The following is a 124,287-nucleotide window of genomic DNA, read 5'->3' on the forward strand; positions in this document are numbered from 1 at the left end:
AGTTCAAGAACATAGGTTGGCATTTCTGAACCTCAGTTTGCTCACCTGAGACATGGAGATAATAATAGTATGGACTTTACCAAGTTGTGGGCACTCCAGATGAAGCCATGCATGTAACACAATGATCTGGGTGCAAGCCCATAATTAGGTCTGTGAAAATAGAAGCTGGGGTTGTCTCTGCTTCCAGAAGAAAGTGTGCCTCCAGGTTGAGATCCTCACCACAGCTTGTGACCTCTGCAGCCCCTCCAATTGGCCCCAATGGACCAGGGGAACAGCGACATGCACAAAACTCATATGGGTAAGTGTGAATGTGCGATGCTGTGATTGTGCAAATGTGTGTCTGTGTGTGAGTGCCTCTGTGTGTGCACATATGTGATTCTGTGTGTGTGCGTCAGGGCTGGTGATAGGAAGTGGACATTGGTTTACTAGAAGAAATAAGCTCTGGGATAAGTCTCGAGGAATAATCAAGAGGAAGTCTGTATGAGAAGAGGGCAGTGGGCAGTGGGTGACGGGTGTTATGGACAGAATCTCCAGGTATGTGTGAACCTGGTTGGTCAAAGTGAAAGGCAGCCAAAGAGATGAGATTGGCATGTGCACTGGGGGCTGGTGATGGAGAACCCTGGGGAGTCGTGGAAGCTTGTAAGCAGAGGCAGGAGCTCTTGTGTTAGAAAAATGTCCTGGAGACATGGAAGTGTGGTATAGACTGACAATCCCCAGAAGAGGGGGTGTTGGGGGAGAGATAAACCACAGAACTCATATGCATGAACAATGGACATGAACAACAAAGCTGGGGACCAGGCAGGGAGGAAGGGAGAGGGGGAATCAGTGGGGGAAAAAGGAGAAACATCTGTAACAAAAATAAATTAATTAATTAATAAAAAATAAATAAACAAAAAAGAAAAAAGAAAAATGGCCTGGCTTCTGCACTCTACCACCCTGACACTTACCAGACATCCACCAGGAGGCCATGTCCCCAGGTGGTTGAGCAAACAAGCTCCAAGCTCACAGGTCTTGGGTTCAAGCACTGGGACATGGATAAATTACCCTTTCAGTACCTCAGTTCACCCAGCACCCACCAGTAGGTTTATTGAGCACCTACTGCAAGCCAGCATCTCATACACACCATTGTACTTCGTCCAGTGGAGTCAGCACTGTCACTCACTCCCAATTTAAAGATGAGCAAACTGAGTGACTCATCTAGGGAGAAGTCAGGATTCAGCCCCAGGTATGGCCAGCGTGGGCTCAGGCATGTTGAGCCACAGAATGATGACATTCTGGCCTCCTCCTGGATGGCCAATACTTAGTTTGAGCTGCCAGTAACTAGAGCCTGGTGGCACTACATCTTCAGAGAGGGGAATCCACTTGCCCATAGACACACAGCAAGAGGGGCAGCCAGTGACACCCTCCCCAGGCTTGTCTGCCCCAAAATCACACTCTTCCACACATAGTAGATGCTTTAAAGTCAAGCAACTTTACCATCAACAAATCATCAAACAACAAGTGTTGGCAAGGGTGTGGAGAAAAGGGGACTCTAGTACACTGCTGGTGGGAATGCCGACTGGTGCAGCCATTGTGGAAAACACTATGGTGTTACCTCAAAAAGTTAAAAATTGAACTGCCATTTAACCCAGTGATCCCACTTCTAGGAATACACCCTAAGAAACCTGAAACACCAATCAGAAAGAATATATGTACCCCTGTGTTCACAGCAGCACTATTTACAATAGCTAAGATCTGGAAACAACCCAAGTGTGTATCAGTACATGAGTGGATTAAAAAGCTGTGGTACCTGTACACAATGGAATACTATGCAGCTCTAAGAAAGAAAGATTTCTTATCCTTTGAGATGGCATAGAGGGACCTGGAGAGTATTATGCTAAGCAAAACAAGCCAAGCAGAGAAAGACAAATATCACATGATCTCACTTATTTGTGGAATATAATGAACTAAACAATCTGCTGAACAAAATTAACCCAGAGACACAGAGGTGAGGTACAGATTGACAAGCCTCAGAGGAAGAGGGTTTGTGAGGGAAGAGATAAACCACAGAACTTACATGCATTATGCACAACCAATGAACATAAACAACAAAGGTGAGGATGGAGTGGAGGGGAAGGGGAGGAGGGTGTCAATGGGGGGAAAATGAGAAACATCTGTAACAAAAACAAACAAATAAATAAAATAATAATAAAAAAGGATTAAACATCAAAAAAATAAAAAGTCAGGCAACTTTAAAGACGTCTTGGAAAGATTGGCAGAAGAGGTAGCTGAAGCCTGGTGACAGGGTCTCTGCATTTCCCAGCAGGACCTGGTACAGAGTAAATACCCGATAAAGATTTAGTATCTGAAGACCCACTATGTTCAGCACTGTGCTGAAAACCTCGCATACATTACTATCTCATTTGATCCTACCACAGCCTTATGAGATGGGTACTATCATAGACCCCAGTTTAATGAGGAAAAACAGGCTCAGAAAAGTTGAGTCCTGGGCCAAGTTTGCACAGGCAGCAAGACCAATAAGAGCTGAAGATATTTGGGGGCTTACTCTGCACCAGACCTTGTTCAAAGCACATTACACATATAAAAGCCTGAATGCTGGGATCTCCCTCCCAGATGGGGCACAGGCCTGGCATCAGGGAGCAGCAGAGGCCACCCAGCACCCCTGTGTGCTTCCTCCATCATCCCCACCTCACCATCTGCTTCAGTCAGGAGTGGACCCTGCCTTGTCCTTCCCAGATGAAGCCACTGTGTCCTGGTACCACAGGACAGAACTACAGCTCAGGCAGCCAGGCCTCTCTACCCTGCCTGTGTCAATAAAATGGGGCAAAGATAGGCCCTCACAGATGCCCCTCTTCAGGGGCCTCATTTGGTCTGGTTTCCAGGTGTGGAAGGTGGGAGCTGGGAGTTCCAGAGCCTGGTGCCTGAGGCCACTTCTGAGTACTGGGAATAATTGAAGTGGCATTTGTATCTCCTCACAGTTGTTTTTTCCCTACTTCATTACAAGAAACATTTACTAGGCAGAGCTGAAGATGAGGACCCCAGAACATCCCAAGTACGCCAGGAATACTGCAGGGTAAAGCTGTGGACTGACTACACTGAGCCTAATTTCCCTGCCCAGGATGCTGGGGGAAATACCTGGGTCCAGACAAAGCCCAGTACACAAAAGTTGCTCAGTAACTGCCAGCCAGCTGGAGAGACCAAAGGGAAGGTGGCCTGGTCACCCAACAGCTAGTTGAGGTCAAGAGGTTCTAGCCCCACTCCCACTCAATGGACGAGGTAGCACCAGGCCCAGACTTGGCAAAGGTCAGCTCAGCACTGAAGGTAGGAGGGAGGCAGACCAGGACCTCAGGACACCCCTTGTTAAACTCCTTGCCTGATTATCCCACCCCCAATTAATGGCCTAGAGTCAGACAGCTCACATGATTCTCAGACTCACTTGAGGAGGAAAAATATATGAGCAGAGGCCCACACTGGACCTCCTGGGGTCAAGGGCCAGACCAAGGTCCAGCCACAACCCAGGGAGGCTGGGGAGGGCACTATAGTGGCATCTGGGAGTCCTGGGACTCAGAACAAGGTAGGGACAGAGCTAGACCCTTGGAGTGAAACATGAGTTGAAATCCCAGATCACCTTTTATTTATGCCTGCTGCCTACCCCCAGATTTGCTCCCCTCCCCAGACCCTCTCTTCAGAACTGTCCACGTGGGAAACTCATGACTCCATTCTACCAGTCCCTCAGGCCAACCTTGGGGTCACCTTGCCACTTCTTTCCCTCCAAACCCATAAGGAAAGCAATGGGCTTGGCCATCAAACCATATTCAGAATCCATCCACTTATCCCCTCCAGCAGTCAGTCACCTTTGTGTAACCCCCATCCTCACTGTCCCAAAGCTTCCAGAAATTTCCTTTTATCTCAGAAAAAAGCCCAAAGTGTGCTTTGCCTTCGCAGAATCCCTCCCACACACCTCACCTCCCCAGTTTCATCTCCTCTCTCTCCTCCCACCACCCCAGCCCCCTCACTGTTTCTTAAACTCTTAGGCTCATTCCAGCCTCAGGGCCCATGCACATGCTGCCCCCCCCCCCCTTCCCACACACACACACTCTCTTCAGCTAGGCCTATCCTGAGCACACTTTCCCTCTCATTTAAAATGACACCCCAACTCTGATTTTTTTTTTTTTTGCCTCACTGTACTTTCTCACCACAACACTGCTCCTTTCAACAAAATGCTGAATTTACTGATCTGTTCGTTGCCTCTCTGCTGGCTAGAACACAAGCTTTACAGAAGATACCTTTGTCTTTTTCTCAGCTGTGTCCCCAATACCTAGCATATAGTAGGAACTCCATAAATATTTGTCAGTGCATGATCATGGTCCAGCCACAACCCAGGGAGGGTTTTTCCCTACTTCATTACAAGAAACATTTATTTACTAGGCAGAACTGAAGATGAGGACCCCAGAACATCCCAAGTACGCCAGGAATAAATTATCTCTGCTCTGGAACCTGCTTTGTTAAACGAGGGGATGCTGCCTGCCTGCGTCACCAAAGGGCTAGTGCTGGGTTCCTCTTCCTCACCCCACCCCCACCTGCCTGGGGGCTTCCTAACTCAAAGCTGCTGTGATGGAATCACAGCTGCCTTTTCTTTCTCCCCATTCTCCCTTGCCCCAAATGTGTGCCCAGTTCCACAATCCTACAGCTTGTTCCAAATCCGCTCCATTCTCTACAAGTCAGTCCCTCCATATCCTCAGAGAGAGAAACAGATCCTGGGCCCTCCTCTCCCAATTTACAAGCTCTCCTGCATTCCCTCCCTTAGGGAACAGTCCTTTGTCCCCTCCTCCCTCCCTATTTCTCTCTAGCATCCTTCACTGCTGGGCTTCTGAACAGAGCTGGCTGTCATCCTTGCCTCTGTCCTACAATCTGGCCCCCAAACCCCTAGCAGGCCCTGGAAGCCACTCTCTCCAGGACTCCTGAAGACCTCAGGCTGCTAAACCCAAAGATGACCCCTGCAGTTCCCTCCAAAATTCAGTTTCCCACCACTCCCAGGCTCTCCTTCCTCAGGGCCTGTGGTTTCCAACTCTGCTGATCCCTGACCTCTCTTGGACTCCAGACCCTGAATCCCTGTTGTCCTCCTGGATACTGTCCCTCCACCCCAGATTCAGGCCGCCACCCTAACCACCCTTTCCCAACTCCTTTGGGTCCCCTCTCTTCCCCCAGCCAACAGCTGTTTCCTGACCACCCCTGTGCTACAGGCTCTGAATGCCAAGTAGTTTTATTTACCTTGTGACACACTGCCTTCTTGTGAGTGCTGAAACTCACCTAGCTCATCATCTCTTGCTGGGACAATTGAAACTGCCCCAATCAAGCCCATGCCCTGGGTCTCCCCTCATGCCATCCTGCACAGTGAGGCTGGACAGAGCACTTAAACAGCACATTGAAGAGCTGCACTCATCCCACCCTTAAAGCCTCCATAAGCAGTGAGAGGGGCCCAGCTGAAAGCACCTGAGGTTTCCATTCAAAATAGACTTGTTCAGGTCCTGTTGGGATCAGGGAACAGGTAGTTTGAACAAATTTTGCCAAGAGTGGCAGGATTTACCTTGTGGAGGAGTGATTAGGGTCTCAGGGTAGTGGGCAAAAGGGAAAGGGTTGCCTGAGGTGTAGTATTTTTTAAACAAGAGATGTGTGTTTTTGTGTCTGTCTTGTACTTAGAAATTAACTTCAAACTATTTTAAGCATCCAGACAATTCTGAAGTAAGTCCACCCACTTCCCCTTAAGAGCCAGGTGTCTAGAGCCAAAGTTCTCAAAGGGTAGCCCATGGTGCATCAGCAGATCCTGGAAACTTGTTAGGCATGCAGATCTTCTAGCCCACTCAAACCTGAAGAATCTGAAACTGGGGGAGGGCAGTCGTGCCACCCAGTCACCCAGGTTTTAATCTTCTGTGCCCTAGCACACTGCCCCTCAAGCTAAGGTACAAAGGTACCCACTGGCGGGTCTTGCTAAAATGTAGACTGAGCCAGTAGGTCTGGGGTGGGCCTGAGAATCTGTTTTACCCACAAGCGCCCCTGAGATGCTGAGACTGCTGGTCCCTGGACCACACTTTGAGTAGCAAGTCTAAAGCAGTGGTCAGCCTGTTTTTTAGGTGCATAACCATACCCAATCCTTACCCTGCTACTGGGCACAAACTATTCACTACCCAGTCCTTTGCAGAAAAAGTGTGCTAGTCCCTGGTCTAAAGGAGTGTCTCTTTGCCTGATCCTCCACCACCACCACCACCACCACCACACACACCTCCAGCCTAGATAGCCTCCAATTGTGATTCCAGAAACTACCAGCATCTCCCCAACTCCAGCAACTCCTTCTGCCTGGTTATCTCTCAAATGTCCCTGGACTCCCTCAACCCTATCTGAAAGCCCAAGCTGGCCCTCCCCATGGTATAAACAGCCTGGACCTTGGCCTCCCTCACCAGAATGGAACAGGGATCCATGTTGTGCTGAGTGAATCTCTGAGGCTTCCACACAAGACACATTTGGGAAGGGAGCTCTCTCATCCTTTATTTCCAATGGGGTCAGCGGCCCTCAAGGGCCCGGTCTCGGGCGATGACAGCCTCCTCGAACTTGATCATGAGCGTGGTGCCCTTGTGCCAGTGTGCTGTGACCTTGGCAGGGAAGCCGCTGTGAGTGAGCACCGCCTCCACGATGCCTGCAGTGAAGCTGGCACAGTTGAGCGTGCTGTTTTCCTTGGGCACCGAGATGTAAGTGTTGATGAGCGGTTCCCGCTCAATGATGTAGAAGGTGCGTGCATCATCGTTGGCCTGCTCCAGCTTGTCGGCCTCCTTGCCAAAAAGCGCCTTCCACACGGCACCCTTGACAAAGAGCAGGGCGCCCAGCACCTTGGTCTCTCGCCGGGCACCCTTTTCACGGGACACCAGCACATCTAGAATGCGCGCACCCACCTGGCGGCCCAGCACAGCAAGGCGCGCCTGCAGCTCCGCCACCGAGAAGACGCGGCTCTGGCAATGCTGCACCAGCTCCGAGAAGAGCAGCGCGAAGGCGCTCAGGCTCACCTCGGTGCGCGGCCGCACCAGCGCGCGCTCCAGCAGTGCCGACTTCCCACGTGTGAAGCGTGCCTCCATGCTGCAGCAGCTTCCCTGCGAGGGGAGATCAGCAACAGCAGTGTCAGGGGCCTGAGAAAGAACGCTGGGCCCCCAGCCCACCCCCACATGGTCTATCACTGACTTCCTACATGGGAACAGATATGGAAGGAAAAAGCATTCACCTGGGAGTAAATCTAGCCTCCAGAGAAGGGCAAACGGGGAAAGAGAGGGGTTAGGGGGTAAGGTGGGAGAGAGAAGAATGGGACCACAAGGAGACGCAAACCCCAATCCCCAGGTGATTACTTGTATGTGAAAAGCACCTTTATGCCCCCTCCACCACCTGTGACAGCAACTAGAAAACTAGGACAGGGAGGTGGGGACTTCAGACCTAGGGCTGGAAGGGGACTCTGGAGTGCACTCCAGCACTGACTTGCTGCAGGTGAAGCTAACTTCCACACCTCTCCCATGCGGAAAGCCGGTGACACTGAACGTGGGAGTAGGGCATGTCGAGAACGGCCAGTATTGGAAGCTTGGGAAACAAACAAGATACACGGGGCAAGCCAGGAAGGGACACTGGGAACGCTTCCAACTCCGAGCAAGCAACGCCAACCTGGCATGCATGAAGCATGCCTCCTTGGGACAAGGATGGACCTGCATTTATAAGAAAGACTGGGGGGAGGGGGGGGCGTTGGGAGCTCCTCACCTCGGTGTGCTCTAGAAAGACAATTAACTGGACTAGAGAGAGGGGGCTGATCATCAAACCCGGGGTTTAAGGGAGCCAGGAGGAGGCGCTGTGATTCTCCATCCCAGCGCTAGAAGCCACAGCAGTCGATGGGGGGAAGAGGCTCGGAAAGGGCTGTAGAAGAAAACCCCCGAACGTGTGCTGAGACCTCCACACTGTGGCCCCGCGGTTGGGGGTGGCAGCGAGTGGGGGAAGGGGTCCCAAGGGCGGGAGACACCCTCTCTTCTCCACCCTCGCCCACTCAGGTGTGAAGCCGCCCAGGGTGGGGTCGGAAGGGGGTACTGAGAACCCAGCCCCCAGACAGGAACCGGGCTAGAGGCCGGAGGGGTCTGGGGATGCTGAGTCGGCCCCCAAGAAGTCTACATGGGGAATGGGAAGACCAGCAGGATCCCAGGGCCTCCAGGACACCCCTCTTCACATGCAGGTGAGCAGCCGCCTACATGGAGAGGGCCTAGCACGCGAGACGGGATGGGTTGTGTTGAGACCCCTCTATTGGGCTGAGATGGAGGTAACGAGCCAAACCGCGGGAAGGCCAGGGCCCGAAGATCCCCGGCATGGAGCGGGCAGAGGGACCGAGGAGGAGCCCACCCCTCCTTGCGGTCCTCCTGGGTGGGCCAGAGTGGGCGGTCCAGCGATCGCGGACGCCGAGACCCTGCCCAGGACCCATAGGTCCGCAGAGAAGAGTCGGGAAGCCGATTAGATCAGGTGCAGGCAAGGGGTGCGGGCGGGCAAGGTCTCACCGGGAACTGCGGCCCTCAGCTCGGCCGAGCTGCTTTACGGTGCCGTAAATGGCCCAATGTGCGCAGGTGCTGCGGTGGGCAGGCGTGCGGGCTCGGCGCACGCGCAGTGATTCCAAAGACCTACCGCTAGGGGGCCTGTGTGTCCGTGGAGCTCGACCCAGGAGTGCGGTCCCGCGGCCTGGGCTCTAGCTGGCTTTGGTTTGTCCACACTCAGGGAGACAGTAGCATCAATGGTCACATGCTCAGGGGCACACGTTTGATGATGGGCACACATCTCTGTTTCAGGTGCACATGTGTACACATGTACATCTCAGGCCACAAACCCTCATGGGCACAAACTCAAGGGCACAGGGACTCAGTTACTACGTGGGTACATGTTCATGGACACAGGGACCCACTCGGGACATCGTCCTCACACACCCTCGTGTCCCCAGCGTTTCTGGAATAACGTCCATCTGTTCACTGTGTGACTTTACCCATTCCCCAAGTCCAGGCATTGGCACACCCGCCCCAAAGCCCCCCAGTCGCCTCAATAACAGATCTGAAAGCCACATTTCTTTTCCTTGGCCTTTGTTTCCATGAATCACAAAATGTGAATGGAGAAACAAACAGACACACGTGTGTACATGCTCTGAGTACCCTCAGTGACATAATCAGGCACAGTCACGTTGACACACAGTTATTCATGCAGGCACGGGGAGTGACAGGGCACACACTGTGACACCTACAATTACAATGTTACATTCCCATAGTGTGTTTCACACACACTTTCACCATGACACGTTTATACATAACATTGCAGGATATTCATGCATATTCACACTGACAGTGAAACATGCATGGGTAACATATGTCACCAACACCCACATTTACTGTAACACACCTTTGTGATCCCTGCTGACACTGCCACCCACTGTAATATGCATGACACTCACAACATACTATGAGACATACATGTCACATGGACAGAGACACAGGTGTGCATACCACACCCTCTGTGACTCCCACATTCAATATTCACCCAAAACACCTTCTTGTGGAACACAGTGAAATAACTGCCCTCCATGAAATGTTGACCCCTGCACACACACAACTCCACAACACTCATTCACCATGACATATAATTTTTTTTTTGACATATAATTTTTTATATGTGGGGATGAGGAACAGGTTCAGACCAGGCTGGGGCCCCCATGTTTCATCTTTACTGGGAGGTACCACCCTGTCATCCAGGCTTCCTTGTTTTCTTGTTTATTTATGTGTGGGCTCTGTGGAGGAGGGAGGTGGAGATCCAAGATCAGGCAAATCTCCCCTGGGAGAGAAGCTAAGGCCAAATCGATAGCTCCACCTCCTCTGGCCCCAACTTACATTGATTTGGCATTTTCTGCAGCAGCTCAGAGATTTTCTGTAATTGAGTCGTGATTTGGCTTATGCCTAGGGTGGAAGAAGACAGGAAAAAACTGGGGTGGGGCCTCAGATAAGGCCCCCACCTTTATTGGAAGTCCCGTCCTTGCCCAACCCCCCAGGCTGGGGTGCTGCAGAGACCAGCACTGGGGGTTCCCAGCAGCATTTAAATACCTGCAAGTTACTGGAAGGACATCCATCACCACTCCAAATCCTGCTCCTTGGGAGGGCTGTCCCCCACCCACTCCACCCCCCAGATTCCCCTGCACCACAATCTGGGCAGTGAAGGTCCACAGAGGCACCTGCTGACAGCGTCTTCAGTTTCTCATTCCCAGTCTGGACATCATTCTTGACAGTGTCAATGCGCTTTTTGGCATCACTGACGCTCTGCTGGATGTTGCTCCAGGCCTGTTTTTGCCTTTCTTGGCACTCACATGCTGAGCTAGAGACTGAGGGTGTGGATGGGATGTCTGTATCACTGCTCTTTTCTCTACCCCCACCCTGATCCCTTGGGCCTCCCCCAGGTCCTCCCCTCACCATTCCAGATCTCCTTCTTCAAGACCAGCAGCTCCTGGGACATCTCAGAATCTGTTCAGGATGGGGGAGGTTGGAAAACCCTTGAAGTGCCCCAGTTCTGCAGCCCTGGGAGCAGGGGTTGGGGGAAGGGAGAGGAACTAGGGGGAAAGGAAACAGTGGAAACACTGGGCCTCCCCAGCTCCTGAGGACCCCTCCACACTGCCCCAGTCCCCTCCCCCACCACACACCAAAACCAAAAGTTCACTCACTCTTCACCAGGACCCAGGCCAACAGAATGATGGAAAACAGGGTGAGAAGAATGTACAAGCTCATGATGGCTTTGTGCAACCAATGGAAGGCCTGGATAGAGTCCGAGGATGGCCTGGACCAGGCTGGGACTGGGGCAGAGGCAGGGTAGGTGATGTCCAGGGTTCAACGCCACCACTTGGACTATTAGTACTGATTCCAACACCAACAATAGCTCTGTCATCTCACCCACTCTTCCCAATACCATTAGCAGCTTTGACCATCAACAACGCTGCCACCAACAAGCACCCTGACATTGTACTACCAGCACTTGTTTCTAACACTGTCACCATCATGCCCCACTTATCATTCCCATCACCAACAATCACCAATGTCAGCAGTAGCTGTCATCAATAGCCATTAACATTAGTGCAGATTGTTGCCAGCATTGTCCCCATCAACAGCACCTTCATCAACTCTGTCTAGGTGATTCCTTCCTAATCCACTACATTGTCACCTACTCACTATCACCATAACCCAAACCTTCACCATACTTCCACCTACACAATCACCCCATGCCATCATCATCACCTACAAAGCTACCCTCACCACTGTCTCACATAAGTCTTGACACCTTTCTCTATGCTGCTGATCCCAACCTCCACATGCTGCCTGCTGTCCCTGCAATGCCCTCCCACAGACCCCTCCAAAGGCTGTGGGGTGTGGGCTGGCAGGCAGCTACTTACCCTCACTCTTGGGTGGTGAATGATTGCCCTTTGGCTGGTCCTGGTTTCTGAAGGCCAAGGTGATATTTTCATAGTCAGGGTCATCAACACCTGTGGGTGGGTCAGTGGGACGGGTTTGGAAACCTGCCTGGAGCTCTGGGGTGGGGTGGGGATGGGAGGAGACCTCAGAAATCTTGGTTCAACAAACCCCTGCACAGAACACATTTCTGGGGATAAACGTTAACTAAGATCTGCTTCTTGGTTAAGAGAAGAGGGTATGTGAGTGTTTGAGAGATACACATGCACACACAAACACTTTTTGGAAAGGGGAAGAAGCCCTCCAGCCCCTACTCTCAGTTCCTTACTTCTTCCATTCTAACCCTCATTCTTTACCCCAACCCATGCTGAGGTACCTAACCTTTTTTATTGACTGGGGCCTCCCGTTGCTTGTCTTTGAAGGCTGCTGCCTGCATCCCGGCCTCCTGGTTTATGTAGATTTCCTCAGCATCCATGGTCCCCAGTCTGCCAATCTGTCCACACATATCCCCAGCCACCGGAAGGTGTCTCGGCAGATGAAGAAATCTCCGGGTTGGGGTGAGGGGGAGGAAGGAGAGGTCAGTCTCCTCTTTTCAGGGATCTAAAACCCTCCCACCCTGGGGCATTCTCACACCCCCCAGATCAAGAGGGGTCTTAGGAGACCAGAGGTCTCAGGAAGAACCAAGAAGAGAAGCCCACAGACCTAGAGGCAGACCAGAATAGTCAGGAACTTGTGATAGAGGTATTAGCTAATGCTACAGTCATCATTTTGAAATACATAAGTGTATCAAATCAACACCTTATATACCTTAAATTTATGTAATGTTGTATGTCAATTATATTTAATAAAATTATGTTTTTTAAATGATTAGGAACTTTATAGGAAGGTGTGTGTGTGTGTGTCTACCTGGATGAACCTCATCCTCCTGTCTCCTCTCTCTCTTTTTTTTTTGTAATATGTGCCCCTAGCAGGAACTGAACCTGGGACTCTCTGGTCTGCAGGCTGACGCTCAACCACTGAGCCAAACTGGCCAGGGCATGTCTCCTCTATCTCAAGAGAGAAGCTGTGGCACCTCAGAGTCCCACCTTTTAGGGTAGGGGCAGCCAGTCTTAGAGGCAGGATTCCTGGGTCCCCCACATCTTCCTTCCCACAGCCGAAATCCCGTACCTCCACTCCACTACAAGAAATTCTACTTCTTCAAGGCCCCATGTAGGAAAGGAATAAATGTGAAGCGACGGTGCTAACCACTGTAACTCCAACCCACATCTGAAACTGAGGTCAGATCCACACCTTCACATTTCCTCAAACTACTTTTCCCTCAAACTGAAGACCCCACTCAAAGAAATACTCAGAAGCACACTCACTCTCATTTACACATCTGCACCTACCCAGACACATACACACAACTTGCATACATACAGTCCCAAATACCCTATCACACATCTGCTCACGTATACACATAGCACACCTATTCACATACTTCCACACATGCTTACCCAGAGAAATATACATATTCATGCATTCATATGCCTACACTCTTATGTCTATCTGACCCTGAAAACTAGGATTAAAATGAGACAATGTGCATAGGGAATTTTCTCTTTAAGTCTAGAGAAATTTTACTGTGTACGTCTAGAATTTTCTCTTTAAGTCTAGTGCCTTCCAAGGGAAATATATTATGAACCACATTTTTAATTTAAAATTTTCTAACAGCCACATTAAAAAGATAAAAAGAGACAGGCTAAATTTTATTTTAATAACATTTTATTTAACATTATATACCAAAACATTATCACTTCAGTGTATAGATGTTATTTTAACATTTTTGATATATTTTACCTTTTGGAAGGCACTAAGTGTTCGAAATCAAATGTATATTTACACTTAATGGTGCATTTCAATTCAGAGGGGCCACATTTCAACTGTTTAATGGCTGCTGTGTTGGACAGCACTGGTCTGGAGTGTTACAGTTTTCTCCCTTTGGAAAAAATACGTAAGAGTTTTTGACAATATGCAAGAAGTGTTACGGTCTAGGTTTAAAATATGAGATTAAATTCAAGACAGCTTTGGAATAGTCCCCCAAGATCTAATGAGGATATAACATTCTCTTTCCTAAACTATTGCCAGCCTTGTCTGCTCCAGGAAGGTCAATTTAGCAGTAGTTAGTGCCAGCTCCTCTTTCTGATGGTAGTCAGCCATTGAGCAATTTGCCCCCCTTATGATGTAATAGCCACAGAGGAGACAGACAAGAGGAGAGCTGGCTCTGATCTGAGGGATGGGTGCAGGGGGTAGGGCCACAGACTTGCACATTTCCCTGGCTCAAATGGGGCCAAGACTGGGCTCCAGCCCTCTGCAGGTTGAGAAAAAGGCAGCTGTGACAGTGGAAACCCATCAACCATGTCATAGTGGCCTGAGAGGGTTCCATGGGGTTGGTTGCCTGACCAACCCTTTTCATGGGGTAACAGTTTTCTTTTCTTTTTTTTTAAGGAAAGAAAATGTGTCATAATCAGGGATTGGTTTAAGGTGGGCACATGATCCAGGCCCAGCCAATCAGAATCTAAGATTTGGCACAGGGGCAGGCAAATTAGCCAGATTCAACCAATGAAACTCAGACCTGGGACTTTTGTTGGGTTAACCAAGAAAAAAGGTATTCTTTTTTGTTCCCCCCTCCATTGGGGTTGTCACACTGGGCAAATGTAAGCCTAGAGCTGTGACAGGAGAGTACCTGCTTGAGAATGAAACCAACACTGAGGAAAGCAGACCCTAGAGGGGATTGAGTCCTGGAGACATCATTTGAGACCCTGGGTTCAGCCATACCTGAATATGTTCTAACCCTGTGCCTCTCAGTTACATAATCCAGAAAATTCCTTCTTTTGTTCAAGCTAGCTTGAAGTGGGACCTGTGGAAGTTGCAACTGGAAGAATATTGGCTACCAAAGGGGTCTGGGCAGTTGGTGAATAAAGAAACAGAGGCTCGCCCTGGCTGGTTTGGCTCAGCAGTTAGAGCGTCCGCCTGCGGTCCAGAGAGACCCGGGTTTGGTTCCCTCTAAGGGCATGTACCTCAGTTGCAGTTTGTCCCTGGCCCTGGTTGGTCGTGCGGGTGGCAGCCACTTGATGTGTCCCTTTCACGTCGATGTCTCTCTCTCTCTCTCTCTTTCTCTCTCTCCCTCCCACTCTATCCTCAGGTGAGGATTAAAAAAAAAAAGAAATAGTGGCTCAAGAATGGGACTTGCACCCTGGTCAGTTTGGCCCAGTGGTTATAGCATCGGCCCACGGACCAAAGAGTCACAGGTTTGATTCTGGTCAAGGGCATGTACCTCGGTTAAGGTGCGTCCTGGCCTTGGTCAGGTTGTGTAGGAGGTAACCAGTCAATGTGTCTCTCACATCGATGTTTCTCTCTTTCCCTCTCTCTCTCTCCTGCCCACTCTATCTGATGATAAATGAAAAAATATCCTCGAATGAGGATTAAAAAATAATAATAAAAATAAAAAATATAAAGTAAGGGACTTGCCTGTCCAAGGTCACACAAGCCATAAGATATGATCTCCAAGTCTGCACTCTGGGACAGCAGGATGATTGTGCTAGAATTAAGGGCTCTGAGGGGATCTTTCTTGGGGTCCAGTTTCAGGGTGGCAATTGGGTGGGACTCAGAGACAAAGGCATATATATCCGGGTCCCCACCCACATATTAGTGAGGGAGAGGGCAAGGCACCAGATTCACTTCCTCTGGTCCTGCACACACTTTTGATTCAGTTGTCTCAATCCAACTCCAGGGCCACAGTGGGGTTAGGAGGAAGGACCAAAGAGGGGAATCCCTGGGTTGGGGTCTGGGTGGACTCCACAGGCACCAAGAATGTTTGTGATCTCAACTCATGGCTCCCAGGATCAGACAGGGCTGTGCCATCACAGGGTTTGTGGCAATGGAAGGAAAGTCCAAGATACCCTGAAAACCAGGACCCCACCCTCTTACCCTTCTCCAGCCACTAGAGCATGCTACTGCGGACTGTGACTTTTGAGTCTGAGGTCCCTTTCAAGACTGGGCACCAAGTGTTCTAGAATCAGCATCTCTCAGGGACTAGATTATAAGACCAATAGGTTAGGATTCTTAGGAAACTGGACCCTGAGTCACCTAGATTTGTGCTACCAGGGATGCTGGGCTTTGCCTTTTAGGGCATTGAGTCTAGACTGGGACAAGTGTCATCCAGGCTAGGGTGAGAACTTGATGTTGGAAACACAAGAGTCTGTCAAGGGTGTATGTGTCCCCACCACTGTGGGCATGTCTGTGTATTTCAAGGGTGCCTTCCTGTGTCCATGTGTGTCTGTGAGCATAGTGTCTCTGTGTGATGGTGGTTAACCGGGTTGTACACTATATGTGCACATGGCCAGCAACCTCTTGGTGCATGAGTTGACGCTCAGCCACTGAGCCACACCAGCCGGGTCCCACAAAGATTCTTTTCTGTGCAGGACCCTGGCTTTGCCTGTACCTTGGGGTTTCTTCCAAGGGGTAGGGAATGACGACAGGGCTCAGGGCTTGGGCTGAGCCATAATGATTCAGGGGTCCACACTGATCTGGGGAGTTGCTGGAGGCCTGGATTGTTTGTGGGGTGGGGACAGGAGTCTCTGTCTCACCCAAACCCAGACCCCCGATGAAGCCTCACTGTGGGGTATGAAGGAGAATGACCCAACAACTTTCTGGGAACCCAAGACCCAAGGGTCATCGTCAAGGTGGCCTCAAAGATAACACTCACTTCACCTCCTGAAGGAGGCCATAAGCCTTGGGTATGGGTGCAATTAGAGAAAGTTGAGGCCCCATTCTCGGGGCTAAAGGTGGGGGCCAACATGGGAGGAGGGGTGATAGGGCAGAAGAAAGACTCAGTCGCGTTCCCCCAACCCCACAGCCACCACCTATGCCTCCCTCCAAGGTGTCTCTGAGGCCCCTGCTGGGGTTGGATGTGAAACTTCTTACTTAGGGAGCTGATAATATCCTGGATCTTCTCATCGATGGCTTCATCCTTGGGACACAGCAACTTGCCATACACCAGAAGCCCCAGGATGAGGAGGAGGGGGAAGGAAAGAGCCTTTATCCTGCAGGGTTTAGAAGAGGGAACCAAGAGACCAATAGCTGGGCCAGCCTCTGCCCGTATGGGGAGGGTCAGGCCCACAAAACACGTGGGATTTGGAACCTTGGGTCCCTCTGGGGGATGTGGTTGGAGGTCCTGCTTTGCCCTCAGTTCCCCCACTAGGGCTTTGAGCAGAAGCAGGAACAGTTGTTACTTATCTTTTCAGCAGATTCAGTAGGTCAAATCCTGGGCACAAATTCCATGCTGCTGCCATATCTCTCTCTTTAAGGCCTGGGTGTGGTGTTTCCTGTCTTGGGTAATACGTCCCTTGATCCCCTAGCCCTCCCTGCCCACATCCGGGGCCAAGAGGAAGCCCCTGGAGCAGGCTTCAGGGGCCCAGGGGTGGAAGCTCTGTCCTTCTTCTTGCCACAGCCTGTGCCTTCAAGAACTCTCCCTACTCATATCTGGTTAGGACTGGTCCAGCAGGTAGGGTCCAGGGGATAATTCCAGAAGCCACAATCTGAGGGACAGGTAGAGAAATAAGAGAGCATATATGGGGTGGGATTGCAAACATGACTAAAATAATGCCTCTGTCATACCCAAATGTCCATCAGCAATAGAATGGATAAATATAACCATCCATGGTTTGTTTCCTCAGTAGAACAGTTTACAAGGCCTGTGGGTCAAATTCAACCTGCCATCTATTTTCATATGGCCTGTTAGAGGATAGTAAGAAGCTAGGAAAATTCCAGGGCAGGAGAAATAGGGAGACTGAAATAATAAAATTAAACAAGGCCACAGTCTGATAGCCTGCTTGGAGGACAAGGTAGGAAGGACATTCTGGGTGGCGGGATCCGCATGTCCCAAGGCCCTAGGGCAGGAAAGAGGGCACCAGTTTTGAAAAACTGAAAAATACAGTGGGGCAGAAAGGCAGAGAGCCTGGTTGAGATAAATGAATTCTCTGAAGACCCTGTTAACCAAGAAAATGTATAAGCTGTAATAAAGAATAAAAAACATTTATAGTCAAACTTTGGTTTTCGAACATCTCCCATCTCTAACAATTTGCTTCTCAACCCGACAGTCCTTTCATGCTGATACCTGCAATGATCAGTCATGTGTCTCTCCCGTGACAAACAAAGGAGAGAATGCATGAGTGAATCAGTTGCTAGCTGTTAACAGCTCAGGAAATTGTGCTGTGAATATTTTTGGGTTTTTTTGCTTTTGTTGCTGCTACTTATTATTATTAATTTTTCATGTTTTACTGTACATCCCATTTCCTTTTTGATAAATTGTTATTTACATTTTATGTCCTTTTTGTTTTTAAAGTGTTTGTTTAAAGGTTAAACAGTACATTAGACATGTACTGAATATAAGAAAGGTTAAAACGGAATCATTTTGGGGGTCTGGAACAGATTACTTCAATTTACATTATTTCTAATGGGAAAAATGTGCTTCAATTTTTGAACAGCCTTCAGGAAATAATTAAGTTTGAGGATCTAGGTTCCACTATAGTTGAAGGCAGAGTTTGTAAAGGCAAAAACTACAAAGTATAATTTTGTTGCAAATGACTGATGCTAGCTAAATTACCAGGGCTTGGTTAGTTTCAATATGCAAACTACAAGGAGGAGGACAAGTCTCTGTTATTCCAGGATGTTATGGTTCAGCCTTGAGCTGCCTTTGGCAGCAGGTTAGCAACTCAATGGCACCTCTGGGAACTAAGGCACTAGAAGTGCAGAGGCCCTAGATCCCTAAAAACCTCCTGACTGTTTTAGTGAGTCTCTTTTCAATGCTTGTTCCATGTTATTTTTTCCATTATCAATCTCCATGGTTTGGGCACAGGATAGCTGGGTGGAGGGAGGCAAAAATAATTTTTTGAGAGCTCTTATTTTTCAAACTTTGTAGTCTCAGAACTTTTCAGATAAAAGATTTTGAGAGGTGTAGTAGTGGGCAGCACTGATAAAAGTTGGGTGAAAAGCAGCAGCAGTATATGGAACTCCTAGGGTTCCCTGGGGACTGAGTTTGAAAACCACAGGTTCAGTAACAGGAAAAGTCCATATGCCCTTAATTCTCTTTTTTCTTTTTTTCTTTTAAAAATATTCCTTTCAGCCTAGCTGGTGTGGCTCAGTGGTTGAGCATCAACCCATGCACCAAGCAGTCACCTGTTCGATTCCCGGTCAGGGCACATGCCCAGGTTTTAGGCCAAATCCCCAGTAGGGGCAGCCAATAGATGTTCTCTCTCATCTATGTTTCTATCTCTCTCTCCCTTCCTCTCTCTCTAAAAAAATAAATAAAGAAAAATAAATAAATAAAAATAGAAAACAACTGCCCAAATGAATTTGGCTCATATCTCTTGAAGGGGAGTGGGATGTTAGAGTTGGCAGATAAAAAGATATGAGCTGGAAGAGGCTCCTTGAGTTTGCAAGAAGTATGTGTGAGACATGACAAACTGAAAATAGACAATGGAGGCAAGGGAACAGGTCCTTTCCTTTGTGAGAAGGGAAGATTCAGAGTTGCTCTAGGCTGTGGTCTGACTGGTGGCATAATAGCTAGGTGAAGGAGCCCTATAACTTTTTTTTTTTTTTTATCCTCACCCGAGGACATTTTTCCATTTTTTGTTCAGATAGAGTGGGAGGGAGAGAGAGAGAAACATCGACGTGAAAGGGACACATCGTGTGGCTGCCAGGGCCGGGGAAAAACTGCAACCAAGGTACATGCCCTTAGCGGGAACCGAACCCGGGTCTCTCTGGACCACAGGCCAACGTTCTAACCGCTGAGCCAAACCAGCCAGGGCAAGGAGCCCTATAACTTAAAGATATGTTTTTTGAAACATGAGGGAGGGGGTGACTTGCTCCTTGCCTAGGGGCATTCCAGTCTAGGGGTATAAATCCTCTAAACTCCCAAATATTAGGGCAGTCAGTTGTGTCCTGACCAGCTGAGCTGCCCACTCAGGGCACTCAGTTTGGGCTCAGCCAGCTGAATTGCCTGCTCAGGTTCTAAGTGTATTTCTTCTCTACAAGTAAAATTTTGCCTGCTTTTGCTGCTATTTGTTGTGTCTTGTTTGAATTCATTCCTACAATCAAGACAAGAACTAGAGGTGCAGAGTACTATCTCTTGCCAGAGGCCTCCTTGACCACTGCTGACAGTTCAGCCCCCAAAAATGGAGGCACTCCCTGGATGGTCACAGCTGCTGTCCCTGCCTTTCTTTTTTAAAAGTAAAAAAAAAAAAAATACTTTTGAGAATATTCCTACAGCTTTTTCTTTGCAAGAAATGACAGAAATAAAATGTCCCTGTTTTGTTTTTGTTTTAGAGAGAGGAGGGAAGGGAGAGGAAGAGAGAGAGGGAAACATCAATTTGTTGTTCCACTTATGCATTCATTGGTTGATTCTTGGTGTGTATTGCCCTGACAGGGGATCGAATCCACAACTTTGGCTTATCAGTGTGACGCTCTAACTGAGCTACCTGGCAGGGCTTAAAGGGAATTCAAAGAATTCAGAAGCTTATATAAAAAATGTTTCCTCATATTCCCTAATCAAGACATGAGAGGGGGATGGCTTAATGAAGTACCTTGCACCCTTTCTCCCAATTGAGGAACTGTGAATAAAGGGAATGGTGGGGGCTGGGAAAAGGTGGGGGAACTTGGGACCACAACTTCCTGGAATAAAACTGAGCCACACCCCAACTCTTCAGCTTCCACAATGTCTTTCAGTGCCCCCCATACATAACCTCCCCACATTCTCCCGATAGCCATGTGCAGTTTTACAGAGGGGAAATCTGATGCTGGGTGAAGTTGCTGGGTGAAATCTCAAAGGGGAGATTTCACATCTAGATTTGTACACTGCCAAAGTTCTTACTTTTAATCAAGGCATTGTCCCTCCCATACCATGGGATGGGGGGGGGGGGAGTACATGGAGCAGGGGTGGGGATGCATTAAGGGCAAAATAAGGGGGGCAAGAACGGTAGTGTAGAACCTCACCACCCAGCCAGACTCTTGGGGTCCTGCCTACAGCCCCTGCCCAGTGCACCAAAGCAACAAAGGAAGGTACTCAAAGAGGTTCAAGGCTGCAGCCCCCTTCCAGGGATGGCATCCCAGCCCAGCCACTTACTAGCTGTGTAGCCTTGAGCAAGTAGCTAAGCATTTCTGGGCCTCAATTTCTCCATGTGTAAAATGGGAGCATTATTAATGACTACCTCAAAAGGTGAGGATTAAGTGAGTACTTTTCCCCCAGCTTTAAAATATTTTTATTTTTCAATTATAGTTGCCATTCAATATTGTTTTGTAATAGTTTCAGGTATACAGCATATTGGTTAGACAATCATATTCTTTACAAAGTGTCCCCCCGATAAGTCTAGTACCCACCTGGCACCATGCCTATGATGCTGGAAGGGGCGAGACTCAAGCTCCAAACAAAGAGAGTTCTTGGCTTTGAGCAAGAAAACAGACCACAAAATACACCTTGTATGAGTAAATATTTGTGGTATGGGCAAGCTATTGATAGTAATCTTATCTCATGACTGATGAACCAAGTGTCGTAATCTGGTGGCACATAGCAGATTCTATGTCTAACATGGCTTCACTTTGGTCTATTTGTTTAGTTCTCATGCACCTTCCCTATATTACATAGTTATTACAGTATAATTGACTATATTCCCTATGCTATACTTTACATCCCTGTAACTATTCTGTAACTACTAATCTGTACTGCTTATTCTCTTCACCTTTTTCACCCAAACCCACACCCCAACCCCTCTCTCATCTGGCAACCATCAATCTCTTCTCTATGAGTCTGTTTCTGTTTTACTTTGTTCTTTAGAATCCACATATAAGTGAAATTGTGTGGCATTTGTCTTTCTCTGACTCACTCAGCATAGTATCCTCTAGGTCCATCCATGTTGTCACAAATTATAAGATTTCATTCTTTTTCATGGCCTATTTCCCAGCTTTGTTGAGATAGAATTGACATATAACATTGTGTAGGTTTAAGGTGTACAATTATGATGATGTGATACACGTATATATTATGAAAGGATTACCACATAAGGTTAGTTAACACCTCCATCACCTCATATAATTACCAGTTGTTGTTTTTTTTGTACTCAGAACATTTAAGTTTTATTCTCTTAGCAGTGTTCAAATACACAATACAGTAGTATTAATTGTAATCAACATGCTGTACATTAGGTCCCAGGACTTACTCATCTCATAATTGAAAGTTTGCAGGCTTTGACAGTGTCTCCCCATCCTCTCTTCGCCGCTCCCCTAACCCTAGTAACCACCAATCTACTCTCTGTTTCTGTGACTTCAGATTTTTTATTTTTATTTTTTTTTAAATCATCACCAGAGGATTTTTTCCCCATTTATCTTCAGATAGAGTTGGAGGGGGAGAGAGAGGGAGAGTGAGAGAGAGAGAAACATCAATATAAGAGAGACACACCGCCCTGGCCAGTTTGGCTTAGCGGTTAGAGCGTTGGCCCACAGACCAGAAAGGCGCGGAATAAGGGCACATACCTCAGTTGTGGTTTGTTCCCAGCCCCGGTTAGGGTCGTGTGGGTGGCAACCGCTGATGTGTCTCTCTCACATTGATGTTTCTCTCTCTCTCTTCCTCCCTCTCTCCCTCCCGCTCTATCTGAAGATAAATGCAGAGAAATGTCCTTGGGTGAGGATCAAAAAAAAAGAGAGAGACACATAGATTGGTTGCCTCTCGACCCTGATCAGGGCCGAAAATTGAACCACAACTGAGGTATGTGACCTTGGCTGAACCCACAACTCTATGATCCACAGGCTGACACTCTAACCACTGAGTTAAACTGACCAGAGTGAGTTCAATTTTTTTAGATATCACATAAAAATATTTTTAAAAGCCTTGGCCAGATTGGCTCAGCAGTTTGAGCACTGGCCTGTGGACCCAAGGGTCATGGGCTCAATTTCCAGTCAAGGGTGCATGGCTGGGTGGCAGGTTTGATCCCAGGCCTGTTCAGGATCATGAGGGAGGCAACTGATTGATGTGTGTCTCTCACATTGATGTTTCTCTCTCTTGCACTCTCTCTCCCTCCCTCCCTTCCACTCTACCTAAAAATCAATGGAAAAACATCTTCATGTGAGAATTAACTATGTGTGTGTGTGTGTGTATACACACACACACACAGAAACAGAGAACAGATAGGTAGTTGCCCGGGGCTGGTTGGTGCAGAAATGAGTGATGTTGGTCAAAAGGTACAAACTTCCAGTTATAAGATGAATAAATTCTGGGGATCTAATGTACAGCATGGTGACTATAGCTAACAATATTGTATTGTATGTTTAAAAGTTGCTAACAGCAACAACGTCATATGTGACAAACCTATAGCCAACATCATACTCAATGGGCAAAAACGAAAATCATTTCCTCTAAGAACAGGAACAAAACAGGACGGCTGCTTTAGCCACTCTTATTCAACATAGTACTGGAAGTCTTAGCCACAGCAATCAGACATGAAGAAAAAATAAAAGGGATCCAAATTGGAAAGGAGGAAGAAAAACTGTCATTATTCACAAATGACATGATACTATACATAGAAAACCCAAAGACTCCATCAAAAATCTACTAGACTTAATAAATGAATTTGGCAAAGTAGCAGGATACAAAATTAATGTCAAGAAATTGATGGCATTCTTATACACCGATGATGAACTCACAGAAAGAGAAACTAAAAAAACAATCCCATTTAACCATCAAGGCAAAAAAATTAAGATACCTAAGTAAAAGATCCATACTCAGAAAACTACAGAACATTGAAAACTACAGAACATTGAAAAAAGAAATAGAGGAAGATATAAACCAGTGGAAGCATATACCACGTTCATGGATTGGAAGAATTAACATCATTAAAATGTCCATACCACCCTGGCCGGTTTGACTCAGCGGTTAAACCATTGGCCTGTGGTCCAGAGAGACCCAGATTCGGTTCCTGCTAAGGGCACGTACCTCAGTTGCAGTTTGTCCCCTGTCCTGGTTGAGTCGTGTGGGAGGCAGCCACTCGATGTGTCCCATTCACATCGATGTTTCTCTGTCTCCTTCCCACTCTATCTGAAAAAAAAAGGAAAAATGTCCTCAGGTGAGGGTTAAAAAATAAATAAATAAAATATCCATACCACCCAAAGCGATCTATAGGTTCAGTGCAATCCCTATTAAAATACCAACAGCATATTTCACAGATCTAGAATAAATATTCCAAAAATGTATATGGAACAAAAAAGGACCCTAAATAGCTACAGCAATCTTGAGAAAAAGTAACAGTGTTGGAGGGATCACAATACCAGATATCAGGTTATACTACAAAGCCATTGTAATCAAAACAGCCTGGTACTGGCACAAGAACAGATATATATAGAACCCTTAAATTGACCCAAGCCGTTATGCTCAATGAATATTTGACAAAGGAGGCAAGAGCATACAATGGAAGTAAAGACAGTCTCTTCAATAAATGGTGCTGGGAAAATTGGACAGGTACATGCCAAAAAAGAAAGGAAGAAAGAAAGAAACTTGTCTGGCCGGTGTGGCTCAGTGGTTGAGTGTTGACCCATGCACCAAGAGGTCACTGGTTTGATTCCCGGTCAGGACACATGCCCAGGTTGTGGGCCTGATCCCCAGTGGGGGGCATGTAGGAGGCGGCCAACCAATGTTCTCTCTCATTGATGTTTCTATCTATCTCTCCTTCTCTAATATCAATAAAGGGGGGAAAAATTAAAATTAAAAAAAAAAAAAACAAGACCACCAACTTACACCATGCACAAGAATAAATTCAAAATGGATAAAAGACTTAAATGTTAGTCATGAAACCATCAAAATTCTAGAAGAAAATGTAGGCAGCAAAATTTCAGACATGCACATCCCAGAATTTTCATGGATATATCACCCAGGGCAAGAGAAACAAAAGAAAAGATAAACAAATGGCACTACATCAAATTTAAAAGCTTCTGCACACCAAAACAATTAAAAAAAAAAACAGTATCAGCCCTGGCCGGTTTGGTTCAGCAGTTAGAGCATCGGCCTGCAGTCCTGAGAGACCCGGGTTCGGTTCCCGCTAAGGGCATGTACCTCGGTTGCAGTTTGTGCCCAGCCCTGGTCGGTTGTGCGGGTGGCAGCCACTCGATGTGTTCCTTTCACATCGATGTTTCTCTCTCTCTCTCTCTGTTCCTCTCTCTCCCTCCCACTCTACCTGAACAAAAAATGGAAAAGTGTCCTCGGGTGAGGATAAAAAAATAAAAAATAAAAAATAAAAAAAACAGTATCAGCCTCAGCCGGCTGGGGTGGCCTTGGAGTCAAACCCCGACCCCTCTGGCGAACATGGCACTCCCAACGGGAGCGATGCATGCAGCCGCGGCCTGCCTGCTCACCGAGTCCCTGGGGCCTGAGGGCGGTGCCATCCAGGACGCTGCGCACCGGCTCCAGCCTGCTCTCCGTGCGTAAATTCACAGAACAACATTAATGGATAACAACAGAACATGGTATTGGAACAGTGGGAATCAGCAATTTTGCACTGGAAGCTTTGGGAGATGTTGTTTATAGTCTGCCTGAAATTGGGACAAAACTGAACAAACGATGAGTTTGGTGCTTTGGAAAGGGTGGAAGCTGCTAGTGAAATGTATTCCCCTCTGTCAGGAGAAGTAACTGAAATTAATGAAGCTCTTACAGAAAATCCAGGACTTGTCAACAAATCTTGTTATGAGAATGGTTGGTTATCAAGATGACATTGAGTAACCCTTCAGAACGAGATGAACTAATGAGTGAAGAAGCATATGAGAAATACATAATATCTATTGAAGAGTGACACTGGAACCCGCCCCCCTAAATAAAGTAGTATGAAACAACTTAATCTAGCTTAGTTGTCTTAAATTAGTGGTGGATAGATTTAGTAATACCAATGGGAAAAAAACTTACAACAATTCTATTGGATGAAAATAACCCTTAACTTTCTAATGATGGCAGATAAACACAATATGCATCTTTTTTCACAACATCCTATGATTTTTTTAGGCTAGGCTACAGTTATAATATTCAGAATTCCTGAAATTATCTGTGGTAAAACTAGTTAAGAAAATTATGTATTTCAAGGATAATATTATTTTAAGCCTTGTATAATGTAACTTGCTTACATCAGTCTCTGGATTTGGGTCAAAATACTTAATGATCTTTCCATTGGAAATAATGGGCATCAGAGAAAAGTTTTTGTTAGTTGTTACGGTGTCAGATGACGAACAATACTGTCTTAATTGAGCGATATACTGAGTTTGCTGGTGCTATTTTTATACACTGGAGCAGCAGCCTTGCAGGAAAACAAGAAAGTTTAATAATAAAACTTTAAAAAACCAAAAAAAAACAATATCAAAGTGAAGAGGGAATCCACTGTTTGGAAAAACATATTTGCCAATGATACATCTGAAAAGGTGTTAATCTCCAAAGTATATAAAGTACTCATACAACTCAACAAAAGGCAAACAAGCAGTTTTATTTTATTTATTTATTTATTTATTTATTTATTTATTTATTTATTTATTTATTATCCTAACCCGAGGACATTTTTCCACTTTTTTGTTCAGGTAGAGTGGGAGGGAGGGAGAGGAAGAGAGAGAGAGAAACATCGAGGTGAAAGGGACACATCGAATGGCTGCCACCCACACAGCCAACCAGGGCTGGGGACAAACTGCAACTGATATACGTGCCCTTAGTGGGAACTGAACCCGGGTCTCTCTGGACCGCAGGCCAACACTCTAACCGCTGAGCCAAACCAGCCAGGACTAAACAAACCAATTTTTAAAATCTGCAGAAGATCTGAATAGACACCTCTCCAAACAGGACACACAAATGGCCAAGACACACATAAAAAATTAAAAAAATGCTCAACATCACTAATCATCAGAGAGATATACATTTTTTAAAAATTAATTAATTTATTTTTGTTACAGATGTTTCTCTTTTTTCCCCCACAGACTCCCCCCTCCTCCTTCCCCGCCCTGTCCCCAGCTTTGTTGTCCATGTCCATTGTTCATGCATACATGCATATAAATTCTGGGGTTTATCTCTCCCCCACCACCCCTTCTTCTGTGGATTGTCAGTCTATACCCACTTCCACATCTCTAGGACTACCCCATTCCTCAGACTGTTATGTTCATTATATTCAACAAATAAGTGATATCATGTGGTATTTGTCTTTTTCTGCTTGGCTTGTTTCACTTAGGATAATACTTTCCAGGTCCCTCCATGTTGTCTCAAAGGATAAGAGATCTTTCTTTCTTACAGCTGCATAGTACTCCATTGTGTATATGTACCACTGCTTTTTTATTCATTTGTCTACTGATGGACATTTGGGCTGTTTCCAGATTTTAGCTATTGTAAATAGTGCTGCTAAGAACATGGGGGTACATATATTCTTTCTGATTGGTGTTTCAGGCTTCTTAGGGTGTATTCCTAGAAGTGGGATCACTGGGTCAAATGGAAGTTCAATTTTTAATTTTTTGAGGTAACACCATATTGTTTTCCATAGTGGCTGCACCAGTCTGCATTTCCACCAGCAGTGGTACTCGAGTCCCCTTTTCTCCACATCCTCACCAACACTTGTTATTTGATTATTTGTTGATGGCGGCTGTTCTGACAGGTGTAAGGTGATACCTCATTGTTGTTTTAATTTGGATCTCTCTGATGATTAGTGATGTTGAGCATTTCTTCATATGTCTCTTAGCCTTGTTAGAGAGGTGTCTATTTAGTTCCTCTGCCCATTTTGTAATTGGGTTCTTTGTCTTCCTTTTGTTGAGTTGTATGAGCACTCTCTATATATTGGAAATTAACCCCTTATTTGATATATCATGGGCAATGCTCTCCCATACAGTGGGTTGCCTTTCCATTTTGATGATTGTATCTTTTGCGTGCAGAAGCTTTTGAATTTGATGTAGTCCCATGTGTTCATTTTCTCCTTTGTTTCTGTTGCCTTAGGTGATGTATAAGTGAAAATTCTGCTATGTATGATGTCTGAAATTGTGTTGCCTACATTTTCTTCTAGGATTTTTATGGATTCATGAGTCACATTTAAGTTTTATCCATTTTGAGTTTATTCTTGTGTATGGTGTAAGTTGATGGTCTAGTTTCATTTTTTTGCATGTAGCTGTCCAATTTTCCCAACACCATTTATTAAAGAGGTTGTCTTTACTCCACTGTATGCACTTGCCACCTTTGTCAAATATTAATTGAGCATATTGCCTTCGGTCCATTTCTGGGTTCTCTGTTCTGATCCACTGGTCTATATGCCTGTTTTTGTGACAGTACCAGGCTGTTTTGATTACAGTGGCTTTGTAGTATAACCTGAAATCTGGTAATGTTATCCTTCAAACTTTGTTGTTCTTTTTCAAGATTGCTGTGGCTATTCAAGGTCTTTTTTGGTTCCATATGAACTTTTGAAGTATTTGTTTGAGTTCTGTGAACTATGTCATTGGTATTTTGATGGGGATTGCATTGAATCTATGGATTGCATTGGGTAGTATGGACATTTTAATGATGTTGATTCTTCTAATCCATCAACAAGGTCTGTGCTTCCACTTATTTATATCTTCCTCTATTTCTTTTTTCAATGTCCTATAGTTTTCTGCGAATAGGTCCTTTTTTGCTTTGGTTAAGTTTATTCCTAGGTATTGTACTTTTTTTTCCGCAATGGTAAATGAGATTGGTTTTTTAGTTTCTCTTTCTGTGAGTTCATCATTGGTGTATAAGAATGCCATCAATTTCTTGACATTAATTTTGTATCCTGCTACTTTGCCAAATTCATTTATTAAGTCTAGTAAATTTTTGATGGAGTGTTTGGTGTTTTCTATGTATAGCATGTCATCTGCGAATAATGACAGTTTCACTTCCTCCTTTCCAATTTGGATCCCTTTTATTTTTTCTTCCTGTCTGATTGCTGTGGCTAAGACCTCCAGTACTATGTTAAATAAGAGTGGCAAAAGTGGGCTTCCTTGTCTTGTCCTGTCTTAAGGGAAATGCTTTTAGTTTCTGTCCATTGAGTCTGATGTTGGCTGTAGATCTTTCATATATGGCCTTTATTATGTCAAGATATTATCCCTCTATTCCCAGATTGCTGAGTGTTTTTATCAGAAATGGGTGCTGGATTTTGTCAAATGCTTTTTCAGTGTCTATTGATATGATCATATGATTTTTTTTTTATCCTCATCCAAAGACATTTTTCAATTTTTGTTCAGGTAGAGTGGGAGGGAGAGAGAGGAAGAGAGAGAGAGAAACATCAATGTGAAAGGGACACATCGAGTGGCTGCCACCCGCACAACCAACCAGGGCTGAGGACAAACTGCAACTGAGGAATGCACCCTTAGCAGGAACTGAACCTGGGTCTCTCTGGACCACAAGCCTATGCTCTAACTGCTGAGTCAAACCAGCCAGGGCAATCATATGATTTTTATCTTTCATTTTGTTTATGTGGTGTATCACATTTATTGATTTGCAAATATTATACCAGTCTTGTATCCCTGGGATGAATCCCACTTGGTCATGGTGAATAATTTTTTTGATATATTGCTGGATTTGATTTGCTAGTGTTTTGTTCAGGATTTTGGCATCTATGTTCATCAGGGATATTGGCCTGTAGTTTTCTTTCTTTGTAGTGTCTTTTTCTGGTTTTGGAATTAGAATTATGCTGGCCTCATAAAACGAGTTTGGAAGTCTTCCTTCTTCTTGAATTTTTTGAAATAGTTTGAGGAGAATGGGTGTTAGTTCTTCTTTGTTGTTTGGTAAAATTCCCCCGGGAAGCTGTCAGGACTGGGCTTTTGTTTGCTGGGAGAATTGATTACATCTTCAATTTCTTTTGTTGTTACTGGTCTGTTCAAGTTTTCTATCTCTTCTCAGTTCAGTTTTGGGAGACTATGTGTTTCTAGAAATTTGTCCATTTTGCTTAGATTGTCGAATTTGTTGCCATATAATTGTTCATAGTATTTGTTCACGATCCTTTGTATTTATGTGGTATCAGTTATTATTTCTCCTCTTTCATTTCTGATTCTGTGTATTTGGGTTCTCTTTGTTTTTTGGTGAGTCTAGTTAAGGATCCATCAATCTTGTTTATGTTTTCAAAGAACCAGCTCTTTGTTTTATTGATCCTTTGAATTGTTCGTTTGGTCTCCATGTCATTTATTTCTGCTCTGATCTTTACTATTTCCTTCCTTCTACTTGCTCTGGTGTTTTCTTTTTGTTTGCTTTTTAGTTCTTTAACTTGTGAGGTTAAATAGTCTATTAGAAAATTTTCTTGCTTCTTGAGGTAGGCCTGTAGTGCTATGAACTTCTCTCTCAGAACTGCTTTCACTGCATCCCATAGATTTTGTGCTGTTGTGTGTTTATTTTCATTGGTTTCCAGGAAGTTTTTAATTTCTTCCTTGATCTCCATGGTAACCCATTCATTGTTCAATAACATGCTACTTAGCCTACATGTGTTCAAATGTCTTTGCATGTTCTTGTTGCAGTTGATTTCTAGTTTCATGCCATTGTGATCTGAGAAGATGCTTGATATGATTTCAATCTTTTTGAACTTGTGGAGACTTAGTTTGTGCCCTAACATGTGTTCTATCTTTGAGAATGCCCCATGTGCACTTGAGAAGAATGTGAATTCTGCAGTTTTGGGGTGTAATTCTCTGTAGATATCTATTAAATCCATTTGATATAGCGTTTCATTTGAGTCTGTGTATCCTTGTTAATTTTTTGTCTAGAAGATCTATCCAGTGATGTCAGCAGGGTATTGCAGTCCCCTGCTGTGATTGTATTGCTGTCGATTTCTCCTTTGAAGTCCTCCAAAAGATTTTTAATATATGTTGGTGCTCCTATATTGGGTGCATATATGTGTACCAAGGTTATATCTTCCTGTTGGATAGATCCTTTCAATAGTATGTAGTGGCCTTCTTTGTCTCTAGTTATGGCCTTCATTTTAAAATCTACTTTATCAGATATAAGTATTGCTACCCCAGCTTTTCGTTTGCTTGGAAGATTTTTTTCTATCCCTTCACTTTCAACCTATGTGAGTCTTTTGTTGTGAGGTGGGTCTCTTTTAAATAACATATATGTGAGTTATGCTTTCTCATCCAGTCAGCTACTCTGTGTCTTTTTTTCAGAGCATTCAAACCATTCACATTTAAAGTGATAATTGATATGTACTTATTTACTGCCATTTTTGTTTCATGTGGTTCTATTTTATTTACTATTTCTTATACTAATTACAGCAGTCCTTTTAGCATATCTTTTAGTGCTGGTTTGGTGTTAATATACTCCCTTAGCTCTTTTTTTTTTTGGTCTGGAAAGCTCTTCATTTGACCTTCTATTTTGAAAGATAGCCTTGCTGGATACAGTAGTCTTGGATTCAAATCCTTGTTTTTCATGATCTTGATTACTTCATGCCACTCCCTTCTGGCCTGTAGTGTTTCTGTTAAGAAGTCAGCTGAGAGCCTTATGGGGTTTCCTTTGGAGGTAACCTGTGGCTTATCTCTTGCTGCCTTTAGGAATCTCTCTTTGTCTTTAATTTTGGCATTTTGAAAGACTATGTGTCTTGGTGTGGGCCTGTTCGGGTTCTTCTTACTTGGGGCTCTTTGTACTTCTTGAACTTGAATGCCTTCTTCCTTCACCAAATTAGGAAAGTTTTCTGTCACTATTTCTTCAAATATATTCTCTAACCCTTGCCCATTTTCTTCTTCGGGGACTCCTATGATTAGAATGTTATTACGTTTCCAGTTGCCCCACAGTTCTCTTAAGCTATCTTCTTGTTTTTTAATAGTTTTTTTCCTTTTGGTTTTCTGATTGGTTGATTTTTTTCTACCCTGTCTTCTAATTCACTGATCCGGTCCTCAGCTTCCTCTACCCTGCTGGTTAGTCCTTCCACTGTGTTCTTTATTTCTGCTATGTCATTCTTCATTTCCACTTGGTTAGTTTTCAATGTTTCTATATCTTGACTCATGGTGCAGATGTCCTTACTCATGCTGTTGAGCTTCCTCAAGATCATGGCTCTGAACTCTACCTCTGATAATTTGCTTAGCTGCATTTCATTGATCTCATCTTCAATAGAGTTCTCTTGTTCTTTCATTTGGGATTTGTTTCTTTGTTTCACCATTTTGGCTATCTCAGTGGGTTTTCGAGCCTGCCAAATTTTTCCTGTCGTGTTGGTGTTCTGCTGTTTGTGGCTCCTTCTCTACTGGGTTTGGATGACCTTGGGTGGGCCCACGTTAAACACCACTGTCAAGTCTTACTTTCCTGGGTAGATTTGCAAGCCCAGAAAAGGTTCAGTTATCCTCTAGCTTTTTTCTGGTGGCTAGTAGTCTGTTATTCAGTGCCTTGGAATGTAGCCCTGGTGTTCCGCATAAGTGGATTTCCATAGGGTGGGATAGATGCTGGTTGTTAATGAGCCTCAATTTGCATTTCTTTGCTTCACCTGGGAAAAGCTGAATCTCCAAGGGGTGGGGCTGCTGCTTTCCCCCACAGCTTGGGGAATGGGCACACTGGCCACTGTCCTTTGTGGCCGCTACTCAGGAAAAACTCTGAGTGCCCTCCAAATCCAAAACAGAGTTCCATCCCAGTCTGCCCTCCCTCTGCCGTAGCCCCCAGGTGAGTGGCTGTGGCTACTTTAGTGCTCTGTCCTGGCTCTCTGTGCTATGGACTGAGCTTGGTCTTTATTCCCCAAGGGCACTGCTCACAGCTAAGACTGCTGCTGTCCGTGGGCTCCCAGCCCACCACCCTCTCGCGCCTCCGCAGATCCTACCAGTGTCCCTGATTATATGGTCCTGTCCTGCTGCTTTTCTGTTGCTTTTTTTCTCAGGATTTGTCTTTATTTTAGTTGTAATCCCCGTTTGGTCCTTGGTGATCGTCTGCATAGCTTCTATTCACTCTCCCTCTATTTTCACATCCTCTATGCCTATCCTGTGTACAGCTGGGTTGCACAGGCCTTTCTGGTGCCCTCGAATCTTGCAGGTCCCGCGGGTAACTGGATCGCACAGTCCCTTTGGGGACCTGGCTCTATGCCTATGTTATGGGCTGCTGGGTCGCACAGGCCTCTCTGGTGCTTCAGCACCCTGCAGGTCCTGCAGGTAACTTGATGGCACAGTCCCTGCTGGGTTGGGTAGGCCTCTCTGGTGCTTCAGCACCCCAGAGGTCCTGCAGGTAATTAGATGGCACAGTCCCTGCTGGGTCGTACAGGCCTCTCTGGTGCTTTAGCACTCTGAAGTTCCCCTGGGTAACTAGATTGCACAGTCCCTGCTGGGTCACACAGTTCTCTCTGGCGCCCCGGCACCCTGCAGTTCCCACGGGTGGCAGCTGGATTGCACCAGTTTCTCTCGGGCTCTGGCTTTCCACTGCTGTTGTGAACTGCTGGACCACACAAGCCTCTGTGGAGCCCCAGGTCCCAACCTGGGGAGTGCTGCTGCCCAGTCGGGCTCAACTCCTGCTCAGCTTTTGCTGTTGTTTTTGGGGATGGATCTCAGCTGCTGGTCTGTGCTTCTGTTGTCTGGGGATGGATGTCTGCTCCCCAGTCTCTGTTGCTGGGGGTATATCTCCACTCTGATCAGGCTGCTACTATGGGGGATGGTGCTGGGCTCCCGGCTGTCTACGAATTCCACAACCAGCACCTTGGGAGCTCCACTACTGTGCACCAGCTTGTGTTGACACAGAGTATCCACTGGTCCGATGGTGCCAGGTGCGCTGGTGGGCTCAGGTTTCTGGGCCCTAGCTGCTCCCACTGCCTCCTCCCAGGAAAGACCCAGGATCTTCCAAAATGGTGGGACCTCCCCATGGCGCAGGGAGAAGTGCCCTGAAGGGCCACTTACCGTAGTAGCCAGCTGCTCCCGTCCACAGCACAGGAACTCTCTGTTCTGTGGTTCTGCACTGCTCCGAGAGATGCAAATTAAAAGGACAAATCACACCTGCCAGAATGGCTACCCTCAATAAACCAGCAAACAACAAGTGCTGGTGAGGATATGGAGAAAAGGGAACCCTAGTACACTATGGGAGGGATTGCAGACTGGTACAGCCACTATGGAAAACAGTGTGGAATTTCTTCAAAAAATTAAAACTTGATATGCCATTTGACTCAGTGATCCCACTTCTGGGAATATATCCTAAGAATCCTAAAACACCTATCAGAAAGAATATATGCACCTCTATGTTCATAGCAGTGCTTTTCACTATAGCTAAGATCTAGAAATAGCCCAAGTGTCCCTCAAAGAAAAGCAGTGGTACATTTACACCATGATATACTATGCAGCTGTAAAAAAGAAGCATCTATTGCCCTTTGAGACAGCATGGAGGGATCTGGAGAGTATTATGCTAAGTGAAATAAGCCAGTCAGAGAAAGATAAATATCACATGATCTCACTTATCTGTGGAATCTAATGAACAAAATAAACTGATGAATAACATAGAAAATGAGGCATGGAAACATTAAACAGACCAACAAACCTCAGAGGCAAGGGGAGAGGGGGTGGGAAGAGATTAACCAAAGAACATACATGCATATATGCATTATCCATGGACACAGACTATAGGTCGGTGAAGGCTTGGAGTGGGACAGGAACCAGGAGGAGGGGGTCAATGGGGGGAAAAAGTGGGGACATCTGTAATACTCTCAACAATAAGGATTTTAAAAATAAAAAATAAAAGTTGCTAACAGAAGATTTTAAAAGTTCTCACCACACATAAAAAAATGTATGTGAGGGAATAGATGTGCTAACTAACCTTATCATGGTGATCATTTCACAATATATACATACATCACATCACTACACTGTACACCTTAAACTTACACAATGTTAAATGTCAACTGTATCTCAATAAAGCTGGAGGAGGGAAATAGATTCCACATATAAGTGAGATCATACAGGATTTGTCTTTCTCTTATTTCCTTAAGCAAGCACTTTATGTGATCTGTTTAGACTATACGGATGGGTCATAGCACAATGTGAATGCTTCATAAATGTCGCCTTTTTAAATAATTATTTTCCCAAAATTTCCCCAACCACCAACAAGGACTGAGACTCTTAGTGGTCTCAAAAGGCAACTGTGGTCACGCAAGCTGAAGTCCCACCCCCAGGCAGGACTTTCCCTTCCTGTTCTGTGCCCTCAAGGCTCCAGCCTCAGGGAACCCCATCTCTGGCCCCACTGGGGCGGAACCTTCCCACTAGCAGGGCAATTTCCTCACCCCAGAAAACTTTTCACAATGTCCTTGGCAGTAGCTGTTGGTTAACTTGTGTTTTAAGATTCTGAGCAACTTTACAAAACAAAAAACAGGAAGTTTGCCCAGCTTCCTGGATGTCTGGGTTCTCCTGGGACCCTGGCCTCCACTCTTTCACTTTTCTCACTTCCACTAGCTTTCCTTGGCTCATTAAGTCACAGTCACTTCCTTTTCCTGTCCTGGGGCCAGGAAGCCCCTTCCCCTGCGGACTTCAGCTAGGGCTTTCTCTGCTTCCTTCCCACAGAGTATGTCCCAGGTTAGCCCATTTCACCACCTGACCCTCTGGCAGCTCCATCAGGCCCAGGACCCTTACATTTTTCAAGCTGAGCAATTCAAGACCAGAGATCTTCTCCTCCTGTTACTTGGATAAGATATTATTCTAGAAGAAGCCCCTGCATAGATAGCACAGGTGGTGAACTTCCATCCTGGAATGTGTTCCCAATCTCAAGAACATGGAAAAAAAAAAAAAAAAGAACATGGGTGCTTAGTCTATCCCAGAAGCCCCTCAGACTGCCCAGAGCACAGGTGTTAATCTAAATAAACCTATCTTCTCACTTGTGGGCCTCTTTCTTAGCACACTGGGAACCACTGTCCAGTCCAGGTTCCCACTAGACTGTTAAGTAATCATGACATTATTATGTCAAGAATATATTATTATAATCTACATTATATTATTGTTGTTGTTGTTGCAGCTAGTGGTTCCTGGGTGCTTTCTATATGCTTATAATGTAACCTCTGGAGACCCTGAGCTCTGTCCTCGGCCAGGCCTCCCTGATGAGTGTAAAGACAGAAAACAGGCCTTTCTTTTTGTTATGATTTTTTAACAATTAAAAAAAATTTTTTTCTTTATTGATCTTTTTTAGAGGGAGAGGAAGGGAGAGGGAGAGATAAAAACATCGATGTGAGAGAGAACCATCAATTGGCAGCCTCCTGTACACCCCCCACAACCTGGGCATGTGCCCTGACCAGGAATTGAACCAGCAACCTCTTGGTGCATGGGTCAATGCTCAACCACTGAGCCACACCGGTCAGGCTTTTTAAAAACATTTTTTGAAAAGCACCTGGTAATTAAACACTGAGATTGCTGGCATCTCTAAATTAAAACTGCTCTTCTACTCAAACAGTAAAAAGATAAGGAAGGGATGCACTTTCCCACATCCCCCTCCTCCCTTTTGTTCCAGTAACTCCAGGATGATTCATACCCAAGAGCCTCTAATGAATAGAAAGTTCCCTTCCACCTTCCCCTTCAAACAAGTCTCCCTTTTCCGAACTCCTTGTAACCCCTTCAGATGAGACTCCCGTTTTTACACTCTCAGTAACTTTCTTTGCCCCAAAGCATATTTTACAGGCTAGAGAACATATGATAAGGACACCTTAATGCATCTGCCAGACTGCCTCCTGAAAAACAAACTGCAACTCCTCAAGGCATCTGTTCAACACTATCTCCTCCCTGCCCAATTACCCTTTACTCCATAAAGCTTTCAATAAAAGAGCAACTCTTTCTTCCCTACCCTTGTTGCCAGTCAATGCTTGAGACCTTTCCCTGACTTTGGGGAAAGTAATAAGCTTCCTTCTTTTTCCTCCCTCTTGTCTCTGTTACAAATTCTTTTTTTAATCTTTTGAATCTATTTTTTAAATGTTATTGATTTTTTTTTTTTTTAGAGAGAGGAAGGAAGAAAGAGATAGAAACATTGACATGAGAAATATTGATCAGCTGCCTCCTGTACGCCCCCCACTGGGGATCCAGCCAGCAACCCAGGCACGTGGGACCTCTCAGTCCATGGGGACAACACTCAATCCACTGAGCCACACTGGCTGAGCTCTGTTATAAATTCTTTCACAAGCCCATATCACAGGTTAAACCCTAACAATGAGCTCATGTGTCCAGTTGGCTCCTGGGGATCTTAAATAGTAAGAAAAGTATCGGGTTACTTTCCATACAAAGCCACTAGTTGCTGAGGGGCAGTTCTTTCTAGAGGGCCTCAGTTAATTCCAGCAGAAAAACTGTAAGGTTGGAAATCATCTTCAAGAGGTAATGAGTCCAGCCCTGGCCAGTTTGGTTCAGCAGTTAGAGCATTGGCCCGTGGACCAGAGAGAACCCGGTTGGGGTTCCCGCTAAGGGTATGTACCTCGGTTGGTTTGTTCCTGGCCCCAGTTGAGGTTGTGTGGGTGGCAACCAGTTGATGTTTCTCTCTCTTACTCCCTCCGGCTCTATCTGAAAATAAATGCAAGAATATCCTAGGGTGAAGATTAAAAAAAAAAAAAAAGAGGTAATGGGTCCAGGTGGCGAGAACTGATGGCTGTTAACATCTTTATGTGGAGAGTTGGTGGAGATTAAAAGACACGCCTTCATCGTTTGAGATTGGGGGAATTCTAATGCACAAGCTATATAAGGTCACAAGGAAGCAACCAGTCACATCCAGAATGGGGACTGGATGGGAAGAGAACCTCGAAGAAAACTTGCCCCTGAGGAAGTAAAGCAGAGGCCTCTCAAAAGTGGAGACATTAGAGCTAAGATGGGAAGGAGGGAGGGATGCAAAAATTTGGGAAAACAGCCTTGCAGGCAAGGAGAACAACAGGTGCAAAGGCCCTGTAGCAGGAACTGCCAGTGTTGCTAGAGCAGCTGTGGCTGACTGACCAAGTTGAGGAGTGGACTTCACACGATGCAGAGGGGGGTTGAATTTTATTCTCATAAAGTGTGTTATAATGTGTCAGGGAGATAACCAGAGATGCATAGCCAAATTGTAAAGGAGTTCTTTATTCTCGCCGGCAGGCTGCGGAGGGCATAGTCTCCCCTCAGATCAGCAGCCATGATTCTTCTTGCTTGTCCGATTTTCAAGACAGAAGCCCCATCTTCCTTTTGGCCGCCCCGCTCAGAGGACCGGTACAATAGTGAGTGTGACAGCGATTACAGAAGTCAAAATTAGCATTATTCACTGGGCTCACTGAGTGCCTGCAAATACCGATACTTGGAAACTGCAAATGCCTCCAAACACGTGGGGCAACTATAATCTTAGGCAAAATTCCTTTACTTCTAGGGGCAATTAACCTATTACTGGAAAAATATTGAGGAAGGTCCATTGATGATAAAAATGGAGTTCTTTAGTTGCCTTAGCCAAGAGGCCTACATAAGAATGGAATCTAATCACCTTAGCCTCAGGGCCCAGTTCAATAGGAGAGTTTTGGGGACTCTGGGTAGAGCATGTGGAGGGCTTGGCATATCAGCCTGATACTGCTAACTGCTGTGGTCCATAAGGGCCCATGAATATTTGTAGAATCAAAATACCCTTAGGTTGGAGACATATCAACTGGGTATATATAAAGGGCAAAGGTTAAGGTAGCTTATACAACAGAGTTTTGTTGAGGCTTAACTACTGAGTAACCCTTGACCTTCTTATCAGACATTTCTAATTAGTCACCCTAGTTACAGATGAAAAAGAGCAAAGAAACTGGAAAGTTGAGCCACAGCGCCCCTTGGTGCTCACAGTACTTACCTACACAAGCAGGTCCTGGAGGAAAACCTCCCCAGGGGATGGGTTTGTCTCCCCATCACTCAGTCTCCTGCCTGTTAAATTGCTTCCTGGCGAAGCCTCTCAGGAAGCTGGGCATCCAAGGAGAGCCATCTCAAGGTTTGCATGAACCCACTTTCTCACACACACACCCCCACCAGGTGACAACTTTGTACACCCATCTTCTGCCCTGGTCAAAATCTCAGATAAATCCTAGAATTGCTGAATCACTTTTGTGCTTCTTCAAGGCCCCATCTGTGAACTCTGTATGCAATTCTTCCAGGATTTCCATTAATTCTCAAAAGAATAGTTGGCCTCAAAATCAGGGCCAAGTCCTTAGCCAGCGGGAAGGTAGCGTCCTGGGTGTCCTGTCTTAGCCCACATACTCCTGGTCCCAGTCTCGTATAGGCTACATTCCAATAGATGATCAGAAGGAAATAAGCACTCTGTGTGTGTGTGTGTGGGGGGGGGGGCTATACCTAGCTTATCCACCCACCCAGGGTCTCCTGTCCAAGCACTGGGATTCTCACCACTCTTTGCCAGACCCTGTGTGGCTCTCAGATTTTGTGGTCCCTTAGTACCATCCCTCTGGCTTCATTCTACTGTCCTGTGTTTGCCTCCACTATGCCCTCTCCTCCCTTCCCTGATTCATCTTCATTCTCAGCTCAAACTCCACCTCCTGGAGAAAACCTTTCCTGAATGCCCTAGATCAGGTTGATTAGGGTGTCCTCTGGCCTCTCACAGACCCTCTGCTTCTACTGTCTGCCTGGCTGTGCATTTGTACCCCAGAGACAAGTGTCCTCATCTGTCTTACTAGTGCTACTGGATTCACACTCATTTTAGCCAAGTGTTCTGGGCTGAACTGTGTCCCCCTAAAGTTCATATGTTGAAGTTCTAACCTTCAGTACCTCAGAATGTAACTGTTTAAAGAAAGGACCTCTAGATAGGCAAGTTAAAATGAGGTCATTAGGGTGGGCCCTAATTTGAAATGGCTAGTGTCCTTTTAAGAGATTAGGGCAGCCCAGCTGGTGTGGCTCAATGGTTGAGCATCGACCCATGCACCAAGAAGTCACTGGTTCGATGTCCAATCAGGGCTCATGCCCAGGTTATGGACCTGATCCCCAGTGGATGCATGAAGGAGGCAGTCAATCGACGTTCTCTCTCATCGATGTTTCTATCTCTCTCCCTCTCCCTTCTTCTGTCTCTCTAAAATCAATAAAGAAAAAAGAGATTAGGACAGCCCTGGCCGATTTGGCTCAGCAGTTACAATGTCAGTCTATGGACCAAAGAGTTGTGGGTTCGATTCCGGTAAAGGGCACATACCTCAGTTGCAGTTCGGTCCCCAGCCCTGGTTAGGGTCGTGCAGGAGGCAACCAACCAATGTGTCTCTCTCACATCAATGTTTCTCTCTCTCTCTCCCTCCCACTCTTATCTGAAGATAAATGGAAAAGTATCCTTGGGTGAGGATTTAAAAAAAAATATTAGGACAGAGACATGCACAGAGGGGAGACTATGTAAGGACACAGTAAGAAGACAGCTGTCTATGAGCCAAGGAGAGAGGCCTCAGAAGCCAACCTTGCTGACACCTTCATCTTGTACTTTCAGCCTCCAGAATCGTGAGAAAATAAATTTCTGTTGTTTGAGTCACTGGGAATGTGGAAAACTCATACATCTAGTAAAAGCTCTGATAAGTTCTGCAGTTAGGAGCCCCTGGGAACACCCTAGGGGTGAGGAGGAGGATGAGCAGGGAGAGTTCTAACTTGCTGGGGGTGGGAATCAGGCATGATTTGCTGTGTGCTAGTCCTCACACAAATGCAGAGTCTAAGCCCAGGAGCTGGAGAAGACCCCCACCTTGTGGGGCTACAGCTGTCAGGATAGCTCCTAGGGCTTGGAAGAGAGCATACAGGGCCAATTCTGTTTGTCAGTGATACTATTAGCAATCCCATTGGTGCAGTCAAGGTAACTCCAGTAACAATGGAGGAACCTCAACTGTCACCCATCAGTTTTTTGCCACCATTTCTTATTTCCTCAGCAAAGCAGTGGCTATTACCAACCCCATTTTTTGGAAGTTCCAGGAACCCAGCACATTGGCCAAGACCTAACAACTAGTCTTGGAGATAATACTCAAACCAGAGCCCAAGTTTTTAATCTCCACTTGGGCATCAGATGTCCTCTGGCAGAAAATAGGGTGTGATGGGGCTAGAGGCACATACCAGGGAAAGGGACCCATGGCAAGCTGGCACACTATAGTTCCCTGGGAAAGAAAGCAAGGTGGGTGCTGGCCCCAGACAGAAGAGAGGCATTTATTTTTCTGGAAAGGGGGGAGTGCAAGTCGGAGTGGGGTGGGAGGGTCAAGGCAAAGAAATGTCCTCTAACTTCTGGTCCAGTGTCTTGAGGTCATCCAGGAAGCGGGTTGGAGTGAGGATATGTGAAGAGCCTGACCAGGAAGGGAAGGTTGGGAAGATGGGATTGCTAGTCAGAGTCCTTAGGAGACCAGGCCTTGACTCTGAGCACTCCATATAAAGACAGGGATCCAGACCCCAGGTGACGAACATAAATAAAACCCAGGTGTCCAATCACCTCTCCTTATCCAGGGCTCTCAGGTGCTAGCCCTGCAGAAGCCCCAGGCTTTAACCTGTTAACCGAGCAGGACGTATAAATACGTCAAACGTTGCATACAGTGAAAAGGGAATTCCCCAGGAATTCCCTGGTTAACAGGTTAAGAACCCAGGAATATAGTTGTTAGGCCCACCCTTCTAAAGCACCTAGAAGTCCAGCCCCAGCCTCTGAGGGACCCAGGCATGGGGGAGTCCAGCTCCCAGCCCCAGCCCAGGGAATCCAGTCCTGGCTACTCACCAATTAACACCTCCCACTTGCCTTCGGTGGCCCTGGTCACTTCATAGGCGGCCCTCATCTCTGACATGGCCACCCCACCCACAACGTAGATGATGAGCCGGGGCCCCACACGTGCCTCCACACCAGCCTTGTTCTTGTGCCAGTGGCCGAAGCGGGCACTGTGCAGGTGGAAGAGGGGAGAGGCGGGTAGAGGTCAGTCTGGGCAGGAAACCCCTTATACACCCCTCACCTAACACAGGCCTGGGCACCAATAGGGCTTCACCTGACTGCAGCCTGGGAGCTTGGCATGGGGGTAGGGTCAGACACAAAAGGCCATAGCTTGCGGTCCAGCCGGTCCTCGACAGCATCCTGGGGGCCAGAAAGGAAGGCTTAGGGGAGAAGCTTCAGGTGATGGGGCCCAGGCTCTGGATACCCCTCACTGGGTGTTTTAGAAGCCAAGATCCTGGTAGACAGGAGCCACCATCTGCATCTCTATCTCCTCGGGAGGTAGAAGTCTGGACCCTCAGCCCCTTGGGGACCCAGGATTATGGACTCCCAGCCCCCTGGGACTCAGGAGTCCAGACCCCCATCTCCTCAGAGACCTAGAAATCCAGGTATCCATGGTCCTTGGAGAAGCCGAGGTCACTGGACTCCTAAGCAGGTGGAAGTGCCAGGAATTTTCAGGGACAGCACACAGGAAGCCAGGAAGCTGGGCCCCTAACCTAGTCCTTTTTGTTTTTGCTGCTCTTAGTGCCTAGGATGAGCAGGGGCTGGTGGGGGAAGGCAAAAGGGGACAGGGGGGCTTTCCCAGGGACAGGGAAAGAGACTAGAGGGGGAAAGGAGGTCAGAGGAGGGAACTGGTGGGTGGAGAGAAAATGGGACAACCCTTGAGGGCCTGTCTGCTGTCCCAATTCCTTGGGTGCAGGTTGGGATGCCCCCCTGGCAGAGCAGACTAGATACTAGAGGATGCATGTAATAAGGGATTTTCCATTAAGCCTCGAGGCTTAGCCCCATGAGCATGAAGGGGGCTGAGCCGATGACTGGATCAGGGCAGGACTTGGCAGGGGCAGGAGAGGTCAGGCCCCAGCCCCTACCCTCCCAGTGCCCACCCTACCCGTAGTACCTCCATCACATCCTTGATGACTGGGGTCCAGCGGGACAGCTGATAGGTGGGCTCCAAGCGCTCTCTCCGCTCCAGCCGGCTGGAGGTCCCAGGGCCCTACAAGCAGAATATGGCAGGCTGGTGGGGGAATTGAGGAGGAGGCAGGTCATAGATGGGGCTAAGGGCTCCTACTGCTTGAGGAGTTGCAGAAAAAGATGGAAGTATGGAACAGAGATCTAGAGAGAGAGAGAATGAGAGATTCAGAGAGAGAGGAAGAAATGCAGAAGCAATGAGACAAAAAGAGGGATCAAAAAGAAAGAGGAGGACAAAGAAAAAAATGGGGACAGAGATGGGAGGACATAGAGAAACAGGGGAATGAGAGGTGGGAAATGGAGATAAGGGACCAGGAGAGAAATGGGAAATATGAGAGAGGCACCATCCAGGGGTGTGTAGGATGTGTAGGGCCAGAGAGAGATGGGAGAGGCTAAGTACAAAGCTGAACAGAGGAAGCCGGGGGGCGGGGGAGGGGGCGGGTGTGTGTGTGTGTACACACACACGCACATGCGCTGTGTGTAGAAGGGTACTCTGAGATGTCCAGGAGCCCAGGGTCAACTGTAGGTTCTCACCCCAGTGCTAGCAACATGCTATCTACCCCAGGGGACTCAGACCACATATCCCATGCTATACCACCACCAGGACCTGGGCTCTGACTACATCTCACTCCCTGCTTGATGTGTGACCAAGAGTTGGGGATAGTTCTGGTGCTCCCTGGTCCCCAGACCAATCACTGCACACTATTCTCTGACCCCCAACAAAACCACACTATACCCTGTGGACCCCAGCCTTGTGATGTGCCCTCCACCTCTCAGGGCCTAGGCCCTGATTCAATGCCCTCTCCATAGGCACTGCCCCCTCACAAGCCTACATTTGCGTTCCACCCAGACTCTGACCCCAGCATACCCCAAGGTTGGTGACAGTGGCCCCCAATTGCTCCAGATTCCGGATGAGGCTGCTGTGGGCCTGCACATTGGCGTGCTGGATCAGCTTGGCCAGGTTCTCCTCACTTACACCTGGCAGAGGGGGAAGGGAGAGCTTACATGGGTGAGATTCTCATGGTGGGTAGGCTCTGGGAGGGCTGGGGGACGAAAGGTGGCCATTGGCTTCCTGGGTTAGGGGTGGTGTGAGGAGATCCCAGGACCCGAAGTGGGGAGGTCCTCAGGCCCAAGGAAGCCACCAGGGCTGGTGCAAGGGAGAGTCTTGATGTTAGAATTCTGGGTGGGGATGAAGTCTTGAGTGGGTAGACTAGGGTCTGCTGGAATTAGTTGAGGGGCCAAGTTTGAAGTATTAGATTTTGGGGGTTTTCCATGTTAATAGAGCTTTCGTGTCAATGAGGGGTTCCCCAGGTCAATAGAGGGGAGTGAGTTTCAGGATCCAAAGGGGTATCTGTGAGGTTTGGTGTGCCTGGTCAGTGGGGACATCTTAAGGACAGGGGACCTGTGGCGTTGAGAGATTCCCAGGATCACTGGAGATCCTGATGAATCACAGTATCCCAAGACCTCATTTCCCCTGACCTACCATTCCGTAGAAGAATGTAGAGCAGTAAGACCCGGATCTTGTCATAGGCAGGTACTGCTGCATCCAGCAGCACTGGCACTATCAGCTTCATGGCATCCTTTATCTTCTCACCCTCTGCGTCGGAGCCCATGGCCAAGTCCTGTGGGGATTGAAGGTCAGCTATCCTGTCAGCCACCTGGGAGAGGCAGGGCAGGAACATCCCCAGAGTCCTTGTAAGACCTTTGGGGCCCGCTTCATCCTAGTACCTGATCTCTGAGGGTTCTACCACTGTCTACCAACAAGCCCCTCCCTTCACACAGGCCACACCCTGTCCTGCCAGTCCCCTCAGCTACTCCCACCTGCTCCACACTGCACAGCTTCTCCACGGACCCCTTGAAGCGCTTCATGCAGTCGTCAGCTAAATGCAGGTGCGTAGAATACTGCAGGGTAGGGGTGGGAGTCAGGGGTAACAAAGACTGACTCAAGGGGAGATAGGGTGTCAGGTATTGGGGGGCAGCAGGTTCCTGGTCTGTGCTCACCTTGTTCAGCTCCTTCTGGTACTGTGGCATCTTTTTCAGGATGTGGGACAGGTCTTTGATGTTGGCCTAAGGACAGGGTAGGGGTGAAATCCCCACTCCAGGCTTGGGATTCAGACTGAGGCTCCACCCCCACTCTGTGAGGAAGGGGGCTTTCCTCTCAAGCCACCCATCCTGATGCAGGCTGCCTAGTACCTTGTCCGTAGTCAGTCTCTTGCTCTCACAGAATGTCTTCAGAAGCTCCGTGACCTTCCTGGCCATAAGGGTGGGTAGGGGTGAGGTTGGGGGCAGGTGCCAAGAATGAAGTTTGAGGGCAGTGTGGGGGTTGTATGGCTTGGGGGTGGCATGGGAGCCAGGGGAAGCATGTCCCTGCATCAAGCCATGTGCAAGCCCACAATGGGGACACACTGGAGAGCTGGCTGAGGGGTGTGGCTTGTAGAAGGGGGTGTGCTCATCAAAGGTAGAAAGCCCTGTACCAGGCTCACAATGGGGAAAGGGTGGTAATGTTGGTGATAGGGATACAGGTGGGACCACTGTGCAGAAGTATGCACACCCCCGCTGCGTCTCCCCCAACACGCACGTACTTGGATACATCTGCGATGTGCATGTGCCGAAGCTCTACCCACAAGTCATCATCCTCATCCAGCAGCACAGCCTTCTCACAGGCCTCACTCAGCCCAGTGGTCTCATACCTGCAGGAGGGGGGAGACATGAAGGTCAGGGGTACTAGCTGAGGGTCAGGGACCCAGGTCAGTTGTGATGGGGGAAGGGGTTTCCAGGCTCCACCTACCTGTACGTGTCCTGTTCAATGTCCAGCAGGTCATAGGCCATGGCCTGGAACGTGAGCTCATGCAGCAGTGGGGACACGGGGTCGGCTGCCCGATCCATAATCAGCAGCTGTGATCGGGTTTTCTCAGGGCCCTGGAGGTGGTGAGGGGTGAGCAGGGATGAGGACATTAACCCTGACCCTGGCTGGGACCTCGTCCCACCTCCCCAACACACTCCCTTACCTCACCCAGACTGGGAGTGTCTGCCTTGAAGGCATTCAGCTTGGCCAGGACTGTATGGGCCAGCTGGGCTGTATCCTCTGGGCCCCTGGGGTAGGAAGGGCAGACATGGAGCTTCAGGGTACAGGGTTGGGGAGGGCCAAGCACAGACTGGGGTTCAAGGATGGGATTAGAGATAGCAGTCAGGTAACAGGATGAGGGCCAGGGCTAGGGTCCTAAAAGAAGTAAAAGGTGGGATGAAGGATGGGGTCAAGGTAAGGGGGCAGCATCAAGGTGAAGTCCCCACTTGTGGTAGCGGATGGCTGGGTACTCCTGCAGTGTGGCGCAAAGTGTGGCGATCTGCTGGGCCAGTGCCTCAAGCTGCCGTGCCCGCTCACCTGCCCGGAAGGGGCAGTAGAGGTTGTAGGTACTGTGAGGGGCATCCAGGGAGAACACCTGCAAGGACACAAGTGCCAGCATCTCCACTATAGGTGTGCATCTGCTCAACACCAGCCACCAGCACCTACTGCTCCCTTGGGCCTACCCTGGAGCCCACTTTTCCATTCAGAAGGCAGATGAGGCACCTTCAACCCATGTCTGGAAGAGGAGGTGGAGAAATACCCTAGTTCCCCCACCTTCAGGCAGGACACCTCAGAGGCTGCTCTATGCTGCCCCTTGTAGTTCCCCAGTGGGACGCAGCCCCAGTGCCCACAGTGCTAAGAGCTCATTCATTCCATGTTGGTTCCTTTCCTTTCTGATACATTGTCCCCTTTACTTGTCTCAGAGGTTGTTTCTGAGGAAACCTGGATTGTTTGGTCACAGAGCCCCCACAACCTGCCCAGGACTAGGCTGGGCTATACCTGGGCCTCATAGGGGAGGAAGGCAAGATGGATCTCTTTCAGCGTCTTCACCACCTTTGCCAGACGGGAGCGGCCCAGCTCACTGAACAGAGGCTCAGGGCAGGCTAGGGTGGGCAAGAGGGGACATTAGAGCAGAGCCACCCCCACACCCCCAGCCTCAACCCCTACTCCTCCACTCTCCTCAGGTTATCCTCACTCACTGTCTGTGAAGAAGACGTGTGCTGCTTTATAGGTAAAGGTCGGGGTCCCCCGGAAGTCTGCAATCAGGGCCTGCACAGACTGGGGAATGTGGATCACTCTCTAGGCATGTCCCTGCACCCCCTGACCCATCCATCCTCTGCCCCAGCCCCTCAGCCACTGTCTGTGCCCCCATACACATGCAGACATGCAGAGGCATGTACTCATGCACACTCACACACTTGCTCACATAGGTACCTTCTCCGTGGGGCTTAACAAATAAATGGCCTCCAGGCTAGGGATGGGCTCCCTCCGCTTGTTGATGTCCTCAACAACTAGTAGGAACAGAGGAAGGGACACATGGTAGCACTGAGACTGGGTCACATGGCAAGTGTTAGACATTGGCAGTGTTCTGCACATTCTAGGTCACACAGTCACACCCCAGGGGCTATGCATTCTGGGGGTCCTACACTGAGTTTACCCTGAGGGTTCTACACAGGGTTCCACACACAGGGGTTGCACTGTTGGGGAGGCTGCCCCTCAGGGACCACAGCCATGAGTCCTATGTGGGGGTCTGCCCATCATGGGCTCCCACACTCGGGTCCCATCTGGGGAGCATGGGGTGGGGATGTCCACTCACTGGTGATGCCCTCAGCCAGGATGTCTGACATCTTGCAGCAGGAAGACAAAATGCGCATGCTTGTATGGTCCATGATGAGCACCTGTCCAGATGGATGGACAGATGGACCAATGGACAGACAAGTGGGCAAGAGAGACTGAAGCTGTCCCAGAGGTGGGGCTGGGGTGGTGAGCAGGACTGTCCACTTTAATAGCTGGCTAGATGGGAGGACCCAAAACCCCACCCTCATCCCATCCCAGACCCATCCAGACTCCTCAGGGAGTGTGAGAAGGTCTTGCGTTCAGGGCTCCCACATGGGTTTGGACAAAGCATTCTGCTTTTCTCCTACCTTCCACTCGCCATCCTTTTTGACGCTCCGAATGACTCCGCTCAAAATTTCTGTAGGGGAGAGTGGGCTTAGGATGCTGGCTCCTCTGCCCTCCCCACCCCTAAACCTTCTGGATCCCACACTGGACTTCCATCTTAACTCCTCCTGTTTACCCCTTCCTCCCACTCTGTGACAGCTCCCAGTGTCACTCCCAAGTTATAAATAGGGGAGCTGAAGTTCAAAGAGGGCAAGTGACTAGACTAAGCACCCTGAGTGCCTAAGTGGCCCACAATCTGGTATATGGGTAGTCCTGGATACACTCTGGATGAACAATAATTGGAAAGTCAGGGCTTGCATACACGTCTTCCTGCCTTCACTATTGGTTATCTCAAGTTCTGGTGGGGAGGTTTTGGCCAGAGCTCCCGCTCCACCTCCATCAGTTTCCACCCAACTAGAATGCAGGACCCCTCCCTCCCTGGTTCCCTGCTTTAAAATGTGCCTGGCTCTGATCATTCCGTCACCCAACCTCCAGCCTCAGTTTCCTCATCTGTAAAATAAAATCAGTGGTTTTCCGGTCTCCTTGTTAACCACTATGAAGGAGACACCTTTTTCAGTTGGGGGTTTGTCTGCCCTGCCCAGCCAAGAGGGAGAAGAGAAGGGATGGCCCCGCCCCACCAGAGTGTCATTACTGTTATCAAGACCAGGGCGGAAGAAGCAGCTGAGGCCTGAACTACCCAATTTTCAGGAAGGGGGCGATCTTCACCCCTCCCTGGAGAACCCGATCAACAAGGCCTGAACGCAAGGGTCCTCACGTTGCATGGGGCTCAAAGCGTAAGGCATAAGGCGTCCCCCATCCGTGGACCGGAACAAGGGCCTGGGCCCCACCCCCTGAACACTCACAGCATCTGGGGTCGCTGATAAGAGCACCCAGCCCGACCCCAGTCCACAGCATTGGGCCCCAAGAATCCAGCCTCCAGGGCTTTGCCTGGCTCAGAGACCCGGGAGTCTGGGTATCCAGCTGTGCTCTGCGCCACCCCTTGGTTCCCAGGAGTCCAGTCTTCCAACTTTGTTCAGCTCCGGCCTGGGAGAGCTAAGATGTCCACCTGGAACCAAGTTCCCGCCCGCCCCCTCAAGGATCAGGTGTTCGACGCCCAGCCTAACCCCCAAACTTCCTGTTGCCGGAGTCCCAGAGTCTGTGCACCCCTGACCCCCACCACCCAGGGGACGCAAGACCCCAGCCCAGGGCGACACTCACTTTCCCCCACCACTGCCTTCAGCCCCGAGGGCGCCATCTTCCCCTAGGGGCTCCGCCGCCGCTTCCGGGTCTGTCCAAGGTGAGGGCGTGGCCTCGCGTGTCAGCCTGGCCCCGCCCCTACCCGCAGTGGGTTCTCAGAAAGAAGTGAGGTCCTGACTGAGTGAAGTGTTATGTGCACAAACAGACCCACACCAAGTTGCTAGAGGGGCCCACCCCAATGCCACACTCAAGCACGTGAGCTCTCTCTCTTCCTTTCTCTCTAAAATCAATAAAAAATCCTCAGGTGAGGATTAAAAATAAAAAGTAAAAAAAAAGTCCTAGGAGGAATGCTCCTTAGAGCCTTTTGCTCACTGGTTGCATACACACCTTCACAGGCAACAATCACATTCGTAGACTGATATACATGTGGGTTGAACAGCATGCTCAACTGCTGACACACTCACACACAATTCACACTTGATTAGAAATTTCAGGGCCTGCTCCTGCTCTGTGCCTGCAAAAAGCTGACATATTGTCTCAGGGCACAGACCAGCAGCACCCATATGAATGAGGTCTCGGATTTAAAGTGGGATGCACGTGTGTGAAGGCAGAATCCTGAACTGGTTCCTTCGTTTAGAGTTGACCAGGTACCAGGCCCTTTGCCATTTACATAGGACAGACAACAGAAGGTCTGCCACATGGGACTTATAGTTGAGTTTGGGAGGGAGGTGATAAAAAAGAATCAATCTGCCCTAAAGGAAATAGTGATATGGTAGCAAATGCCATGTTGAGGGTGCTTTATTGGGGATGGTACTGTTGTGGGTGGAAATGAGGTCCTTTCACAGAATTGCAACCATAGGACCCCTTGAGAGGGTGGCCTTTAGACTTAACCCTAAATGACATCAAGCAGCAGCCATGCAGTGATCCAGGCACAGAAAAGCAGGTGGTGCTGGGGAAGGGCGTATGGCAGGAGGTGAGGTTGAAGGAACTGCAGAGGCCAGACTTCTGTGGGACAAGGTAGGACTGACACAGCCTGATCTGCCTGGGATTGAGAGGTTCCTGGGATGCAGGACCCAGATAAAACTGGAACAGTTCCAGGAAAACCAGGAGGGCTGGCCACCCCAGACAGGGATTTGAATTTTTTCACCTTTCCTTTCCCTTCCTTGCTTTCTTTGTTCTTTCTTTTTTTTCCTTCCTTCTTTTTTTTTTCTTTCCTTCCTCCCCTCCTCCCCCTCCCCTTCACTCCTTTCCTTCCTTTTAACAGTGTTAGAGATATAATTCATATATTAGTACAATTCAATAGCTTTTAGCATATTCAGAGTCTTGCAGCCATTATCAGTCCATTCTAGAATGTCCCCATTACTCACAGGTGTTTGAATTTTCTCCTGAGGACAATGAGAACCAAGGAAGAGCTCTGAGAATAGAAAGGAGGGGACCCCTGTAACTTCTGAGGTGGGGGAGGACAAGTTGCAGGGGCCAAGGCAGGAGCTGGGAGACCTAGAGGAAGCTGGGATCACCTCTAGCTTCACAGGGTGTCCCCTGGGGGTAAGAGTCTGTGGGACCTGCCACCCAACACTATATTCAGTGAGGATGACCAGGCTTTTCAGCTATTATGGGCTGAATTGGACTCCTGTCCACCCCCAGGACTTCAGAAGGTGACCTTATTTGGAAATAGGATCATTGCAGATGAGTTAAGATAAGATCATACTGCAGTAGGGTGGGTCCCTAATACAATGACTGGTGTCCATGTCTTATGATAGCCATGTGAAGACAAGGACACATAGGAAATGTCATATGATCACAGAGACTGAGATTGGAGTGCATTAGCTACAAGCCAAGGAACACCACAGTCTGCCAGCAACCACTAGAAGCCAGGAAAGGCAAGGAAGGATCCTCCCCTATAGGCTTCAAGAGCATGGCCCTACCAACACAATTTCAGACTTTGGGCCTCCAGAATTATGTGACAATAAATGTCTGTTGTTCTAAGCTACTCAGTGTGCGAGACACTAAGGCAGCCCTAGGAAATTAATACCTCCTTGGTGGAACAGGACATTGCATTGGCATCAAGGACTTGAGGCCGTGGAGAGGGTGTGACTGTGGATAGGGAAGGGCCGCCCGGGGAGGATGACCACGCTTTGCACTCAGATAGGGGTGACAATGTGGCCATTCATTCCAGGAAAAAACTTTAACTGGTTTCTAAAAGGCATCTTGGGAAGAGGATGGGATGTGGGTGGAATCCTCCCAGGGACATCTTCTCCCAGGGCACTAAGAGCAATAGCGGCTGGGGGATGTGTGGGATTAGGGGCAGGGCTTTCCTGCTGGCAGTGCTGGGGTACAAATCAGAGGAGACAGTTGAACTTGGTAATGGTGTCAGGGAGACAGGAGTTCCCAAACCTTGCCTTGGGGCCAATGGGAGGCAATCAGACCCAGGGACAGTGAGTAGGGGTAGAGGCTATTCTGAGACAGATGGAATTAGGCTGGCTGGTGGTGCCTCAGGGGTCTTCAGGTCCAACTTCCCCTACTACCTGCAGATGGCAACTGCCTTCAGGTTGGGTGAGACCACCTGCACTGCTTCCCACTGGTGGTCTGCAAACCCCACCTGAACTGCCCTGTTGTCCTGTTCTTTCCCAGTGGGGCCCAGACAGCCCCTACTTCCCACTGTGGGGACATTGCTTTGGCCTGTTGCTGCACCCCACCTGAGAGTTCTTGGGGCATAGTGAGTTATGCTAGGTCAGCAAGGTCCCAACCCAGGTCACCTGGCTTCCTACCCCCACAGCAACCCAAGCACTGCACAGCAAAAACAATTATCTGGATCATCTTTATGGAGCTTAAGCTTGTGTGGGAGCAGATGGGGTGTGAGCCAGGGATTTGAGGCTGGGTATCCTCTGACCCCACGTCTGTTTTAAAAAGCCTTCTCTGGCATGGGGCTGGGCCAGAGGCCAGCAGAGAAGTGGATAGGGCCCAGGAAGCAGGAACAAAGATGGAGCAGGAAGAGAAGGTAAATGGGGGTTTAGCTCCCTATGTCAAGGTAAGCAGGTTCCATCTCCACATACCCCCAACTTCTCAAGAGCGGTGAATGACAAGACTAACTAGTTTGTAGGGCATCTAATTAGTGATTCAGTCTCTTGGGATCCCTGACCCAGTTTGCTGCCCAAGGAGGTGCTGGTGGGCATGAGGGTCTGAGTGCCTAACACAGCCCCAGGGTCCTGGAGGTCAGTGCTCTCAATTATGGTCCAGGGAGCTGGGGGGATGCTGAGATTTGGGGTCAGCCCCTGGGATGTTTTCCTGGTTGGTGTCCTGTAGTCAGGCTCCAATTTAGGACTAACAGCCTCTCCCTTGAGGCAGCACCACGTGCAGTGGCACTGATGGCTGGACCCTGGGGGCTGGGATTGGGAAGGAGAGTCTTGTCTCACTCACAGCAGCTCTGCAGAGCAGTGCATCGACGAGGACCATGGTGAGAGCCAAGGAGCGGAGGGCAGACCCCTGGGTCAGGGTGGAAGCTAGTGAGGGGTCCCTCATTTGAGGGACCAGTTGGACCAGGTGTGTCTGTCTCCAGGCAGGCTGTCCAGACCAAGAGGACTTCTTCAACCTGCTGAGCCATGTGCAGGGTGACCGAATGGAGGAGCAGCGCTGCTCACTGCAGGCAGGGCCAGGCACCACCTCCAAGAGCCGTGAGACTGGGCAGTGGGGTGTGTAGGGTGGGTGTACTGTCTGGCAGTGTACGTGGGGCAGGTCGTACGGGTATAGGACAAGTTGGGGGCCCTGTAGGCAAGAGTCTGCCTAAGAGAGTGAGCAGGCAACTGGGGACACACATGCTTGTGGGTCTAGGGGCAAGGGATAGCAGGGGAGAGATGAGTGTGCTTCCTGGAGAACAGGAGTAGGGGAAAGGGGTGGGATGGAGACTCCAGCTAGGCTGTGTTCCCTGGAATCTGTGTATGTGTTCATCCTCACCTGCTTCTGTTTCACACAGAGAGTGACCCTATGGACAGTCTCATAGACATGCTGGCCAGCACCCAGGGTCACCGCATGGATGACCAGCGTGTAACAGTTAGCGTCCTGCCTGGCTTCCAGTCTGTGGGCCCCAAGGTAGGTGATGCTCTGCTGGGACTTAGGGGGAACAGCCATGCTGAGCCCCCTAACCCCACCTCCCACCCAAAGTCGGGAGTGAATGGGGTCCCACCCCCACCTATCATTTGCCTCCTGGGGATGACTGCCTGGTAGAAATGCCTGCCCTGTGTCCCTGCCAGTCACAAGGCCCTGGCCAATCCAATACCTGACTTTAGACAGGAAAATGATGGCCCAGATAAGGCCAAGAGGGCCCCAAGGTCATGCATAGGGCACATTAATGTCAGAGCCATGGCTGGAACTCATGGCTCCTATTGCCATGACTGAGGGCTTCCAGGAGGGTTGAGAGAATAAATCCTTCTCCTGGGAAAACATCCTCAGGGAGGAGGGCACAAGAGCTCATACACCGATATGTGTCTATGTTATATGTAATCATGCACAGCTTGGGTTCTGATCAAGACCCCAGTGGGATCCCCAAGACCCCTCACCTCACACCCAAATACTACCCTAAGTGTTAAGTAACTAAGGTGTGTAGAAGTTCCAGGAGGGTGGGGGCAGATGGTGGGAGGTGGAACAATTGTTCCCACCTGCACCCTTCTTCCGATGTTTGTGTCACCTCTGGCCGGTGTTGCCCTTGGTTCCTCCCTCTGGTTGATCTCTTTTCATCCACAGTATGAAGTTAAGAAACGAGCTGGGACCCTCAGCCCCCAACCCCTCCTCACCCCTCAGGACCTGTCTGCTCTCAGCTTCCATCAGAACAGCAGTCCCCAGCCCCAGACACAAGCCCCATGAACCATCTTGTGCCCCACTTGTGCCTCCCAAAAGTAGACAATAAAACACTTCCATGAGAAACAAAGAACTGAGTGTGTATTGTTTCATGGGTGGGACTCAGGCACTTGGGGGTCTCAGGAGCTCTGCTGGGCAGTGCGAAGGAGCTTTTCCTCCCGCTGCTTCCGTATCCTTTCTTTGAATTCTTCTAGCTCTTGGAGCTAATGGTGGGGAAGAAGTGGGACATACCTCAGAGCCTAGACCACTCTCCCACCACCCTTGCCTCCTATTACCCCAGGGCTCGGCTTTAGAATTCAGTGTCTACACTGGAAGCCCTGTGTCAATTATAAGCAGAGTCCAAGAAGGATCAGCTTCATCGTTTGGGGAGAGGACAATAAGGAAACCACATGACCCTGTACTCTCAGTTCCCTGCTCACGACTGAGGGTAATATTTTCATTCAAAACCATCATGGTCACAGGGACTCAGGCCCCTCTGTCCCTCTAGTTTAAGGAAGACTAAGTCACTTTACCTGGTCCTCCTTCTCAGGTGGCCACAGCTCCCTCTGTGGGGAAAAAGTCACAGATGAGCCAGGAGCCTCCAGATCCCCACACCTAGGACAAGTCAGCTCATGGAAGGCAGACATTGGTGACCCATGCCCTCCCTCACCTCCAGCAATGAACCCATGAACAGTCTCCCAGTGCCCACCTTTCGCTGTATGACGCAGTCCTCAAACCACTCAGCCTGGTTGGCAATCCAGAACATAGCCACAGGGAAGGTGAGGTAGAGTGTCATCTGGAAGGGGAGGTGATGAGCAGGTTGCTCAGAGCCTGGAAGACCATCCTGTAGCACAGCCGAGCAACGCCTGGCCCCCCCAAGTACTCCAGGATTGTGGGAGTCTGGTCCCCATAATCCAAGAGACCTTGTTTCTGAAAGCTCCCACGGAGTCTGGGGGACTCCATCTCAAAGGACACACACATACCCTGGCCCCGGGAGCACAAGAGAGTCTACCTCATTGTCCCCGTCCCCAAAGTCAGATCCCAGGAGCACTCCAAACCCCTCATTCTTCAGAGTCTACTCCCCTAGTCTAGCAGTCTCCCTATCTGAGACACACGCCCACCCATCTATCCTGAGCCCAAGAGTTTCCTCTAAGTCTGGAGCCCTATTTCTAGAGCCCCCTCCTCTTATCACCCCTCTCGGAGGCCCTTTCTCACACCCTCCCTACTAGAACCACCCTAATCCAGCGTCCCCTTCTCTAGGTTTCCAACACTAAAGGGCCTTCTCAAATCTCAGGATCTTTCTCCCCAGAGCGCCCTCTCTTGGAATCTCTCCTTTTCAGGGCCTCCTCCTCAGGTCCAGGAAGACGCCCCCGCCCACAGGCTCCGGTGCCCACTGACCCGAAACACCTCCAACTTCACCCCCATTTCGCTTCCCTGAGGCTACAACAAAGTCGCTTCGATCCAAAGTCAACCCTCCAAAAAGACAGTAGCTTATTAGGAATCCACGAACTCGACCACTGAAGCTGATTGGCCGAGGAGCTCCAGGATTACATCTCTTTCGGGCTCCTACTCTCTGCTTCTGGTCATTGGAGAAGCCTAAAGGATAGTCGCGTCCGAACCGCACTCGCGGAAAGGGGTCAGCCAATAGGAAATGAGTTTGGTTCGGGGAGCGGGCCTTCAGAAGGAGACGTCATTATAACGCGACCTCTGCCTGTAACTGGAGAGTTTAGAAAATGGTGGTAATGGCGCGATTCTCGCGGCAGGAGCGGCCCGACCTTGTCTTTGTGAGTTCGTTGCGGAACTGGGGGTAGCCTGCGTAGGGACATAGAGCCTGGATGCTTCAGGGTATCTAGGTCAAAGCTACGTCGGCTTAGGGGTGGGAGGAATCTACCGGGCTGGAGGCCGTGTGGTGACGTCCGGACCTTACTGGCCACGAGTAAACGTCTGGTCCCGGAGCTCAGGTGGCCTGAGTAAAGGACTGCTGTGAAGGTTAAGGGCCTGGCGTTCCCAGCCTGGGGCGGAAATGGGAGCCCTCGGGAAGTGGGAGAGGAGAGAAATTCGAATAGCTGAATATTGAGAAGTAAAGGCACAATGACCAAGCCAGGGCTCTGGTTTCTGTGGTAAAGACTTGGTGTTCTGAGTAGCGGTCCAGAGTGTTACAGTTTCTGGGATAAAGGCTTGGTGTCTGGCTTAGAACCCTGGAGTTAGAAGTGAAGACCTGCTGATATGGAGCAGGTCAGGCGATGGCCAATGGGATCTTGAAGAGTCAAAGACTTGATAAGATTGGTCCAGAACAGTTGTCAGTCAGATGGTCTGGATGATGGGCACCAGGTAGTCTAGAGGAGGGTGCCAGTGGCAGGAGGTCTGGTCATGTCAGGTGATCTAGGTAATGGATATCAGGTGGTCTGGATACTGAGTCCTTCAGAGGGTAGTAAGAGGGGTATTTGGAGGTTTAGTGTATGTCCAGGTAATGATACACAAGAAACTGATATGTATCCAGGCAATGACACAGGACTGGAAAGTTCAAAAGGTCAAGTTCCCAGAGTGGTTGAAAGAACAGAATTGTTTGCTCATGTCTCAATCTACTTGATTTTAGTAATTTAGCAGCTTGACTGTATTTACTTTTTTTTTCTTGTTTTAGGGATATATATACACCTTTTTTAAAAAATCCATCCCCCTACCTCTTTTCACTTTGGCACCATTAGACCATCAGCTTGTTCTTTATTTTTATGGTCTGTATTCTGTTGTTTATTCATATGTTTTGTTTTTTTTTAGATTCCACACATAAGTGAGATTATACAGTATTTACCTTTCTCTGACTTACTTCACTTAGAATAATATCCTCTAGGTCCATTCATGTTGTCACAAATGTCAAGATTTCATTCTCTTTTATTGCTGAATAATATTTTTAAAAATAACATCTTCTTTATCCATTTTTCTATCAATTAACACCTAGATTGCTTCCATATCTTGGCTATTGTAAATAAAGCTGCACTGAGCATACCGGTGCATATATCTTTACAAATTTGTGTTTTTGTTTTCTTCAGATACATACCCAGATGTAGTCATAAGATAATCCTATTTTTAATTTTTTGAAGAACCTACATACCATTTTCCGTATTGGCTGTACAGTGCCACCAAAAGTGTATGGGGGTTCCCTTTTCTCCATATCCTCACCATGTTTGTTGACTTTTTGATGATAGTCATTCTGACAAGAGTGAGGTGGTATCTCATTGTGGGTTTTTTTTAATCCTCACTTGAGGATATTTTTCCATTGACTTTTTTTTTTTTTCATTTATCTTCAGATAGAGTGGAGGGAAAGAGGGAGGAAGAGAGAGAGAATCATTGATGTGAGAAAGACACATTGACCCGTTGCCACCCACATGACCCCAACTGGGGCCCGGGACAAACTGCAACTGAGGTATGTACCCTTAGCAGAAACCCAACCCGGGCATCTCTGGTTCATGGGCCAACGCTCCAACCACTGAATCAAAACGGCCAGGGCTTTTCCATCGACAGTGGAAGGGAAGGAAGAGGTGGGAGACAAAGTTAGAGAGAGAGAGAGAGAGAGAGAGACAGACAGACACATTGATGTGAGAGAGACACATTAATTGGTTGCTTCCAGCATGTACCCTGACTGGAACCAGGGATCAAAACTGCAACCCATGTAAGTGCCCTTGAACATCAGTCAAACCCCCGCCCCTTCTGTGTGCAGGCCAATGCTCTAACCACTTTGCAACATCAGCCAGGGCATCATTCTGATTTTGATTTGCATTCCCCTGATGATTAGTGGCATTGAGCTTGTTTTCATGTCTGTTGACCATTTGTGTGTGCTCTTTTTTTTTTAAATTTTATTTTTATTGTTGAGAGTATTACAGATGTCCCCCATTTCCCCCCCTTCCTTTCACTCTCCTCCACCTGACTCCTGCTCCATCCCAGGCCTTTACTGCACTATTGTCTGTACCTATGGGCTATGCATACATGCATGTAAATTCTTTGGTTAACTTCTTCCTGCTCCCCCATCTTCCCTCTGAGATCTGTTAGTCTGTTCCATGCATCCATGTCTCTGGACCTATTTTGTTCATCAGTTTATTTTATTAGATTCCACATATAAGTGAGATCATGTGATATTTGTCTTTCTCTGACTGGCTTATTTTGCTTAGCATAATAATCTCTAGGTCCATCCATGCTGTCTCAAAGGGTAAGAGATCTTCTTCTTCTTTTTTTTTTTTATTATTCCTCACCTGAGGACATTTTTTCATTTATCATTAGATAGAGTGGGAGGGAGGGAGGGAGGGAGAGAGAGAGAGAAACATCAATATGATAGAACCACATTGACTGGTTGCCTCCCGCACGACTCTACCAATCCTGGGGACATATAGCAACCAAGTCCTTTTTTTGTTGTTCTTTATTGATTTTTTAGAGAGAGAGGAAGGGAGAGGGAGAGAGAGATAGAAACATCGATGAAAGAGAACATCAACTGGCCACCTCCTGCATGCCCCCCACTGGGGATTGGGCCCACAATCTGGGCAATGTGCCCTGACCAGGAATCGAACCGGTGACCTCTTGGTGCATAGGTCGATGCTCAACCACTGAGCCGCACTGAGTTCTTTTTTTACAGCTGCATAGTATTACATTGTGTAAATGTACCACAGCTTTCTTTTTTTAGAGAGATAGGTAGAAACATCGATTGGCCATCTCCTGAATGCTTGTAGCCCTGTACTGGGGATCAAGCCCTCAACCTGGGCATGTGCCCTGACAGGGAATCAAACTGGGACCTCACAGTCCATGGGACTGGGACAACACCAATACACTGAACCACACCAGCTAGGCTACTCCAGATTTTTTATCCACTCATCTACTGATGGGCACTTAGGCTGTTTCTGGATTGGAGATATTGTAAATAACTCTGCTGTGACCATAAGGGTGCATATATTCTTTGTGATTGGTGTTTTGAGATGTATGTCCTCTTTAAAGAGATGTCTATTCAGGTCCCCTGCATATTTTTTTTTTAATCCTCAACCAAGGATATATATCTCTCTATATATTTTTTTATCCTCACCTGAGGACATTTTTTCATTTTTTGTTCAGACAGAGTGGGAGGGAGAGAGAGGAAGTGAGAGAGAGAGAGAGAGAAACATCGACGCGAAAGGGACACATAGAGTGGCTGCCACCCACATGGCCAAACCAGGACTGGGGTCAAACTGCAACCGAGATACGTGCCCTTAGCGGGAACCGAACCCAGGTCACTCTCAACCGCAGGCCGATGCTCTCTAACCACTGAGCCAAACCGGCCAGGGCAACCAAGGGTATTTTTTTCCATTTATCTTCAGATAGAGTGGGAGAGAGGAATGGAGGGAGAGAGAGAGAGAAAGAGAGAAACATCAATGTGAGAGAAACACACCGACTGGTTGCCTCTCGCCCCACCAACCAGGGCTGGGGTCTGAACCACAACCGCAACCAAGGTACGTACCCTTGACTAGAATCGAACCTGCAGCTCCTTGGTCCATGGGCTGATGCTCTAACTGCTGAGCCAGACTGGCCAGGGCACTTTTTTAATTGGATTGTTTGGTATTTTGGAGTTAAGTTGTATGCATTTCTCGTATATAAAGGATATTCACACATTATTGGATATATCATTTGCAAATATCTCCTCCCATTCAGTATGTTGGTTTTTATGTTGTTGATGGTTTCCTTTGCTGTGCATAAACCTTTTTGTTTGATGTAGTACCATTTATTTTTGTTGTTGTTGCCCTTGCCTGAGGAGACATATCCAAAAAGATATTGTTAAGACTGATGTCAAGGAGTTTACTGCCTATATTTTCCTCTAGGAGTTTTATGGTTTCATGTCTTACATTTAAGGGTTTAATCCATTTTGAGTTTATTTTTGTGTATGGTGTGAGAAAGTGGTCCAGTTTCACCTGGCCAGTGTGGCTCAGTTGTTTGAGCAACGTCCCATGCACCAGGAGGTCACCAGTTTGATTTCCAGTCTAGGTTGTGGATTCAATCACCAGTAGGGGGCGTGCAGGAGGCAGCCAGTTGATATTTCTGTCTCTCCCTCTCCGTTCCTCTCTCTCTCAAATAAATAAAAACATATATGTGTATATATGTATAAATATACATATATGTGTAGAAAGTGGTCCAGTTTCACTTTTTTGCATGTATCTGTCCAGTTCTCCCAGCACCAGTTATTGAAGGGATTTGTCTCAAGGTTGATTTCCTCTTTTATCCATTTGTTGTTTAGTAGCATATTATTTAGTCTCCACATATTTGTGTGCTTTCCAGTGTTCTTCCTATAGTTAATGTCTAGTTTCATGAAATTGTGGTTGGAAAAGACACTTGATGTTATTTCTATCTTTTTAAAGTTGTTGAGGCTTGTTTTGTCACCTAATATGTGATTTATTTCACTTTATTTCTTCACTCTATTCCTCAATGTCCAGGTCTAAAGGCTTTGTGTTTGATCTGTACCTGTCTTCTGAGATAAAGTTCTAACTTCCAAGTTCTGGGGCACAGTTGAACTAGACTCTGGCTAGTAGGAGCTTAAAGAAGTGCCAGAGACCTGGTGTCTAGGAAAAGGCATGTTTTAAGGAGATAAGGCTTGTTGTCCAGGAGAGAGGTCTGATGTTAGATCAGAGAGCCTAAGGAGTCTGGTGATCTAGGCCAGAGAGTGGGTAGCGTGATTTGGAAGGCAAAGAGTATTGTATAGATGACAGTCTTATGTCTGGCCTAGAACCCTATGACTCAGGAGTCTGATGATCTAGGTCAGATTGTGGGTAGTAGAATTCTGAGGGCTAAGTCTAGACCAGAGTCCTGTTCTGGGCATCTGGTGACCTGGCTCTGAGGGTGGGCATCAGAATCTAGGTAAGGGTCTAGAGTTTGGAGTGGGTGGTGCTGTGTTGAGATTCTGAGGACAGTTCTTCCTTCTCCCCATTACCTGTCCTGGTAGGATGAAGAAGACCTCCCCTATGAGGAGGAAATTATGCGGAACCAGTTCTCCGTCAAATGCTGGCTCCGCTACATTGAGTTCAAACAGGGGGCCCCGAAGCCCAGGCTCAATCAGCTGTATGAGCGAGCGCTGAAGCTGCTGCCTTGCAGGTAGGAGCCATTTCAACTTCTCTACCTGCCCCAGCCCCAACCCCACCTGTCCACTTATAGAACTGACCAGCATGTCCCAGGTGGTTGTTATGTGTTCCATCACTGACTATTCATCCTCTGATGGGTCAGTACACCCTCCCTGATATCCCAGACCATCCCCCATTGCTGGTATTTGTTGCCCCTCTCAGGTTCCTTCTCTCAGCAGTTGCCTTATGGGGCAGGGTGAAGGTTTGTGGGGCTTCAACTAATGTCTGCCTCCTCTCCCCATTCCCCAGCTACAAACTCTGGTACCGCTACCTGAAGGCACGCCGGTCACAGGTGAAGCATCGCTGTGTGACTGATCCTGCCTATGAAGATGTCAACAACTGCCACGAGAGGGCCTTTGTGTTCATGCACAAGGTTGGGGATGGGGATAGCTGGGCCAGGGGATGAGTGGGGAGGTGGGGCTCAGAGTTCATGGAGGTGGATGAAGCAGGAGGGTTGGAATCCTGTTGCCTCTGCATTTGAGGTTGAGCTAGACTTAGTCCCAGAGAGATAGGATTCTGGGTCCTGCTGCACTTTGGCTTGGCTGTAGGACTTCTGGTGTCTTTGTGGCCATGTGATAGTGCCAACAACTGAGACCCTGCCTCTCATGCTTCCAGATGCCACGTCTGTGGCTAGATTATTGTCAGTTCCTGATGGAACAGGGCCGTATTACTCACACCCGACGCACTTTCGATCGTGCCCTCCGGGCACTGCCCATCACACAGCACTCTCGTATTTGGCCTCTGTACCTGCGCTTCCTACGCTCGCACTCACTGCCTGAGACGGCTGTGCGAGGCTACCGGCGCTTTCTCAAGGTAAGCCCATGGAGGGGTGAGGTGGGGTCAGCCCCAGGCAGATGGACTAGTTCCCTAGGTCAAGAGTTTCCCACTGGCTCGTTGGGCCACTAGTCCCATGCAGGATTTCACTTAACAGATAGGATATGGGGAAAAGTCTCCTTGAGACAGGCTGGATTTTTGTTTGTAGTTTATTTGTTTATTCTTTAAATCGTTTGGGGCAGTGTGACTAAACAGTCTCTGCCTGTAGAGAGCTTTTAGTCTAACTAGCACATGAGCTAACCATATTGTAAACCAAAGTAAAACTGCAGCCGTGGGAGATATACACCTTTGGAAATGTATAACAGGCACTGTGGAGAGTCAAGGTGCAAACAAGGTGGGGTTGTATGGTTTTCTCAAACTTATAATTTCTGATATACATTGTGAAACCCTTAGTGTAGTACTGTTTAGGTAGGGGGATTGTGATGAAATCAGGGCCTGTGCTGTGCAGGTTAGGCTATTGGTGTTTAAGCCAGACCAGTCAGGGCTGGGATTGGACCAATGGTGCCTAGTCTAGAGCAGTCAGGACTGAGGCTAGACCAGTGAGGCCCAGAGTAGATCAGTGTGGCTGAGGCTGGATAAGTAGAGCTCAAGCTGGACTACTATGACCCAGACTGGATCGATGGGACCAAGGATGGGCCAGTGGGGCTGAGGCTGGACCAGTGTGGTTCAGAGTGGATCAGTGGGACCAAGGATGGACCCATGGAGCTGAGGCTGGACCAGTAGGGCCTAGCCTGTACATGTGTGGCTAATGCTGGCTCTTGGACAAGACAGTGGTAGTAGGCTAACTGGTGGCCCAGAGCCTCTGAGTGGGGAGGTAGGAACAACAGTGTAGCCCTATGACCCCACTGACTACCGGCATGGTGGGTCGGTGCTCAGCTGAGCCCTGAGAGTGCAGAGGAGTACATCGAGTACCTCAAGTCAAGTGACCGGCTGGATGAGGCTGCACAACGCCTGGCCACTGTGGTGAATGATGAGCACTTTGTGTCCAAGGCTGGCAAGTCCAACTACCAGGTGGGTCTGTGAGGAGATAGGGGCCGGGTGGGAGGGTTTACTCCATCAGGGACTGAGGCTGAGATTCTTTCCTGAACCCTGCAGCTATGGCACGAGCTCTGTGACCTCATCTCCCAGAACCCAGACAAGGTGCAATCGCTCAACGTGGACGCCATCATCCGAGGGGGCCTCACCCGTTTCACTGACCAGCTGGGCAAGCTCTGGTGCTCTCTGGCTGACTACTACATTCGCAGTGGCCACTTTGAGAAGGTGTGCGGGGATACTGGATGCAGGGCAGGCTCTCCTGCCAAAGCATGGTACTCCAGATACATGTGGATATATGTGTGAACAGGAAACACCTGCAGATGTGCTAGCAAGTGCACCCATCTTGGGGTCATCTAGACCCGGGTTCTCCATGGCTGTATGGCCCTGGACACTCTAAGCCAGGTCTGAAAAACAGAGTAACAGTTGTATACTCTTACCTGTGGGGAATCAGGTGCTGAGCAGGTGCCTGACTTGAGGATCAGTCCCAAGGTGTTAGTGTTGTTAACCTAAAGATAAAAGGCCATAGTGAGAAGCAACAGCATTTATTTGAGATCCAAAAGAATAGCTATTCAGGATGCACTGATTCAGGCAAAAACACAAACAATATTCTGATTAGGAGTAAAAGCAAGGAGTATTATGAGAAAAGGAAGAGGAACAACTATGTCAGTAGAAGGGAGGAATATCTATAGGGGCAAATAAGCTAACAATGATGCTAATTCTAAAGAATGTTTTTAATTTTTAGTCAGGTAGTCATTATATCTGTGCTCTTATCTTTACAAACATTTGTTTTGGCCCAGTTCATAAGTTATTTTGCCCTGTTTTAACCTTCCAAAGGTTTGAGGAGTAAGATGTGCATGGCAGTCCCTCTGGGATGGCAGCTCCAATTCCATTTTTTTAAAAATTTAAACAATTTGTTTTCTTTATCGATATTATAGGGAGAAAGAGATAGAAACATTGATGAGACAGAACATCGATTGGCTGCCTTCTACATGCTTCCCACTGGGGATTTGGCCCACAGCCTGGGCATGTACCCTGACTGAGAATCAAACTGGTGACCTCTTGGTGCATGGGTCAATGCTTAACCACTGAGCCACACCAGCTGGGCTCCAATTCCATTTTAAAGTGACTCTGTTGCCCTGGCCAGTTTGGCTCAGCTGTTAGAGCATCGGTCTGTGGTCAGAGAGACCTGGGTTCGGTTCCCACTAAGGGCGTGTACCTCGGTTGCAGTTTGTCCCCGGCCCTGGTTGGGTTGTGTGGGTGGTAGCCACTCGATGTGTCCCTTTCACGTCGATGTTTCTCTCTCTCTTCCTCTCTCTCCCTCCCACTCTATCTGAACAAAAAATGGAAAAATGTCCTCAGGTGAGGATAAAAAAAAAGATAAAAAAAACAAAAAATAAAGTGACTCTGTTTATATTGTTTTTTTACATTTTTTTTCTTTTGATTGAGATCTTTCCTTGAAAGCATCACTGATCAATTACTGGAAAGCAATACTAATCAGTTATTAAAAGCACTGTTTGCCTAGCCTGTGTGGTTCAGTGGTTGAATGTCGAACCATACACCAGGAGGTCGCCAGTTCAATTCCCAGTCAGGGCACATGCCCAGGTTGTGGGCTCGATCCCCAGTGGGGGGAATGCAGGAGGTGGCCGATATGTGTTCTCTCTCATCGATATTTCTTTCTCTCTAAAATCAATAAAGAAAAAAAACAACACTGTTGGTCCTTCATTGCTGGGAAGGCTCATTTTCAGTATGTCATGCCACTGTCAGTCCCTCATCACTAGGAAGGCTCATTGGTGGTATGTCATAGCTCACATAGACGGGAAATTGTTTTTTTAGGAGTCTTAGGCCACATTGAGCAACAAGAGTATCAGAACAGAGAAAAGCTTTACTATCGTGTTCCTCTATGGGCGAACATCTTTTTTAGTTTCTTAAGGCTTTTCATATGAAGTCTCACAAGGCTTAGTGATAATTTCAAAATATTGAGCAACCATTATCAGAATGGTGGTTTTGAAACACTGAACTGTGCAAAACAAAGTTTATAACAGCAAACCTTTCTATAGTAAATAAAATGTTAAGTTCAAATTTGAAGAATAGATCTGAACTTGAAAGAAGTCAGCAAAGGTATTAGAGAACCATGAGGTGTTAGTAGGCACTGTATTTAATCATTTAAATTATGTATTTATTAATTGTAGTACCTGCCCAAGGAAAAAGTATTCTTCCAAAATCGGTACTTTCATTGGGGTTAACATCACCAGGCATTGAACACCCTTGACTATATGTGCAACCAGTTGCACGTGAACTAGGTGTAAAAATGATGCCCAATGTTGAGTTATTTTTCCAGATAGAAATGAAGGGGAAAAGGGAATAACTATTATAAGTGAGTGCGTGGCCTTGAATATTATTTGTGACATACTAAAGGAACTAGAAAGGAAGTAAAGTAAGGGGGGGAAAATGAAGGTGTAGATTATACTAAGAGTTTATAAGGAGGGATCAGGTAGGGAGGAAAAGATAAATGTTTCAAATCTGCTTACAAAGGTATGATTTACTAAATTGTAGGTCATAGATAGCTTAGGAGAAAAAAAATTTTATATCTGAAAACAAAGATTCTAAAAAAACCCTAGTAATATTTCATATAAAAATTATAATCATCCTCATCATTTCATTCAGTCCCATGCTGTTAATTCCTATTGATCTTGAATTTTTTGTCAGCAGTTTTATGAATTCGTTTTTCTTAGTGTTCTGCAAATCCCCATCCAGTTTAATGGTATGATCTGAAAATTGATCAGAAACCTTTGTTTTAGAGGAAGTGTCAGAGTTCTCTCCATGAGTCCCCTGGAAGATGAAGCATTTTGGTAGGAACACTTTTATAAAAGCATTAGAGTAAAAGAATAACTGTCTGTAAATGACAAAAGAAAGAAAAGTGGCCATGGTTAAAGGTCCATTGAGTGTTCATACACACACACATGTGATGCAGTTGACTTAGTTATTCATTCAATTTTAACTTGACCACATATAAAATTCTTTTCTCAAGATTCCTTTTCCATTAACCTTCTGTAACTTCCACAAACTTTCTGAAACTTTCATACACCTTTCAGCTTTTGTCACATTTTTATTCTTATTTTGAAACAAAATTACTTTCCTTTTTCTTTCTTTACCAAAAAGATGAAAACAAAAAGAAACCCCATATCCTTTATATCTTTCCTTATTCAAAAAACACATCTATTGTCTGACCAGTGTGACTCACTGGTTGAGCGTCGACCCATGCACCAAGAGGTCTCTGGTTTGATTCCTAGTCAGGACACATGCCTGGGTTGTGGGTCCAATCCCCAGTGGGGTCATGAAGAGGTGTCCAATCGATGTTCTCTCTCATCGATGTTTTTATCCCTTTTTCCCTCTCACTTCCTCTCTCTCTAAAATCAATAAAGGAAAAAAAAATTTAAAAAAAAAAAATCTATTTTCCTTTCCCTCAACAAAAGTTCATCTATTTTCATAACTTTCTTTTACTGAAAACATACATCCTACTTTTCATATACAGTAATTTTTCTTTCATCTTTATTTTTTTAAATAGTTTTGTAAAGGAAAAAAAAAAAAACATAGATGTTTTACTAGTCAATTTGGCAAGGGAACTTCTATAGTAATCTGTATTTTTAAAAAGCTTTTTATTTTTTCCTTCAGTCTTTGTAGGCAGTGTTTTGGTTAGCTCCTGGGTATTTACAATTCAAACACATAATAAGATTTACAACTTTGCCCTGGCCGGTTTTGCTCAGTGGTTAGAGCGGCAGCCTGCGGTCCAGAGAGACCTGGGTTCGGTTCCCGCTAAGGGCATGTACCTCAGTTGCAGTTTGTCCCCGGCCCTGGTTGGGGCTTGCAACCACTTGATGTGTCCCTTTCACATCAATGTTTCTCTCTCTCCCTCCCACTCTATCTGAACAAAAAATGGAAAAATGTCCTCGGGTGAGGATAGGAAAAAAACTAAAGATTTACAGCTTTAAGATGGAAAGACAATTAGAGACAGAAATAATGTAAGTTTTCTAACATCATTTTAAGACATCAGATTTTTTGGAATTTTATATAATTTCTATAATGTATGAGTTTCTTATATATATTGGGTATTAACGTGTTATTAAATGCATCATTTGTGAATATCTTCTCTCATTTAGTATGTTGTAGTTTCATTTACTTTTGTTGTTGCCCTTGCCTGAGGAGACATATCCAAAAAGATAGTAAGACTGATGTTAAAGAGTTTACTGTCTATGTTTTCTGTTTTTTTTTTAATTCTCATCCGAGGATATTTTTCCATTTATCTTCAGATAGAGCAGGAAGGAGGGAGAGAGAAAGAGAAAAATATTGATGTGAGAGAGACATCGATTGGCTGCCTCCCGCACAACCCCAACCAGGGCCAGGGACGAACTGCAACCAAGATATGTGCCCTTGGTCGGAATCGAACCCAGGACTCCTTGATCCGTGGGTCGGCGCTCTAACCACTTAGCAACACTAGCCAGGGCTGCCTATGTTTTCTTCTAGGAGTTTATGGTTTCTTATCTTATATTTAAGGGTTTAATCCATTTTTACTTTATTATTTTATATGGTGTGAATAAGTGGTCCAGTTTCACTTTTTGCATATATCTGTCCAGTTTTCCCAGCATCAGTTTTTTTATCCTCACCCGAGGACTTTTTTTGTTCAGGTAGAGTGGGAGGGAGAGAGAGGAAGAGAGAGAGAGAGAGAGAAACATCAATGTGAAAGGGACACATCGAGTGGCTGCCACCCGCACGACCGACCAGGGCCGGGGACAAACTGCAACCAAGGTACATGCCCTTAGTGGGAACCAAACCTGGGTCTCTCGGGACCGCAGGCTGATGCTCTAACCGCTGAGCCAAACCGGCCAGGGCGCAGCATCAGTTTTTGAAGGGATTTGTCTCAAGGTTATTGATTTCCTCTTTTTTTTTTTTTTTTAAATATGTTTTTACTAATTTTTAGAGAGAAAGAGAGAGAGAGAGGCATCGATGTGCTAGAGAAATAACAATCTGTTGCCTCCCATGTGCATCCCTACCTGGATCCTGCAACCTGGACATGTGCCCTGACAAGGCATCAAACCTGTGACCTTTTGGTGTACAAGATGAGGCTTAACCAATTGCACCTGAGTCACACCAGCCGGGGCTTGATTTCCTCGTTGATCCATTTGTTGTTTAGTAGTATGTTCTTTAGTCTCCAGATATTTGTGTGATTTTCAATATTCTTCCTGTTGCTGGTTTCTAGTGTCATGAAATTGTGGTCAGAAAAGACGCTTGATATGATTTCAATTTTTTTTAAGTTATTGAGGCTCGTTTTGTGGCTTAATGTGTGTGATTCATTTCACTTTACCCATTCTATATCCTTGTTTCCTTTCCCATAAATTAATTGATTTTATAAGTGAGGATTTACTTTTGGAATCTCTATTTTATTCCATTGATCTATATATCTGCTTTTATACCAGCACCATACTGTTTTGATTATTGTAACTTTGTTTCAAATCAGGGAGTGTGATACCTCCTACTTTGTTCTTTCTCAAGGTTTCTTTAGGATCATTTGTAGTTTCATGTAAATTTTAGGATTAGTTCTAGTTTTTAGAAGAATATCATTGGTATTTTAACACGTATTGCTTTGAATCTGTATATTGCTTTAGGTAGTAAGGACATTTTAACAATCCCTCCAATCCATGAGCATGCTATATCTTCTATTTATTTATACCTTCTTCAGTTTCTTTCTTTAGTGTCCTATAGTGTTCAGAGTACAGGTCTTTCACCTCTTAAATGTATTCCTAGGTATTTTATTGTTTTTGTTGCAATTGTAACTGGGATTGTTTTCTTTTTTTTTTTTTAATCCTCACCTGAGGACATTTTTCCATTTTTTGTTCAGATAGAGTGTGAGGGAGAGAGAGGAAGAGAGAGAGAGAGAGAAACATCGATATGAAAGGGACACATCGAGTGGCTGCCATCCACACAACCCAACCAGGGCCGGGGACAAACTGCAACCGAGGTACGTGCCCTTAGCGGGAACCTAACCCAGGTCTCTCTGGACCGCAGGCCGATGCTCTAACTGCAGAGCCAAACCGGCCAGGGCATGATCATGTGATTTTTTTTAAGCTTTATTTTGTTAATGTGATGTATCACATTGATTGATTTATGGATGTTGAACTATCCTTGCATCCATGGAATAAATCCTATTTGATCATGGCATATAATCCTTTTAATATATTGTTGAATCTGGTTTGCTAATATTTTTTTGAGAATTTTTGCATCTGTGTCCATCAAGGTTATTGACCTGTAATTTTCTTTTGTTGTAATGTTTTTGTCTAATTTTGGTATCAGAGCAATGCTGGCTTTGTAGAAGGAGTTTGCAAGTGTTTTTTTCATCTTTAAATTTTTGAAATAGTTTAAGAAGGATAAGTATTCTTCTTTAATGTTTGATAGAATTCACCTATAAAGCCATCTGGTCCCACACTTTATTTGTTGGGAGTTTTTTTTGTTACTGCTTAAATTTCATTGCTAGTAATCAATCTGTTTAGATTTTCTATCACATCCTGGATCGGTCTTGGAAGGTTATATGCTTCTAGAAATAATCTATTTCTTCTAGATTGTCGAATTTGTTTACATTTAATTGTTTGTAGTATTCTTTAATGATTCTTTGTATTTTTGTTGTTTTTTTGAGGAGTTTAGCTAAAGGATTTTTCAATTTTGTTTATCTTTTTAATCTCTATTTTGTTTATTTCTGCTCTGATCTTGTTTCTTTACTTCTGCTTACATTGGGTTTTGTTTGTTCTTCTTTTTCTAGTTTCTTTAGGTGTAGAGATTGTTTATCTGGGATTTTTCTTGTTTCTTGATGTAGGCTTGTATAGCTAGGAACTTCCCTGTTATACTACTTTTGCTGCATAAGTTTGAAAAGTTATGTTTTTTGTTTTTTTTTTATTCTCACCCGAGGACATTTTTGTATTTATCTTCAGATAGAGCGGAAGGGAGAGAGGGAGGAAGAGAGAGAGAGAGACATCGATGTGAGAGAGACACACTGAGTGGCTGCCACCCCGGCTGGGGACAAACTGCAACTGAGGTACATGCCCTTAGTGGGAACCGAACCCAGGATGCTCTGGTCTGCGGGCCAACGCTCTAACTGCTGAGCCAAACTGGCCAGGGCTTGAAAAGTTATGTTTTTATTTTCATTTGTCTCAAAGTTGTTTATTTCCTCTTTGATCCATTTGTTGTTTAGTAGCATATTGTTTAGTTCCACATATTTGTATGCTTTCCAATATTCTTGTAGTTGATTTCTAGTTTCATGAAATTGTGGTTGAAAAAGGTTGAGGCTTGTTTTGTCGCCTGACATGTGATGTATTCTGGAGATGTTCTGGGTGTATTTAAAAAAAAAAGTGTATTCTGCAGTTTATGGGTAAATTGTTCTTTAAATGTTTATTAAGTCAATCTGATCTAAAGTAACATTTGAGGCCGTTATTATTAATTTTCTCTCTGGGTGAGCTGTCTGTTTATGTGAGTGCGGTATTAAAATCCCCTGTTGTTATTATTGTGAATCTCTTTTATGTCTATTAATAATTGCTCTGTATAATTAGGTACTCCTTTGTTGGGTTCCTAAATATTTACAATTACTATGTTCTCTTGACCCCTTTATAATTATGTAATGTACTTCTTTATTTTTTTACATTTTTTTGTTTTAATGTCTGTTTTGTTTGATATGAGTTTTGCTACCCCAGCTTTCTTTTCATTTCTGTTTACATGGAATGGCTTTTACCATCCCTCTGCTTTTAGTCTGTATGTGTCTTTCTATTTGAAGTTAATCTCTTGTAAGCAGCATATACAGGGGCCATGTTATTTTTAAATCCCTTCGGCTACCCCATGTCTTTTCTTTTTTCAACTACAGTTTATATTCAATATTATTTTGAATACCCTGTGTCTTTTTATTGGAGCATTTAAGCCATTTACATTTAAAGTAATTATTGATAGATGTGTGTTTATTGCTTTTTGGTTGTTTTGGTAGTTCTGTTCCAATTCTCTATTTTTTTTTAGTATTTTGCTTGAGTTCCTTTCCTTTTGGTTTTTGGTTTGTGGTTACCATAGTGTTTATGTATACCATTCTATATTGAGGTCTATTATAAATTTATAGGTGTTTAAGTTTAAATATATTCTAAAAGACTACATATTTACTCCCCCACCATGCTTTTTGTTTTTCATGTCATATTTTAGAACTTTTTGTTTTGTATATCTCCTAACTACTTATTGTAGGTTTAGTTGAGGTTTTTACTCTTGTCTTTTGACTTGTGTAGTAGCTTTTTAAATGTGTACTTTGCTATATTTATTGAATATTTGGCTTTTCTTTTTATTATTATTATTATTTTTTTAATTTTATTTTTACAGATGTTTATCCTTTTTTACCCCGTTGACACCATCACCCCCACCCCATCCCCAACTTTGTTGTCCATGTCCATTGGTTATGTGTACATGCATATAAGTTCTGTGGTTTATCTCTTCCCTCCCCCCACCACCCCCTCTTCTGAGGGTTGTTAGTCTATACCCTACTTTCACATCTCTGAGTCTACCCTATTCCTCAGACTGTTATGTTCATTATATTCCACAAATAAGTGAGATCACGTGGTATTTGTCTTTTTCTGTTTGGCTTGTTTCGCTTAGGATAATGCTTTCCAGGTCCCTCCATGTCATCTCAAAGGATAAGAGATCTTTCTTTCTTACAGCTGCATAGTACTCCATTGTGTATATGTACGACAACTTTTTTATCCATTTGTCTACTAATGGACACTTGAGCTGTTTCCAGATCTTAGTTATTGTAAATAGTGCTACGAACATGGGGGTACATATATTCTTCCTGATTGGTGTTTCAGGCTTCTTAGGGTATATTCCTAGAAGTGGGATCACTGGGTCAAATGGCAGTTCAATTTTTAATTTTTTGAGGTAACACCATATTGTTTTCCATAGTGGCTGCACCAGTCTGCATTCCCACCAGCAGTGTACTAGAGTCCCCTTTTCTCCACACACTCGCCAACACTTGTTGTTTGATGATTTGTTGATGGCGTCCATTCTGACAGGTGTGAGGTGATACCTCATTGTTGTTTTAATTTGCATCTCTCTGATGATTAGTGATGTTGAGCATTTCTTCATATGTCTCTTGGCCATTTGTATGTCATGTTTAGAGAGGTGTCTATTCAGCTCCTCTGTCCATTTTTAATTGGGTTCTTTGTCTTCTTTTTGTTGAGTTGTATGAGTACTCTATATATATCGGAAATTAACCCCTTATCTGATGTATCATTGGCAGTGATGCTCTCCCATACGGTGGGTTACCTTTCCATTTTGATGGTTGTTTCTTTTTTTTTTTTTTTTTATCCTCACCCGAGGACATTTTTCCATTTTTTTGTACAGATAGAGTGGGAGGGAGAGAGAGAGAGAAACATCGACGTGAAGGGACACATCGAGTGGCTGCCACCCGCACAACCGACCAGGGCCGGGGACAAACTGCAACCGAAGTACGTGTCCTTAGCGGGAACCGAACCCGGGTCTCTCCGGACCACAGGCCGACGCTCTAACCACTGAGCCAAACCGGCCAGGGCTGATGGTTGTTTCTTTTGCTGTGCAGAAGCTTTTGAGTTTGATGTAGTCCCATGTTTTCATTTTTCCCTTTGTTTCTGTTGCCTTAGGTGATTTATCAGTGAAAATTCTGGTGCATATGATATCCGAAATTTTGTTGCCTACATTTTCTTCTAGGATTTTTATGGATTCATGAGTGACATTTAAGTCTTTCTATCCATTTTGAGTTTATTTTTGTGTGTGGTGTAAGTTGATGGTCTAATTTCATTTTTTTGCATGTAGCTGTCCAATTTTCCCAACACCATTTATTAAAGAGGCTATCTTTACTCCATTGTATGCTCTTGCCTCCTTTGTCAAATATTAATTGAGCATATTTTCTTGGGTCCATTTCTGGGTTCTCAGTTCTGTTCCACTGGCCTATATGCCTGTTCTTGTGCCAGTACGAGGCTGTTTTGATTACAGTGGCTTTGTAGTATAACCTGATATCCGGTATTGTGATCCCACCTACTTTGTCCTTCTTTTTCAAGATTGCTGTGGCTATTTGGGGTCTTTTTTGGTTCCATATGAACTTTTGAAGTATTTGTTCTAGTTCTGTGAAATATGTTGTTGGTATTTTGATGGGGATTGCATTGAATCTATAGATTGCTTTGGGTAGTATGAACATTTTAATGATGTTAATTCTTCCAATCCATGGACAAGGTATGTACTTCCACTTTTTTATATCTTCCTCTATTTCTTTTTTCAGTGTACTGTAGTTTTCTGCAAATAGGTCCTTTGCTTCTTTGGTTTAGTTTATTTCTAGTTATCTTAATTTTTTTGCCACGATGGTAAATGGGATTTTTTTTTTTAGTTTCTCTATCTGTGAGTTCATCATTGGTGTATAAGAATGTGATTGATTTCTTGATGTTAATTTTGTTATCTTGCTACTTTGCCAAATTCATTTATTAAGTGTAGTAGATTTTTGATGGAGTCTTTAGGGTTTTCTATGTAAAATATCATGTCATCTGCAAATGATGACAGTTTCACTTCCTCCATTCCAATTTGAATTTCTTTTATTTTTTCTTCCTGTCTGATTGCTGTGGCTAAGACTTCCAGTACTATGTTAAATAAGAGTGGCGAAAGTGGGCATCCTTGTCTCATTCCTGTTCTTAAGAGAAATGCTTTTAGTTTCTGTATTTGGATTTTCCTATGAAATTTTTTTCCTCATAGTTTCTAATTTCTGGTTATGGTCATTATTGGTTAAAGAAGACTTTTGATGGTGATGAATTCCAATCACCTTTGCTTGTCTGGGAAACTTTTTTTTTATTATTATGGACATCAACATTATTTAACATGATAAAGAAATGGCATACGAACATTTGCATTTAAACAATAGTAATTAGCCTTTAATACTTACATATGCTCATTGGACAATATATATACAATGCACGTAATTACATTTGTACACAACTAAGTACTAGATTTGAGAACCTGTTTATTGCTGTACACATTTATTCCAATGAAGTATAAGCCCAGTACTTAAAAATACCTACATTTTAAATTGTTTTTCAAGAAAACATAAGTGATGACATTTGTGTTTAAGCTGACAAGCATGTGGCAGTAACTGCTGACATTGCAGTCTGACTGAGAAATCTTTGTAGCAGAAAGTGGGACATGCTTCACTTCCTGAAACTTTTTTTTAAACCATATTATTTATTAATTAATTGTTTAAATTGATTTTAGAGAGAGAGGAAGGGAGATGGGGATAGATATAGAAATATTGATGAGAGAGAACATCAGTTGGCTGCCTCCTGCATGCCCTCCACTGGGGATTGGTCCCACAACCTGGACATGTGCCCTGACTAGGAATCAAGCTGGTGATCTCTTGGTGCATAAGTCAGTGCTCAACCACTAAGTCACACTGGCCAGGCTATTTATTTATTTTATCATTATTATTGTTATTTTTAATCCTCACCCAAGGATGTTGTTCCATTTGTCTTCAGATAGAGTAAGATTATCATTTATCTTCAGATAGAGTAGGAGGAGGGAGGGAGAGAGGGGGGATGAGAGAGAGAGAAACATTGATGTGAGAGAGACACATGTACTGGTTGCCTTTCACATGACCCCTATTAGGGCTGGGACTGAACTGCAACCAGATTATGTGCCCTTGACCGGAATCAAACCTGAGACTCTTTGGTCTGCAGGCGACTCTCTAACTTCTGAGCCAAACCGGCCAGGGCTCACTTTGGGAGAATGTTTATCCTTCAGCTCTGAATGATAACCTTGCCAAGTAAATTATTCTAGGTTATAGGTTTCTTTCAACACTGTAAATGTATCCTGCCACTCCCTTCTGACATATAAAGTTGCTGCTGAAAAATCAGCCGAAAGCCTTATGTGGTATTCTTTTTACATAATTCACTGTTTTCTAGAACCTCGCTTCCTTCAGGATTCTCTGTCTTTAACTTGCTACCTTAATAACAATTTGTCTTGGTGTAGGTCTCTTTCGATTCATCTTGTTTGGATCTCTCTCTACTTCCTGGACTTGGATGTCTGTTTTCTTCTCAGGTTAGGAAAGTTTTCAGCCGTTATTCAACTAAAGGTTTTGTTCCTTTCTCTTTCTTCTGGGATCCTTATAATGCAAATGTTTGGGCACTTGATGTTATTCCATAGGTCCCTTAAACTATCCTCATTTTTAAAAATTATTTTTTCTTTCTTGCTGTTCTGATTGGTTTATTTCCACTAGTCTGGCTTCCAGGTCACTGATTTATTCTTCTGTATTGGCTAACCTGCTGTTGATTTCTTCTAGTGTATTTTTCACTTCAGTTATTGTATTCTTCAGCTCTACCTGATTACTTATTATACTTTCTAACTGTTTATTGTAGTTCTAAGTTCCTTTATTTCACTTTCAAGTTTGGTGAGCATCCTCATGACTGTTCCTTTGAATTTTTTTAGAATTTAATTTTATTATTTTTAAAATTTATGTTTATTGTTGAAAGAACTACAGATGTCCCTCTTTTTTTCCCCGTTGACCCCCTCCTCTCTACTTCTGTCTCCCTCCTGCCTTCCCCACACTATTGTCTGTGTCCATTGAGTTCTTTGGTTTATCTCTTTCTGCCCTTCCTCCCCCTTCCCTCTGAGGTTCATCAGTCTAACAACCAATTTGTACTTCTTAATCCTCTCATCTTTTTTGCCAACCCCCTCAACCTCTCTCCCATCTGGCAACCAACAGAAAGTTCTCTATCTATAAACCTGTTTCTGTTCTGCTTGTTCATTTTGTTTGTAGATTCAATTGTTGATAGATATGTAGTTATTGCCATTTTGTTATTCATATTTTTTATCTTCTTCAAGAAGACCCTTCAGCATTTCCTATAATACTGGTTTGGTGATGATGAACTCTGTCAGCTTTTTCTTGTCTGGGAAGCTCTTTATACATGTCCATTGATTCTAAGTGGTAGCTTTGCAGGATAGTGTAATCTTGGTTGTATGTCCTTGCTTTTCATCACTTTGAATATTTTTTGCTGCTCCCTTCTGGCCTACAGAGTTTCTTTTGAGAAATCAGCTGACAATCTTATGTGAGCTCTCTTGCAGGTAACTATCTGCTTCTCTTGCTGCTTTTAAGATTCTCTCTTTGTTTTAACCTTTTGCATTTTAATTATGATGTGTTTTGGTGTGGGCCTCTTTGGGTTCATCTTGTTTAGGACTCTGTGCTTCCTGGACTTGTATGTATGTTTCCTTCATCAAGTTAGGGAAGTTTTCTGTCATTATTTTTTACAAATAGATTTTCAGTTTCTTGCTCTCTCTCCTTCTCCTTTTGGCACTCCCCACAATGCACATTTTGGTACACTTGAAGTTCTCCCAGAGACTTCTTTACACTATCCTCATTTTTTTGGATTCTTTTTTTCTTTTTGCTGTCCCAATAGGATGTTTTTTGCTTTTTTTATTTCAAATTGATGATTTGCTTCTTGACTTCACCTACTCTACTATTGATTCACTGTAAATTATTTTTTATTTCAGTTAGTACATCCTTCATTTCAGACTGGTCCTTTATTACACTCTTGAGATCCTCACTAAGTTCATTGAGCAACCTTATAACCAGTGTTTTTAACACTGCATATGTTAGATTGCTTATCTCCATTTTTTCAAAGTTCTTTTCCTGGAATTTTGTTCTGTTCTTTCATTTGGGACATGTTTCTTTGTCTCTTCATTTTGGCTGCCTCCCTGTGCTTGTTTCTATCCATTAGGTAGAGCTACTGTGTCTCCTAGGCTTGGTAGGGAGGCCTATTGTAGTAGGTGTCCTGTAGGGTCCAGTGCCACAGCCTCCCTGATCATCCCAGCTGGGCACTCGAGGTGCACCCCCCATATGGACTATACACTCTTCAGTTGTAATTGAGTCTTAATTGCTATTGGGACATCAGTGGGAGGGATTTACTCGGGCTGACAGCTGCAAGGACTGGCTGTGCCCACTGACCTCCAACCTCTGACCACCTTGGATGATCAGCTGTGCAGAGGCCCACCACACAGAGTAAGACTTAAATCAACAGGGCTCTGGTTCCCACTGAGTCCACACCTTGAATGTGTTGCTTGTGGAGGTGGTTGGGTGGTGGTGCTTGGCTGTGGGGTGTCCCACGAGGTGAAGGCCAAGGTCAGCCACTGCCTGTGTTCTACCCAGGGCTACCAGGAACAAGCTACAAAGCTATCTGCAGATGGCTGCTGCTTGTTTGAGCTTGAAGGTGCCCAGGCAAGACAGAGCTGTGAACCAAGGCCAGCTGCTGCTAGTGCTGGGCCTAGGGCCACTTAGCAAGAGATATGGGGCTGCTGAGGCCAGATGCTTGTTTGAGAGATTTTAGGAAAATCCTAAGCATGTGCCCAGACAGGCCATTCCTATGGTAAAGTCAATGGAAACAGCTTGGGTGGGCCCAAAAGTTGGGTGGGGCAGGGAATCACCTGGGCGGGATAAACAGTATGAGCAAAGTTGCTGGAGTCCCAGATATGGCACCTGCCCAGTGAAGGAAGGGCTCACCAAGGGAACCACGGCCTCCACTAGCATGTCTGTCTGGGAGAAAGCTGCATCTCCAGCTCTCGCCCTAATGCCAAACAACTCAGGTTTTCCCCTCTATGTCTCTGGTACTTCTCAAGCTCCCCTGGCGCTGGAGCCCAGAGGGAGCGAATCCAAGTAAGTCTATGCATGGGCCCTTTAAGAGGAGCTGCCTGGGACTCCATTAGCCTCAACTACCCTGAGCCTCAATTCCTTCTGATTTTTACAGCCAGAAGTTATGAGGACTCATCTTCCTGGCACTGGAACCCTGAGCTGGGGGGCCTGGTGTGGGACAGGGACCCCATGCTTCTTGGGAAGGACCTTCACAGTTGAGGTACCCTCCTGATTTTTATCTACCACGCGTGGGTGTGGGAGCAACCCTTCTGTACCTCTGCCCCTCCTACCAGTCTTGATGTGGCTTCTTTTGTAGTTGTAAGACTTCCTTTCAGCTCGATGTCAGGCTGTTCTGAATGATGGTCGTTCTGTAGTTGTAATTGTGATGTGGTTATAGGAGGAGAAGAGTACCATGTTTATCTATGCCACCATCTTGACTGGAATTCTCTTTGAATTCTTTATTAGGGAAATTACTTATCTCCATTTCATTAGAATTTTTTTTCTGGGGATTTCTTGTTGTTCTTTCATGTTATCTTCTCGTTGCTTGACTTTTTATGTTTGTTTATGTGAATTAGACATAATAGCTATTGAAAATATGGCCTTGTGTAGAAGCAACCTCTCTGTAGGCTGTGTGCGCTGAGTTTCTTTTCCAAGGTATTTGGAGGTGATCTGGTACCTATGGTGTCCAGGGTGCTGGCCTGTTGGGCTAGAGCGGCTTCAGGCAGGGAGGCTGGATGTGTATGGTGATGACCTGTTGATCCTGCTTGCTGCCTTTGCTCAGAGCCAAAATGGGCTCTGGGGAGTGTGTCTGTAGCAATCTTGGAAGTAGGCCAAAGCACCCAGATAGAGCTCCTGCCTACCCTATTGAGGTGGAGGGGGACATAAATAATGGCACTCATTAGTACCTCTGATTCTAGAGAGTTTGTACAGATCCCAAAGAACTGATTTCTCACCTTCTCTATTTGGTCTTTTTCTCTCATTTGTTGTTCAGAAGCTGTTCAATCAGCCTTCAATTGTTCTCAGTAGTAATTGCTCTGTACGTAGGTGTGTATTTCAGTGTGCTCCTGGGAGGAGGTGAGTTCAGCATCTTCCACCACCATTTTGTACCATGTTTTGTCCTTTAGAAGCTTCTGTATATCAATTAAAGAATGTATTTTATTGTCCCAGTAGGTTTGGGATCTTCTCTCTCTCTCTCCTTTTTTTTTTTTATTATTATTTTTTTCTATTTTTTTTTATCCTCACCCGAGGATATTTTTTTTGCATTTATCTTCAGATAGAGTGGGAGGGAGAGAGGAAGCAAGAGAGAGAAACATCGACATGAGAGAGACACATCGAGTGGCCGCCACCCACACGACCCCAACTGGGGCCAGGGACAAACTGTAACCGAGCCACGTGCCTTTAGTGGGAACCGAACCCAGGACTCTCTGGTCTGCGGGCCGACACTCCAGCTGCTGAGCCAAACCGGCCAGGACGGGATCTTCTCTTTTAAATGGGGGGAGAGTTGCGGTAGAGGTAAAATAAAGGTTTTTCCGAATGGCTATTTGCATTTTAAATTATTTGGGCTAATTTGGCCTCTTTTATTAAAAAGGCACAAGAGGAGAGATGTTTGTACATATAATTAGCTAGAGTTTCTAAGGAATGTAGTTTTTGAGGACTTTTGGAAGGTGAAGATCCAATGGTAAAGACAAATTACCCTGAAAGTTGTCATGACTGGACATAAAGGTAAAAGTGATGTTAATTGAAAGCCCCAGATAGTTTGTTTAAGTAGGTACCAGTCTGGTGAGATCTGTAAACTCATCATTTTCCAGGACCAGCCTGGACAACAGGTTTATAGGATTCATGTGTCTTAACTCTATGAACTCTTTCTTATGACAACATAATAAACAGAGAAAAGGAATAGAAACAAAATAAGTGCTCACCTATTAGAGAAGGATCCCTCCAGGCTGCTCACCCCCTCCCCACCCCACTTCCGGTACTTCTTATAAGCGCCGGGGTCATGAAGAATCCCTCTAGAGAGAGAAAAAAGATTATTTCTCATGTGGTAGCAGGCTCCAAGTTGCATTCCTCATGCAATAGCAAATTCCTGCTGGCTCCAGGACAGTCGGCCCTGAGGCAATCACCCCCCATTAAGGGGAAAGCCCTTCCCAGTCTTAAAGTCATTTACCTCAATCAAAAGGAAGGATATCCAAACCAAAGAGGGTTTCATGGTTGGGGAGGCAGCTATCCATGAAAGCTGTGTGTACAAAAGAGGTTTGGTAGGTACACCATACCCGGTACCAGGGAACACGTCCATGGAGATAAGGCCACTTTTGATCCCATTTCTGACATCAGATATATTAACCTAAGAATAAAAAGCCAAAGTGAGAAGCAATAAACATTTATTTGAGATCTAAAGGAATACATATTCAGGAAGCACTGATTCAAGGCAGAAGTCCAAACAGTGTTCTGATTAGGGTTATTTATGAGAAGGGGTGCAGATAAGCTAACATCATGGTGCTAATTCTTTTTTTTGGGGGGGGGTACGTGCCCCTAGCGGGAACCGAACCCAGGACTCTCTGGTCCGCAGGCCAAACGCTCCAACCGCCAAGCCAAACCAGCCAGGGCTCATGGTGTTAATTCTTAATGTTTAACTTTCAGTCTGGTAGTCATATCTGTTTTCTTGTTATTTTTGCAAACAGTTATTTGGTATATAATTCTGCGGTAGGCTCAGTCCAAAGGTTATTTGCCCAGTTTTAACATTCCACAGATTTGGGGAGTAAGACGCTAGGCAATTCCTCTGGGGTGGCAGCTCCATGTCTATTTTAAACTGGCTCCATTTATTTATTTATTTATTTATTTATTTATTTATTTATTTATTTATTTATTTACATTGTCCATGTTATCTTGTTCAGATCCTTAGGGAGAGGAGTAGTGTAGGGCTCTGAGAGGTATCAAGAGGAGCTATGTTGTGTTTGGGAGCTTTGGGGAAAGTGGGAGCAGATGGGAACTTGGCTGAGTGGAGAGAGTGGAGAGTGAAATGCTAGGGAATGGGGTTGGGGGCTTTGCAGACTGAGGAGAGGCTGGCTGTGTCCAACTCAGCAGAGCCAAGAGCCAGGCTTGAGGCATGACCAGGTGTCCACTTTACAATAGACATTTAGGCTGCCACTTCTAGTAGAATGCATTGGCCAAGGCTATCAGCAAAAGATAAGCCAGCAGGTGAAGGCAGAGGAGCAGGACCAGCCAGAGGCAGGGGTGGAGAGATAGGGCTTGAGCTTGGGGGAGCCTGGGTGACTGGGAGAATGTGAACTGGAGAAGTTGGGTCAGGTGGGCATAATGGGTGTTTATGCAACGATTGAGCCCTCTGTGGCCAAACTGAGTTTAGGGTCTCTGCTATGAGGGCCTGGGTACCAGGTTCTTGACACATGTCTATCTTGAACCTCAGTGACTGTGTATGAGGGGCTGTCATTCTCAGTTTACTGAGAAGCCATAGTCCTCAGATCATTCTATCAAAGCAGGGGAATGCTCCAACCTAGCTCTACTGAGTGTCACTGCTCAAAGCCTAATTGAGCTGTGCAGATCCTAGGGAGCAAGCAGGCCCAGGGGAAGGCCCTGTGGGGTACCAACTTGGGACTGGTGCCAAGGGCAGTGCTGCTGTATTCCCTTTGTCCATTTTGCGGGGGGAAACATGCCTATTCCCTGCCTGCACTTCACCCCTCCCCATCACCCACCCACAGGCTCGGGACGTGTATGAGGAGGCCATCCGGACTGTGATGACCGTGCGGGACTTCACCCAGGTGTTCGACAGCTATGCCCAGTTTGAGGAAAGCATGATTGCAGCTAAGATGGAGACCACCTCAGAGCTAGGGCGGGAAGAGGAGGGTGAGCTGCTGGGGCAGTCCTGGGCTGCTAGAGATAGTGGGCTAGGGTAGCCTGCATGTGTTAGGGGAGTCCCAAGGGGCTGGGGCAGTGAAGAGGTGTGTCTTGGGGTCAGTCAAGCCAGTGGGGAGGGAGGCTCGATAGACAGTGCAGGGAGATCTTGGTAAGTAGCCCCAACTGAGCATGTATCTTGGGCGTGGGCTGGACACAGGCTGGGTAGAGAAGGAGCGCTGGGTGGATGGCAGAGGGTGGCAGGGAAGGGGGGCTAGGGGGAATGTTTTGGGCTGGGGGTGAATCTGCAGTCAGGGTGGCCCTGGAGCAGCTCAGAGAGGGAGTGCAGGGTGGGCAGTGGGGTGAATCTGGAAGGTCAGAGCACTTGGCCAAGGGCTGGCAGGAAAGAGGGCTGGGAAATGGAAGCAGCTGTGTACTGAGGCCCTCAATTCCACTCTCATGGCCCTCTGCATGGGTCCCAGATGATGTGGACTTGGAATTGCGCCTGGCCCGCTTTGAGCAGCTTATCAGCCGGCGGCCCCTACTCCTCAACAGCGTCTTGCTGCGCCAGAACCCACACCATGTACATGAGTGGCACAAGCGTGTGGCCCTGCACCAGGGCCGACCTCGGGAGGTATGTGATGGCCTTGCCCCCTCAGAGCCCCACCCCACCCTCACCTGCTATGGCCCCAGTTGTCCAGCTTTACCCCCCCCCCGCCCCCCCCGCACAGATCATCAACACGTACACAGAGGCTGTGCAGACAGTGGACCCCTTCAAGGCTACGGGCAAACCCCACACGTTGTGGGTTGCGTTTGCCAAGTTTTATGAGGACAATGGGCAGCTGGATGATGTGAGTCCATTTGCATGTGTGTGTTGCATGTGTATGAGTATGGACACATCCTTGTTCAGAGAACACAGGGGCAGGGGAATGGACATTGTCTCAGTCTAGCCTCTGTCCACCTCAGCAGGCCCGCATCATCCTGGAGAAGGCCACCAGGGTGAGCTTCAAGCAGGTGGATGACCTGGCAAGTGTGTGGTGTGAGTGTGGTGAGCTGGAGCTCCGGCACGAGAATTACGACCAGGCCTTGAGGCTGCTGCGGGTAAACACCACCAGGGTGGTGGAGAAGGGAGTATGCGGTATGTGACTCAGTCTGGGACCCACCCTCCCAGCTTCCCCCTCCTCTGGTGTGTTTCTGCAGAAGGCAACAGCACTGCCTGCCCGCCGGGCTGAATATTTTGACAGCTCAGAACCTGTGCAGAACCGCGTGTACAAGTCACTAAAGGTGTGGTCCATGCTTGCCGACCTGGAGGAAAGCCTTGGCACATTTCAGGTTAGCTGCCAGGACCCAACACGTCATGGGAGAGTGGTGGGGCTTCCAACACAGCCCCAGGATGTGCTCTGACCTGCCCCTGCCCCTGTAGTCTACCAAGTCCGTGTATGACCGTATTCTGGACCTGCGCATTGCTACCCCCCAGATCGTCATCAACTACGCCATGTTCCTGGAGGAGCACAAGTACTTCGAGGAGAGCTTCAAGGTGAGGAGGTCCCAGGCGGCAGTGTCCCCTTTCCTAGTGCTTTGAGCACTATATTAGTCTGCTCAGGCTACTGTAACAAAGTACCATGGGCTTACACAACGGCAATTTATTATCTCACGGTTTGGGAGGCTGGACATCTGATATCAAGGTGTTAGTACAGTTGGTTCCTTCTGAGGCCTCTTTCTTTGGCCTGTAGATGACCATCTTTTTTCTTGTCCTCACTTGTTCATCTGTGTCTGTGCGTGTTTCTGGTGTTTCGCCATGTGTTCATATTTCCTCTTATAAGGACACTCATTATACTAGATTAGGGCCCACCCTAATGACCTCATTTTAACTTAGTTACTTCTATAAATACCTTTTCTCCAATTATAGTCATGTTCTAAGGTGCTGGAGTTAAGGCTTCAACATGAATTTCAGGGGACACAGTTCAGCCCGCCCCAGGTGCCGAGTCCTGCCTCTCTGTGTATGAGGTGGAGGGAAGGTATTGGTTTGGGTATGTGTGGGCTGTTCCTGTACTGCTGCTCAGGTGACAGGTCGTAGATATGAGGGGTATTTTATGTGTGCATGTGTACATGTGGATACTGCATGTACATGGACAGGGAAGTTGTACACATAATGTGTGCTGCCCCTACCTGAATGACAGGCCCTGCCCCTTGGCCTGGGCTCCAGTGTCTTAGGAGCTGAGGATCCATCCCCTTCTCACCCATTATGCCACCTACTCTTGACTTAGTAAATTCTAGTTCATCCCTTGTTGTCCTTGTTGTCCTACAGTTTGTTGAGGGAGACCAGCAGTGTACAGACACTCCTGACTGTGCCAAAATTTTAGGCAGGGGTAGACAGGAAAGAGGCCACCAACTGAACTTGAAGGAGACTTGGACAATGTCCTGGCAGATGGTGCCAAGGGGTGTCGCCCTGCAGATTCACACATGACTCCCCTTCTCTGGGCAGGCATATGAGCGTGGCATCTCGCTGTTCAAGTGGCCCAATGTGTCTGACATTTGGAGCACCTATCTGACCAAATTCATCACCCGCTATGGGGGACGCAAGCTGGAGCGGGCGCGGGACCTTTTTGAGCAAGCACTGGATGGCTGCCCCCCCAAATATGCAAAGAGTGAGAAGGGCCAGGTGGCTCGGTGAAGGGTGGTAGGGTGGGTGGCCAGGCCACTGACCTCTGACCGCCCTTTGTCCTGCCACAGCCCTGTACCTGCTGTACGCACAGCTGGAGGAGGAGTGGGGCCTGGCCCGGCATGCTATGGCTGTGTATGAGCGTGCCACCCAGGCTGTGGAGCCTGCCCAGCAGTATGATATGTTCAACATCTACATCAAGCGGGCAGCGGAGATCTATGGAGTCACCTACACTCGTGGCATCTACCAGAAGGCTATCGAGGTACCCATGGCAGGGCGTGGGGTGGGGGCTGCAGGTCCCTTAGAGACAGGAGGGGTACTACAGGCTCAGATCTGAACATGCCTGTACCTGGGGGCTGGGAGGGAACATTCTGGAAGCTCAGGGACCAGCCTGGTGTGTTGAGATCCCCTGTGGCAGCTCTCTTCCCACCTCATGCTGTTCTTTGTGACCCACATCACCCAGGTGCTGTCGGACGAGCATGCCCGGGAGATGTGCCTGCGGTTTGCGGACATGGAGTGCAAGCTTGGAGAGATTGACCGCGCCCGAGCCATCTACAGCTTCTGCTCCCAGATCTGTGACCCCCGGGTAGGCATGAGCCCATGGCAAGTGGATAAGTGTGGGGAGGCTCTGCAGCTGAGCTGACAAGCTCCTACATAGGCACTCCCACCCTCCACAGACGACTGGGGCCTTCTGGCAAACATGGAAGGACTTCGAGGTACGTCACGGCAATGAGGACACCATCCGGGAGATGTTGCGTATCCGCCGAAGCGTGCAGGCCACATACAACACGCAGGTCAACTTTATGGCCTCGCAGATGCTCAAGGTGTCTAGCAGTGCCACGGGCACTGGTAAGCAGCTGCAGCTACCCTTCACCCTGGCCAGGTCCACCCTGGGGCAACACAGTTCCCTGTCTCAGGGCCTATGGGTTCTGACTTTACCCTCTGCCCAGCCTTGACTTCGTGGGACTTGGAGCATCAGGGGTCAGCTCTGCCTCCCCACCTGAAACTGGGAACTCTTTGAGGGCTAGGGCCTTGGGGACAGGTGGGGGTCATCCGGCACCTGGTGTGGCTGTGGAGAGAGCCCTTCCACCATGTCTGACGTCCTCCCTTCCCACTTTCCCACAGTGTCCGACCTCGCCCCTGGGCAGAGTGGCATGGATGACATGAAGCTGCTAGAGCAGCGAGCAGAGCAGCTGGCAGCCGAGGCTGAGCATGACCAACCCCCACAGGCCCAGAACAAGATCCTTTTTGTGAGGTGAGGATGAGGGTCTGGGGGTTGGGAGCAAGTCACTTTTTCCTCAGGAGGGAGGTTTCTGGGGAGGCTGAAGAGGTGGCCAGGCCCACCTGAACAGTGTGACTTCCATCCACCCCAGGAGCGATGCATCCCGGGAGGAGCTGGCCGAGCTAGCACAGCAGGCCAACCCAGAGGAGATTGAGCTGGGCGAGGATGAGGATGAGGACGAGATGGACCTGGAGCCCAATGGTGAGAGGCCAGCCAGCCCAGCAGAGTGGTGAGGGGAGGCAGGAGCAGGACCCCCTTCTGGAGAGTTGCAAAATGACCATATCTTTCCCCCCACCCTCCCACCCCAAGAGGTGCAGCTGGAGCAGCAGAGTGTGCCGGCTGCTGTGTTTGGGAGCCTGAAGGAAGACTGATGTGTGTACCACCCCTCATCCCCTGTAATGAAGCCTTTGTTTGTGTGACATGGTCTGAGCCTCCTTCCTGCCTGTCCCTCCTGCCACCCAGGTGCCTACAGGGACTGCCAGCTCATTCTCACTCTGGCCCTGGGCCCAGCCCCTTCCACCCCTTGATTGGCTGGTGTAGGAGGTGGTACAGCTGGGCTCCGGGCCAGGGCATACACCTATCCTCACCCTGCAGAGCCAGTTCTGGACTTGGAGGCTGCCAGAGGCCTCCTTGATCCCCGAGCCTTGGGGGAGGTGAGGCCTTGCCCCCAACTGCCCTGGCCTCACCAGCCCATCCCCCTAGTTAGCAGGTAGAAATTCCCAGCCTCCCCTCAGGAAGACTGGTCAGCAAGCTTAAGAGGTAGGCAGTCCCTGGGACTTAGCAAGGCACCTCTTTCCTGGAAAGAAGTCAGGAGCCAGACCTCGGCCATGGGCCACCCGAGGGTGTGGCCCTTAGTTAAGCCCTGGGAAACCATTATCGGGTTCTAAGCTGTTAAGGGATTTTAAGCATTTAGGTATGTAATCAGATTTGTCCTGAATAGGCCATGGCAGTCTGCTGTGGGAGATTGGCTTGTGATAGAAGGTAGCTGGGAATGTGGGGAATTTCAGGCTGTTGACTTGGACTAGGGGTGGTCATGGGGAGAGAAGCGATAGTGACAGAAGAGGGCTTTAGGAGGTGAAGTGTGCAGTACTGGATGGCATTGGGAAGCTGTTCCCTCACCTGGCATGCCAGAGCTGTAGGGAGACTGAAAGCTCAGCCTGGCTTAAGCTTATGGTGTGGGGCCTATATCAGACATCCAGTGGCCATGCCAGCAGGCAACTGGAACCTCAAATACGGAGCTCTGAGAAGAGAACATGGAAATCCCTGGCTCGGGTGTTAACCGAGCCTAGAAACATAAGCAGGCAGCTGGAGAGAGACAATCAAGTTTAGCAGTTGGCCACAGACCAAGTACCAGGCGAGGCATATGATAACAGGCACACTGGGGAAGAAAACGAAATGAGCAGGGATGGGGAAGGCCCTGGGGAGAGGAGGGCTGGTCAGAAGCTTCCTGTGTCCAAAAGGTCAGTAAAGTGGCTGAAAAATGGGGATGGGGATGGGTTGGGGGCGTTAGCAGGGAAAGCATGACCTTGGCCAACAAGGGAGCTGAAGAGGCTGGAACAGGTTCAAGAACAAACAGGAGATGGTGTGGAAAATTCTCTCAGGCAGATATCACCAGGCGCCCCAGCCAGCCTCAGGGAGATGCTAATGCTCAAGGTCACTTTAAATTATTTTATTCAAGAAGGGAGGACAGACGGGGACTAAGCTGAGCCCTGAGTCCCTGAACCTCCCAGCTCAGCCCCCACAGCAGGACTAGACAAAAGTTAGAGGGTGGTGACTCCAGCCCCACCCAGACAAGGTTGGGGCAGACAGGACCCAGGAATACCCACTGAATGTCCTCTGAGAGGGTGGTGGCCAAGCACCACCCAGGGCAGGGCTATTTGGGGGTACTACTCCCCTTCTTGGGAGTGGTGGGCTTCTTGCTCTGCCAGAGATGTCCCTGGATGGTGAAGGCATCCACACTCATGGACATGGTCTTGGCCGGGATCTGGGTGAAGCGCTTACGGTCTGAGTTGTACTTGTAGATGCCTTCAACCATGGCGGGTGTGACTGTGCGGGGGCCGTAGCCTGCCAGCCGAGAGAGCTCCTCTGTTTCCCCTGACAGGGTGTAGAGGGCCCGGAACTGGCAACTTGAGTCCCGAAAGAGGATCAGAAAGTGGTTGGCCTTGCTCTTTTCAATTTCCTGGTGGGCAGGGGAGGCAGTCAGCCAGCACAGCAAGGCCCCCCAACCCTCCCACTGGACCCCCACCCCTGGGCACAGACTGACCTCAAGAATGCGGTTCTTCTGTGGCTCATTCACCTTGCCTGCCAGGCAGCAGTGTGACAGGGCATTGTGGATGATGAACTTGTTGGACTTAGCACTGGGCTCCTTATACAGCCGGGGACCTAGGGGGTGGGGCAGTCAGCAGAAATGACTAGGGAAAGGTAGGACCCAGCGCCAGCCACCTAAAGTCCCACTTACCTGTATATTCAGGCACTGATGCGGGGGAAGAAGCATTGCTGCCATTCTCCCAGTCACGGCTACTAGGCAGGCGGCTTGGGGACATGAGGCCTGATGGGGATGGAGCCCTACAGAACAAAAGGGATGGGATGGAGATGTAGTCATTGGAGGGGTGGGGGTGGGGGCGAGTGTTAAGCTGCCCAACATGAAGTGGGACTAGGGAAGGAACAGCCTGGAACCCTCTGCAGAGTGGGAGACATACGTGTACATTGTATATACACCCAAGTTCATACAGAGCCCTCGCTCTCTCGGCCTCGAGCAAGCTGAATACTCAGGTGCAGAGGGACATTTGCAGGTCCTGTTCATCATGTACAGACAATCCCACTGTACATGTATGTGTCCTTTCAGCCCTTTAGTGGCAGATACACACTCATGCCATATTACACTCAAAAGCTCACACATACGTACACACACACTTTGAGGGGCTATCTGCCCAGGCCAAACTCACCGAGATGTGGGCCTCTTCACGCCAAGGTTATTGGGGGCCTCACTGGCCACTGTTGACAGTGACAGGGTAGACTGGGAGTAGACCTTGCTGAGCCGAGAACCTAGGGATAGAGTGTTATTGGGTCAGATCCCACCCAAAGCCCCCTTACCTCCAGAAATGCCCAGTGGGGCCTTGCCTGGCAGACTGGGGAGGGAATGTGAGGCCATGGCTGCCTAAAACCCTCACTCTGCTGCCCAGAGCAAAAATCTCTCACCCGCTACGTACCTGAGGGTATCCATTAAGCCAGCTCAGCCCAACAGCCCTTAACCTACTGCAGCCCCCACATCCCTCTGGAAGTCTTCATCCAGCAGGCAAGATAATCCCACCTGAGACCTTTATCACCCACATATGGCCCCCCTGCAATATATCCACCTCCTTCCCCAAGAGGCCTCATTCAGCAAGCCCTGGAAAGGGGTGTTGAGCAGGCCACATCCCACAGGGTCCTCACCCAGCAGGCCACGGGCTGGGCTTCGAGCCAAGGCGGAATCATCATAGCAACCAGAGCGTGGCCGAGGGGCCCTCCGTCCACCCCGGCCTGGCCCTCCGGTCCCTGAGGCCCTTGGTCGCAGCACCTTGTCTAGGTCATCCATCAGCTTCAGCTGGGCCCGGCGTTCATACTCAAGCTTCGTAAACTCCCCCCGTCGGGGACCCACCTCTTCTTCAGCTGGGGCCCTGGTGGTAGGGGCCAGGGGGCCAGGGGGCACCTCCTCTTGGGCCAGCCTACAGGTGGAAGGAATCAATCAGTCAGACAGGTCATGGGATCACTAGTGTCAAGGGTCCCTAGGGTTGTGCCCAATCTCACCGTGCAGCCTCCTCCCTCTGCTGCTCTTTCTTGGCCTCCTGCCATTGTTTCCGCCGCTGTACCTCCTCTGCCCGTCGCTGCTGCCGCTCTAGCAGGCTGGCCCGCTTTTGGGCCATTTCATCCTCGGGCTTTTCTTCATCCTGGGGGCAGGCACTCAGTCCAGCTGGCTGTCTCTCCCCTGGCATAGCTATAGTCTGATCATTCAACCCAACTCACCTGTCCTTTTGGTTTTGTAATTGTTCTAAAGGCATTTAGTTGGCACCCACTTTATGCATAGCCCCATGTGCTGGATACTGACACAGTGGGCAGAGCAGATCTGGGTGCTGCTCTCACAAAGTGCTTAACCCAGTGGGGAAGACAATCTGATACCATACCAAGAGGCAGCTACCAGTCTACACTGCACAGAGGCACCAAGCAAGGCTTCCTGGAGGAAGCAACCTAGAGAATGAGGAGGAAGACTTAACTGGGGAGAGGTGAAGAGAATGGTCCAAGCAGAGGGAACAGCAAGTACAAAGGCCCTGAGGACAGAACAAACCTAGCAAGCATGTGTAACATCAGGGAGGCTAGTGTGGCTGGGACGCAGAGCTGGGGGGAGTGGCATTGGACAAGATCAGGGTGAGCAGAGCCTAAGGACTGGTTTTAATTCCAAGAGCAAGGGGGGAACTACAGAAGGGTTTTTAATAGAGTGGTGACAAGGACCAATCTGCATTAAAAAAAAATCTCTCTGGCTGCTCAGTTGGAAATTGCCAGGTATTTGAAGGAGGGGAGTCAATATAGACCAGTCAGGATGTGACTGCAGGTGTCCAGATAAAAGATGGTGGCCCAGGCTGGGCTACCATGAGGATGAAGAATAACTGGATATAGAACAGGATCAGAAATGGGAATTGGCAAGGCCATTGGGGGAGGAAGGAGTGTGAAGGAGATAGCAGGAGGGGGAAGGAGAGGCTATTGAAGACCATTGCCCTATTTGTCTATTCTGTCCATCACCCACCCATCTATCCATCTGTACACCCTCATCTGTCTACCCATCTACTTTCTATGTGTCCACATACCCCACCTATATGCCTATCTGGTCCCACTCCCACATTGCTACCTAGCCATCCATCTACCCACCTTCTGTCCATCCACCAGCTCCATCTATTTATCCATCCATTGGAATGCCCTATCCATCTGACCACCCATCCATCTAGCCCCATTGATGCCCAACCCGACCATCCATTCATTCTGCGCCTACCCACTAAGGTGGCTCACCTTATAGAAGAAGCCCAGCCCGGTACGGGGAACTTCCTCTGAAGAAACATCTTCCTCTAAGGAATCGTCAGCACCAGGGGGACTCCCATTTCCCTCATTCTTAGCCAAGGGCTCTTCCAGACTGCCCAGTGGGATCTCAATGAGACCTGACCTGGCCACGGGCTCCTCAGGAGGTGGCCCTTCTGCCAGGAGGATGGAGGAGCGTGTCTGCACAGGCACCTGGCTCGGTGAGAACTTACGAAGGTGGGGAAGGCTGTCTACATCATGGGGAGGTGTGAGCACCCTCGTCAGGGGTGCCAGTCGTAGTTCCACTGGCCGCGCGTGTTTTGGGCTGCGGGGTGTTGGGCTGGGACCAGGCCCGGGGCTGCGCCGGACAGGTGGGGCACGCCGTGTAGGGCTGGCAGATCCAGCTTTGGGACCCATCATGGGGACAGGGATGACCCACGCAGCAGGAGGTGGGGTGGATCCGAGGACCTCAGGTGGGGCCAGGAGCCGCTGCTGCTGATCCGTGAGCCTCTGCATATCCCGTTGCAATGAACTCAGTGCAGCACTCAGCTTGCTGACTGCCCGGTTATAGTCCCCCAGACCTTCAGGAGGCACTAGGCCCAATTCTGATGAGAAGGTCACTGCCTTGGGCCTTGGGGATGGCTCACCCTGGCCCTCACCTGCTGGCCGCTCCCCACCAGGGGCTGGACCTGCCTCTGCCTCCCCTCCAGCCTCCCGTGGCTGCACCTGCAGGAAAGCGCTCTTGCCCAGTCGTTGGCGATGCTTGGCAAAGATGGCTTCTATCCGTCGCTTCTGAGACTCTATGGCCCGCCGTTTCTCCTCTAGCCGGGCTCCAAGCTCACTCATCTCTGAGCTCAGGGCCTCTGGTTCTGCTGGAGTGAAGACCGGTGAGCCCACTCCAGCCTCAGCCTCAGCCTTCACCAGCTGCTTCTTGCGTTCGGCAAAGCTAGTCATCTTCACCTCAGAGTTGCTGGCAGCTAAGGATGAAGCCCCCACCTTTGGGGAGCCCTCAGACAGGGCTGGTGGTTTCAGTACCTCCCCCGCCAGGCAGGGAGACTGTTTTGAGGGGCTCTCAAGGTGGGGCAAGTAAGCCGGTGATTTGTTGGGTGGGTAGGGGGAGGCCATTGGGGGTTTGGAGGGCCCCTCAGGTGAGTGGAGGTAGAAGCTGCCATCGGCAGCCCCATCTGGCAGTAGCCGGGGCTCAGCACTGTGGATGATCTGCAGGGCCTCCTCAATTGTAGGCAGGTCGCCAGGCTCTGGTGATGGGTGGGCGGGTGTCGGGGCTGGCACAGGGTGCAGGGGACCCAGGCTGTCTGAGCTGACAGAGCGGAGTAGGACAGGGTCTCCCATGACAACATCCACATCGCTGTCCAGGCCAAAGGGGGTGCTGAATGACACAGCCTGGGAAAGGGGACGGCTGGGCCGCCACAGGGAGGGGTCAGTCCTGGGTCAAGCCCTGGCCCCAGCCCCGTCCCAGTCTGGCCCAGCCTGGCCCAGCCCAGCCCAGCCCGCTCCACTGCCTGGGCCCTTGAGATATGCTTACCTGAGCTGCCGGTTCCAGGCCTTGCCCAGGGCCTCCATGTGGGACATGGATGGGGAGGACTTCAGTGAGCCTGGGGAGGAGGGGTCACTCAGTGGTCACTATGGGGGGGTCGTTATGGGGGGAGGTGGCTGCAGCAGAGGGGACCCTGGGTGGGTTTAGCCAGGGGGTGTCACTGGGTAAGTCACTGATGGGTCATTATATGGATGGATACCTGGGGGCCACTTAGTGTTACTAGGGAGTCCTGTTGAGCCACTGGGTTCACGAGTGTCACCATGTGCCAAAGAGACCCAATGGAAGGGTCACAAGGTAACAACATGAAGTCAGCTGGGGCAGTCTTTGGGTGGGGTTTCCAGGGACAAGCCACCCCCCTGCCCTCACCTGTGGATCCTTGGAGTGGGGACTGAGGGCCACCAGGTGACAGAAGTGGATGGCGGAAGTTGAAGACAGGAGAACTGCCAAGAGATGCACATTAGCCACAGGATCCCCCTCCCTCACCTCTCCTGGGGTAGAGAGCAGAGCATCCCTTAGGCCCGTCCCATTGACCAGCCAGGAGGAGGAGCCCATCATGGCCATGGACACTCACCCAGCAGGAAAAGCGTACCTACTGCCACTGCTGTTCTGAGGGGTGGAGGCCTCTGTGGCCTGGGGGGAGGTGGCTGCAGCAGAGACAGGAGAGTCAGTGAGAGCTTGGCCTACCTATCCCCAACTAGACCCGGGGCTAGGCCTCACCGTGACCATCAGGCAGGTTCTTGGTCTGCACGAAGTCAGGTTTCAGCACCTCAAAGGACATGAACATCTCAGCCAACAGCACCACAAGATTGATCTGGAGGCAGAAGTTGGAGTCAGTCCATGGGTCCCATGGCCCTGGATGCTCACACTGGCCCACCAGGCCTCGAGTCGGCCTTACCTTGAGGGGTGGTGGCACATAAAGCAGGTCCTCAAGGGACAGTGGGCAGCCACGAGGAAGGCGAGAGGCGCAGAAATCCTGCACCAGCTGGAGGTTGTACAGGCTGTCTGCCACAGACATGGGGTCCTTGAGGCACACCTCTGTAGGGACACAATGCCCAGGTCTATGAGAAGGAGAAGGGGACCCCGGAAAAAGGAGGGCTTCCTGTAGGTCTGGTGTCAGGCACCCTTCACAAGGTGGGCACTGTGATAGGCTATTCCTCAGGTCTCTTCATCTGCTACTTCCAAAACCTAGGGCACTAGTCCCCCAAGAACCCAACTCAAAGAATTTTTCCTGCATGGCTGGTATGGCTCAGTGGGTTGGGCATCTTCCAGTGCACCAAAAGCTTGCCAGTTGAATTCTGGTCAGGGCACATGCCTGGGTTGTGGGCTCAATCCCTAGTAGGGCGCATGCGGGAATCTCATTCTAGTATATATCCCTCTCTCTCCCCCCACCGTCTCAAAATCAATTAAAAAATATTTTCAGCCCTGGCTGGTTTGGCTCAGCAGTTGGACTGTCAGCCTGCGGACCAAACAGTCCTGGGTTTGGTTATTGCTAGAGGCACATACCAAAAAAACAAAACAACAATCATTTTAGCCCTGGCCAGTTTGGCTCAGCGGTTAGTGTTGGCCTGCGGACCAGAGAGTCCCAGGTTCAGCCCCCGCTAAGGGCACAGACCTTGGTTGCAGTTTGTCCCCAGCCCTGATTAGGGTCATGTGGGTGGCAACCACTCAATGTGCCTCTCTCATATCGATGTCTCTCTCTCTTCCTCCCTCTCTCTCCCCCACTCTATCTAAAGATAAATGGCAAAATATCCTCGGGTGAGTATTAAAAATAATTTAAAAAAAATTTTTTAAGCTTTTCCTAATTACCCAGTTATCCTTCTGGGCACCTAAAATCGGGAATGTTCTTCTGGATGAACTTACTGTCTTTCTCTCCAAACTAGAACGTGAGCCACTGAACCCCTGGCCTATAAAATGAAGTCTGGCACACAGTTCACTCTAGAAATATTTGCTGCAGGAATGAATTGTGTGAAGCACAGAAAAATTTAGACACTTATGTGAACTCACACCACTAATTAAGGGAAGAGAGAGGTTTAAACCCAGGTCTGCCAATTCTGGAAGCTGCACACATAATGACTGCACCATTCTGGAAACAGACTCCTGGGTGCTGTGTCTTAGGACACTGGGCTTCCGAGGGCGGGGTCTGACCCAGGCCTATTCACTCACCCTCAAGTCTCAACAGCTGGGGACAATAGCAGTGGATTGTGGCAGCCAGTGCAGCCCCACTAGCCAGGTCCTGGAGGCCAGTCACAGTGGGAAAGCAGGGGGCACATCGGGCCACAGTACGGTCTTTGCGGTATCGGATCTGCGGATGGGAGCCAGGTCAGGTCAGAGGTCAGGCTGGCCCCCAAATCAGTGGTCATGCAGGTTGGGCAGGGAAGCCTAGGGTTTCCTCCACGAGGTGGGACGTGAAGCTGGGGGTCCCAGAGCCAGAGTGAGGGCCAGCCTGGAGCGGGAGAAGGGCAGCAGCTAGGCAGAGGAGGTGTCTTCGAGCAGCCAGGCTAGCAGTAAGGGCTGGGGCAGGGGCTCCTGGGACCCTGGGGTGGGGGATACATTACCATGGGGGGTTTGCTCCCCGACTCCTTCAAACAGAAGGCAATTGCGTGCTGGGGGGAGAGGAGCAGCCATCAGCATCAGCGGGGTGGGAGGGGTGCTGACTTGCTGGGCACCCAAGCATACTTCCGGGAGCAGGGAGAGGAAAGCCCTGAGCCCAGTCCTGAGCCCTTGGCCATCCAGCTCCTTGAATGCACTGTGGATGGCTGTGGGGATCCCAGTTCCTCCCAGCCTGGAAAGACCCCACAGAGCAGCCTCCATGCAGGGAATCCTCCCCCAACAAAATACCCAGGCCCCAGCATAGGGAAAGGAAGCAGGTAGACAGAAGGAAAGGAACCCCCAACCTAGCCCCCAGGGTTGGGGGAAAGAGGCCCTGAAGTGAGAAAAGGCAGGGACTCCATCCAGCCCAAAACATCCCCCAACATGCAGCGGTCACTTTCCCCTTGTGCTTCAGGGATGGGCACCTCCCATCTCCCAAAGTTGAGATCTATCCTTAGGAAAGCTGCAGTCTGAGGAAGAATCTGCCACCTTCTGGGTTTGAGGGCCTTCCTCTTGGCTAGGAGGGATCTTTCTCCATGTGCCTGGCCCATTAGGGTCAGGACCATGTATCTGGTGGGCTGGGGTCCTTCCTTCAGAAACATTGGAGGACTCCCCACCTCTGTTCAGGTGGACAAGCTAAGGGAGTTCTACCCTCTTGATAGATGGGAGGGGAGGTTCATCCTGTCAGGTAACCAGGTAATGGGAGGGGTCTTCCCTTGTTTCACAGAGGGGTGCTCTCTGTCCCACAGGGCTGGGGGGGTCACACCTCCTTTGCTCATAGCTGGGGGAAGGTAGGAGAGGGAATAGAGAGGCAGACAGACACAGAGCGACAAGCAGGGCAGGCAGATGGGGCAGAGAGAGCCCCACTTACAGGAACCAGCTTCCAGTACCAGCGTGTGGGGCACTGATGCCATAGAGGAGATGAGAAGAGCAGGCACAGGGGAGAGGGGAGAGGGAGAGAGAGAGAGGGAGGGAGGGAGGGGGGAGAGGAGAGAGAGAGAGGGAGGGAGGGAGAGAAAGAGAAAGAGAGTGAGAGAGTCACCTCCAACACCCTCAATGCAGGAATGGCCACAAGGTAAAGTCCCGCTTTGCCCACCCAACCCTCATTGTCTATCCTTTCGTCCATCTATCGCCTTAGTCTCACCGAGGGCTGCGCTGGGGCCACACCATCTGCTGGGGCTGCAGGAGATGCTCTCTGGGCAGCTTCCTGCTCTGTCTTCTCCTGCAGCCGCCGGATTGTCTGGGGGACCAGGAGAGGTCAGTGATCTAGTCAGTGGGAGATCCTGGCCCCCAACCCACCCTGGCCCAAACCCACCTACCGTGTCCACCCAGAAAATGAGCTTATGCTCCAAGCTGGCCAAGGCCAAAGGACTGGGCAATGTCTTGGTCCACTCTAAGGCGAAGGCAACCATGAGGGCGTCAATGACAGCTAGGTGGGCTCCCTGTGGGGACAAGGGCTGAAAGATGAGACCAGGACAGAATAAAGGGGAAGAACCTGGAATTGGGAGGAGCTTGAGAGGCAGGGCCAGGGTTAGTGGTTGGGGCCTCCGGAAAGGAACCAAAACAGGGGTCCTGGAATAACCACTCCTGGTGGGCTAGGCTTTGAGATCACATACTAGGTCTTAGAATCTGGTGGGCCATCTAGGCAAATCCTCAAGGGCCACAGTAGTATCTTTTGGAAGGAGCCATGCCTGGTGGGAGGCGTACTGATGGGAGGAACCTGGTCTGGTAGGAGGAGCCTTGGGGGAGGAGCCAGGCCTGGTGGGTGGAGTCCTATAAAGTAGCCAGGTCCGGTTGGCGGGGCCTACCATGAGGATAGGCTGGTGTCTTAGGTCGGCCTCCTGCACAGGACGCTCCGGAAGTGCAGGCACCATGCCCCTTCTTGCCAGCAAGACCAGCAATGCAGAGGGGTTGGGGGGTGTTTCCAGCTGTGGCAGCGCCTGGCGCCAGGCCCGGCAGTACAGCTCAGCGGAGAGCAGCAACCGGGTCACCGGGGGCTTCACGTGCTCCTGCGCATACTGGTCTGTGTAGAAGGGTTCCCACAGCTCCGAAGGCACGTGCTCTGTGCAGGCGAGAAGGGTGAGGGCAGGTCAGGGCTGCCACAAACCCCCTCACCACACACACACACACACACACACACACACACACACACACACACACGGCTCTAATTAAGGGGGGGTCACCACAAACCCCCTCACCACACACACACACACTCTTACATGGCTCTAATTAAGGGGGGTTCTAGACCAGAGAAGATGGCACTGGGAAGGGTTAGGACCTGGTTTGAGACAAGAAATGCAAGTGTGGAGGAGTCTGCCAGAGGAAGGGGTAATGGTGTTTCAGGCAGGAGGGAGGGGGCTATGTAAGCAAAGGTCAGGAGGTAGAAAACAGCACCATGCCTCTGGGAGAGGGCAGGCTGAGAGAGGTCTTGAGGAAGGAGAGGGCAATAACAATGACAATATGCCTAACTGCTTGCGCTGGGTGCTCTATAACACTCCTATAGACTCATTTATACCTTACTGCAACCCTAGGAAGCAGCAGCCAGATAACAATTGGCAACTCCAAAACCCAGACACAGAGAAGAAAAGTAACCTTAAGGCCACACAGCTGGGCAATGATGGAACTGGCATTCAAATCCAGGCCTTAAGCAGACTACACTATCTCAGCTTGGAGGCTGGAGTGGGATGAGCTGGTAGGGCACCAAATAGGGAAGATGGACAGACTGCAAACACTTTGAGGTGGGATGAGTGGTCTGAACTTGGTGACTGAAAAGAGAAGATGGAGGAGGGAGAGGGAGATGTTCAGGGCCCCGTAGGGCGTGAGGAGAAGATGGAGAAAAGAGGGTTGTGACTAAGATGGAGATATAGGAAGCTGAGTCTGAGGGGACTGGGACTTAAGAGAGCAGTGAGGTCATGTCATAGAAGAAGCCACAAAAACTCTGAATGAGACGCAGAGTAGGAAGAGGCTTAAGGGAGGCCCGCATGGCGGTGGTGGCAGGACCTGAAGTAGGACCCAAGGGTGGAGAGGAGAAAGATCAGAAAGCTGCCAGAAAAATCCAAGAAGGCCGAGGGAGAGGTGACTGAGACCAACGTAGGGAGACCTGCCCTCATGGAGTTCTTCCAGGGAGGCCAAACTCTCATTCCAATCAGAGAAGCTTTTTGTATATTGGGGTTCTGTGTTTGAAAGAATGGGGGCAGGATTCTATTGCTTAGAACATTTTAACATGACCAGGCCTTCCTCTGGTGCCTCTTTTCACAGCCATACTCCCAGATATTTCCCATCCACAAGGACCTAAGCATCCTGGCCTTCAGTCCCTCCCTGGTCAGGCTCTTTCCCCACCCCCTAAATCACACGTGACCATCCCACTTAATGGCCCATCTCTGTGGCATTGTTCCTATTCCTGCCTCTCTTAGCTTAGCTCCTTGAAAGAAGTTCTCCAGATTTCACTTCCTTCCAGCCTACCCCCACTCCAACCTCTGTGATCTGACTTCTGCCCTTCCAGTTCTCAGATTCCTCAAGGTCAGCAGTGGCCATCCAACACACAGTCGTGGGCCCTATCTCACCTGGGCTCTCTGCCCAGGACCTTCTTCTTTCAGAAGCTTTCCTCCCCACAGCATCTCCCAGTTTCCCAACACTCAAACTAAGGCCCCTCCACACATGCTCCTTCAAGGCAGAGCTCCTGACATCTGTCTCAGTAGCCTTGTAAATGGACATGCACCACCACCACGCATACACACACTATGATGGCTTCCATTGCCATCTGAGCACCTGCTGTAGCCTTGACATCTCCCATAATCCTCAGCATCATGCTCCAAATATGCTCCTCTCTGTTCCCATTGCAGTGAGAAATCACCATCCCTCCTTCACTCAATCAATTTCGACATGCTGGCATCTTTCAAAGCCAAACCCTCCTCCCTATCTCTCCAGCTCCTACTCATTTCCTGCTCCCATCAACAATTAAACAAGTTTCTTTTCTGTGGGACTTGTCAGGACCTTCAAAATAAAAATGTGAGGTGAGATATTGCTACCAATAGCTAATGTTTAACAAGTACTTCCTCTATACCAGTGTCTTCACCTCTGCTCTATTGGCATTTGGGGCTGGATAATTCTGTGTGTTCAACAAGGGGTGGAGTAGGCTGTCCTATATTGTAAGATGGTTAGCAGAATCCCTAGTCTCTAATCACTAGATGCCAGTAGCACCTTCCTCCCAAGTAGCCACAACTAAAAATGTCTCCAGACAGTGCCAAATGTCCACGAGAGCCAAAATCAACCCCTACCGCACCTCTGGTTGAGAACTACTGCTCTTTACTATTAAATGTTTATTAAGCATTTACTATAGAGCAGTGCTGTCCCATATCAATATAGTGCAAGTCGCATATGTAGTTTTAAATTTTCTAGTAACCACATTTAAAAAGTAGAAACATGCAACATTAAATTAGTAATATATTTAACCTAATATACAATTGACCTATGAACATCATGGGTCCATTTATATGTGGGTATTTTTCTTTTTTAAATAGTTGTCATTTTATTTTATTATTATTGTTTTTTAATCCCTACCTGAGGATATTTTTTCCATTTATCTTTAGATAGAGTGAAGGGGAGCGAGTGAGAGAGAGACATCGACTGGTCCCCTCCCACATGACCCTGGCCAGGGCCGGGGATGAACCGCAACGGAGGTACGTGCCCTTGGCCGGAATCAAACCCAAGACTCTTTGGTCCGCAGGCCAACACTTTAACCACTAAGCCAAACTGGCCAGGGCTACATGGGTTTTTCTCAATAAATACTACAAATGCATCTTCTCTTCCCTATGATTCTTAATAACATTTTCTTTTCCCTAGCTCACTTTATTGTAAAAATAAAATATATAATACATAGAATATACAAAATATGTGTTACTTGATTGTTTATGTTACCAGTAAAACTTCCAGTCAACAATAGGCTATTAGTAGTTAAGTTTTTGGGTAGTCAAAAGTTATCCACAGATTTTCAGCTGTGTCCCTACCCCCCGTGTTGTTGAAGGGTCCTCTGTACATTCAAAATATTATCATTTCAACATGTTACCAATATAAAAACATTATTAATGAGATATTTCGCGTTCATTTTTGTATACCAAGTCTTCAGAAGCCACTGTGTATGTTACATTCATAGCTCATTATGGTTCAGACCAGCCATGTTTGCCCAATGGCTGCCACAAGAGACAGCAGCTTGAAGCACCACTAGCGTTTACTTATACCATCACTACCTTCATACATCTGGTCATTTGATCCTTATAGCACTTAATTCTTATCTCCATTGTGCAGATGAGAAAACCAAGGCCCAGACAGCTGACAGAACTTGTGGAAGCTCACATAGCTAGTAAATGGCAGAGCTGACATAAACCGTTTCCCTATGCAACGCGCTGATATCCTGAAGGCATAAATGACTGCATGTGTTGTTTCCCAAACTAGCTTAAAGATGACAACTTTTCTACCTTTTTCTCTGAGCTAGAGCTCTACTGAGCCCACCTGCCTGCATTGCTGCCCAGCTTCCTCACACCTGTGCCTTGAAGTCATCAGAACTATCCCTTCCTTGGCCACAATTCCTTCTGGGCACTTGCACTTCTGATCTCATCTTGTCAGTCCCCAAACACTTTCCACAACTCCCCAGTGCCCTCAGATCCTCACTCATGGCCTGAGAGGCCCTCCTCAGTCTCACCAGCCTCCCTTTTCCCCAGCCTGCCTCAGTTACCACCAGGATCCCCATGTTTTTCTTGGAAAACTCCTTGTTCATCCATACCCCATGCCTTAGTATCTGTGATCTCCTCCCCCTGGCAAATTCCTATGCTTATTTCAAGGTTCAAGCCCTCCTGAGAAGCCTTCCCTTTTCCTCCCCTCCCTGGAAGATTTAAAGGACTTCCTCCCCATTCCCACCCTGAAGTTCTCCTGCACGCCTCTACTTATCACTCAAGGCAGCAATGATCTGGTTTTGTCCCTTATCTCACTCTCCCACGTCCAACCCCCAATCCATCCTGAGGACCCAGCACTGGCCTGGCACCCAACAAGCATCAGTAAAGAATCCCAGAGTTCATGAACCAAGCAGAGTTCTGTTCCCCACTTTCCTGTCAGGGTCTGGTGTCCCACCTTCCTTAGTCTCCTCTGTTTAGAGAAAGTGGGTGGGGAACAGATTGAACTTGATCCTCAGGGAGGATGTCACACAGTGCAGAGAGCTGGGTCAGTGAATCAGTGCATCTCCTCAGGGGACCTTAGTTTTCTTTCTGTGAAATGGAATAGTAATTTCTGCTGACCCCTGGCCAGGGGACAATTAATAATATTAGTATTATTAATAAAACATCACACCAATGCCAGCAGCAGTAATAGCACACATCTATGTAGCGGGTACTGTGTGCCGGACACAGTACAAAGAATTCTGTAGTCGAGCTCTCTCCTCTGCCTACCAGCAATCTTGTGAAGAAGGTACTGACTGGGATTCCAATCACTCTTGCACTGTCCTGGCACAGTGGGTGTCCCACAGACATTTGCAAAATGGATAAATAAGTGACGGAACACTTTCTTTTACAGATGGGGAGATGGGAGCTTAGAGAATTGGGATAATTTGTCCATAGTCTGGTGGAGCTAGGACTCAAACCCAACTCTGATTTCCAAAGTTGAGCCCTCTATGGCCTTGTAACCAGGGATGTGAGGAACTGGGGCCACCTGTCTTTCCCCACCAACCACCTTTCTTCCTCAAGCAGATCCAGAGTGGGCCCCGCATGGGAGGGTGCAGGGAGAGAAACTGGGAGAGACAGGCTTGCCGGGAACCAGGAGACGGACAGCTATCATGAAGACCCACACCCATAACAGGTTGATCTGGGAAGGCCACTGAGGGAGGATGGGCTGCGCCCAGCTGTTGCCACGACCAATGGGCAGGACCAGTGAGTGGGTAGGTAGGCAGGGCGTCCCCCAGGAAGGTCCTGTCCTTAATTAACTCCTTCTTCCCAATGGCCAGGCCCTAGCTCTTAGCTCTGGCAAGTGGCTCTCACTGTGCCTGCCCATGGCCTCCAATGTTGGGGATCCACCCACACCCTCCCCCTCCGGGTGTCCCGACTTCTTCACACAAGTGGGCCCGGAGGAGGGAGTGGGAGAAGGGCCTGCATCTGGGCTCCTGCCACAGGCGATCTTGGACAAGCCGTTTCCCTTGTACTGGGCTCGCCCGCCTCCTAGGCAAAATGGAGCAATAAGTCTCAGCTGCCAGCTCTGGCTAGGGCGGTGGAGGTGAAAGAGTGTATTCCCGGAGCTCCCCGCGCCGCCCGCAGCGCAGGCAAGGCGGACGCGGGGTGTGAGTCCGGGGGTCTTCGCGCGCATATGAGCGTGTAAAGAAGAGAAAGGCGGGCAAAACAAGGCCCACCCTGGAGACCTCAGGCGGCCCGCAGACTCCATCCGGCTCACCTGGGGCCCCGCTGTCTGGGTCTCCGCATCGAGCTGGGCCGCCGGCCCCACCCCCACCACGCTCCTGCAACTGGGCGACCAAAGTCCACGGCCCGGGCCGAGCAGCAAGCCGAGAGGTCCAGGGACCCCGGCGGCCCACGCTATTGTTACTACGATCCCGACCTCCCAGGCCTGCCCCCCGCACCTGCCGCCCCCCAGCGGGTACCTGCGCCCCCGAACGCGGCCCGCAGCACCCACGCCAGGCTGGCCGCTGCCTTGGCCCGCGAGAAATCGTACTGGTCCAAAGACTTGATCTCGGGTACCAGGAAGGTCCTCCGCAGCGGCCCTGGCCCGGGGGGCGCCGCCTCCACCATGGCGCTGCCGGGGCTGCGGGCGCCCGCTTTGCGATTGCTCCCGCAGGGCTGCACAGCGCTCGCACAGGAGCCTCCGCCGCTGCTTCTGAGCCAGGTGCGGCCGCTAGCGTTCGCGACGCTGCGTCGGCCCCGCCTCGGGGCGGAGCCCAGGTGCGCTCCGCCCTCGGCCCGATGCCAGCGCCTCGCTTGGGTCCTCGCCGCAGGGTGGGGCAGGGAGGCTGCAGAGGACTATGTGTGCGCGCGCGCGTGCTCGTGTGCGCGTAAGTGTGTGTGCTTGTGAGTGCACTGGAGAGGATGAGGGACCCATTGTGAAACTGTGTGCTGGCCCAAGTGTGTATCCTTAGATGTGAGTGTGAGAAATTTGTGCGGGCTTGTCTTCCTCTTCAGGAGTCAGCTGCGCGTGGGTGCACCTGTTTCTGATTGTGTGTTATGAGCGGACAAAAATATCTGTGTATGTGTGTCCCTAAATGTATTTAGATGCTGAACGAGTGTATTTGAGGATGTCTGCAGATGTGCATATGTGTGTTGTGAGTATGAAGATCTGTATTGTGTAGGTGTCTGTCCTGAGGATATAGGAGTGGTGAGTGTGTGTGTGTGTGTGTGTGTGTCTGTGTTTTGTCAGTCGCTTTGTGAGTGTGTGTATTTGTGAACATCTAAATGTTTTTTGTACAAGGATTTGATTAAGGTCAATGAGGGAATATGTGAGGGACACTGAAAGTGTGTGTTCTTGGGACTAGTATCTATGAGTGTGTTTGAATGGCTGTTATTGGGTATAATTGTAAATGTCTGAATGTGTATTTGTGGTATCAACAGAATTTATTGGGGGCTCCAGTTGTGTGCAGGTGGGGATGTATTTGTGTCCAAGTATATTTGTGTAATGAGTATTTGAGTGTAGTGTGTACACATATGTGTGCTAGTGGGGAGTAGTTTGGAATATATTTTTATGCATTATGTGTATTTACATATGAATGTATTTGTGGGTGACTGCTTTTGAGTATATGGGGTCAGCCTAATGTGACAGGATATGTAAAACGTAGAAATGGGTATAATTGTGTAAGAATGTCCATTTCTGGATGCATTTGTGAGAGTGCAAGTGTGCATATTTATTTAGGAATTGCATATTTGTGTGCCAGGAATGAGTCTGTGTGTGGCATGAGTCTCTGTATGTCAGTATGTGTGTGAATATAGTTGTGTACATAATGCAATTATGTGCATGTTATTGGGTATATTTGTAAACGTCAGAGTCCCTATTTGTGGATATTTGTTTAATATTTGTTTGTGTGTCCCATTGTGTGTTTGTATCAACACATCTCCTGTGTACCTCTTAGCTGTATGTAATAGTCAATGCAGTGTTTGTGTGTTAGGTCTTTGCAGGACTGTATGTCTAGGTGTATATATCCAGGTATAGTTGTGTGTGTATAATAAGTATACATATGTGTTTAGGTTTGTGTGTTACCTGTTTATATGAGTGTTACATATATCACTTTCTGAGTGTATTTGTGTATATGAAGCTGGTGTTCACATCTGTGAATTTGTGGATGTTGCATGGATCTGTGTGTACATGTGACAAGGTGCACACGTACCTGTTTTCTGAATGTAATTGAGTATCTGAACACATCTCTTTACATGTGAGTACATTTGTGGTTGTCTGGATGTGCCTGGTTGTGAATATACAACTGTGATTGTATGTAGGTATGTGTGTACAGTATAAGTAGTTGTGTTTGGAATGGTTTGTGGGTGTATATGGGTGTTGTGTGTCTAGGTGCATTTGTACATCACATTTAAGTAAGATTGGGTGAGTGTGAACTCTGCATGAGGGGATGTAAGTGTGAGTTTGTGTATCTACAACTACGGAGGGGTTTCCATCAACATGCGTGTTTTCTTGACTATATGAAATTCTGAGATGACAAAGCATGACAGCTGGTCTATTTCCCAAGATTCCCCCCATGCCCCAACCCCAGATTGTGGTCCTTGAGTGCCACCCTTTGTAGGAAGTTCCAAGTCTCTTTAACATACATTACAAAGGTGTGTTTGAGGCCAGGTCTCATGGTCTGGAGTGTATGACCAGGCATGGGTTGGGTGTGCCCAAAGGAGGAGAGCTGGGGCGTGGGCCCTCCTGTCTGGATATGCCTATGCAGGAGAGGGTGTGGGCGCACAAAGAGGCCAGTGTGTGTGCATTTGAGCACACCTTAGGATGTGTGTGATACACGTGCCCCAGCTCTTGTCGCAGCCCCCTGAAAGACCTGGACAAGTCCTTTCCCCACTGGGCCTCAGTTTCCTCATCTGTGGCACAATTGCAGGATCTGGGACTCCTAGCATGGGGAGGTATCCCGGCATTCACAGTGTGCCTGCTATCACGCTCTGCTCCTCCTATGAGTGTGGCATGTCCAGCTGGTTCATATGCATGTTTGCTTTTTATGGGAAGGTTCTCATGACCTCTGTGGACTCAAAAGCCAAACATAGCTGAAGGTGATGGTTGCTACTCACTAACATACACTCCCAGGGGGATCCATCGTGAACACTCAGACACAGGTTCCAGCCCCTGGTTCCACCTCTCCTGGGCTGGGAGGGCCTGGAGGCATCAAGAGCAGGAGCTGGGTCAGTATCCTTTCAGCCAGTGCCAAAGACCTTATGGGGCCCAGCCCCCACACTGGGCCAACTGGAATTCCTGGCTGGGCTAGACCTCCCCACCCACACAGGGCCTCTAGAATCAGGTCCCACCTGCCCCTAGGGGTCTGTTTCCTGGGCCTAGGCAGGTACAGACATACTGGCTCCCCTGAGTCCACAAGGCAGCTCCCTCCCTCCCTGAAACCCCCTTGGGCCCACACCATTCCTTACCTCCTGCCTCCTCCCTACCTGGGGCTTCCTTCAGCTGTCATGCCTCCTAACTCTTTAGGCCCTAGTGATTAAGCTGGGGGGGGGGTAATTTAGAATGTTTGTAGGTCAAGGGCTCAGGAATAGCTTTGGGGGAGTGTATGAACACCTCCAAAATCATCTGTACAGTTCTGTGTGTGTGTGTACTTCTGGAATCATACTAACAGGCAACAATTTTTTAGGGTTTTGTTTTGTTTTTTTATCCTCAGCTGAGGACATTTATCCTTAGATAGAGCAGAAGGGAGGAAGAGAGAGAGAAACATTGGATGTGAGAGAGACACATCAACTGGTTGCCACCCACACGACCCCAACTGGGGCCAGGGACAAACTGCAACCAAGGTACGTGCCCTTAGCGGAAACCGAACCCAGGTCTCTCTGGTCTGCGGGCCGATGCTCTAACCGCTGAGCCAAACCAGCCAGGGCTTTTTGAGGGTTTTTATGTACAGTACAATCTCACTTAATCCTCACAACATCCCTAGGCAAGGAGAATGGAAGGAGACTCTGAGTCAGTCACCTGGATCAGGGATCCACCACTGAATCCGTTGGCTGCCCTTCCATTCTGAGACTGCCTTCTCTAAACATCTCAACTCCCAGATGGGGTTGGGTGAGGCTTATGGCTGTTGGGATCTTAAAGCAGAGGAGGTTGGGGTCCCCTCCCCATACCTCCAGCCCATAATGAGTTGTAGTGATGGGATTTGGGTCCAGCCACTGTTTTTGCCCTCCCCACGCACACAATGTCCTATGATGGCCTCTCTGAAGTGTGACCAAAGTAGAGGAAGTTTATTATCAGACCTCCAGGGATCTCTGGGAGACATTTCTGAACTATTTCAAAATAATTAAAGGAACAAACAATATTGTGCATGTTAAGGGCTGGCTGCCCCTGTCCTTAATAACACTTGCGTTTAGAGGCAATAAATATGTCAAAAGAGATCATTTCACCAAGGAACAAAGTATTGGGGTGAGAATAAAATAAAGCAAGACTGCTGGAGACAGTTGGAGTAGGGGCTGCTTAGGTTTGGGAGGAGGAGGCTTTTTTGAGGAGGGAGAGATGGGCAGAGATGGGAATGATGTAAAGGAGCAGTAGGATGGCTTTGTGTGTTTCTGGTTGAGCCGGAGGCACCGCTGTCCCCGAAGGTGTGGACTCGGCTGCTTTCCTAACTCCTCCGGGAAGTTGTCCTATCACATCTCCCTGGAGCATGAGATCCTGCTGTACCTGCACTGCCTCGGCCCTAACCTGTTCAAAATGGTGAAGCAGAAGCTCTTCACCCAGGTGGACAGAACCTGCACCAGCAAGTATGGCTTTGTAATTGCTGTCACCACCATCAACAATATTGGTGTTGGTGTCATCCAGCCAGACTGAGGCTTTGTCTTTTATCCAGTTAAGTACAAGGCCATTGTTTTCTAGCCCTTTAAAGGGGAAGTCCTGGAGGCTGTTGTCACTCAAATAAACAAAGTTTGACTCTTCACAGAAATTGGACCTATGTCCTACTTCATCTCTCGACATTCCATCCCATCAGAGATGGAGTTTGATCCTAACTATAACCTACCATGTTACAAGACAATGAATGAGGGCATTGTCATTCAGCAGGATGATGAGATCCAGTTCAAGATTGTGGGGAGACCCGTGTGGATAAAAATGACGTCTTTGCTATCAGCTCTCTGATGGATGATCACTTCGGACTTGTGAGCTGAACCCCAGAACCTCCTACCCTGTTTGGTCCTTATGTAGGAGGTGTGATTGTCACACTTCCCATCTTGTCTAGAGGCTCAGTCTGACTGCTGTCAGGGAGGCAAAGAAGGTTCCTTGTCCCAGAAGACATATGGCTCTTTTTGTGGCTTAGCAGCTACTCCCAGATTTTGACTATATTCTAACCATAAATGGTCCTTGGTTCTCATAAAAAAAGAAAGACAGAGAGTGAGAGTGAGAGAGCGAGAGAAAGAAAGAAAGAAAGAGAGAGAGAGAAAGGAAAAGAAAGGAAGGAAGAAAGAAAGAAAGAAAAAGGAAAGAAAAGAAAGAAAGGAGCAGTTGAAGGAAAAATCATTCCAGGCAGAGGGGACTGCAAGAGCAAAGATCCTGGGGCAGGTACGAGCTTGGTAGGCCCGGGAAGGTCACTATAGCTGGAGTATACTGAGGCACATGGAGGAAGATGCGGGAAGGTTTTGAAGTGCTTCTCAAATTCTCTCCAGTGAAAGGACCACTTTTGTTTCCAGTCCATTAAGTGCAATATATATTAATATCTAGGAACATGAATTTGAAAATGACATGCAGAGTGCCAGAAAGCAAGGAACACCTAACCGTTACAGGGGCATGTCAAAGGTCCATGGGCACCAACTGAAAGAGCTCCCAATGACCAAAGCTGGAGCAATTTGAACAACAAAATTAATATAGAGTTAGCTTATAACCCCAAGAATATAATAAATATCCATGAGTCCAGACTGATATAAATGATTGAATACATTAACAAATGAAGGACAAGAGACAAACCTGAAGTTCAGGACAATTCCAAATATTTTGTGTAAATACTCCACCCTGAAGGAGGGGTGGAACTTCATTTCGTGATTTTCTTTTAAAAAAAATACTGTTTGGAAAGAAGGTAAAAAGAGTAATTTTTTAGTGGCGAAATCTGACAGACACACTATGTCACCTGGCTAAGTGATCAAGGTTAACATTAACAGTAATAATTAGGTTGATAATATATAGTCTTGATATGATGTGATGAAAATGGCACTTTGTCTCTGTGAACCTCCTCCCCTCAAACCCATAATCCTAATTTAATTATGAGGGGACAATCAGAAAAATTCCCTTAAGGAGGCATCCTCCGTTGTATCTGACCAATATGCCTCAGAATTGTCAAGGTCATCAAAGACAAGGAAAGCTCAAGAAACTGCCCCAGCCAAAGGAGCCTAAAGAGACATGACAACTAAATGTCATGTGAGATTGTGGACCAGAACAAAAGACATAGGGGGAAAACTGAAGAAACCTGAATAAAGCATACGCTTTAGTAATGTATTGATATTGGTTCATAAATTATAACAAATGTCCCATACTAGCATAAGATGTTACAAATAAGGGGAACTCTTTGTGTGTGTGTGTGTGTGTGTGTGTGTGTGTTGTTGGTGGAGGGGGTATATGGAAACTGTACTTTCTGCTCAATTTTTCTATAAATTTAAAACTGTTCTAAAAAGTCTATTAATAAGAAAGATTTTTTTAAAATGCAAAACATGTGCCCAACAATAATAAAATAACTATGTTAAGATAATATTAAATTTCTAAACACTTATTATTTTCTGTCTGACAGGTAATCAGTGGGCCTGGACCAGCACCAGTATGTGTATCACTTTGAGTAGTTCTAGAACAGGGTTCTTACTCTCAGCTCTATTGACATTAGGGGACAGATCATTCTTTATTGTGAGAGATGTCCTGTGGATTGTAGGGGGTTGAGCAGCATCTCTGACCTCTATCCATTAGATGCCATTAGCACTCCCCTTCAATTGTGACAACCAAAAATGTCTCCAGACATCAACCAGCTATCCCCTGGCATGTTGAATCACTCTCCTGTTGAAAACCATGCACATGTGCAGGGGACAAAATCAAATCTGTAAAGTTGATCTGGAAAGAGCCATGCACATCTGTGAGCTTAAGGGCTGACTTGAGAGGCCTGGTATCTCCAAGACAATGTGACTGGAGCCAGGTGGACCATTGAAGCTTCCCTCAGGAGGCCAATCTTGGGGTATAGCTTTGGGGATAGAGAGAACACAAGAATTCAGAATGCATTTGGGAACGAGAATTGACAGGACTTGCTAATTGTTGGGGGCAGGAGTCAAGGACAAGAAGAAAGGAGTTTTGGAAGATGCCCAGATCTCCATCTTTCACAACTGAGTAAATGGTGGTGTCATGTGCTGAAATGGGCACAGGAGATGAGGGGCCGGGTTAGGTGAAAGAAAGGAAAATGATGAATTTCACCTTGAACAGGTTGAGTTTCAGATCCCACAGGGACCAGGAGGAGAGCAGTTCATAGTCTTTTCATATGTTGTGATGAGAGATGCCTGTGTGCATCTACAGGTGTACAATACTCCAAATGGCAGCTCGACCCCATTCCTCTCTCTGACACACACAAAGACACAGTGGGACTTGGAAGCCACCAACATGTCTTCCAGCTAGTGAATGGATACATATTCTGTAGGACATCTAGACAATGGGATATTATTCAGTACTAAAAAAAATGAGCTGTCAGGCCATGAAAAGAAATGGAGGAAGCTTAAATGTATGTTACTAAGTAAAAAAATTCAGTCTGAAAAGGCTACAAACTGCATGATTCCAACACTATGACATTATGGAAAAGGTGAAACTATGGAGACCATAAAAGGATCAATGGCTGCCAGGGGCTGGGGAGGTAGTGGTGGGAGAGAAGGAATGAATAGGTTGGGCACAGAAGACTTTTAGCACCATTAAAATACTGTGTGTGATACTATAATAATGAATATATATCATGATACATTTGTCCAAACCCACAGAATGTACAACACCAGGATGAACCCTAATGTCAACTATGGATCTATATGATAATAATGCATCAGTGTAGGGTAATCAATATTAACAAATGCACTATCTAGTGCAGGATATTAATAAAGGGGAAGATTATCCCTGCGTGTGGCAGGAGCTTTATGGGGAATCTCTGTATTTTCTGCTTATTTTTGTTGTGAATCTAAAACTGTTCTGAAAATAGTCTATTATAAACACACACACACACACACACACACACACACACACACACACACCTCATGCATGTACTCTATATTCATGCCAGTCAAGAGAGAGAGACTATCTCAAGGGTTCCTCTCTCCTTTGCATGTCCTTGATGGGAAGAAATTTTCTGTCCACTTCATCCCTTTCTTCCTTTCCCTCTCTCTGGTACAAGGAGGTCTTTGGGCAGATGGAAATGCGGCAGTGATTTCACAAGTATAAAAACTGAAGACCACCCTGGACAGTGTGGCTCAGTTAATTGAGCATTGTCCTGCACACTGAAGGTTGCCAGTTTCATTCCTGGTTGGGGCACATGCCCAGGTTGCAGGCTCGATTCCCAGTCGGGGTATGTGCCAGAGGCAGCAATTGATGTTTCTCTGTCTCTCTGCCTCTATCTCTCTCCCTCTTCTTTCCTCTCTCTCTAAAATGAATAAAAACATATTTAAACAATAAAAACAAATGAAGACCAAGGCAATTGTAAGGGAAGGAGAATGGAGAAAGCAGTGTAGAGAGAAGTGGGTTCTGGCTGCTCTTGTGATGTTGGTGAAGCCAGTGGGGACCTGACACAGAAGAAGTTTCCTGAATCAGCCTCTGAAGTTATCACTGTGCCTACTGGCCCTTACCAGCCCTGAGAGCACAGGGAGGGGATACAAGAGAAAAAATCAAATCACATATAAACTTTGGGGTCTCATGTTGTTCTGGTCTGACAAGACTCCATAGTTCGGGAGCTCCTGGGTTCCTTCATGCTTTTCTTCTGCTTCTCTCCAAAGCTTTTCTCCCCCAAAATCCAATCTTTCCACCTTCTGGGGTCATCCCTTTGTGTTCCTATTCTACTTCTTAGGTTCCTCAAAACTCAATCCCTGCTGGGGAGTTGTAGATTATCAGAGATGAAAGGAACAGTGAACACCAGCTAGTCAAAACCTTCACCCAGAGGTCAAACAAGCCCCTTCTGTCTTCTCTTATCCAGCCCATCCTTGATTCTTTTCATGAATAGAGAACTCACTACTAAGAGAATCAGCCCTTTCTAACTCTGCTGGACATAGAGTTATTCCTTTAGCAGAATCATGCATATAGGTGCTCAATTCATGTTTGTGGAATTTGTTTCACTGACACTTTCCTCATTTATCAACTTTTCTATTAAATTATGTATCCCAGACATGAAGATTATTTTCAAGGTATAGCAATGTAGGCTTTCATTTAGAATACATTAATTAATAGAATATCTATGCTAGGATCTAGGGATTCAATCTGGACAAAGACAGACAGTCTCTGTCCTCATAGAGCTTCTGTTCTACTGGGAACACAAACTTTGAACAGCTAAAGACACAATTATTTAATTACAGTTGTGGTGAGTGCACTGGGAGGAAAAGGTGAAGTACAGACAGGTAAACCATATAACAATGCAGTCTTGATGTATGTTCAATACCCTTGTTACACCTACATAAGTAAAACTGGTCACACAAAATCACTAAGTGACTAATGTGAAACACTCTTTCCTAGGGGCAGAAACCACTAAGAGGAACTGTGTGTGGTAGATTATTGAAATAATGGCTCCTGATTTGTTCACATCTGCCTGTCTCTGCACACTCAGAAAGGTACCTCCTCATACACTGATTCAGGACTTAGTCATGTGACTTATTTGGGCCAATAGGACAATAGGAAATGTGACGGAAGTAGAGGCTTGCAAAGCACTTGCACTCTCAAATAAAAGATGAGAGATCAGTATAGACCCTTCAAACAGTAACAGGATTAAAAGAGAGTTTTATGAACAACTTCACATTGATAAATCTGACAACTTAGAGGATATAGACAAATTGAAATGTAAAACTACAAAAACTTACTTAAGAATAAATAGATAACCTAAATAGTCTTATGTCTATTTTAAAATGGAATTTGTGATTAAATACCTTCCCACAAAGCCCAGCCAGTGTGGCTCAGTGGTCAACTCATGCACCTAGAGGTTGTCAATTCAATTCCTGGTCGTGGCACATGGCCAGGTTGTGGGCCATATCCCCAGTGGGGGTATGCAGGAAGCGGCCATTCGATGTTCTCTGTTATTGATGTTCCTATCTCTCTCCCTCTCCCTTCCTCTCTCTTTAAAATCAATAAAGACAAAAATTAAAAAACAAACAAACAAACTTCCCACAAAGAGATTCCATGCCCAAATGGCTTCACTGGTGAATCCTAATAAAATGGAGGAATGAAATAATACTGATCCTACACAAACGTTTTCAGAAAATATAAGAGGAGGGCACACTTCCCAATTCATTCTATGAAGTTAGCATTATCCTGATATCATAATCAAATAAGGACATTACAAGAAAAAAAATCACAGATAAATATCTTTTATGAACATGGACACAAACAATCCTTAACAAAATATTGAGTCCAGTAATATAGGAAAAAGAAAACACATCATGATCAGGTGGGATTTATCCCAGAAATGCAAGATTGATTCAGCTTTTGAAAATAAATCAATCTAATTTGCCATATCAAGAAATTAGACAAGAAAAATCAGATGATAATCATCTCAGTAGATGTAGAAAAATCATTTGAAAAAAAAATCAACACTTATTCATAAAGAGAAAAAAACCTCTCAGCAAACTAAAAATAAAAGGTAATTTCCTCTACCAAAGAAAAAGTATCTGTGAAAAACTTACAGCTGCTCAGCCGGTGTGGCTCAGTGGTTGAATGTCAACCCATGCACCAAGAGGTCGCTGGTTCGATTCCCAGTCAGGGCACATGCCCAGGTTGTGGGCCCGATCCCCAGTCGGGGGCATACAGGAGGCGGCCAATCGATGTTCTCTCTCATCGATGTTTCTATCTCTCTCTCCCTCCTCTTCCCCTCTCTCTAAAAACCAATAAAGAAAATTTTTTTTAAAAGAAAAACTTACAGTTATATCATATTTAATAGTGAAAGAACAAATATTTTACCCCAAGACTGGGAACAAAGCAAGGATATCTGCTTTAAGTGTCTCTATTCATCATTATATTGGAAGTCCTAGAATGTGTAATAAAGCAAAAACAGACATAAAAAGCACACAATTTGGAAAAGAAGTTAAACAATTTAATCTACATAAACAACAACAAAAAAGAAAATAAGTAAAATATTATTATCTACATAGAAAATCACAAAAAAAGCATAAGAAGACTCCTGGACCTAAAGTATATTTAGGAAACTTGTAGAATGCAAGGTTGATATGTAAAAATGAATTTTATCTCTGCATACAAAAAACAGATGATTGGAAATTTAAAAAATAAATACCATTTTCTTTTTTTAAAATATTTTTATTTTTAATTTTTTTTTCTTTTTTGATTTTAGATAGAGAGAAAAGGAGAGGAAGAGGAAGACAGAAACATTGATGAGAGAGAACATCGATTGGCTGCCTCCTGCATGCCTCCCACCAGGGATTTGGCCCACAACCTGGGCATGTGCCCTGACCGGGAATTGAACTGGTGACCTCTTGGTGCATAGGTCAACACTCAACCACTGAGCCACACGGGCCAAGCTTACTGATTTTTTAAAAAAATCCTCACCCAAGGATATTTTCTCAAATATCTTCAGATAGAGTAGGGAGAAGAGGGGAAGAGAGAGAGAGAGAAAGAGGGAGAGAGAGAGAGAGAAACATCGATATGAGAGGGACACATCGACTGGTTGCTTCCCGCACGAGCCCAACCAGGGCCAGGGATGAACCACAACTGAGTTATATGCCCTTGACTGGAATCAAACCCTCGATCCTTTGGTCCACGGGCCAACGCTCTAACCACTAAGCCAAACTGGACAGGGTGGGCTTACTGATTTTTTAGAGAGAGTAGAAGGGAGAGAGAGATAGAAACGTTAATGTGAGAGAGAAACATTGATCAGCTGCCTCCTGCACACCCCACACTGGGGATCAAGCCCAAAATGCTCAAAACTTGGGCATGTGCCCTGACCAGGAATCAAACTGAGACCTCTCAGTTCATGGGATGACACTCAATCCACAGAGCCACACTGACTCAGCTCTTTTTTTTTAAATTCTCACATGGGGATATGTTTCCACTGATTTGAGAGAGAAAGAGGAAGGGAGAGAGATTAAGAGAGAGCGAAACATCAATTGATTGTCTCCATACACACCCTGAATGGGGATTGAACCCATAACCTGGGTATGTGCCCTGATAAGGAATCGAACCTACAACCTTCTGCTGTATGGGATGACACTCCAACCAAGTGAACCACACCAGCCAGGGAAATTCCATTTTCAATAGCATCAAAAATATAAAATACTTCATTGTTGAGAGAAATCAAAGAAGGCCAACATAAACATAGAGATGATCCATGCTTATAAATTAGAAGATTCAATATTGTTAATATGTCAATTCTGCTCTGGCCTGTTTGGCTCAGTGGTTAGAGCATTGGCCTGTGGACCAGAGAGTCTCGGGTTCGGTTCCCGCTAAGGGCAAATACCTTGGTTGCAGTTTGTCCCTGGCCCCAGTTGGGGTTGTGTGGGTGGCAACCAGTTGATGTGTCTCTCTCACATCAATGTTTCTCTCTCTCTCTTCCTCCCTCTCTCCTTCCTGCTCTATCTGAAGATAAATGCAAAAATGTTCTTGGGTGAAGATTAAAAAAAGTCAATTCTCCCTAAAATGATCTATAGATTAAATGCAATCCCAATAAAAATTCCAGTAGTTTTTTTTTATAGAGATTGATAAGCTCATTCAAAAATTTATTCAGAAATGTGAAGGACCTATAACAGCCTAAGCAATCTGAAAAAGAAGAATGAAGTTGGAGGGCTTAAACTACTTGATCTCAAGATGTATTATAAAGTTTGAGTAAGTAAAACAATGTTATATTGATATAAGAATAGATATATATCAACAGAATAGGTTAAAGAGTCCATAAATATAGACACATACATGATCAGTTGCTCTTGACAAAGGTGTCAGAGTAACTCAATGAGAAAAGAATAGTTTAAAATTTTTTTGTTGTTGCCCCGGTTGGTTTGGCTCAGCGGTTAGAGCGTCGGCCTGCGGTCCAGAGAGACCCAGGTTCGGTTTCTGCTAAGGGCACGTACCTTGGTTGCAGTTTGTCCCCAGCCCTGGTTGGGTCGTGCGGGTGGCAACCAACCACTCGATGTGTCCCTTTCACGTCAATGTTTCTCTCTCTCTCTTTCTCCCTCCCTCTCTATCTGAACAAAATATGGAAAAATGTTCTCGGGTGAGGATAAAAAAAAATTTTGTTCTTGTTGTTGTTAATCCTTATCTGAGGATACATTTAGAGAGAGGGAGGGAGGGGGAGAGAGAGAGAGAGAGACACTGATGTAAGAGAGAAACATCGATTAATTGGCTCCCATACATCCCATACTTTTCCCTACCAGGCATCTAACCCATAAACTAGGTAGGTACCCTAACCGGGAATCAAACCTGCAAACTTTTGGTGCACAGGATGACACTCCAATTAACTGAACCTGGTCAGGGCAAAAAAGGATGGTTTCTTTTTTAATTCTCACCTGAGGATATTTTTCCATTAATTTTCAGATAGAGTGGAAGGGGGGGGGAGGGAGAGAGAGAGAGAGAGAGAGAGAGAGAGAGAGAGAGAGAGAGAAAAACATTGATGTAAGAAAGACACATCCATTGGTTGCCTCCAGCACGACCCCAACCAGAGCTGGGGATTGAACTGCAACTGAGGTACTCTCCCTTGTCTGGAATGGAATTGAACCAGCAAGTCTTTGGTCCACGGGCCAATGCTCTAACCGTTGAGCCAAACCAGCCAGGGCATAGGTTTTTTTGATAAATTATAAAAACCAATTATGTATCTATATGCAAAAAAATGAACTTTGACCCTTACCTTTAAGCATATATAAAAAAAAAATTACTCAAAATAGATCGTAGACCTCAACTTAGAAGTAAAAACTATAAAACTTGTAGATAAGCCCTGGCCAGTTTGGCTCAGTGATTAGAGCACTGGCCCACAGACCAAAGGGTTGAGAGTTCAAACCCTGGTCAAGGGCATGTACCTGGGTTGCAGGTTTGATCCCCAGCCTCTGTCAGGGTCCTGCAGGAGGCAACCAATCAATGTGTCTCTCTCATATTGATATTTCTATCTCTCTTTCTCCCCTGCCCCTTTCAGTTTATCTGAACATCCATGGAAAAATATCTTCTGGTGAGGATTAACAAAAACAACAACAACAAAAACAAAACAAAAAAATTTGTAGATGAGAATATAAGAGAAAATCTCCATGCTGTAGGTAGGTTTAGGCCAATATTTTTTAGGTAGGACACAAAAAAATAGATCATTCAAAATGACAAATTGAACTTAATTAAAATGTAAAATTATTTGGCCTTTCAATATTACCGCTAGGAAAATGAAAATACAAGTGAGAAATTGGGAAAAATGCTCTCAAAAGACATATATGATAAAAGACTTGTATCCAGAATATATTAAAAAACTTATAAATCAATAATGACAAACAACTCATTTTCCCTCATGGGAAAAAAATTTAAATGAGCAATTAACAGACAAGTTATATAAATGGCAAATAAATATATGAAAAATGTTCAGCATAATTAGTCATCAGAGAATTTCAAATTAAAACTATAATAAGACACCACTACATGCCCACTAGGACAGGGAAAAATATATAAAATATGACAAGGCCAACAGTTGGCAAGTATAATTACTCAAAAATTGCTGCTGGAAATGTGGAATGGTGTGGCCACTTTTAAAAAACAGTTTGGCAGCTTCTTACAAAGTGTAAACATACACTTATCATATGACACATCAATTTTACTTTCCCACAGGAATGTAAGGGCAGGGACTTTAAAAAAATTTTTCTCATCACTGTAACCACAGATTCCAACATGGTAGTTGTACATAATTGGTGTAAACATTTGTTGAATGAATCAGGAGAGCCTGTTTAACTCTTTGATTAAACTCCAGTTTTATACACTTACTGGTCCACAGACCCTCTTTACCTAACTCCTAGAAAGAACTTAGGGAATTCAGTTTGGGAAATTCTGGTCTAAGTTCATTCAGTGAGACAATCACGAGATTGGTCCTCTCTCAGAATCCATGAGAGGTGAGAGGATCCCTGGATAATAGAGACCATCTTCAAATGAAACTCTAATAGCTAGCTTACCTGCCATACCTGTCAATGCACATTAGAGTCAGTCAATTTAACACTCTTTCCTTATTAAAAAAACTCTTAAATCAAAGCCAACCCCATGCCAGCCTGTGTGATTCAGTGGTTGAGTGTCGACCCATGCATCCAGAGATTGCCAGTTTGATTTCCAGTCAGGGCACTTGCTTAGGTTATGGGCCCAATCCCCAGTGTGGGGCATGCAGGAGGCAGCCAGTTGATGTTCTCTCTTATCGATGTTTCTATCTTTCTCTCCCTCTCCCTTCCTCTCTTGCTAAAAATCAATAAAGAAAAAAAACAAAACAAAAACCAACATCATGTTGAAGGTGAATTCCCACAATTAAAAAGAAATAAGAAAAAGAGGGGGAACATCTGTAATATTCTCAACCATAAAATTAAAAAAAAGAAATAATAGCCTTGCCAAGTGGCTTGGTTGATTGGAGTGTTGTCCCATACACCAAATGTTTCAGGTTTGATTCCCGGTCAGGGCACATACCTAGGTTTTGGGTTCAATCCCCGGTCTAGACAAAGATCGCTATTTCTCTCTCACATAAATGTTTTCTCTCTTTAAAATCAATAACATATACCCTCAGGTGAGGATTAATAATAATAATGATGATGATCAACATCATCTCCAGTGTTCAGCTTTGTTTCTGCAAGTGCTAGCCAATGCAACACAGCAGGAATCAGAAATGACATGCAATTATTGGGGAACAGAAATGATTCATCAATGACATGATTATCTACTTAGAAAACCAACTGAAAATGATTGCAACTAATAAGGGTGACCAGCTACCAAATAAAAATAGAACATCCAATAGCTTTTCTAAATTCCAGAGATAATTGATTCATTTATATAGGCTCATTCACAACAGTAACAAAAATTAAGATAAAATTAAGAACTGTGCAGGGCCCTGGTCGGTTTGATTCTGCATCAGCCCGCAGACCAGAAAGTCACAAGTTCAATTCTAGTCAAGGGCATATGCCTCAGTTGTGATTCAGTCCCCAGCCCTGGTTGGGGTCATGTGGGAGGCAACCAATCTACGTATCTCTCTCTCTCTTTTTTCTTTTTATTAATTAATTAATTAATTAATTTTTGTTACAGATGTTTCTACTTTTTCCCCCATTAATTCCCCCCTCCCCCTCCCTCTCCACCCTGTCCCCAGTTTTGTTCTCCATGTCCATTGTTCATGCATACATGCATGTAAGTTCGGTGGTGTATCTCTCCCCCCCACCCCCTCCTATGGTGATTGTCAGTCTGTACCACACTTCCATGTCTCTGGGACTACCCCATTCCTCAGACTGTTATGTTCATTATATTCCACAAATAAGTGAGATCATATGATATTTGTTTTTCTCTGTTTGGCTTGTTTCGCTTAAAATAATACTTTCCAGAGCCCTCCATGTCCTCTCAAAGGATAAGAGATCTTTCTTCCTTACAGCTGCATAGTACTCCTTTGTGTATATGTACCACAGCTTTTTTACCCATTCATCTACTGATGGACACTTGGGCTGTTTCCAGATCTTAGCTATTGTAAATAGTGCTGCTACGAACATGGGGGTACATATATTCTTTCTGATTGGTGTTTCAGGCTTCTTAGTGTATATTCCTAGAAGTGGGATCACTGGATCAAATGGCAGTTCAATTTTTAATTTTTTGAGATAACACCATATTGTTTTCCATAGTGACTGCACCAGTCTGCATTCCCACCAGCAGTGTACTAGAGTCCTCTTTTCTCCACACTCTCGCCAACACTTGTTGTTTGATGATTTGTTGATGGTGGCCATTCTGACAGGTGTGAGGTGATACCTCATTGTTTTTGTTGTTGTTGTAGTTCAGATAGAGTGAAAGGGAGAGAGAGGAAGAGAGAGAGAGAGAGAGAGAGAGAGAGAGAGAAAGAGAGAGAGAGAGAAAAAAACATCGATGTAAAAGGGACACATCAAGTGGCTGCCACCCACACAACCAAACCAGGGCTGGGGACAAACTGTAACTGAAATGTGCCCTTAGCAGGAACCGAACCTGGGTTTCTCTGGACCACAGGCCGACACTCTAACCTCTGAGCCAAACTGGTCAGGGCTCTATTTCTTTTTTCAATGACCTGTAGTTTTCTGCAAATAGGTCCTTTATTTCTTTGGTTAAGTTTATTCCTAGGTATCTTAGTTTTTTTGCTGTGATGGTAAATGGGATTTTTTTTTTTTTTTTTTTTAGTTTCTCTTTCTGTTAGTTCATCATTGGTGTATAAGAATGCCATCAATTTCTTTTTTATTTTTCTTTTTTATTTATTTTTTATTTTTTCATTTTTTTGTTCAGATAGAATGGGAGGGAGGGAGGGAGGGGGAGAGAGAGAAACATCGACGTGAAAGGGACACATCGAGTGGCTGCCACCCGCACAACCCAACCAGGGCCGGGGACAAACTGCAACCGAGGTACGTGCCCCTAGCGGGAACTGAACCCGGGTCTCTCCGGACCGCAGGCCAATGCTCTAACCGCTGAGCCAAACTGGCCAGGGCTCTTTTTTCTTTTTTTTTTAATCATCCTCACCCGAGGACATTTTTCCATTCTTTGTTCAGATAGAGTGGGAGGGAAAGAGAGGAACAGAGAGAGAGAGAAACATCAACGTGAAAGGGACACATCGAGTGGCTGCCACCCACACAACCCAATCAGGGTCGGGACAAACTGCAACCGAAGTACGTGCCCTTAGCAGGAACCGAACCCGGGTCTCTCTGGACCGCAGGCCAATGCTCTAACCGCTGAGCCAAACTGGCCAGGGCTGCCGTCGATTTCTTAACGTTAATTTTGTATCCTGCTACTTTGCCAAATTAATTTATTAAGTCTAGTAAATTTTTGACGGAGTCTTTGTGGTTTTCTACATATAGTATCATGTCATCTGCAAATAATGACAGTTTCACTTCCTCCTTTCCAATTTGGATCCCTTTTATTTTTTCTTCATGTCTGATTGCTGTGGCTAAGACTTCCAGTACTACGTTAAATAAGAGTGGTGAAAGTGGGCATCCTTGTCTTGTTTTGTTCTTAAGGAAAATGCTTTTAATTTTTGCCCATTGAGTATGATGTTGGCTGTAGGTCTTTCATATATGGCCTTTATTATGTCGAGATATGATCCCTCTATCCCACATTGCTGAGCATTTTTATCAGAAATGGGTGCTGGATTTTGTTTAATGCTTTTTAGCATCTATTGATATGATCATGTGGTTTTTATTCTTCATTTTGTTTATGTGGTGTATCACATTTATTGATTTGCAAATATTGTACCAACCTTGCATCCCTGGGATGAATCCCACTTGGTCATGGTGAATAATTTTTTTGATGTATTTCTGGATTTGATTTGCTAGTATTTTGTTCAGGATTTTGGCATCTATGTTCATCAGGGATATTGGTCTATAGTTTTCTTTCTTTGTAGTGTTTTTTTCTGGTTTTGGAATTAGAATTATGCTGGCCTCATAAAACAAATTTGAAAGTATTCCTTTTTCTTGAATTTTTTGAAATAGTTTGAGGTAAATGGGTATTAGTCCTTCTTTGAATGTTTGGTAAAATTCCCCCGTGAAGCCGTTCAGGCCTGGGCTTTTGTTTGCTGGGAGATTCTTGATTACCTCTTCAATTTCTTCTGTTGTTATTGGTCTGTTCAAGTTTTCTATCTCTTCCTGGTCCAGTTTTGGGAGACTATGTGTTTCTGGAAATTTGTCGGTTTTGCTTAAATTGTCAAATTTGTTGCCATATAATTGTTCATAATATGTGTTCACAATCCTTTGTATTTCTGTGGTGTCAGTTGTTACTTCTCTTTCATTTCTAATTTTGTGTATTTGGGTTCTCTCTCTTTGTTTCTTGGTGAGTCTAGCTAAGAATCCATCAATCTTGTTTATCTTTTGAAAAACCAGCTCTATGTTACATTGCTCTTTTGAATTGTTATTTTGGTCTCTATGTCATTTATTTCTGCTCTGATCTTACTATTTCCTTCCTTCTACTTGTTCTGGGGTTTTCTTTTTCTTTACTTTCTAGTTCTTTAAATTGTGAGGTTAGACAGTCAATTAGAAATTTTTCTTGTTTCTTGAGGTAGGCCTGTAGTGCTATGAATTTCCCTCTCAGAACTGCTTTTGCTGCATCCCATAGATTTTGTGCTGTTGTTTGTTCATTTTCATTGGTTTCCAGGAAGTTTTAAATTTCTTCCTTGATCTCCTCAGTAACCCATTCATTGTTCAATAACATGCTATTTAGCCTCCATGTGTTCAAATGTCTTTGCATGTTCTTGTTGCAATTGATTTCTAGTTTCATGCCATTGTGATCTGAGAAGATGCTTGATATGATTTCAATCTTCTTGAACTTGTAGAGACTTAGTTTGTGCCCTAACATGTGGTCTATCTTTGAGAATGTTCCATGTGCGCTTGAAAAGAATTTGAATTCTGTAGTTTTGGGGAGTAATTCTCTGTAGATATCTATTAAATCCATTTGATCTAGCGCTTCATTTAGAGTCTCTCTTTCCTTGTTAATTTTTTGTCTAGAGGACCTATCCAGTGATGTCAGTGGGGTGTTAGAGTCCCCTGCTATGATTGTATTGCTGTCAATTTCTCCATTGAAGTCCTCCAGAAGTTTTTAAATATATTTTGGTGCACCTATATTGGGTGCATATATATTTATCAAGGTTGTATCTTCCTGTTGGATAGATCTTTTCAATAGTATGTAGTGGCCTTCTTTGTCTCTAGTTATGGCCTTCATTTTGAAATCTATTTTATCAGATATAAGTATTGCTACCCCAGCTTTTTTTTTCCATTTTGTTTGCTTGGAAGATTTTTTCCCATCCCTTCACTTTCAACTTATGTGAGTCTTTTGTTGTGAGGTGGGTCTCTTGTAAACAACATATAGATGAGTCATGCTTTCTTATCCAATCAGCTACTCTGTGTCTTTTTATGGGAATATTCAATCCATTTACATTTACAGTGATTATTGATATGTACTTATTTATTGCCATTTTTGTTTAGTGTGGTTATATTTTTCTATTTCCTCTACTAATTACAGCAGTCCTTTTAACATTTCTTGGAGTGCTGGTTTGGTGCTAATGTATTCCGTTAGTCTTTTTTTGTCTGGAAAGCTCTTTATTTGACCTTCTATTTTGAATGATAGCCTTGCTGGATAGAGTTGTCTTGGATTCAGACTCTTGTTATTCATGACCTTGATTACTTCATGCCATTCCCTTCTGGCCTGTAGTGTTTCTGTTGATAAGTCAGCTGAGAGCCTTATGGGAGTTCCTTTGTACATAACCTGTTGCTTATCTCTTGCTGCTTTTAGGATTCTCTCTTTGTCTTTAATTTTTGGCATTTTAATTACTATGTGTCTTGTTGTGGGTCTGTTTGGGTTCTTCTTACTTGGGCTCTCTGTGCTTCTTGAACTTGAACGCCTTCTTTCTTCACCAAATTAGGCAAGTTTTCTGTCACTATTTCTTTGAATATATTCTCTAACCCTTGCTCATTTTCTTCTTCTTCAGGGATTCCGATGATGTGAATATTATTCCATTTACAGTTGTCCCACAGTTCTCTTAAGCTGTCTTTCTGTTTTTTAATTGTTTTTACCTTTTGTTTTTATGATTGGTTGATTTTCTCTACCCTGTCCTCTAATTCACTGATCCGGTCCTCAGTTTCCTCTACTCTGCTGTTTAGACCTTCCAATGTGTCCTTTATTTCTGATATATCATTCTTCATTTCTTCTAGGTGGTTTTTAATTTCCAATTGGTTGATTTTCAACATTTCTATGTCTTTACTCATGGTGTTGATGTCCTTACTCATGCTGTTGAGCTTCCTCAAGATCATGGCTCTGAATTCTAGCTCTGTTAACTTGCTTAACTGCTCCTCATTTATCGCATCTTCAGTAGAGATCTCTTGTTCTTTGATTTGGCATTTGTTTCTTTGTTTCACCATTTTGGCTATCACAGTGGGCTTTGGAGCCTGCCAAATTTTCCTTGTGGGTATTGGTGTTCTGCTGTTTGTGGTTCCCTCTCCTGGGTTTGGATGAGCGAGGGAGGACCCACGTTAAATACCACTGTCAAGTCTTACTTTCCTGGTTAGAGTTGCTAGCCCAGGAATGGTTCAGTTATCCTCCATCTTTTTGCCTGGAGGCTATCAGCAGTGGTTACTTGAAGAGCCTTGGGTTCTCAGTTGAATGAGAAACTCCCTCAGGTGCTCAGTGTAAGGGGATTTCCCGAGGGTGGGGCAGATGCTGGTTGTTAATGAGCCTCAATTTGCATTTCAGTGACCAACGGGGTGGGGTTGAATCTCTCAGGGAGGGGCTGCTGCCTCTCCCCAGAGCCCTGGGAAGGAATAAATAAGATGGCCACCATCCTGCGTGGCTGCAACTCAGCAAAAGCTCTTAGCGCCCTCCAAATCCCGAGTGTCCTCACACAGTTCCTGTCCAGTCTGCCCTCCCTCTGCCGGATCCCAAAGTGAGTGGCTGTGGCTATTTTAGCATCTGTCCCAGCTCTGTACTGTGGAGATGCTTGGGAGTGTAACCCTGACGGCGCTGCTCACAGCTAAGGCCACTGCTGTCTGTGGGCTCCCAGCCCCCTTCTTGTGCCTCCGCAATCCTACCAGGATCGAGTCAGTGTCGCTGGTTATACGGTCCTCTCAAGCTGCTTTTCAGTTGCTTTTTCCTGGCGATTTGTCTGTGTTTTAGTTGTAATTCCAGTTTGGTCCTGGGAGATGGTCTGTGTAGCTTTCATTCACTCTGCCACCATTTTGGAATCTGAATTATCTTTTTAAAGACCCTACCTCCATATACAGTCACACTTTGAGTGCTGGGGTTTAAGACTTCAACACATGAATGGAGGGGCACAATTCAGGTCATAACAGACTCCATTCCAACTCCAAGGTGCCAGGGGTCCTAGAATGAGAGAAGGTAGGGAAAGTTGATGCCAGTCTACATTGGTGAGACTTGGGCACCTTAGCAGTAGGTTCTAGGGGGCTCTTCCAGGTCTATGGAGGACTTCTGTCCTGAGGACCAAGTGCTGTTCCCAGGATTGCAGCCTACAGTGAAAATTTCAACAAACCCATTTCCTGAGGAAATAGCATAGGATGGTGAGTAGACTTATGAAGATAAATCCTGACCCCATATCTTAACACTGTGCAAGTTAGACACCTCTCTGAGCATGTTTTCTCCTCTGTAGGATCATAATGTGTTCTCCATAGAGCTACTATGAAAAGCAAAGAGAGAATATGCCAAATATATGACAATCTTGTTATAAATTACTATTGCCATTGCTGTTGGTGGTGTTCATATGTACTTGAAAGAAAGGAAAAAATTATGTGGTTTCAGTGTGAGACTTCAAGGTTCCTAGAGAGTGGGAGATATCTCAGGCTTCTATTGTTCAGAGCTTGATCTCATGCACAAACATCGACTGAGCACCTAAGAGCCAGGAGTGCTTCTGTGAAGATTTCTCTAATGTAAGAGCATGTCTGGTAGAGAGATGATAAGTAGAATGATTGATTTAGAGGCAAGGAAAGAAAGGGCAGGTAGAGATGTAGACAGCAGCTTCACATAGTCTGAAGAGGTGATATTTGAGAACAGACTCATTTAGCTATTCAGAGCAAAGAACAAAGAACTTCAGGACACAAATTAATAAAGTCTGGGGAACAGAAAGGATATTGGTGTGCTCTGGCCAGTGTGGCTCAGTTGGCTGGAGAATTGTCCTGTGCACAAAAGGGTCATGGGTTTGATTCCCAGTCAGGGCACATAGTCGGGGTGTGTAT

At 46.8% G+C, this 124,287-nt stretch overlaps 7 protein-coding genes and 1 pseudogene across 19 annotated transcripts; 3 read left to right on the forward strand and 5 right to left on the reverse strand.

Moving 5' to 3' along the window:
- Positions 1-6,517: 6,517 nt before the first annotated feature.
- TRAPPC5 (trafficking protein particle complex 5) lies at positions 6,518-8,600 on the reverse strand. Its single transcript, XM_036241048.1, has 2 exons — positions 8,568-8,600; positions 6,518-7,139 (listed from the first exon to the last, which is right to left on the reverse strand). The coding sequence occupies exon 2, from the start codon at positions 7,122-7,124 to the stop codon at positions 6,558-6,560; it is 567 nt and encodes a 188-aa protein (XP_036096941.1). The 5' UTR covers positions 7,125-7,139; positions 8,568-8,600; the 3' UTR covers positions 6,518-6,557.
- Positions 8,601-8,654: 54 nt separating this feature from the next.
- MCEMP1 (mast cell expressed membrane protein 1) lies at positions 8,655-12,196 on the reverse strand. 2 transcript variants are annotated; one of them, XM_036240909.1, is made up of 7 exons: positions 11,877-12,188; positions 11,480-11,569; positions 10,757-10,885; positions 10,509-10,559; positions 10,274-10,420; positions 9,936-10,001; positions 9,815-9,835 (listed from the first exon to the last, which is right to left on the reverse strand). In XM_036240909.1, coding segments are annotated over exons 1-7 (609 nt in total). In that variant the 5' UTR covers positions 12,001-12,188; the 3' UTR covers positions 9,815-9,833. The 2 variants fall into 2 exon arrangements, 1 of the variants encoding a protein (XP_036096802.1); XR_004956468.1 differs by having other exon boundaries at positions 8,655-9,835; positions 9,936-10,420; positions 11,877-12,196.
- A 28,357-nt stretch (positions 12,197-40,553) lies between these two features.
- On the reverse strand, positions 40,554-48,631 carry STXBP2 (syntaxin binding protein 2). Of its 5 annotated transcripts, XM_036281765.1 has the most exons (19): positions 48,545-48,631; positions 47,311-47,360; positions 46,983-47,064; positions 46,601-46,677; positions 46,366-46,444; positions 46,166-46,269; positions 45,613-45,761; positions 45,330-45,414; positions 45,110-45,240; positions 44,904-45,011; positions 44,515-44,572; positions 44,323-44,388; positions 44,143-44,223; positions 43,805-43,943; positions 43,190-43,299; positions 42,251-42,346; positions 41,411-41,496; positions 41,149-41,306; positions 40,555-40,729 (listed from the first exon to the last, which is right to left on the reverse strand). In XM_036281765.1, the coding sequence occupies exons 1-19, from the start codon at positions 48,579-48,581 to the stop codon at positions 40,644-40,646; spliced, it is 1,782 nt and encodes a 593-aa protein (XP_036137658.1). In that variant the 5' UTR covers positions 48,582-48,631; the 3' UTR covers positions 40,555-40,643. The 5 variants fall into 5 exon arrangements, with proteins under 5 accessions (XP_036137659.1, XP_036137658.1, XP_036137662.1 ...); XM_036281769.1 differs by lacking the exons at positions 46,366-46,444; positions 46,601-46,677; XM_036281766.1 differs by lacking the exons at positions 44,143-44,223; positions 47,311-47,360; positions 48,545-48,631 and having other exon boundaries at positions 40,554-40,729; positions 46,983-47,304.
- A 2,841-nt stretch (positions 48,632-51,472) lies between these two features.
- On the forward strand, positions 51,473-53,420 carry PCP2 (Purkinje cell protein 2). Of its 3 annotated transcripts, none has more exons than XM_036281771.1 (4): positions 51,473-51,521; positions 52,080-52,194; positions 52,494-52,609; positions 53,261-53,420. In XM_036281771.1, exons 1-4 carry the CDS (start codon positions 51,504-51,506, stop codon positions 53,378-53,380), a joined length of 369 nt encoding a protein of 122 aa, XP_036137664.1. In that variant the 5' UTR covers positions 51,473-51,503; the 3' UTR covers positions 53,381-53,420. The 3 variants fall into 3 exon arrangements, with proteins under 3 accessions (XP_036137664.1, XP_036137663.1, XP_036137665.1); XM_036281770.1 differs by having other exon boundaries at positions 51,499-51,551; XM_036281772.1 differs by lacking the exon at positions 51,473-51,521 and adding an exon at positions 51,922-51,977.
- A 34-nt stretch (positions 53,421-53,454) lies between these two features.
- Positions 53,455-54,904, reverse strand: LOC118643607 (protein PET100 homolog, mitochondrial). The gene is made up of 4 exons (XM_036281773.1): positions 54,752-54,904; positions 54,063-54,149; positions 53,887-53,919; positions 53,455-53,577 (listed from the first exon to the last, which is right to left on the reverse strand). Exons 1-4 carry the CDS (start codon positions 54,776-54,778, stop codon positions 53,494-53,496), a joined length of 231 nt encoding a protein of 76 aa, XP_036137666.1. The 5' UTR covers positions 54,779-54,904; the 3' UTR covers positions 53,455-53,493.
- Positions 54,905-55,041: 137 nt separating this feature from the next.
- On the forward strand, positions 55,042-85,243 carry XAB2 (XPA binding protein 2). Of its 5 annotated transcripts, none has more exons than XM_036281775.1 (19): positions 55,042-55,137; positions 60,300-60,448; positions 60,724-60,847; positions 61,090-61,287; positions 62,185-62,319; positions 62,404-62,568; positions 80,761-80,905; positions 81,376-81,527; positions 81,625-81,744; positions 81,860-81,994; positions 82,094-82,225; positions 82,317-82,430; positions 83,379-83,541; positions 83,627-83,817; positions 84,019-84,141; positions 84,233-84,404; positions 84,681-84,810; positions 84,929-85,038; positions 85,147-85,243. In XM_036281775.1, exons 1-19 carry the CDS (start codon positions 55,087-55,089, stop codon positions 85,206-85,208), a joined length of 2,571 nt encoding a protein of 856 aa, XP_036137668.1. In that variant the 5' UTR covers positions 55,042-55,086; the 3' UTR covers positions 85,209-85,243. The 5 variants fall into 5 exon arrangements, 4 of the variants coding, with proteins under 4 accessions (XP_036137668.1, XP_036137670.1, XP_036137671.1 ...); XM_036281776.1 differs by having other exon boundaries at positions 55,084-55,137; positions 81,863-81,994; positions 85,147-85,208; XM_036281777.1 differs by lacking the exon at positions 81,625-81,744.
- Positions 85,244-86,550: 1,307 nt separating this feature from the next.
- CAMSAP3 (calmodulin regulated spectrin associated protein family member 3) lies at positions 86,551-101,805 on the reverse strand. Of its 2 annotated transcripts, XM_036240260.1 has the most exons (18): positions 101,658-101,805; positions 95,833-96,086; positions 95,344-95,466; positions 95,169-95,264; positions 93,991-94,038; positions 93,599-93,737; positions 92,331-92,470; positions 92,153-92,246; positions 92,025-92,079; positions 91,802-91,875; positions 91,424-91,493; positions 89,875-91,297; positions 88,624-88,763; positions 88,270-88,541; positions 87,783-87,882; positions 87,296-87,402; positions 87,101-87,219; positions 86,551-87,016 (listed from the first exon to the last, which is right to left on the reverse strand). In XM_036240260.1, exons 1-18 carry the CDS (start codon positions 101,803-101,805, stop codon positions 86,711-86,713), a joined length of 3,708 nt encoding a protein of 1,235 aa, XP_036096153.1. In that variant the 3' UTR covers positions 86,551-86,710. The 2 variants fall into 2 exon arrangements, with proteins under 2 accessions (XP_036096153.1, XP_036096154.1); XM_036240261.1 differs by lacking the exon at positions 93,991-94,038.
- On the forward strand, positions 101,804-106,371 carry LOC118643774 (annotated as a pseudogene).
- Positions 106,372-124,287: the final 17,916 nt, after the last annotated feature.

The sequence above is a fragment of the Molossus molossus genome, unplaced genomic scaffold (genome assembly GCF_014108415.1).
Source record: "Molossus molossus isolate mMolMol1 unplaced genomic scaffold, mMolMol1.p scaffold_m16_p_4, whole genome shotgun sequence".
Lineage (NCBI taxonomy): Eukaryota > Metazoa > Chordata > Mammalia > Chiroptera > Molossidae > Molossus > Molossus molossus.

Bases quoted from the DNA above. Each gene is read 5' to 3' on its own strand.
- XAB2 (XM_036281775.1), top strand. From the start codon at position 55,087: ATGGTGGTAATGGCGCGATTCTCGCGGCAGGAGCGGCCCGACCTTGTC. The intron at 61,288-62,184 runs GTAAGCCCATGG...GTCGGTGCTCAG, and splicing joins GCTACCGGCGCTTTCTCAAG to CTGAGCCCTGAGAGTGCAGA. The intron at 62,569-80,760 runs GTGTGCGGGGAT...ACCCACCCACAG, and splicing joins GCAGTGGCCACTTTGAGAAG to GCTCGGGACGTGTATGAGGA.
- LOC118643607 (XM_036281773.1), bottom strand. From the start codon at position 54,778: ATGGGGGTGAAGTTGGAGGTGTTTCGG. The intron at 54,150-54,751 runs GTCAGTGGGCAC...CTCCCCTTCCAG, and splicing joins TGAAGTTGGAGGTGTTTCGG to ATGACACTCTACCTCACCTT. The intron at 53,920-54,062 runs GTGGGCACTGGG...TTTTCCCCACAG, and splicing joins ACTGCGTCATACAGCGAAAG to AGGGAGCTGTGGCCACCTGA.
- STXBP2 (XM_036281765.1), bottom strand. From the start codon at position 48,581: ATGGCGCCCTCGGGGCTGAAGGCAGTGGTGGGGGAAA. The intron at 45,415-45,612 runs GTGGGGACTTCA...TTCCTACCCCAG, and splicing joins CCAGCCATCCGCTACCACAA to GGGCCCAGAGGATACAGCCC. The intron at 44,573-44,903 runs GTACGTGCGTGT...CCTTATGGCCAG, and splicing joins CACATCGCAGATGTATCCAA to GAAGGTCACGGAGCTTCTGA.
- MCEMP1 (XM_036240909.1), bottom strand. From the start codon at position 12,000: ATGTGTGGACAGATTGGCAGACTGGGGACCATGGATGCTGAGGAAATC. The intron at 10,560-10,756 runs GTGAGTGAACTT...CATCCTGAACAG, and splicing joins GGCCTGGGTCCTGGTGAAGA to ATTCTGAGATGTCCCAGGAG. The intron at 10,421-10,508 runs GTGAGGGGAGGA...CCACACCCTCAG, and splicing joins GAAGAAGGAGATCTGGAATG to TCTCTAGCTCAGCATGTGAG.
- TRAPPC5 (XM_036241048.1), bottom strand. From the start codon at position 7,124: ATGGAGGCACGCTTCACACGTGGGAAGTCGGCACTGCTGGAGCGCGCG.
- CAMSAP3 (XM_036240260.1), bottom strand. From the start codon at position 101,805: ATGGTGGAGGCGGCGCCCCCCGGGCCAGGGCCGCTGCGGAGGACCTTC. The intron at 91,876-92,024 runs GTACGCTTTTCC...ATCTCTTGGCAG, and splicing joins CAGAACAGCAGTGGCAGTAG to TTCTCCTGTCTTCAACTTCC. The intron at 91,494-91,801 runs GTGAGGGCAGGG...CCTCCTCCCCAG, and splicing joins CCCACTCCAAGGATCCACAG to GCTCACTGAAGTCCTCCCCA.
- PCP2 (XM_036281770.1), top strand. From the start codon at position 51,504: ATGGAGCAGGAAGAGAAGGTAAATGGGGGTTTAGCTCCCTATGTCAAG. The intron at 51,552-52,079 runs GTAAGCAGGTTC...GTCTGTCTCCAG, and splicing joins GTTTAGCTCCCTATGTCAAG to GCAGGCTGTCCAGACCAAGA. The intron at 52,610-53,260 runs GTAGGTGATGCT...TTTCATCCACAG, and splicing joins TCCAGTCTGTGGGCCCCAAG to TATGAAGTTAAGAAACGAGC.